Raw genomic sequence first — 144179 nt, 5'->3', positions numbered from 1 at the left:
AGGGGCAGGGTTAAGGACAAGTTCTGTAGCAATAAGCTCAAAATTCTCATGTCCTAGGTAAATAGGTTTAGAATCCTACCGGCGAAGGGAATCAGGTACATAATCCCTATGTTCGAGGGAAACAAGTGTATCAACCTTATCCCCAAGGACAACAGGTCCAAAACCCTCTTGTTCAGGGACAACAAGTTCATCACCCATATGTTCAAGGACAACAGGTCCCATATCCATATGTCCAAGGTCAATAGGCTCAACAGCCTTTTAACCCATACATTGCTTATCAACAACCTATGGCTAGACAATTCTAAGGTATTCAAGGTTAAAATCCTCCCTATGGTCAATTTCTGCAATGGGGATAGACTTAGATGCCATATGGCCAAAATCCCCCATTGTGGGGCGAAAATCCTTATTAGCAGGGATGGGCTCCTCCCTATGGGCCCGCTTATCGACCTCCCATGCATTTTAACACCCAATTGCCTTTCTTGGCTACACTCGAGTTTCCAGATGTATCTTTCCTTACGAATGATCTGATCCTTCATTCACTGTACTAGCCTCCGGTGCCATCCAAGATACCAAGCGAATGCCCAAAGTTCGATGGGAAAGCTAAAGAAGATCCTCAAGCCCATGTGATGACATATCACCTCTAGTGCTCATCGAACTCGTACGTGGACGATTCCATTCGTCTTTGTCTTTTCCAACGAACCCTCACAGGTGCTGCAGCGAGTGGCACATTGAACTACCTCGAAGTACTTACCATGAATTTAACTCTTTATCCATGGCTTTCATCATGCATTTTGAGTTACCAGTTCGTTATGAAACTGGCACCTATTTGCTCACATCGCTTAAGCAAGATATTGCGACACACATCTCTAATCACATCCATGAATGGAGACATAGATGTTTCCTGATCAAATTTGAGATTTCCAATTAGTTTCTCACTGAATGGTTCACCAAATCATTAGTGGCCCCAATTTCTCATGATGTAGCTATGGGTGGATGCGTCACTGAAGAGGAGGCCATCGCTCGTGCCTAATACTTAGATCTAGTTTACTCTTAGTCTGGCACTTTGTACGAGTTATTACCCAATGATCTACGACCATTATCCAAACCCGCAACATCAAAGTCACTAGCTATACCTCCAGTTGATGGAGTTATTGGTTTAGTATCCCAGACCCCTGCTAAAACATCTTCGAAACAGAAGTCGGTCTCAAATGCTGTTCCTAATAGTTCATCCAAGAATTCACCTGGCCTTGGTAAAACCTCAGAGGTCCATGCTGTCCAGTCTAGCGCAGCGACAAATTGTCGAAAGGAAAGAAGAAAGGAAAAGGCAAAGCTAAAGCCGATGCCCCAAAACAAGGTCCTCCCAAACCGTCTACTGGCAAATCTTCGCAATGGAAACCTAAGTATCCCTGCCTCATTTGCGAGGAAGATCACTACACTAAGGATTGTCCCCGATGATCCGAAGTTAGTCGCTTGCTCAAATGGACCCCCGCTATCCTCAAAGAGCCATTTTTGTCTTAGTAGACCCATATGGTAGACCAACCCCAATCTTCTTCCTTTGGATCTGAAGTGTTCATGATGAGTACGCCTAGTAATGTTGCTACTATATCGAAATAATATCAAACTCCTGCTTCGGCAGCTGGGAAAGAGAAAGAAGCCACACCTTCTTCTTCTACCCCGAGTTCTGGCCCTCTTCATAATGAGTGCCCTAACCCTGATTCTACTATGTGGCCACCCTCTCGAGGTGTGCAACAAAAATCCTTGTATAATCCTAATGCCTGAGCTGCTCAACACTACAATATTGTTGAGGATTTGGCTCAGGCGCCGTCAGCCATGTCGGCTCTCTAGGTACTCCAAAGCTACCTATTGCAGCAGAAATCTTTGCTGTTAGTTATTGAGGGCATTGATCCCACTGATTCCAATTTGATATGTTTTGATCTAGAGAACCATGTTCCACAAATCCCTCATCAGATTGCCTTTCTTATTTAGGTAATCATCAATGAGAAGACCATCCACCAAACTGTCATCGATGAAGGTGCTTCCACCTGCATCATGTCGACCGCATGTTGGAAGGCTATTGGTTCTCCTGCACTGAACCAATCTCCGAACACTTTGGAAGCTTTGGATGGGGGCGCGATTCGTGACCCCTCGGTGTCTTACCTAACCTTGCCATCAACCTGGAAGGTAAGACAGTGCAAGTCAAAGTAGAAATTGTTGACGCCAATCTCAATTATAATTTTCTACTCGGCTAAAGTTAGACCCATGCCATGCATGCCATGGCCTCCTATTTATTTCGTGTGATTCATTTTCCCCATCAAGGGAATATTTTCACCATCGACCAACTGTCTTTCTTTTCCTCTTCCTCCTCAGATGGCAATGTTCCGTACGTCAAGCACACTGGTGCTCCCTATGAGAGTGTGGGGGCAGGTATCTTCAAAGATTCTACCTTAATGGGAATTTTTCCACTCCCACCTCCTCATGTTGCCTCTGTCAACATGATCTCGGTCAAATATGATCCTTGGGTCATACCTGCACCAGATCTTGTTGATACCTGGGGCGAGGTTATGCCGCTTAGTCCCACCAAAGTCAATTACGTGGAAATTGTTTCGGCTTCGAACTCTGCATCCTTTGATTCTTTTATGTCGAATACCTCTTTCGATACGTACTCTCAATCCCCGTGGCTTGGCACTTTGGAATCGCCTAATCCCTTAGCTAAGACCTTCCTTGCCGATGAAGGTATCATGGAATTCATGTCTCTCGAGGAAAAACCTTGGATCGATACTCATCATCACTCCTCGTTCCTTCCACGCTTGGTGGTCATGTCTACCATTTTCGAAGAGTCCTCTTCTCCACTTCGAACATCGATTGTTACTCATGAAGTATGGTCAAAAGGAAATTTGGGTAATATTACCAAAATGATGTCGATTGACATTTCTATCAAACTTGGTATCATTGAACATGTTCATATTGGGGTATCTTGTTCTCTGGATGAGATCAAGACATATACTCATCTATTTCAGGAATGTCAGGCCAGGAGTAACTCCAGTTTGGCAGAAAACTCAGAAAAACTGATTCGATTTATTACATTAGGTAGCTATTGTTATATACAAGAATGTGACTGCTCAGTTCATCTTCTGATGACTGTTCAGATTCCAGGTTCACCCAACCGCAGAGGATTAGGTGTTAACATTTCCCCCCTTAATATGAAGGGATGTTGGTGAGTCCAAGCATCATTCTGAATCTTTCAAGCTTTTCTCTTCCAAGCGCTTTGGTGAAGATGTCTACAATTTGCTCATTTGTGGAACAATGATGGAGATGGATTGTTTTGGCCTCAACATGATGTCGGATCAGATGATATTTAGTATTGATGTGCTTTGTACGATCATGGAACTTTGGATTCTTGGCCAACTTTATTGCAAAGGTGTTGTCAATCATGAGTGGAGTTGATTGTACTTGTTTTACCTGCAAATCTTCAAGAATTTTCCTGAGCCACACAATTTCTTTCGTTGCTTCAGCTGCTGCCTCGTATTCTGCTTCTGTTGTGGAATCTGCTGGAACAGATTGTTTGTGTGATCTCCAAGAGACAGCTCCTGATCCAAGACTCATAGCATATCCTGAAGTAGATACCCCAGTTTCTTTGTCTCCATCGAAGTCTGAATCAGAGTATCTAATAAAGCTGAAGTCGTCCACCTGTGTATACTTGATTCCAAGGTCTTGAGTTCCCTTCAAGTACCTTAGAACTCTTTTTGTAGCAGACCAATGTCCCTCACAAGGCTTTTGCATAAACCTGGAGAGGATTCCAACATCAAATGAAATGTCTGGTCTGGTAGTAGTGAGGTAGATGAGACTTCCTACAAGCTGTCTATACTTTGTTACATCCTCAAATTCCTTTCCTTCAATAGATGTGAGCTTTAAGTTTTGTTCCATTGGAGTAGAAAGAGGATTTCACTCTGTCATGCCAAATCTGTTTAACAAATCTCCAATGTATTTCTTTTGAGAAAGAAATATGGATTTTGGATGTTGGGTTACTTCAATGCCAAGATAGTAATGAACATAGCCCAAATCAGTCATTTCAAAACTTTTCCCCAATTCCTTCTTTATGGATGCAATGTAGCTTTCATTGTTCCCTGTCATTAAAAGATCATCTACATATACCACAAGATATACAACTATTTTGCCAACTTTCTTGACAAATAAAGTTGCATCATCAAGATCAAAATGATTGAAGTTGAGTTTCAGAAGATGCTTAGTTAGTTTTTCATACCAGGCTCGCGATGCTTGTTTGAGGCCATACAAGGACTTCACAAGTTTGCATACTTTTTGTTCATGTCCTTTCACAGCAAATCCTTTAGGCTGGGACATAAAAACATTCTCTTTTAGATCTCCATTCAAGAATGCAGTTTTTACATCCATTTGATGGACTTTCCAACCGTTCTGAGCTGCTAGTGCAAAGAGTGTCCGGATGGTGGCCCATTTTGCTATGGGGGCAAAAGTTTCCTCATAATCGACCCCTTCCTTCTGTGTAAAACCTTTTGCCACAAGCCTAGCTTTTTGCTTGTCAAGTGAGCCATCAGCTTTGTATTTGTTCTTGTAGACCCACTTGCAGCCAATTGGTTTGGTTCCAAATGGAGGATCAACCAGCTTCCAAGTGCCATTCTTTATGAGGGCATCATACTCCTTTTTCATCGCTTCTTTCCATTCATCATGAGAAGCAACTTCTTTGAAGGAAGTTGGTTCAAAATCTGTAGACAAGTTCAATTCACAATCATAAGTAACATCCATATCAACATGTGAATTAGAGTCATCTACATCACCTCCATCTTGTCGGTTTGAATTTTTGGTTCCTGTTTTTCCAATTTCATCAGGATGAACACTTTCAAGTGTCTTTGTCAGCCACTTTGGGGGACCGTTCTGAGATGGTCCAGGCTGCTCTGTTGATTGAGTTGGGACTGAATCAAGATTGAGTCTCCCAATTCTATCAATTACATCACTTAAAGCATCATTCGTTGTTGGAGTTTCATGCAGAGGAGATTGTTATTCAGAAGAAGATTCCACATGTTGTTCTAGTATAGGAATCCCCCCTTCAAGATGTGGAATCTGATTATCAAATTCTTGAAATGATTTCGTTTTTGCAAATCTATCCAAGCGATCAAGTTGCCGCTCAACAACATTGTCAGATTTGGATGATTCAAGAAAAATGACATCTCTAGATACAACAAACTTTTTATTTACTTCATCATAGAGGCGGTATGCTTTAGAGGTGTTTGAATACCCCAGGAAGATACACTTACGACTTCTAGCACCAAGTTTGTTTCTATGTACCTTTGGTATCAAAGCATAACAGGTGGAACCAAAGGTCCTGAGATGTTTTACTGAAGGAACATGTCCATACCACAATTCATAAGGAGTCTTGTTTCTTATAGCATTAGATGGACATATATTCTTTATATATGCAACACATAGAACATCATCAGCCCAAAACATTATCTTTACATTTTTGAAGAAAAGCATGGATCGTACCATATTCAAGATTGTTCTATTCATTCTTTCAGCTACACCATTCTGTTGGGGATTATAAGGCACATTTGTTTGATGTTTGATCCCATGTTGGTGAAGATAGTTTTCAAATTCATTTGATGTATATTCTTTTCCATTATCAGTGCGAATAGACCCAATATGAGATTGTGCATCATTTTCAATCCATTTATGAAAATTCTTGAATGTTTGAAAAGCATCAGATTTGTTCTTCAATAAATAAACCCAACACATTCTGGTGTAATCATCAATAAATGTCATGATATATTTATTTCCATTTGCAGAAGGAACAGGCATTGGACCACATAAATCTGAATGAATGAGTTCAAGCTTCCTATGTGCTCTTGAATGTGAATCATGAAAAGACTGTTTGCTATGCTTTCCTAGAATGCAAGCATCACATTGCTTATGTTTCCTAGGAATTGTAGGCAAACCAACAACACCATTTTTCTTCAATAAGCGGAGACCGTCATAGTTTAAATGTCCAAATCTAGCATGCCATAATAAACTTGATGGAAGTGTACCTTCTTCATGATGAGAAATATATGAGAAATGTTGTGCATGAGCAGAGGTTCCTTGCAGTTTGAGAAGTCTTTCTTCTTCTATTCCCCTCATGACAAGTGAGTGGTCAGATGCTTTTCTTACCTCAAGCCTGCCATCAAACATATGAATGGAGTGACCTTGCTGGCGGATGTGGACCAAGGACAACAAGTTTCTCTTGAGCTGTGGGAGATATAGAACATGATCCAGAAGAAAATCTGGAAGACCAGGCAGTTTAACCCTGATTGTGCCAAGCCCTGATGGCTTGATTTTTGACTGATCTGCAAAGTATACTGCTCCATCAACATTGTCAGTGAAATCTTCAAAAAAATCTTTTCTGAGTCATATGACAGGTTGCTCCTGAATCAAGCAACCAATCATTTTTCGAAGAAGCAAGTGAAGCATTAAAAAAATCTTCATTTACTCCAATGTTACATTGTGCCTCAATATAGTGAGCGGATTCAGGTGCTTTACCTTTGTCTGTATCATCAGTTTTACCTTTCTGCTAAATTTTGTCCCATGGTAGCTTGCATGTAGAAGCATCATGTGATCCATTTCGTTTGCAGCGAATGCAATGCAGATCTGCCTTTTCTCCTTGAGAATGTCTGCCCCCCTTGCCTCTGAAGTATCTTCCTCTTCCTCTTCGTCCACCTCTTCCTCTTGTAGAATCTTGAGCAGGATGCTTTTCTTTATGAGCAAGGCACACAATATCTTCAGAAGATTCAGGAGCTGTCTTCTTTCCAAAGGCTTTCTCTCTTTCAACAAACTTTTTCACAAGAGAGTCCAAGGTTATATCTTTAAGATTTCCATTTGCTTGTAAAGACTCAAGATAATTGGAGTAGGTAGGATAGAGTGCCTTGAGAAAAGCAATAAGAGGGATATCCAGCTCAACCTTAGTGGATTTAATATCATGCATTATAGACATTACTTCAGATGCAAGAGCAAGAGGATCATTATTTTTCAGTTCAAGAGTGAAGAGTTTAATCATGCGCTGAACAACTTCAAGTGCAGAATGTGAGTCATAAAGTTCTTTCAGCTTTTGTAAAGATTCAAAGGCAGTTGAATATGATGAAATATGGCGACTTACTTCTTCATTTATTGATGCTGCGATTAATGCATAGGCTTTGCTGTTCTTGTTTTCCCAAATGACGAGCTCTTTGTCTGATGTAGGCTGCACTGGGTCATTGTCTCCTTCTCCGACACACACTCCCTTCCACAACTCATTGAAGATGAGGGTGTGTTTTATCATCCGGGACCATTCAGGATAGTTCTCCTTGCCAGTGAGAACTATTCCTACCATAGAGATGATTGAATGCATTCTGTAAAAAATACTTCTGCTGATAAAAAAAACTTTCTGCTGATATACAGTGAAGTTGTACTCAAAAGGGCAACAGATTTCAAATTCTTTATGCACTAAGTTTTCTTCAAATGTCTCCAAAATTTTATAAAATATCCTCCATATTCCATATCTACAAACTATTCAAACAACGTCCAAAACTTATTGAAACAACGTCCAAAACGCATTCAAAACTTATTCAAACAGCTTATTGAAACAACGTCCAAAACGCATTCAAAACTTATTCAAACAGCTTATTGAAACAGCGTCCAAAACGCATTCAAAACTTATTCAAACAGCTTATTGAAACAACGTCCAAAACGCATTCAAAACTTATTCAAACAGCTGGTCAATATATATATGCTGGTCAATCATCAACAAGGCATATACAAGCGGTTTAATACCAAACTTTATGGAAACGTATACCACTCGGGCGGTGCCAATAGTTCTCTGACAGGAGCTTTCAGGCCTTCGAATCGCTGTAACCTCCGATGGACTGAATCGCTATGTGCCTCTGCCTTGCGGTGAATCGAACTCGGGGCATTTTGAGTGGAGTTTCAACTTGCTGCTACCAATGGTCTCCGAGGACAAACCGCTTGTCTTCTCTCTCTCCGATTCTGCAAAGCCTCCGAAAAGAACCCGGATGTGGATGAAGACCCACGTTGAAGAAGCGCCTTCCCACTGGGTAACACTGAGAGCCACAATACAATTAGTGCGAGCAAACCACAATATATGAAAGACTGTCGTTTCCACGGTTTATGCATTATACAGTCCACGGTTTATGCATTATACAGTCCACGGTTTTATGCATTATACAGTCCACGGTTTTAATACACTACGAGGTTTTTATCATGGCAGATGATCAAGCGACCCTCCACTACATAGGGAGATGCAAACAACGTCTAGTCCTGGGACGCAAAGTCCTCCAGTCTTCCACCATTCATGACAGTCATGGCCCTTCAAATGCACAACACACCACGGTAATTCAACGCACAGTTATATTTGACCAACTGGCTTGAATCAAGGCACGACAATCCCCCATAGAACAACGTTCAACGCACAGGTATATCGGCCTCAGCGTTAGGTAGACAACGTTCAGTGTTCGATCAATTAGGACAGAGAAGAATGATAGAGATTTGACAGAGAATAATGGTAGTAGAGAGGAGTTACAACACAGAAAATGTCAAAAATGGGGTGGCCTCTCATACCGTGACAAACGAGAAGTAATTCCGAATGAAATACAAAGCCTGCGTGCCACCTTAACCAGAGAGGGCGAGGAAGAAATTATGGCATGGTCTGACTGCTCAGAGAGCGACAGAGGCAGAGGCAGAGTAGCGCTCTGGACAGAGGCAGTGGCAGCAATGATCAGGACAGAGGCAGTGGCAGAAATGATCAGGAGTTACAACTATTTTTAGAACTGGCTCTGATACCATGTCAGGCCAGGAGTAACTCCAGTTTGGCAGAAAACTCAGAAAAACTGATTCGATTTATTACATTAGGTAGCTATTGTTATATACAAGAATGTGACTGCTCAGTTCATCTTTTGATGACTGTTCACATTCCAGGTTCACCCAACCGTAGAGGATTAGGTGTCAACAAGGAATTCCGTGATGTGTTTGCATGGTCCTACAAAGAAATGCTCGACAATGATCCTAGAATTGTAGTGCATGAAATACCAATGTATCCATACACAAAGCCCGTTCTCCAACAGCTTCGCCCGGTGCATCCTAGGAAGGCCACCGCTATTAAGGGTGAAGTTGAAAAGCTTCTCAAAGCTGGGTTCATCTATCCCATCCCCCTTATAGACTAGGTGTCCAATATTGTATCGGTGACTAAAAAACAAGGCACGATCCGCATTTGTGTTGATTATCGAGATCTCATTTGTGCCTGTCCTAAAGACAACTATCCTACTCCCTCCATTAATCAAATCATTGATGAATGTGCCAGGAGCGAGATATTTTCCTTTATGGATGGCTTTTTTGGTTATAACCAGATCAACATCGCACTGATCGATCAAGAAAAGACAACCTTTATTTGTCCGTGGGGTACGTTCATGTACAAGAAGCTCCCTTTCGGCCTCAAAAATGCTGGAGCCATGTTTCAACGGGCAATGTCCTATGCATTTCATGATATTCGTAACATTGTCTAGCCTTACTTGGATGACCTTCCTACTCATTCTCGTAAGCGCCAAGATCACCCAAACCATCTTCGGCAGATTTTTCTGCGCTGCAGACACTATAACATTCGGTTAAACCTCCACAAATGTGTTTTCTACGTAGAATCAGGATGACTCCTCAGCGTCATCATTTCCAAGGACAATATTGGCCTGGATTTGCTAAAAGTCGAGGCTATTATAAATTTACCCCTTCCATGCTCACTGCACCAACTCTAGAGCCTACAAGGAAAGGCCAACTTTCTACATCGTTTTATACCCAACCATGCTGGGCTAGCCATAGGATTTATCTGGTTGCTAAAACAAGGAACACCCTTTGTATGGGATGAGGTGGCCCAAAAATATTTTGACGATCTCAAGGTTATGCTCATAAATGCTCCTCTGTTGCACCCACCAGACTATTATTGAGATTACGTCCTTTACCTGGCCGTGGCCCCTAGCACCATTTCTATGGTCTTGGTCCAAGACGACGATGAAGGCAACGAACATGTAATCTACTACCTTAGTCAGAATCTCCTTGACACTGAAACACGTTATGCACATGTCGAGAAGTTGGCTTTGGCTGCCGTTCAGGCTATTCAACGCTTTCAGAATTATATCCTTTTGCACATGACTACAGTGATTTCTGAATGCAACCCCATGACCTATATCCTGACTCGTCAGTTGCTGGGGGGCAAGTATTCTAGATGGATTATGATCCTGCAAGAATTTGATTTGGTTTTCACTACAGCCAAATCTAAAAAGTCACTTAGTTTTGCCGAATTGATTGGTTGCCTTCCCTCCAAGTCTCTCCCTACTGGTGTAGATGAACAACTTCTAGATGAGACCCTCTTTCTGATTAGCACCCTTGATCCATGGTATGGTGATATCATCGTGTATCTCCAGACATCCACATTTCGGTCTGCTTTGACCAAGGATGATCATCTAAGGATTCGACATCACTCCCAACCCTACCATATTATTGGCGATACTTTATACCGTGTCGGTGTCGATTAAGTTCTGCATTGATGCCTTACGATCGAGGAAGTTGAAAGAGTTCTCAATGATTGCCACTCCGGGGCATGTGGTGGTCATATGTCTGGCTACGCTACAACTCAAAATATCCTTCACACTAGTTATTTCTCGCAGTCTATCTTCAAGGACTGCATTCTTGCTGTTTGCAAGTGCCATGAATGCCAAATTCACCAATGCAAGATGCACACCCCACCCACTCACCTACACCTGTCATTACCATTGGTCCTTTTGCCAAATGGGTCATCTATTATATGACATGTAACCCTCGTTCAACTGGGGGCATGGCTATATTATTATCACTATGGATCATTTCACCAAATGGGCCGAAGCAATGCCTACATACTCTGCAGATGGTAAGACAATGACTCAATTCCTTTTCAACCATGTTATTTCCAGGTTCAGCGTACCCCAAGCCATTGTCACAGACCATGGCTCCCATTTCAGAGATTACATGATGGCTGAGCTGACATCTGCATTGGGCTTGCACCACGATGGCTTGACCCCATATTACCCTCAGGCCAACGGCCAAGTTGAAGCTGTGAACAAAGTCTTGGTCACAATGCTTCAGCGTACTATTGGGATGCACAAGTCAAATTGGCATCTCATGCTCTTTTCAGCTTTGTGGGCCTACCAAACCTCAACCAAAGACACAACTGGTTTCACACCATTCCAGCTGGTCTATGGTCTGGAAGAAACATTGCTAATCGAATGCGAGATTCCTTCACTCAAGTTAGTTGTTGAACTCCTCCCCAAAATGTCACCTCAAGAGGAACGCCTCTTATATTTAGAACGACTGGACGAGACTCGCCATCTTGCCTCCTTGGTCATCGAAGCACAAAAGAAACAGGTCAAATCGCATTTCGATCAATCGGTCTCTCCTTGCGTGTTCTCTGAGGGTGATTTGGTCTTACTATATGACCAAGCTAACGATAAGATGGGGGCAGGCAAGTTTGAACCTATGTGGCATGGGCCCTACATCATGAAACACATTTTGCAGAATGGAGCTTATGAGCTTATTGTTTATGAAGGAAACCATCTCGATAAGAAGTACTATGCTTAGGTCATCTTGCATGGTTACTTGTGTACATTAGTGTGTCATTCATTTTTGTGCAGTGTGGTTTTGTGTGATAGTTTTCAAATAACTTTCCTGTTTACTATGCTTTTCTTGATTTGTAGATGTCTACGACTCCCCACATTGGTTTCGCTGATGGTGCTTGCTGTAGTACCCAGAACCTATCATCTGCGGCATGGGCTATTTATGCCCCAAAGATGAGTTGATTGACCTTCAAGGTATATATCTAGGTCGCACAACCAATAACATTGTTGAATACAGTGTGGTCATCGAACTGTTGTTAGAAACCATCACTATGGGAATTAGAGAACTGGTTGTCAACCTGGATACACAGCTTGTCATCCTTCAACTCAACGGCCAATATTCCGTCAGAAACCCTCAAATATTGAGAATGTATCTCCATATCTGTATATTGGAAAGGCATTTTGATTACATTACATATCATCATATTCCTAGACGCATGAATACATTGACATATGCATTAGCTAATCATGTGTTGGATAGACATTTACGAAACATTTAAAAGATAAAACAAACCATTTGTACCATAGTAGATAGGAAAATACAACATATATACATACATATATATATATATATGTGTATGTGTATATATATATATATATATATATGTATATATATATACAGATAATGTTTGATACATCATAACCCCCAAAAAATATGTGTGTCTGAAATAAAATTGGTAGCTCGCAGGCCTCAAAAATTATGTAAGTGTTGGACCTAGGAACTAATCAGCATGGTGATCATGGTAGCATGATATGGCTCATGCCACGTGAGTCAGCAATCAGCGGATCCACTCCGAGACTCCCATCGCGTGTCTCTGGTACTGACGAGGAATGTCTCCTACCCAATTATACTCGGGATACCACGAGTCAACCCCTCAAGGTTCCTCGCGATCTCCTCATCGTTGTCGCTCCCCTCCTGATAAGGAGCGATAACATTGATAGGGTAGGGAACGTGCCTGGCTATTGGGGACATCCCAATAGGGCACTTTGGTCCAACGTCTGCATTAACAAGAGAAATTTTATAAGCACATATATACCAAAAACAATTAAAAAATATCAAAATTAAAAAATTTGATTTTTTACCTTCGTCATCGAAGTCCTCTCCATCTGGTAAGGGCATATCTGGATCTCCACGAAAATCAGTGCCACTATATGGCCAGTCCTCCATGACGATCTTTTGTCATTGTAGCCATGAAAAGAATGTAGGTCGGTATGACATGTGCTGACCCCCAGTGATCCTGGGTATCAAACGGCTCCAGCGGGCCATCCGCAGATTGTGTGGCATAGGAGGATCTACCTTAGTCAGCTGATACTGGAACAGTGGTACCCGTTCCAAGAAGAAGGTCACAAGTACAAATCCGAAGCAAAATTGCTTTAGATTTCCAGCCTTTGCTTTGGACAGTTGGCACTTGATGTTCATCTTCATGGCCTCTACCCAGTTGAAGATCGTAGGAGCTGTGCAGTCAATAACATAAAGGAACTTTGACTTGTTAGTCTCATGTTCTGCCTAGGACCCTGAAACTCTATTAATTGTCAACAGAAGCACCCTTAGTGCCAGATCCTGAACACTAGAAATCTCTATCTTCCCACTCTTGTATTTCAAGGCCTTATGGTAGTGTTCGCAAGCAAGGAAGATATTCTTGCCCCAATCGGTCATGACCCATACAAGTTCACTGGATTCCCTCTGCAGGACAATCCAGTGATGAAGTATATATCTGAAGTTTCCAACTCCAGTTCCTGGCTGCCAATGACAAAAATCTCCCGATTAATGTCCCAAAGACTAATCAAGTACTTAAGAAACTCGGGCTAGGCCTGCATCCTTGGCATAAGAAAGAATTTGAGGAGCCCGAAAGCCCTCAAAGCTTGTAGGAAATCTGGGTCATTCATGGCCTGGGTGTCAACATCTTCATGTTCCCATTCTTTCCAGTCCACCATTTGCAATGATTATTTCTTGCAAAAGCCATTAATTTGAGTCAAAAATCATCCTTGGCCCATAAAATTTAAGTTTAAACAGTCAATTTTTGAGAAAATAGGGTTTTACCCTATTCATGGCGCCGACACACCTGTTTTAAAAATAGTTGTGCTGATCGATGTGGATGGCTTTGTTAATCACCCTCGGTTAGCATGATTTTGTGCTCGGAAATCACGTCGACCAAGGGCGATTTTTTTTTTCAAAAACCCCTCAAAAAACTAAAAAAGTGGTTAAAAGCAGAAATAAAGGAAATGAAAATTGAGCTCAAGGCTTTGGCTATTACTTTGAACTGGCGGCTCGTCAATTGACCTCCAAGAGCTCCCGCAATCTGCTCCAGAACAATTAGGGAAAAAGTGAGTAAAAAGTCTTCATAGTAAAGGTAAAATGGTAAATGGTAAAAATATATTTACTTTTCCCCTTTTTATTCATTTTTCATGAAAATATTAGGTTTTTGTAAATATTTTGACTTATTTTGCCTCAAGAACTCGATAATACACTTTACCTTACTTGTTCAACGATAGGTGATGGATGTTCAACGATGAACACGAGTCACATTTCAACGCTTTTCTCAACTTGTTAAACTCATATGAAAAGAATGTTAAGTGTTTTTCCCTTTTGACTCATAAAAGAAAATAAAATGGGGGGTCCGCTTTTAGCTCTTTTACGACACTTTAAATGCGACAATATGGCCAAGCCCTTGTCAGTTTGAACTCGTTAATAGATGCAAAACATCATGCAACCAGTATAAGTTTACCCCCTTTTCGGGCTGGGAGGCACTATTTACGAAAAAGGTACTCCTTGACAGAAATGGTCAAGCGATTCTCTCAAGTATTGTTTTCTGCCTTTTCAGGCTCGAGAGACACAAGCGTATGAAAAGGGACCATGTGGAGTTTTCTTTTACCTGTATTTTTCAAACTCTCTAAACATGAAAAAGATACCGAGTTACACCTTTGTCAGACTCGTTAAACTATTAAACGACATTGGATTCATCTCCATGACGAACATGAGCTCCTCCTTCCTGGGGCTCATTAAACTTGCTAGGTCAGATTCGTCTGAAGGATGAACTTATAGTGCAAGCATATGCTATCCCCTTCAAGCTTGTGATTAGAAAATAATTGGGGTACCTGCTAGAAATGGTGGGAAAAAATTTGGAAATCTATCAGTTGTGTCGACAACTCACTCTTGAACATGACACTCTTTGCTTCGTGTTCGATTGGGACATCCTCCTTTGTGTCGTTGACCTTCCTAGGTTTGGGCCCTTTATTTTTGCCTTCCATTTGATCTCTACCACATCGTCATGACCACTGATCCCATGGATCCAAAGGCTGCCAAACTTCCAGTTGTGTCGCCGATATGTTCAAGAGTTGTCCTTCTGCAGTTACACTTACTTTTGATTCTCTATATCATCCACAATCATTTTGTATCCTTTCGTCTCATGTCGATGATGTGGGATTCATTATGTCCCTCCTCCGACACGGTCGCTTTCCGTTGACTTCAACTCATTATCTGAGAAGTTGACTGAGAGACTCCTTTTCGGTACCTTAGAGCTTGCATGCCCTAATGGCAAGTTCTCAACACTCGATGATAAGTTCACATCATTGTCTTTCGATCGAGTGATTTCACGGGTGTTCGAATTCAGTTCCTCTATTCACATTCCGTGAATTGTGCTGATAGTACCTTTAGGACCATTGTCATTATTGGTGGTTTCTCTCATGCTTGTTAACAGTTTACATCATCGACTAGTAATCAAGTGACTTTCTAGCATGTTCAATGTCAACAAATCTATTCACATGTTAGAATCTGTACTTTGATCGGGTCGTGTTGGAGCGCAAGACCCTGGACTCAGATCACAAAAGTCCAGGTTGCAAAATGGTGTGACATGGTTATGATGATATGCATGTCTCTTTCAGATGGATGGTTGCGACCAGACCATGAGTTATCATATGTGATCCTTCTCATTATCAAATGGCTATGACCATACCTTGGTTTCATTATGATCCTCTTTGATGGATGGCTGTGCCCATACCTGGATCTATTTACATGATCATTCTCTGGATGGCTGCGTCCATGCCATGATTCATGTATCATTTGATAGAGATCTCAGTTTGTGTATATGTATCTGTACTTGCTTGTAGGTTTTTCGATGGTAGACCGGTTCCTCGCACTGATTCATAAAGCATTTCATCCCTCACTCTAGCTTGGCCTTCACGCTTTAGGGGGCATCTGTTACACAAAATTTTGTCACTGTCCTTATACTCCCCTTTCCTTGATATTGGAGGAACTCTACAGTGAACCCCACATGCTTTGCCTTCATGAAGAAACTCCCATTGTGTCCCTCTTCATGAGAAGATCAATTCCCTTTTGCACCATTTCCCCTGAAACTTCTGTTTTGCCCAGTTTACAAGACCGACACTAATGACCTTTGTCTCCCCTGCGCTGATGTGTAGAGATTAGCACTATCCCTTGGGCCGACTGGAGCGATTGAGATGTGTTCCAATCACGCTGGTCCTGTTATGGAAATTTTTTTAAATTAGGAGTCAAAGCTTCCAACTCTATAAGCTTTGTAACGGAAGTCTAGTAAATGGTTTGGCTGGATGGGGTCGAGGATGTCAGTTTGGGCTCCTTTCCCCTATAATGATGGAACTACCTCAAGGGATAAGCCCTTATCCCATGAGAAGAGGATCGATCTCCCATTCATTCATCGTATATAAACCTCCCTTTTTCCCAAGCACATGCTAGGGGTTGATATTGGTGTGCTAATGCTATTTTGGTTTGGAGTAGATAGCAAGCTATTACTAGTTGTAGCTATCTAGTTGTGTGAGGGAGAAGTGTGATTTGGTTTGGAGTGAAGCCTAAAGGGAAGAGCCTTAAAACTATTGTTGATTGAGGCCATCATGGAATGCTAGCAGAAGTGTGTGGGAACCTGGTCTTGTCAGAGGAGGACTGCAACGTCAAGACAAATGGTTGTAATCTCTCTTTGATATTAATATATGCAACTATCAATTGATTTCCTACATGATTTGTCATCTTAAATATTCATGGCTTAATGTTTCTTGACTTGTTAAGTAGGTTGAATTACAATTTGTCTATTATCATGTTTGTTGTTTACTGTTGTTTACTTGTTTCAGGTGCTTGAAGAAGGAAGCGAGAGATAGCTGGAGCGAGCAAGTAAGGACATCATCAAATAGGATAAGCAGACTAAGAGGTAGGCCCTCTTAATTGGTTCTAACCTAAGGAAATATTCCATATAATGTATCTGTTGTGGCTGTTAGTACCTAAATCTACCTCAGGTTGAAGAAAGGCAAGTCTAGGGTAACATCAAACCATGCTTAACCTGGTAGCTAGCCCTACCAGCTTGGGAGAGGGCTCTCTCCTTGTCAATCTCAAATAGAATATGGCAACTAAGGCTTGAGATGACTGAAATTTAATGTTGATTTTAGGCTAGGTATATTTTCTCAGAGGATTTTGATTGATTTTAATGGTTGGTTGCTAGATCAGATGAGGAAGGGAGCTTTGGGTCCAGGAAATCAACTCAGATTTGCAGAGGTTTCTATGGGACGAGGTAGGCAAGTGTTTTATCACTTTGAATTTGATGTTATGGTGAGTCTAAAGACCGGTGAGGAGTTGGAGAGGGCATGCAAGGTTCATGAGTCCTCTTCAAACAACAGAAAACATTTAAAACTAAATGTAACCTCAAGGCAGAGCACTGAACATCAATGGATTCCACCTATTAATCTTGATTCATTTAGTTATGTAGAAAAAGATAGATGATGGCACATATACACATAAGAGAAACTAAATAACAGAGGAGAAAACAATGCCAATACACATTACCAAAAGAATCCCACAAAATGCTGCAATGGTTTCAGGTGTCAAGGTGAAAGAGACACCAACAAGGTTCACCTGGCCATTGTGAAGATGAAGAAAAAACAACCTAGCAAGCTCATGATGATATTTCACCCTCTTTACCATTTCACAAAACTGATAACAAGACTGGTGTTTAAAGCAAGTTACAGCAAGAGGGCAAGCAAGTAATTCTATGAGAGTGGTGGGCTCCTCCTGAATGATTTTCCCTCCTTTATGTGGTTTTCTTGGTACATGAGCTTCTCGAGAAGAATCATTGAAAGTTTCCTCTTCCCTCTCATAGTCTGAATCTGTCTCCATGCTTATGAATTTTGAAGTGAAAGCTGATGAGTATGAAGAGATTTTAAAATATGAGGGTGAATAATGTATATATGAAGTGACTACTGGTTTCTTTTGGGGAATGAGGGAATGTATATATGAAGGGAGTTAGGGTTTGGGAATAGAGTATAGGGTTAGGGTTTGGTAAATGGGAATGGGGTTTGGGAAGTAAGTGCTAATGATTTTGGGAAAGGGAAAGGGAAAGGGATTTAGGGAAATTTAGTTTAAGGGAATGGGGTATAGGAAAATAATCTAAGGGAATAGAAACAACAGAACACAATACCCTTTGCAAATCTTATAAGACAATTTGGAGGCAGCTAGGGTTTAGTGTTTTAGACATACAAGTCACCACAACTGATGAAAAACTCCTTGCTAGATAAGATGAGAAGCTTCACTTACTTGTTGAGAGGTGAATTGAGGAGTTTGAAGCAAAGGAAGGTGATGGAAATCGTTCTGATGCTCGACGGACAGGTGCGTAGTGCTGCCTCTCAGGTGCACAACGCACTTTGTATGCACAATGCCCGAACAAATTGCAATGTAAAACCTGTGCCAGGTGCACAGCGCCAGGTAGGTGATCAGTGCCAAAGCCCAGGTGTGCAACACCGGTAAAATTTCGGGCTTTTTGCTCAGTTTTTGCCTCTTTCCTCCAAAAACGCGTTTTTTTGCCTTTAGCTCATTCACTTGCAACAATAAAGACTTCAAACACATAGATGACTTTTATATCCCCTTGCTTTTGATTTTTCATTTACCAAACCCACTTTTCTAAAGTCTTAGTCACTTTTCTTTAAAAACTCTGTTTTTCATTTGAAGTTTGACTCTTCTTGATCAATTGATGGACAAATGCATAGGTGCTTTTGTGTTTTACAGTGGTTGGAGTTAGCAAGGTGACCAAGAGCAGTTGCTGAACTTATTACATATAGAAACACTTTAAATTACATAAAATCTGTACAAAAAAAAAAAAAAAAAAACTCTGTTTTCACCTCAAAACAGAGTTTTGAGGTAAAAAGAATTTATTGAGCATATCATCAGTGAATTTATGATTCTATGAACTTATAAAACCCCCTCATGTGCCCGTTGACCTTTTATTTAGTTTTGGATGACCATGATGACAAACCCTAGACCTAGTGAGACTAAAACCCTAAAATTGGCTTTGATAAATGAAATGAAATTGGATGACAATAAATGAACTAAAAAAAAAGTGACAACAGGCTAGCAGATGAATGTCATGAGGGAAATTGACATGAAATGACTACCATTAGTTGATCCATGACCTAATGGAATGCAACTGATTGGACGGGACACCTAACATGCATGCAAAAAAGAGCAATTTGATCAGTAATGGAGGGATGAAGATACCGACACTAACAATGGCTAGACCCATTATCAGGCTAGAGGAATTCGTTTATGTCCACACTTATAATTTTACTTCACCACATCCCCTAAGGGGGAGGGGTCTGTAAGATCCTCGCGTTAAAATTTCATGTAATAAAATTAATAAAGGCAAAATAAGGCCAAGGCCATGGGGCACATATTCCAATCTGAATGCTGGGAAAAGTATCCTAGTGGGTATCACTTGTTGTTTATTATGGCTAAGGGGAAATTGACAAAGGCTTTGAAAAGGAAAAAAGGCATTATTGGCATTTTATTTATGAAAATAAAGGAAAATAGGAGAAAATGAAGGTGAAAGGTCATAGGTTTGCATATGGGGGGGGGGAGGGGATTGAAGGAAAAATAGAGGAAAATGAAGAAATTAGAGCCATAATTAATAAAAATACACTAGATCATTAGTTTGGGGCCTTTTTGCAATTCTGTTTTGGAATTAGTCTCAAAGACGAGAAGAGCATCAAGAGGAGAAGGAAAGAAAGCAAGAAAAGGAAGGATAAGGAAAGAAAAGAAAGGACAAGGAAAGAAAAGGAAGGATAAGGAAATTAAAGGAAATCAAGGATCAAGCAAGGAAAGGTTGGATCAAGTAGCTTCAATGGGAATACTTGCAGGTAACATGTTGCATGTATGATTTCTTAGCTGGTTTTGGCATGCTTGGTATATGCATGTGTGTATTCGATTTATTTGTTGCCATTGAAATGGGTGTTGTTGGGTTTCAACAATGGTTTTATCCTTGCTTTGTGTTGATCAGGAAAAGTGACCCTTTCAACATTCTGTGGGAGACCACCCAGTTAGGAACTTAAAGCAATTACTTTTCCGCTGAAATGGTGGTTATGACTGGTTAGACTAGGTTCAATTACCTTTTCTCTTTCTTTGTTGGCTTAAGGTATGTCTTTTAATTACCAATAGATAAGAGACATCAAATTGATACTCCTTGTTGATCAAGCAAGATAATGACTCTAAACTTTGCATCTTTGATAAGAGGACTTCTAAGATGCAAAAACAAGAATTAAAATGCAAACCTTAACCTATGATGCACTTCTCCTAGACCTATCGTGATTGAAGGAAAGAATAGTCTTTCTCTCAATTGAGATCAAGCTAAAAGGATGGGAAAAGAAGCATGTCAGAATTGGAATTCAAATGAAGGAAATAGGCCAAGGAAATAGTTCACGAGATCTAATCCTTATTAAAACAAATACAAACAAATAAATGCCTAATAAATAGTTACTAGACATTTAATTGTAAATACCTCCAACTCCTAATATGCAACTTCTTCCTCTGCAAATTACCTTATGCGGATATGCGGAAAAGACATGTGCATAAATATGTATAAGAATGAGAAATTCATGTCATAGTATTGAAGTAATTCAAATAAAATTCCATGTAGAAAAGAAAAACATCTATAAATCTAAAATGTTAGATAGCTAGCCAACCTAAAGAAATAAATGTTTGTTCTTATACAATTTCCACTTATTCAAGATGCATTTCTGATTAATTCTGTAAGGTAGCTTGATCATAATTTTAATTGAGCTTACGATTAACATTTAAGAATAGTTATAAAGCCAACTAATATACTCATACAATAGAAATGTAATTGAAAACTGAAGAATTCATTTACAATAATCGATGCAAACAATAGTGCTATGCATACAATTACATAAATAAATCTTATTATGAATATGAATCAAGTTAAATAAACTTCAGAAGATTATAGTGGTGCAAACCTCCCACTGCCAACAAACTCGATTCCCTGTCTGTAAAGAAAGGTTCGGTTCCCACTACAGTAGTGCATGTTAGCTACCTATACCTATAGGTTTCATATTTCATGATTGGCTATAGAAGTTCCAAATATGCTCTGCTTTGATCATGCAAAGATCACATATTTCCAAAGGAGTACAAGGTGTGTTTATAGCTTGGTATGGACTCAAATTTTGATGGATGGTCCAACAGTTTAATCTGGACCATGTCATGTTTTAAATTGCAGTTGTAGATTAGAGAAAGAAGTCTGTCCAAACTATTTAAACTTGGCAGACAAGTAGCTTAGGTAGAGAAATTAAGGTTCCCAACTGCTTAATCTGGGACCTTGGAAGAAATAAGGGTAGAAATAGACAGAAAAAACAAAAGAAAAAGCCAAAGAAAAGAAGAGGCAGGTAAGGGTCTGCAAGTCCAAGTGCACCCTCCAAGAAGAAATAAAAAATGCTAGGCAAGTAGCTGGGTAAGTAGTTGGGGTTGCAGAAAGGTTATTTTTACCATTGCAGATGTGTTAGCTTTGTTTACCAAGGCAAAGTCAATGAAATGAGAAGGTGTTCTTCTTCATCAAGATTGCAGCAAGCAAAGGAGCCTGTCTAACCTCCCTTTTCCCCTTTTCATGTCATTTACTAACATTCCCTCATCCGTTGAGATTCATGGAAGAATTATGGTCTTATGGTGGTTAATCTTTTTAGAAGCCACATTTCTTGTCTAAAACTCTTTTCATTTTGATCTACTCCCTAAACTAAGTGAGTTTCAAATAAACTTAGTGATTTTCCCCCCTTTATTCACTCCCCTCATCCATATTAACCCTAACTCTACTATGTAAATCCCTTATATTACCTTTCCCCTAATATTATTAACACCATGGTGTATAAACCCCAAATTTTGTATAAATATCCCCTCCCCTTGGCATTATAGCCAATAAGTCCTATGTTAGGGATCAAATGACACCTGGTCATCTTGATAAACCTAAGCCTAACCCACCTCCCCCTTTCCAAATCCATTTTTCACTCATTACACCCCATTCGCACATAAACCTTACAAAGGACATTGTTCCACCCTTACCCGCTGCCAATTGCCAAATAATGCATCAAAACCCACCTTTCTCATTTATCCAAAGTCCAAGCATCGGGAGTGATTTTACAAATAATTCGCAAAAAACCCACATTCTAATGTTTCTTCGCCGATGCACATATCCCGATATACATCAAAATGACCCCGCCCCGCCATACCCGTCGATCACTTCGTTGATCCGACAGCCGTCCGATCAGAGCTTGAACATCCAACGGCTCTTATCACATCGGAGCGGCTCCGACGTCCGCTCTTTACCCGCCATATCTGCCGATCACATCACTCCCCCGACAGCCGTTGGATCGGGCCCCCCAGATCCGACGGTCATCGTTGATATCGGAGCGGGTCTCACATCCGACGGATATCTTCCGACGTCCGTAAAAGGGTTACGTCACTCGGCAGCCACGCGTCCCCACCACAGCTCATCAGAGGTACGCCTGACAGATTCCCCCCCGTACCATGAGCGGTGCGATATGAAACCGCTAGCTGTTTCCGGTTTCGGTTATCCCGCCTATACTACGTCACCTCCACATCATCCCACGTCACTGCCACCATGCCGTCACGTCAACCGTTGCGCCCGACCGTCTGCCGATCTGTCCTGCCACTTCACCATCCCCGTGGACCAATCAGAGCCCGCCACCTCACCTATGACGTCAGCCGGCCCTGACCCCACCTATGACGTCATGCTGACGTCAGCAGAAAAACGCGCCAAAAGTCCAAAAAACCAATATAATAGCCAAATGTCGCGTTTTTCTCACTTTTCTACAAAAACGCCCGTTGCTCCTGCATGCGATTTTTACGACCAAAAGTCTACCAACCTGCAGAACCTGACCAGGAGACCGGCGGCGCGCCATTTCCACTGTCATCCGCGACCATTGCTTACTCTTTACCAGGTATTCTCCACTGCAAATCCTTCACGTACCTGCTTTGTCTGTAAATTCCCTCAAAAGAACTTATAACGGAAAAAACTCTTTAATTCACCGGCAGAAATCCCTACACTTGGCCCTTTTACAGTTGTGAACTCGAAGAATACTAGCCGAGCCTTGTTTGCCCATACTTTCACTAGAAATCAAGATCTGTTCGCGCAAACGCGACAGACTCATTTAAACTGAGTTTAACCACTGAGAGAGACAGAGTGAGGCCAAGCATTGGTCTTATTTACACTCTAAACAGTATTTCAATTGCTGTTTATTAGAACCACTCTCTGTTCCTTATAAATTCACCTCCCTGGTAAAGAGACATTCCTCTATACTGTCCTGCTCAATTGAAACCACTTTGCACTCAATTCAGAATCCTCTTTTGCAATGGAGACACCTGTAGTACTAAATGTTCAGCCTCTGAATGCCCCTCAAAGGAACTTGCAATGGCAAGCCTTGGCAGATATGGATTACCAGATTACAGAAGAAATGTTTATGAGCAGTAAATTCCACATTCATCTGTTGAATGAGTTGAAAGCCAAGCATGAAAATGGGACAGATATATTGGGCATATGGGACTCTTTCCTCCCTATTTTTAAGCTCCCTCAGGTCAACCAGTTCCCTGAACTAATCCACCTGTGTGCTGAATATTATGATGCTTCTCAGAGGGCTGTTGTTGACCCATCTGGTTCAGTACTTTTCTATGTTACCCCTCAAGCCATCAGAGACATGCTTTGTTTCAACACTCAGAAGAAGTTGGTCCCTTTGTCACTAGTGAACCTGATAAAACAAGGGGCTAAACTGACAGATGCTCAAATTATCAAACTCAATCAATTATACATTAACTCTGACATTGTGATGTACCCTCCAATTGGTCATGTATATCTCAATGGGCTGGGCAGAGACCTTGCAGATATGATTAGTCCCATCTTGGGATATAATTCAATTGAGCATATTGATGCAACTGTGCTGGTAATGATGCTGATGTTTGCTCCTGGCAAGTCACCAATCTGCTATGACTATGCCACCTACATATCAGACAAGATTCATGAGCAATTGATGAATTTGGCGAGAGAAAGGGTATTCAGATATACCTCCTACATTTACCATTTGATTTTGTACCATCAACATGAGAAATTTCATTTTTCTATCAAAAGGGTGGATGCCCAGGGCAATCCCAGATCAGTGGTCTATTGGTCCTCTGTCTTCCACACTACACCTGAGTCTCCATACACCTACTGTGAATTTATTGATCAGTTCATCCATCCAACTATGATAATGCTAATGAGCTCGCCTCCTCCAAGACTCACTGATGACATGCAGAGAATTCTTCAACTGTCCAAATCATACAGCATTGGGGATTGGTACTTCTACCAACACCACACCGTCATCAGGATATATGGGTGTGACTTACCTCCATTTAGATTACCCAGATATGTGCCTATGAGGCTATTTGCCTTAGAATACTTCAGGCAGTTTGGCTATGTGGATATGTTTCACTTTTCAGGCAAAGGGAAAAAAGCACAGTTGAAGGTGAAAAGCCAACTTGGCCATTTCATCTATAACGAGAGGGAGCAAGGATGGAAGGAAGCAGATAGACTGCTTCAGTCCCTTGGCCTTCAGACCAGTTTCCTGTGGAAGCCCTATGACCCTAATAACTTCATCACTATGAGGAGGCTCAAATACAAGATGTCTGCCTATGATCATTGTAGTATCCCTCACATTGAAAAACATGCTAACCAAAGCAAATGGAGGAGAGGGACCTTAGAAGAACCTGTCACACAAGAAGAGATAAATCAGAGGGCAGTAAGGAATCTAAAGAAGATGGCTGACCTTGAACTTTGTTCACAGGTGAGCGCACTTCCAAGCACACAAGCCGGAGCAGCTGCATCTTCCTCAACTGTCAAACAACAAGCTACAAAGACCACTGAAAGTGCATCTGGAAAAGGCAAAGAAAAGGAAATGGAGACAGAGCAACCACATCAAGAGAAGGAGTAGTCACCTCCAGTGACTCAAGAGCAGGCAGAGCAACAACAGCAATAAGAATTGCAGCAAGAAGAAGGGCAACATGACAGACAACAGCCCTTACAGCAAGAAAGAGTAGTTGATACTCCAACTTCCACTGAGCAACAAGCTCAGAACATAGTGCCTCCTAGGCCAGAAGTCACCATTGACGCCTCAGTCCTCCAAACTCCACAGAAGGAGGACTTAAGCAGAAAAAGGGATAGAGAAACTCCTCTGACTTCATCTATCAACTAGGGAGAGAAAAGACAAAGATTGAATGACTTTTCGGAGGATGACATAGCAATAAGGCAAGAATTGGGCATGGCCCCACCCAGCAGAGAAGCCTCAGCCAGTTCCTTCCAGCAGGAACAGGACAGAACTATGGGAGGAGAGGTCAGCTCCTCCAGCCAGCAAAAAGAAGGAGAAAAAAGAATCAAGCAGCAATTTATAGACATAAAAAGGAGGAGTGACCCTATCAAGATACAACTGTACAACCATTTATTGAAAATGGCTCCCACCAACCAACAAAGATTGATGTCTGCATTTGATGTGCAAGAAGGCAAATTGACTATGAGCCATTTTTTTCCCACAGCACTGCATCCCCAATTTGCCTCAGATTACCTCAAGACCAACCTGGAGATCCTGGCCAAGGACATACACCCAATGGATAAAATTGAACTGCACAAACAGACTGGTGAGATGGTGTATGCCTCCTTGGCAGACAAAACATTAGAAAATCACAAACTAGAGAGCAGCCTTAATGCTACAGCCTCTCAGCTGGAATTAGAGAGGGCATCATCCCAGGCGAAGGACAACAGAATAAGGTCCTTGGAAGACATAATCGTTGAAATTGGGCATGATCCCAAAGATATTAAAGGAATACAGGAAATATTGAAGTTGAGGGATGCTGACATGGCTGCCTTGAGAAAGAAAATCAAACTCCCAGCTACCATTCACCCTCAGACAGATGAGGTAGCCCAACAAAGGCATGAGCAGGATACCACAGCCTTGTTGATTTCCATCTATAAGCAGCTTATGCAAGCACAAGAGAAATTGGGAGAATCTGAGGCTACACAAGTGGCCTTGCAAGCAGCATTGAAACAAAGAGAAGAGGGTCAGACCTCTCAGCCTCCTCCTCAGATCATCAATCTTGAGGAAACTGCTCCTATCACTGCTCCTCCTCCTCAACAGACTGAACAGACAGCAACATCTACTTCAGCAGCGCCAACAACTACAGAGCAGGCCCAAAGCCTGGATATGCAAAAGATGAAGAATGAAATCCAAATCCTGGAAGCTCAAATGACAGAGTTAAATGAGACCAGGGAAAAGTTGGCCAAGGTAAATGATAGACATGATAAATCAAAGAGAGAAGTGGCAGAAAAGGGCAGGGAAATCAAAGCCCTTAAAGACAAGATCAAAGAGCTGGAAAATGAGCTCAAACTAGACAAAATTGTAGCTGAAATTAGAGCAATGCTATGGTCTAATATTGGCCAATGAATTACCAATCAATGGCAATATATTGAGACAATCCATGAGCAATTAGAGCTCATCCCAAAGGCACAGAAGGAGGTTCACAGATCAAGAGCTTTATTGAGCAATATGCCTGAAGTGGCCACCAGAATGATCAACGTACTTAACCATAAAACAAGTTCTCAGTTAGCTACCATGGGAATTACAAACAGAACTGAGACTATCCAAATGATCAGGAGGGTTCTTACTCAGAGAAATCTGGTGCAGACATTGGAAAGAAGAACCCAGGATATGCAAACTGAGGTGAACAGGTTCATGGAGAGATTTCAGGTATTACAGAACAGAGGACTCCCTAGCTTACTGAACAGCGGAGGGAAATTATTCACCCATGAACAGTATGCCAAAAGAGTGAATGCTTTTGCTTCAACTCAGGTCAATGAAAAGCCCAACACTTCAGAAGATACAGGGCCTATTACAGGACAGATTTTCTACAATAAGATAGAAAGTCTATTTTTTATAATGAATGAAATCACGCACTTGTTTGATATGGCCCCAAATTTCTTTAAATATACAGAGGCAGAGGAGACTATGGATGCAATTCTCAGGCATCAACTCCCTACGCAAGACTGGTGGGCAAATACAATACAGAAAATTTTATAAACAGCGAAAGCATTCGCCAAATTTTGTTTTTAAAATGTAAATTGTTATGTAAAGCACAGTTCGACAAAATCAGCACGCAGCAAAGGTTAGAGCTGAGCCAACTCAGCAAAGCTGTTCGGTCACCACAGCAGCAAGCACAGTTACAGGTGGCAGGGCCGAGAAAATACAGCGCAGCAAATATAAAGACACATTTATCAGCATTAAAGCAAAGCGTTGCAACCGACTCAGTGACCTCCAAAGGTCAAAATATCCTCTGACAGACTTAAAGAGCATTTATGTTGCATTCAAAGCTGTAATAACTTCTTTTCTACTTTCTGAACGAAGTAATGAAGATATTTCTCTCTTAGATGACTCAATGCCTAAGATATTTTGTATAAGCATTCCTATAAAGTCCCCTTCGCATGAGATTGCAAGGGTTGTTGTTGATTTCTCCTGAAGAAGTTCTTATGCTGTAATCCTTTCAGAAGTTTAATAAAGAAAGTGATGGAATTTCTCGGATTTCTGAAGTGTTGAATGCGTTCTGGTGTCTGTTGAAAACTGCTGGATTCCTGTGTATTACACAATACAATAAGTCTCTGTAACTCTCCTTGTTATGTGTTTTTGATTTGTTAAAATCCATATGTGTTTCTAATTTCTGAATATTTAGCAACAAGGAAGAAGAATAACTTCAGGACTTATTCGAGAAATACCCTGAGTTCAATCTGTGTTGTTAATGAATGTTTTCTTCAGCTGTAATCTTGATAAGTGTAATTCTTAATTGCTGCACTTTCAGAATACATCTTTCACAGTGGCCTTTGTCTCAGGAATTCAAGTTTGCTCTTGTGCAACGTGTTTCACTTTCACCTCACCAGCTTAACAGAGAATTCTTAATTGCTTTCTGTTGGCTGACCTGCTTCACCATTCAAGTTAACTTTGTTTGTCTGAAATACACAATAGGCCCTGCAGTTAGAACACCATCAATCCTGCTTTTCAAAGCACTTCACAACTCCAGACTCCATTGCCCAATGATATATTACTCTCTAAACAGTACATCTTAAGCCCTGAAAGAAATCCTTCAACCAAAACATAAACCAAAACCTGAGCATAATACCTAGCCTAAAACACCATCATAACAGAGACAAATCATAAAGAGAGAGCCCTCTCTGATTACAGTTTGGCTAGAAACTGTGATCCAAAGATTGGTTAGTGGTTACCCCGGCCGTATTCCCTTGGGAGTCATAGGGAACAACCTGGGTGTTAACATAATTGGCGACTCCGCTGGGGAGCTGCTTGAGATTTTCAATTTCTATATATCTTCCATAGCTACTATCGAGCCTGAAATCAGTCAAGAGGCCTTTAATCTGTTTCTGTATTACATTAACAATTTTAGGGAAGAGCTTTTTAGGGAATCTTCATCCTAGTTTTGAAATATATATAGCCATTCCAAAATCTTCATCTTGTCCTTTCAAATATAAAAATTTCCTACAAAATCCTAAAAAACAGTTAGAAACTGGCTCCTAAGAAAAATCCACGGCATACTAGGGCAAATCCTGACCCTAATCCACCCATCATTGTTGATAATCCAAATACCATCCCTAGAAACATTAGGAGGCAGCAAAGGCAGGAGCAACCTGCTGATTTGACTTCAGAGTCAGATCATCCCAGCCTCATCCCTACTCCATGCAAGGTCCTTTTCCGGTCTACCCCTAGTTCCCCTAGCTCACCGTCCACATCTCAAACTCCTCCTCTCATATCCTCATCCACTGTTCATATCCCCTTGACCAACGTTCTAGGTTCACCCTTACTTGTCACCCCTGTGATACCCACTATTCCTATTATCCCAGCTGCCCCTGTCAATCCTCTAAATCCTGTAAATATGGCTAACAGGTATGCACCTCTGCAGATATCAGCTAATGCTGCAGCTTTACCCCAAGACTACCAAACCAAAATCTCATATTTTGATTCCAATGGCCCTCTGACAGCTGTCCAGCATGCTAAGAGGATGCAAGACCATTTTGAGACCTATGAAATAGATGATGATAGTGTCAGAATGAGGATGTTTGTTCAAAGCCTAACTGGGGATGTAAGAACTTGGTTTAGATCCCTGAATGCAAACTCCATTACAACTCCTGATGAACTGTATCAAGCCTTTACTAGTAGATGGGAAAAGAAGAAAGATCCTCTGCACATACTTGGGGAATATGACACTATCAAAAGAGGTCCCCAAGAGACTGTTTTGGAGTATTGTGCAAGATTTAACAATGTATATAACGCAATTCCACAAAATCTAAGACCTCCTCCTGACCTAGCTTTGTACAAATTCCCTGATGGTTTTGACCCTGACATGGCCTATCAGTTGAAAGAAAGAGATCCTCAATCCCTTGCAGAGGCCCAAAGGGTTGCTGTCACAGTGGAAGCCAACCTGATTGCCAAAAGAAACAGGGCAAGGTTGGAAAAGAGGACTGCCTTCAAAGAAGAACCCACTGCCTTTGATCAGAAGCTGGATGCAATACTCAATGGCATGAAAAGATTGGGTGATAGAGTGGAATCGGTTGAGAGAAAATCATCATGGGAAGCACCACAAAACAACCCTCCTAGGAATCCAAATTTTAGGAGAACTCAAAACCCGAATGTTGGCAAGGCCAGTGCTGACCAAGACATAAGACCCCCTTTTCAAGAAAATTATGCAGAAACTTCCACATCAGCAGAACCCAATGAAGATCCTGAGATTAACTTGATGGGTCTAGATGGTGAGAGTCAAGTGTTCTTAACACAAGAAGATCATGAGGATGATGAAATCAAATTGTTCCAAACTAAATCAGGTGAATCCTTTGACTTTAAGCAAGGCTATGACACTGCTGTTTATGAGGTCCATAAACAATACAAGCTGAGGAGCAGAACTGTGAATGTTAACCAGCCTGAAAAGAAAAAGGATAATCAGCAGCCTGAAAAAGTTATAGTCACAGCACCTAATGACAAAACAAAGTTACCTACAGAAGAAGTAATTGTTGAGGAGATCACTGAACCACCCTCCTCAAAACAGCAGCCTATGGTCACTCCCCCTTCTCATCCTTATCCAACCATTTCTCCTCAAGAGATGAGTAAAAAGGGTAAGTCCCAAAGTCAAGATAAAAGTCAAGAAGAAGATTTAATGAACAAGGAAAGGACAGTTATCTATAACCCCAAGACCCAATCTGAAAAATCCTTTGACCTAGAGACTGAAATGGGTAAATTAAAGATAGCTGTTCCTCTCTTAGAACTAGCCAAGCATGACATCTATAAGCTACAGATCAAGAAATCCCTTCAACTCACTAACAACAAAGATGATGTCAATGTGTTGGATGACACTCCAGAATTATTGTTTGGCCCAGAAGTGGATGGAAAAACAATAGTCACAGGGGTACTACCTTTTTATGTCAGCCTACATATTCATGACAAAATACTACACAATGCAATGTTTGATTCAGGTGCTTCTCACAACCTCATGCCAAAAGCAGTCATGGAAAGATTGAATTTGGACATAACAAGACCATACAAAGACCTGTTTTCTTTTGACTCCAGCCAAGTCAAGTGTCTAGGTCTCATAAAAGACTTATGTGTGTCCCTGGTTCAATACCCAAACAAGACAATCCTAATGGATGTGGTAGTTGCTGATATCCCACCTAAGTATGGGATGCTGTTATCAAGATCATGGGGAGCTAAACTCCAAGGTTCCCTGCAATTAGACATGTCATATGCCACCATCTCTGTCTTTGGGCAACCAAAAAGACTGTACAGAGAAACACTAATGAAATACATGGTCAGCAGTGAAGAAAAGCCTCAAAACTTTCCCATATATGCTATCCATTCAGACATAGATTCATACATTCTCTTCAATGACACCACTACTCCCTCAAGAAGTGAGGTTGAGACCAAGATATTCATACAAGACGAAGACTCAAATGAAAGTATTACCATCCATAAAACAACAGTCAATCAAACACTAGATGTTGATGCTGCCCTAGTTGTCAAAAATATCCAATCAAACGATGAGACTGTTCTAGAAGACAAGCTAGAGAAAAAACCACAACTGCTACTCACATTGCCAGCCCATGAGCAGATCATAAAGTCTCCTTCCCAACAGGATATTCTATGGTTCCTTGAATTTGATGGCTCAGTCAACAAGCTAGGGGCAGGAGCTGGAGTTTGGATACACAATAAAGAAAATAGTCATGCAGAGGGCAGAGCTTATAGATTGAATTTCAGATGTACTAACAACATGGTAGAATATGAAGCTCTTTTACTAGGCCTCAAGTTAGTAAAGTTCTTGCAAGCTGCCAGGGTTTCAATCATGGGTGATTCAGATTTAGTTATTCAACAAGTGAAAGGAAACTTTTTCACCAATGACAAAAGACTAAGGACTTATAGGTCTGCTGTTGCTGAGGTACTAAACTTTTTCTCTGAATTCCAAATCACTAAGATTCCTAGAACGCACAATCTGCATGCTCACAATTTAGCCACCTTTGCAAGTACCTGCAAGCTTCCTTTTGAGCCCCATCACTGTTTTACAGCTGAGGTGAAACACAGACCCTCCATTCCAAACAATGTTAATGATTGGCAAGTATTTGAGGATGACAAGCAAATAAACCATTTTCTAACTCTGCAGCAAGAATTTGCAGGATTAAATATTGACATGGAGACAGCAAGTCAATCACAAATACTTGAGACAGCAAGTCAATCACAAATACTTGAGACAGCAAGTCAATCACAAATACAGTTTCAAAAGATTACTCACCCAATATCACCCAGAACAGCAAAACAAATGCTAAATCCAACTATTTTCAACAAGGATAGCATTCAGCAAATTCAATCAATCAATTATGAGGAAGTGGCCAATGCTGAAACTGAAATCATAGAGCTGAAAGACAATTTTCTACCAACAGGCCTAACTCCCCTAGAGGACATCTTTGATTCAAATGATATTCCCAGAAAACCAAAAATGCAGCCCTTAAATGCAGCCATTGAAGAATACAACATAGGTACAATTGACAAACCCAAAATAATTAAATTGTCTGCATCTTTGCCTCCTGATCAAAAGCCTAAATACATTGACCTCTTTAAAGAGTTCCAAGATGTTTTTGCATGGAGTTATGAGGACCTAAAGTCCTATGACACCTCTGTTATCCAGCATACTATCCCTCTCAAGCCTGATCAAAAGCCCTTTAAACAAAAATTAAGGAGAATCAATCCGATGATCCTCCCAGCAATGGAACAAGAAGTACAGAAAATGTTTAAGGCAGACATCATAGCACCAATCAGATTCTCTGAATGGATCTCCAACTTAGTCCCTACAAGGAAGAAGACTGGTGATATTAGGCTGTGTGTGGACCTAAGGAATCTGAACCAAGTATCCCTCAAAGACAACTATCCCTTACCCAAGATGGATCACATTCTCCAAAGAGTGGTAGGGGCCTCAAGGATTTCATTACTGGATGGGTTCTTAGGCTTCAATCAAATCCTGGTGCACCCTGATGATCAAGACAAAACAACATTCACTACCCCATGGGGAACTTTCAAATATGTAAAGATGCCTTTTGGATTGAAAAATGCAGGGGCAACTTTTCAAAGAGCAATGGACATTGCTTTTTCCAAAGAGATTCATGACTTTTTAGTCATTTACCTAGATGACCTTACACCTTTCTCAAAATCAGACCAAGAACATATAAAACATTTAAGACAGATCTTCCTAAAATGCAGAAAATATGGAATTTCCTTAAATCCCAAGAAGTCTCTATTTGGTTTGGAAGAAGGTAAACTGTTAGGACACATCATCTCAAAGGATGGCATAAGAATTGACCCAGATAGGATACAGGCTATCCTACAAATGCCCCACCCAAGGAATGTCAAAGAGTTACAAGGATTCTTGGGAAAAATCAATTTCTTAAGAAGGTTTATCCCAAACTTGGCAGAACTAATCAGATTATTAAATAACATGCTGAAAAAGGATTCAAAAGTGAAGTGGACTGTTGAAGCCAATCAAGCATTTGAAAATATAAAATTGGCCCTTACCCAAACCCCAGTCTTGACCAATCCTCAGTTTGACAGAGAATTTATTATTTTCTCTTTCGCCTCTCAGCATACTATTGCTGCTGTTTTATTACAAAAAGATGACCAAGGTAATGAGAAGCCTATTGCTTTCTTTAGCAGAGCTCTTAGGGATGCACCTTTAAAGTATCAAATCATGGAAAAACAAGCTTATGCTTTGGTCAAAGCCATTAAAGATTTTAGGATTTATATCCTTTATTCCCATGTCATAGCATATGTGCCAAGTCCTATTGTAAAAGACATACTCACTCAAGAAAACCTAGAGGGCAGAAGAGGAAAATGGATTGCTAACATACTAGAATTTGACATTGAAATAAAGCCTACAAAGCTAATAAAAGGGCAAGGTCTGGCCAAATTAATGACAGAAGCCAATTTCCAAGCCCTAGATATCAATCAGTTGGACAGTGAAACAGAGCTGGTGACTCCAAAGATCAATGTAGCCTTTGAACAATCTCCTTGGTACTCTGATATCTGTTATGTCTTACAAAACCTGTGTGCTCCCCCAGGACTGTCCAAAACTAAGTGTAGGTTCTTAAAAATGAAAACATCAAGATTTTGTGTAATGGATGGCAATTTGCTTTGGAAAAACCATGAAGGTATATTGCTGCACTGTTTAATTGAAAATGAAACTAACAATATCATACAAGAGTTTCATGCAGGAGACTGTGGTGGACATTTGTACTAGAAGTCCACTGTGGACAAAATACTGAGGGCTGGTTATTACTGGCCCACCATGTTCTCTGATGTCAAGAAATTCACAACCTCATGTCACAAATGCCAAGTGTTTGAAGGCAAAAGACAGTTGCTGCCACTCCCCTTAAGACCTATTGCAACAGAGAGACCTTTTCAACAATGGGGCTTGGATTTCATTGGGGAAATTCATCCCTCATCTTCAGGACAGCACAGATGGATTCTAACAGCAACAGACTATTTCACCAAGTGAATTGAAGCTGCCCCATGTAGACAAGCAAATGATTCAATAATTATTCAGTTCTTGGAGAACAACATATTGGCCAGATTTGGCTGTCCTGACAAAATAATAACAGACAATGCTGCTGCTTTCAGATCCAAGAAAATGGTGAACTTTTTCCATAAATTTCATATTACTTTGGGCCATTCTACTGCATACTATCCCCAAGGAAATGGCCTTGCTGAATCATCAAACAAAAGCCTGGTGAACATCATAAAGAAGGTGTTGGAAGAAAATAAAAAGAATTGGCATAAGAAACTAGTCAATGCCTTATGGGCAGATAGACTAACAACCAAAAGATCAATTGGGACCAGCCCTTATGAGTTGGTTTATGGACTAGAAACCAAATTTCCCTCATCACTAGGAGTGCCTGTTATGAAACTTCTTCAAGAAAGCCAAGCTGAACCAAATGATATGAAAAGAAGGATAAATCAAATCATATGTCTGCAGCAGACCAGAGATCAAGATTTCAGCAGAGTTCAGGTATTACAAGAAAAACTAAAGAAGGCCTTTGACAGAAGAACCAAAGCAGAAGATTTTAATGTTGGTGATAAAGTCCTCAAGTGGGATGCAAGGAGAGAAGAGAAGGGAAAACATGGAAAATTTGATTCCTTATGGAGAGGACCATTTGCTGTCCAAGCAGTGCAAGGAAACAATACCTATTTCCTAAAAAGTCTTAGTGAAACTGACTTGGATGAAGGCCCTGTGAATGGCAGGATGCTGAAGCACTATTTTGACTATTTCCCATAAGTGCAGCCTGAGGTTCCCTTGTATATATGCAGATGTATATATTATTTTCTGTTTAGATTGTAAAAATGCAGTTTTCCAAGTTTATTGACTGTCAGCAAAAGATAAATAGAATCAGAGCTCTACCAAGAAGAGAAGCACGCAATTTTGACATCTCAAAGCAGCAAACTTCAAGATTGGCAAGAGCAGTCAAGGAGCAAGGCAATCTGACCTGCTGTTCTTGGTCTTTCAAATGAAACACCATCCCCATGTGGAGCCACTGTTAGCTACCTATACCAATAGGTTTCATATTTCATGATTGGCTATAGAAGTTCCAAATATGCTCTGCTTTGATCATGCAAAGATCACATATTTCCAAAGGAGTACAAGGTGTGTTTATAGCTTGGTATGGACTCAAATTTTGATGGATGGTCCAACAGTCTAATCTGGACCATGTCATGTTTTAAATTGCAGTTGTAGATTAGAGAAAGAAGTCTGTCCAAACTGTTTAAACTTGGCAGACAAGTAGCTTAGGTAGAGAAATTAAGGTTCCCAACTGCTTAATCTGGGACCTTGGAAGAAATAAGGGTAGAAATAGACAGAAAAAACAAAAGAAAAAGCCAAAGAAAAGAAGAGGCAGGTAAGGGTCTGCAAGTCCAAGTGCACCCTCCAAGAAGAAATAAAAAATGCTAGGCAAGTAGCTGGGTAAGTAGTTGGGGTTGCAGAAAGGTTATTTTTACCATTGCAGATGTGTTAGCTTTGTTTACCAAGGCAAAGTCAATGAAATGAGAAGGTGTTCTTCTTCATCAAGATTGCAGCAAGCAAAGGAGCCTGTCTAACCTCCCTTTTCCCCTTTTCATGTCATTTACTAACATTCCCTCATCTGTTGAGATTCATGGAAGAATTATGGTTTTATGGTGGTTCTTAATCTTTTTAGAAGCCACATTTCTTGTCTAAAACTCTTTTCATTTTGATCTACTCCCTAAACTAAGTGAGTTTCAAATAAACTTAGTGATTTTCCCCCCTTTATTCACTCCCCTCATCCATATTAACCCTAACTCTACTATGTAAATCCCTTATATTACCTTTCCCCTAATATTATTAACACCATGGTGTATAAACCCCAAATTTTGTATAAATATCCCCTCCCCTTGGCATTATAGCCAATAAGTCCTATGTTAGGGATCAAATGACACCTGGTCATCTTGATAAACCTAAGCCTAACCCACCTCCCCCTTTCAAAATCCATTTTTCACTCATTACACCCCATTCGCACATAAACCTTACAAAGGACATTGTTCCACCCTTACCCGCTGCCAATTGCCAAATAATGCATCAAAACCCACCTTTCTCATCTATCCAAAGTCCAAGCATCGGGAGTGATTTTACAAATAATTCGCAAAAAACCCACATTCTAATGTTTCTCCGCCGATGCACATATCCCGATATACATCAAAATGACCCCGCCCCGCCATACCCGTCGATCACTTCGTTGATCCGACAGCCGTCCGATCAGAGCTTGAACATCCAACGGCTCTTATCACATCGGAGCGGCTCCGATGTCCGCTCTTTACCCGCCATATCTGCCGATCACATCACTCCCCCGACAGCCATTGGATCGGGCCCCCCAGATCCGACGGTCATCGTTGATATCGGAGCGGGTCTCACATCCGACGGATATCTTCCGACGTCTGTAAAAGGGTTACGTCACTCGGCAGCCACACGTCCCCACCACAGCTCATCGGAGGTACGCCTGACAGATTCCCCCCCGTACCATGAGCGGTGCGATATGAAACCGCTGGCTGTTTCCGGTTTCGGTTATCTCGCCTATACTACGTCACCTCCACATCATCCCACGTCACTGCCACCATGCCGTCACGTCAACCGTTGCGCACGACCGTCTGCCGATCTGTCCTGCCACTTCACCATCCCCGTGGACCAATCAGAGCCCGCCACCTCACCTATGACGTCAGCCGGCCCTGACCCCACCTATGATGTCATGCTGACGTCAGCAGAAAAACGCGCCAAAAGTCCAAAAAACCAATATAATAGCCAAATGTCGCGTTTTTCTCACTTTTCTACAAAAACGCCCGTTGCTCCTGCATGCGATTTTTACGACCAAAAGTCTACCAACCTGCAGAACCTGACCAGGAGACCGGCGGCGCGCCATTTCCACTGTCATCCGCGACCATTGCTTACTCTTTACCAGGTATTCTCCACTGCAAATCCTTCACGTACCTGCTTTGTCTGTAAATTCCCTCAAAAGAACTTATAACGGGAAAAAACTCTTGAATTCACCGGCAGAAATCCCTACACTTGGCCCTTTTACAGTTGTGAACTTGAAGAATACTAGCCGAGCCTTGTTTGCCCATACTTTCACTAGAAATCAAGCTCTGTTCGCGCAAACGCGACAGACTCATTTAAACTGAGTTTAACCACTGAGAGAGACAAAGTGAGGCCAAGCATTGGTCTTATTTACACTCTAAACAGTATTTCAATTGCTGATTGTTAGAACCACTCTCTGTTCCTTATAAATTCACCTCCCTGGTAAAGAGACATTCCTCTATACTGTCCTGCTCAATTGAAACCACTTTGCACTCAATTCAGAATCCTCTTTTGCAATGGAGACACCTGTAGTACTAAATGTTCAGCCTCTGAATGCCCCTCAAAGGAACTTGCAATGGCAAGCCTTGGCAGATATGGATTACCGGATTACAGAAGAAATGTTTATGAGCAGTAAATTCCACATTCATATGTTGAATGAGTTGAAAGCCAAGCATGAAAATGGGACAGATATATTGGGCATATGGGACTATTTCCTCCCTATTTTTAAGCTCCCTCAGGTCAACCAGTTCCCTGAACTAATCCACCTGTGTGCTGAATATTATGATGCTTCTCAGAGGGCTGTTGTTGACCCATCTGGTTCAGTACTTTTCTATGTTACCCCTCAAGCCATCAGAGACATGCTTTGTTTCAACACTCAGAAGAAGTTGGTCCCTTTGTCACTAGTGAACCTGATAAAACAAGGGGCTAAACTGACAGATGCTCAAATTATCAAACTCAATCAATTATACATTAACTCTGACATTGTGATGTACCCTCCAATTGGTCATGTATATCTCAATGGGCTGGGCAGAGACCTTGCAGATATGATTAGTCCCATCTTGGGATATAATTCAATTGAGCATATTGATGCAACGGTGCTGGTAATGATGCTGATGTTTGCTCCTGGCAAGTCACCAATCTGCTATGACTATGCCACCTACATATCAGACAAGATTCATGAGCAATTGATGAATTTGGCAAGAGAAAGGGTATTTAGATATACCTCCTACATTTACCATTTGATTTTGTACCATCAACATGAGAAATTTCATTTTTCTATCAAAAGGGTGGATGCCCAGGGCAATCCCAGATCAGTGGTCTATTGGTCCTCTGTCTTCCACACTACACCTGAGTCTCCATACACTTACTGTGAATTTATTGATCAGTTCATCCATCCAGCTATGACAATGCTAATGAGCTTGCCTCCTCCAAGACTCACTGATGACATGCAGAGAATTCTTCAACTGTCCAAATCATACAGCATTGGGGATTGGTACTTCTACCAACACCACACCGTCATCAAGATATATGGGTGTGACTTACCTCCATTTAGATTACCCAGATATGTGCCTATGAGGCTATTTGCCTTAGAATACTTTAGGCAGTTTGGCTATGTGGATATGTTTCACTTTTCAGGCAAAGGGAAAAAAGCACAGTTGAAGGTGAAAAGCCAACTTGGCCATTTCATCTATAACGAGAGGGAGCAAGGATGGAAGGAAGCAGATAGACTGCTTCAGTCCCTTGGCCTTCAGACCAGTTTCCTGTGGAAGCCCTATGACCCTAATAACTTCATCACTATGAGGAGGCTCAAATACAAGATGTCTGCCTATGATCATTGTAGTATCCCTCACATTGAAAAACATGCTAACCAAAGCAAATGGAGGAGAGGGACCTTAGAAGAACCTGTCACACAAGAAGAGCTAAATCAGAGGGCAATAAGGAATCTAAAGAAGATGGCTGACCTTGAACTTTGTTCACAGGTGAGCGCACTTCCAAGCACACAAGCCGGAGCAGCTGCATCTTCCTCAACTGTCAAACAGCAAGCTACAAAGGCCACTGAAAGTGCATCTGGCAAAGGCAAAGAAAAGGAAATGGAGACAGAGCAACCACATCAAGAGAAGGAGCAGTCACCTCCAGTGACTCAAGAGCAGGCAGAGCAACAACAGCAACAAGAATTGCAGCAAGAAGAAGGGCAACATGACAGACAGCAGCCCTTACAGCAAGAAAGAGTAGTTGATACTCCAACTTCCACTGAGCAACAGGCTCAGAACATAGTGCCTCCTAGGCCAGAAGTCACCATTGACGCCTCAGTCCTCCAAACTCCACAGAAGGAGGACTTAAGCAGAAAAAGGGATAGAGAAACTCCTCTGACTTCATCTATCAACCAGGGAGAGAAAAGACAAAGATTGAATAACTTTTCGGAGGATGACATAGCAATAAGGCAAGCATTGGGCATGGCCCCACCCAGCAGAGAAGCCTCAGCCAGTTCCTTCCAGCAGGAACAGGACAGAACTATGGGAGGAGAGGTCAGCTCCTCCAGCCAGCAAAAAGAAGGAGAAAAAAGCATCAAGCAGCAATTTATAGACATAAAAAGGAGGAGTGACCCTATCAAGATACAACTGTACAACCATTTATTGAAAATGGCTCCCACCAACCAACAAAGATTGATGTCTGCATTTGATGTGCAAGAAGGCAAATTGACTATGAGCCATTTTTTGCCCACAGCACTGCATCCCCAATCTGCCTCAGATTACCTCAGGACCAACCTGGAGGTCCTGGCCAAGGACATACACCCAATGGATAAAATTGAACTGCACAAACAGACTGGTGAGATGGTGTATGCCTCCTTGGCAGACAAAACATTAGAAAATCACAAACTAGAGAGCAGCCTTAATGCTACAGCCTCTCAGCTGGAATTAGAGAGGGCATCATCCCAGGCGAAGGACAACAGAATAAGGTCCTTGGAAGACATAATCGTTGAAATTGGGCATGATCCCAAAGATATTAAAGGAATACAGGAAATCTTGAAGTTGAGGGATGCTGACATGGCTGCCTTGAGAAAGAAAATCAAACTCCCAGCTACCATTCACCCTCAGACAGATGAGGTAGCCCAACAAAGGCATGAGCAGGATACCACAGCCTTGTTGATTTCCATTTATAAGCAGCTTATGCAAGCACAAGAGAAATTGGGAGAATCTGAGGCTACACAAGCGGCCCTGCAAGCAGCATTGAAACAAAGAGAAGAGGGTCAGACCTCTCAGCCTCCTCCTCAGATCATCAATCTTGAGGAAACTGCTCCTATCACTGCTCCTCCTCCTCAACAGACTGAACAGACAGCAACATCTACTTCAGCAGCGCCAACAACTACAGAGCAGGCCCAAAGCCTGGATATGCAAAAGCTGAAGAATGAAATCCAAATCCTGGAAGCTCAAATGACAGAGTTAAATGAGACCAGGGAAAAGTTGGCCAAGGTAAATGACAGGCATGATAAATCAAAGAGAGAAGTGGCAGAAAAGGGCAGGGAAATCAAAGCCCTTAAAGACAAGATCAAAGAGCTGGAAAATGAGCTCAAACTAGACAAAATTGTAGCTGAAATTAGAGCAATGCTATGGTCCAATATTGGCCAATCAATTACCAATCAATGGCAATATATTGAGACAATCCATGAGCAATTAGAGCTCATCCCAAAGGCACAGAAGGAGGTTCACAGATCAAGAGCTTTATTGAGCAATATGCCTGAAGTGGCCACCAGAATGATCAACGCACTTAACCATAAAACAAGTTCTCAGTTAGCTACCATGGGAATTACAAACAGAACTGAGACTATCCAAATGATCAGGAGGGTTCTTACTCTGAGAAATCTGGTGCAGACATTGGAAAGAAGAACCCAGGATATGCAAACTGAGGTGAACAGGTTCATGGAGAGATTTCAGGTATTACAGAACAGAGGACTCCCTAGCTTACTGAACAGCGGAGGGAAATTATTCACCCATGAACAGTATGCCAAAAGAGTGAATGCTTTTGCTTCAACTCAGGTCAATGAAAAGCCCAGCACTTCAGAAGATACAGGGCCTATTACAGGACAGATTTTCTACAATAAGATAGAAAGTCTATTTTTTATAATGAATGAAATCACGCACTTGTTTGATATGGCCCCAAATTTCTTTAAATATACAGAGGCAGAGGAGACTATGGATGCAATTCTCAGGCATCAACTCCCTACGCAAGACTGGTGGACAAATACAATACAGAAAATTTTATAAACAGCGAAGCATTCGCCAAATTTTGTTTTTAAAATGTAAATTGTTATGTAAAGCACAGTTCGACAAAATCAGCACGCAGCAAAGGTTAGAGCTGAGCCAACTCAGCAAAGCTGTTCGGTCACCACAGCAGCAAGCACAGTTACAGGTGGCAGGGCCGAGAAAATACAGCACAGCAAATATAAAGACACATTTATCAGCATTAAAGCAAAGCGCTGCAACCGACTCAGTGACCTCCAAAGGTCAAAATATCCTCTGACAGACTTAAAGAGCATTTATGTTGCATTCAAAGCTGTAATAACTTCTTTTCTACTTTCTGAACGAAGTAATGAAGATATTTCTCTCTCAGATGACTCAATGCCTGAGATATTTTGTATAAGCATTCCTATAAAGTCCCCTTCGCATGAGATTGCAAGGGTTGTTGTTGATTTCTCCTGAAGAAGTTCTTATGCTGTAATCCTTTCAGAAGTTTAATAAAGAAAGTGATGGAATTTCTCGGATTTCTGAAGTGTTGAATGCGTTCTGGTGTCTGTTGAAAACTGCTGGATTCCTGTGTATTACACAATACAATAAGTCTCTATAACTCTCTTTGTTATGTGTTTTTGATTTGTTAAAATCCATATGTGTTTCTAATTTCTGAATATTTAGCAACAAGGAAGAAGAATAACTTCAGGACTTATTCGAGAAATACCCTGAGTTCAATCTGTGTTGTTAATGAATGTTTTCTTCAGCTGTAATCTTGATAAGTGTAATTCTTAATTGCTGCACTTTCAAAATACATCTTTCACAGTGGCCTTTGTCTCAGGAATTCAAGTTTGCTCCTGTGCAACGTGTTTCACTTTCACCTCACCAGCTTAACAGAGAATTCTTAATTGCTTTCTGTTGGCTGACCTGCTTCACCATTCAAGTTAACTTTGTTTGTCTGAAATACACAATAGGCCCTGCAGTTAGAACACCATCAATCCTGCTTTTCAAAGCACTTCACAACTCCAGACTCCATTGCCCAATGATATATTACTCTCTAAACAGTACATCTTAAGCCCTGAAAGAAATCCTTCAACCAAAACATAAACCAAAACCTGAGCATAATACCTAGCCTAAAACACCATCATAACAGAGACAAATCATAAAGAGAGAGCCCTCTCTGATTACAGTTTGGCTAGAAACTGTGATCCAAAGATTGGTTAGTGGTTACCCCGGCCGTATTCCCTTGGGAGTCATAGGCAACAACCTGGGTGTTAACAGTGCACATGAGCGCTAAACTCCTTATACAAAAAGGCTATAAGCTCCTATATTATTCTTCTTCTTCACCTAGATTTGAATACTCCCTTAAATGCAACCCAACAATGGGTATTTATACATTAATTAGAAATAAAAACAATTTCCTTGAATCTCTCAACAACAAAGTTATTAAAAATACAGTGAAACAAAAGGATTTCTTTGATTGGGATCAGGCAAAATGCCGATGGGAGAGTTAAGAAACTTTTCTCAATTTAGCTTGCACAGTGATAAGAATAACCTTGCTTGTCTCCAGTTTGTTTCAAAGAATTCGTAGTCGTAGAAAAATTGAAACAAAAAATTTCTTTTATTATAATATCCCTTTGCATGCCTGGAGAATTTTCATTGGCAATAGACCAGATTTGTTTTAACATTGGCCTTAATTGGAAAACCTTTGTCAAAAAAGAATAACAAAATTTGAGTTAGCCATAAAAATGGTGGAAACAATAATACGAAAACTACTACTACTTACACCCAAAACCAATAAAAAATCAACGACTTTTCAATTAATATAATAGCGGCCACTTGGAGATGACAAGTGGAAAGCATAGAGTTTATCAGAACAATTGCATATTAGAAGTTTTAAACACATTCGCACAATAATATTATGGTAAATAACCAATGTAATGGACACGATGTTTGAATTAAGCCATGGTTTATATGTGTATAAAATCCATAGCTTATCGGAGATTAGAGGAAAGGGTCTTATCGAAGATTTTAGATGTGTGTTATTCCAAAAGTTCTACAAGTGGACACGATTTTACAATTAAACCAATTCTATAACCATATCGGTTCTGAAGGTGATGGCATAGGCAGATAGGTGGCGGGCGCAAAGGTATATCGTAGATCTTCCAATATCAAGAATTTCTAATGTGGTTACATATGGGAGCTCTGATATGGAGCGAACGCGATATATTTATAGACCAGAATTAATACCATATCAGGTCCAACATATCGAAGCCTGGAAGATATCGGAAGTCAGAGGGGAAGGCACATTGGGATATCAATGATGGATGTTTATTGGAGTATCGACGAAATGATATATCGGAGGTCAGAGCGGCATGGATATTAGAGTATTGGCGGAGTGATATATCAGAGGTTTTAACAATGTGACACACAAAAATATCCGATATGTAAAAGCTACAGGGCCCCAATATGTATTACAAAGGATTAAACTACAACCACTCATTATAAGCCTTCGGCTATGTTATATGACCATTTTATAATATGAAAGGCTTTACAAAAAGGACCCTTTTTAATAATAAGTGAATTATAACCACTCAAAAGCCAAAGCCACTTGGTTTTGTTAAATAATGAAAATGATATAATAAAAAACTTGGTCTTTGGGACTATTTAAGGGACAAAAATAAAAATATTATTTACAAATATAAATAGATACTTTACAAATAAAAGTAAAATTAAAGAAATAAAACCTATAAAAAAAAGGTAAAATAGATTATATACATATCATTAGGCCAAGGCAGTGAATAATATCCAATAGACCATTGGGCACCATTTACAAACCAAATGTCCAAATGAGATCAAATGAGTTATGATAGGAAGATAAGAACATATCGAACTCATTGAAGCAATCCAAAATCTCAAAATCAAATAGTAATATGACCAACCATTCAATTAAAGGGTCCCCATAGTGAAAACTAAGTGAATAATGGGGGGGGGTTGTGTTTTTACCACAACAATGGCGACACACTGGGAAGAAACAATTATCTTTGAAAAATGATGAAACTCTAAGGAAAAAGGAATAAAGTTAAATCAATCAAAGTGCTAGGATTTAGATTTTCAATGAAATCTCTTATAATGGATATCAAAATGTTATCATTTTGTGTATCTCTAATATTGATTATAAGAGTCATGTTACAACAACTATTTAATTGATGACAACTTAAACTAAAGAACAAAAGCATATAATTGTGTTTAGTAAGAAAATTTGAACTCTCATTGTCATAGGTAGAGCCACTGCTGCCAGCAGGCGTCCATAGCCTCAATAGGGTTACCTCTTAGCCCAAAGTAAATGTTAATATCCCATCTATGTTTAAACATTTTAGAGGAAACCTATTTTATTAAAAATCTGAAAACCATTGTCCTGGCTTGGGGACTAGATAACTACAATGTCATTCAAAGTGTTGATAGTAATGAACAAGTCGACTTGTGATGAGACCTCTTGTCTTACAACGAATTGCTATAAGCCATTATCCTAGCTTGGTGACCAGATATGACAATGTCATAACCATCAAGACCCATGATCATGGTAGGTTGGCTCTTTACAAAGACCCCTTATCTTTAAGGTATTTCACAATTTTCATTTACACTCTGATAATTTGTGTTAACAAATGGGGAGACAAATATTCTCCTTAAGAGATTGGGATGACATGGAAGAGTTTAAAAATACTAAACTTTTATATGTTGCTTTGTGTTGCTTTAGCAAGAGTTGTTTATAAGATAAGTTGTTGCAAAATAGAATTCTCTTATATTATAAAGTGAGATTATCAAAATGACAAGGAAACACAATAAGAGTTTCAAATCTAAATCTGAAAGATAACAATTTGATGATTATTTTGATATTCTTCCTTTTACCAATGAATTTTATTAACTAAGAGTAAAATTTCCCATGTATTAGACCAAAGATGGATGTGAAAAAATCCCTTCAACTAAAAGATTTGGTAATATCACCAAAAGAACACAAGGGGATTTTCAAAGGGAAACAAAATGAAATGTCGTGAAATCAGATCTGAAAATAGGAGCAAAGAGAAATGCAATCAAATGAAAAATAAAAGCAAACTACTGCAAGCAAAATCATGAAATAGAAACTACTCAAACAAGATAAAAGTAATATCTTGACATAAGGCATTAAGATCTTGTTATGTATTTGTCAAGTAAAATGTTGTCTTGTTAAAATGAGTTTTCTTATTCATGAGTTTATTAAAAACTAACCAATGAAGAGTTGTGATTAACAATTGCATTTGAGAGCTTAACAAAGATTTATTTCCTTACTCAAATCTTGCTTTAAAACATATCACAAAAATGATAAGAAAAATTTCAAGTTAAGAAAATCTCCCTGAGTAAGGTTTGAAAGATGCTCCATTTATCATTTATGTTTATCACAACTGTCTTATTCACAAAAGCTGGATCAAACCAAAATCTGCAAAAAGAACAACAAAATATAAGAAAGAAAAACTAAGAATAAATCGAAAAAAAACACACAAACAGATGATAATAAAATTGCAAATGCATACCTGGAAGAATTTAATAATCAATTTACCTCATTGGATCTTGTCTTCTTCCATGTATTTCTTAAGAATGTTTAAAATCATATTTTTATTTAATCAACAAAAAGTTAACAAAAAGAAATCTAATCTATTCCTAATCCTAATCTAAAAAGCAGATTATGACTAGGTAAAATCAAACTTCCAATGTAACCATTCAAGTGCTTTGTTTACTGCATGTACACACCAGTCAAATATCAGTAACAAAAGCACAATTGAAACAACAAAAGTAAATTTGAATTGATTATATACATCTAAAACTAAAGTATGTACAAAGAACAACTTATTTACAAATAACTTATTTGAAAACCATCTCTCTTGGAAAGTTGTCTCCAAACAAATATCTATCAGATCATAAAAGTATGGATGTATATTTGTCAGAGATTCAAAACTAACCAAAAGAGAAGGTAGCAAGGCAGATTGTGAGGGAACACTCTCAAGAGTTAAATTTTGTCAACAATGAGATAATTGAAATGAAATGAACATCAAATTAATTTAAAAAAGAAAAGCATTTTGATATTCATGATTAAAATTTCGAATAACATATTCATTGCATTTAGTTAATGCATCTCGAGGGTGTTCAATGCCAATAAATCAGAAAAGAAAACATAGCGAAATAATCGAAAGAAAACAGTCATAACAAAATTGTTATGGACATTAAAATTACAACATAATGTTACAAGGAAACTCTGGAACCTATCATTAAATTCAGTGATTGAATTGCCACTAAAGGGAATTCCAACAAAATTATATAGATGCAAGTTTCCAAAAGAAAATCACAATGAAAAGCATTAGAAACCTACAAAACTAACTCATCAAATTTTTTAGGATACAATTTGTGTTCAACAATAGGAGACAAAATCAAATCATGTGAATTTCCATGTGAGAAATCAATTTTTAAACTTTTAGTGCACTATGTATATGATACAAATCTTTGTCATCATCTTGACTGTATTCATCATAAATTACCTCCTTCTCTTGGAAATCAAATGACTGATCTGTACTAACAGAATCAGAAAATATGAGAGAAGAATATTTTGAAACGTCGTTGATGACTAAAGAATTATCATCTGAATGAGCAATAATTTTAGAATTTTTAGAACTAGTGATAAACTTGTTTTCAACTAACAAATTAAAATGGTCATTATTTAATGAAATATGATCTGAAAAGATATCACAATAAAGAAAATAATGACTACCAGAATATAATGTTGGTTGAAAAGAGTCATCTTGACAATTCACCGTATTATCATAATTCTGGTTTAATGAAATTCTTTCAGTTGTAGAAATGTGTTCTAAATTTTCAGTATTCACCCTAAGAGAAGAGAGATTAACATATTCATTATTTAAATCTTGTTGTTGATTAGATTCTATTGGGCCTACTTGCTGATCACAAGAATCATTAGAAATTGCTTCAATTACATTTTCAGATTCTATATTTATATTTGAAATATTCATTTCAGAAATCGAAAAATGTGTGTTGCAACTTTCCAACAATAAAGGTTGTGATCTAATTTCAATCTTAGGCTCAAGCTCAATAAAATCATTTGCTAATTCAAGACTAATAAATGAATTAGATGTGTCTTGTTCTTCATTATTTAATTATATATCTTCAAAATTAGAAGAAACAAGAGAAGAGAAATGTTCAATCAAATCTTCAGTCGAAGGTAAATCACATAAATGAAATCTATAACAAAGTGACCAAAATCTATTAGAAAAATCTTCTAAATATTCATTTTTGTACATGAAAATATTATCTAATTCTAAACACAAATTATCATAACTATAATTTTGATGTGCTTTAAGAAATACCTACATAAAATGGTTCCAGGAATGAATTGACTTCGTTGGAAGTACTTTGAACCATTTGCGGATTCGTCCTCAACATTTCAAAGTAAAAATCTTGTAGATCTCATTGTCAACAATAATATTAAAATATTCACATTTGTCTACAAAATCACAAAGATGATCTAAGGCAGAAAATTTACTCTCACCGTCGAACTTCAAATTAGACAATGACTCAATCTGCTTCTTGGTCATGCCCCTGGTAGGTTTAGATGAGCTAAAAGCATGACCCAATGTAGGAATGCATATAGGAGCCATGATTAGTTGAAAAATGATAAAAAAAAAATTCAAACAGAACAACTAGCTCAAGGCCCTCCTTCTAGCGCCAAAAATGTTGATCGGGAAAAATGACCCTTTCAACATTCTAAGGGAGACCACCCAGTCAGGAACTTAAAGCAATTCCTTTTCTGTTGAAATGGTGGTTCCGACTGGTTAGACTAGGTCTAGTTACCTTTTCTCTTTCTCTATTGGCTTAAGGTATGTCTTTTAATTACCAACATATAAGAGACATCAGATCGATTCTCCTTGTTGATCAGGCAAGAGAATGATCCTTAAGCTGACTTTGTGGCTCAGCCAAACCACTCTAAACTTTTCCTCTTTGGGAAGAGGACTTCTAAGATGCAAAAACAAGAATTAAAATGCAAAACTTAACCTATGATGCACTTATCCTAGACCTATCTCGATTGAAGGAAAGAATAGTCTTTCTCTCAATCGAGAGCAAGCTAAAAGGACGGGAAAAGAAGCATGTAGGAATTGGAATTGGAATGAAGGAAATAGTTCACAAGATCTAATCCTTATTAAAACAAATACAAATATCTAAATTCCTAATAAATAGTTACCAGACACTTAATTGTAAATAGATCCAACTCCTAATAAAAATATGTATAAGAACGAGAAATTCATGTCATAGTACTGAAGTAGTTCAAATAAAATGCCATGTAGAAAAGCAAAACATCTATAACTCTAAATTATTAGATAGCTAGCCAGCCTAAAGAAATAAATGTTTGTTCTTATACAATTTTTGCCTATTAAAGATGGATTTCTGATTAATTATGCAAGATAGCTTGATAAGAATTTTAAATGGGCTAACAATTAACATTTAACAATAGTGCTAAATCCAACTAATATACTCATATAGCATAAATGTAATTGAAAACTGAAGAATTCATTTACAATAATCGACGCAAAGAGTAGTGTTATGCATACAGTTAAATAAATAAATCTTATTATGAATATGAATCAAGTTACATAAACTTCAGAATATTAAAGTAGTGCAAATCCCCTGTTACCAACAAACTCGATCCCCTGTATGTAAAGAAAGGTTCGGTTCCCACTACAGTAGTGCACTTGAGTGCTGAAATCCCTATACAAACAGGTTATAAGCTCCTATATTATTCTGCTTCTTCTCCATGATTCGAATCCTCCCTTAAACTCAACCTAGCAATGGGTATTTATACATGATTTAGAAATAAAAATAATTTCGCCAAATATATCAACAATAGAGTTATTAAAAATACAATGAAGCAGAAGGATTGCTTTGATTGGGATCTGGAAAAATGCCAATGGGACAGTTAAGAATTTTTTCTCAATTTAGCCTACATAGCGATAAGAATAATCTCGCTTGTCTCCAGTCCGTTTCGAAGAATTCGTGGTCATTCAAAAATTGAAACAAAAAATTTATTTTATTATAATATCCCCTTGCCTGCCTCAAGAATTTTCATTGGCAATAGACCAGATTTGTTTTAATATTGGCCTTAATCGGAAACCCTCTATCAAAACAGAATAAAAAACCTAGAGTTAGCCATAAAAATGGTGGAAACAATAATATGAAAAAAAAACTATTTATGCCCAAAACCAATTTAAAATCAATGACTTTTCAATTAATATAACAACACCCCCTGGAGATGACAAGTGGTAAGCATAGCAGTCTATAAGAACAATTGCATATCAGAAGTTTTAAACACATTTGTACAATAATCTTACGGTAAACATCCGATGTAATGGACATGATGTTTGAATTAAGACATGGTTTATATGTGTATTGTGTTAGGGTCCTATAATATAGGAATAAAAGATTGTTTTCCTCTTATTATTCATCCAAGAGGTTTGCCACACTCTGCTATGAATTTGTTGCGAAATTAACTATTTTTGTCATCATTTTAAAAATATGTTTCCAATCAAATGGATATGAATTTTGGAAAAATGAAAGACACTTTCTCCAAGAATGGGGCAAAGAATAGAAACCTCCTTCAGTTTATTAACTGGTGGCATGTATTGGAAGAGTTTAATGAATCTTTACAACCTATTTTCAGGTTTTGGCATTTCCTGTTTTAGTTATGATGATTGGGTGTTGATTGTGAGAATTTGGAAATACGTTCTTGGAAATTGAGAGAGGCTTATCTCAAGGACACTCTCATATATAAAAACCTCTCTCAGTTGTGTAACATATGTCTGGATTCAGGATATATGAGGTTGTCTTTGAACCTTATTTTTCCAGAAATTCGGTGCCCTCTTTTGCGCAATTGTTGCAAAAACATATTAGTCAACTCTATTTTGGAAAAATTCGAAATTTGGAGTTTCTAGAAGTAATTTTAGTTGTTGGATAAGTGTTGATAAGGTAAAAAGATGTAGTTTGAGTTGTTAAACAAATATGCATTGTTTGGGTCGATGTTTCTAAAGTGCATTAGTCCTAATATAGAAGTTCCTTGTTTTTTCCAACATAGCAAGTAAATATGCATTGCATCTGGACCATTCATCTTTTATGAAGTGAATTCGACCACCTAGAGTGGTAATTAGAATTCCTATTTTTATTTAATGATGTAATTACATGAAAAGGGTTGGTTGGTCAGATTAGAAAGGAAAGAACACTGTGCATTTTGTAATTTTTTTTTTTTTTGGTGGATCATAAGTACCTGGTTAAATCTCTTCAGAGGTTCATGTGATTCAACTCTCTTATGTGAGTGTTTTCTATTTTGTGTGTGTTATATTTCTTCCTATGATGTTTAAATGAAAAAAATGTTTCTGAATTCATCTATTTAATGATGCTATGTTGCAGTCATTTAGACATTCTATATGTTTTTTTCTGTCATAATCATTTTAAGATTCATCCATTGTTTGATGCCTTGAGATGGTTATCTAATTTCTTTTTTCTTCTCACATTTGCAACTATTACTTGGCATAAGGAAGTGTTTCTATCTTTCCTCTGAACATATTTTCTCAATTCACCGAGCATCCACCATGTCATTAATCTCAATTTTCTGCTAACTCCATGCCCAATGGATTTCTCTATGCCCTGCCACCACACCTACAAAATTTGTTATTTTTCAAAGATCTAGCCATTGATATTCATTGAAACCATTCTTTAGTGACTGAATTGAAAGAGAGAGTCCTCTTTGGGGTTGAAAGGGCTAGTTTCCAATTCTGCAAGTGGTTTTTGTTTACCTCTGGGTTTCCTTCCTACAACCAAAGGAAATTATGGAGTGCTAACATTTTGGTGCCATTGTCGGGGAGAGAAAAATTTATCTTCCCTGGGAAAGAATGACAACGATCTAGATCCGATTACTGTTGGTGAACAATAGTTAGACATCAAAGAGATGTATATTTTCTCACGGGCGATTCCATTGTCAGAGAATCTAGATTGTAGAACGCTCAGGATGATTCCATTGTCCGAAGCATTCAAATCTTAAACTGTTGATCTGGTTGCTTGTCAAACAAGATGACAAGGTATGTGGCAAACCCTATTTCTATTGAAGGTTTCAAAGAATACTAGGATAATTTTGATGATGCTTTCTCAAAATTTTTACCTATTTATTTAAAGTCATGCAAATGTAGCTCTGAAGCCAAGACCAACTTTTTAGAAGAGTTTGCTGAAAAACTTGAGAAATATCTTCAAGCATTAGAAGTTCAAATTCAATCCCACTACTTTCATTGTCAAAATCAGCCTTTTGAACTAAAATTTATGTCGAAACAAGAAGTGGTAGTGCTGCCTTTTGATATTGAGATCGAGGAATGTTTTGAGAATGGGTTTGATAACTCACAGATGAAACTTTATGATGGCAATGAAAGCATATATGAATTGTCCAAGAATGATGATCAATTTGCAAAATACTTTGAAGATCAACCAATAAGTCATGTCTTTCATGATCCCATAGCTGTCTATATGGAGGAATTATTCACTACAGAGTTCCTATCTGATCCAAAACGGATTTTGGAGAGACTCCTACGTCTAAGTTTTCCTCACTGATGAAAATGAAAGTCCAAGGAAGTTCCTGGAAATAGTCCCATTGTAGAGATATTTTCATTCTGAATCTACTACAACTTGAATGGGAAAAAATGGACTTAGGATGAAAAAGTTATCGCAGAAAGAAGATACCCTATGTTATTTAGAAAAAGGGGAAAAATCCTCTAAAATGGGCAACAAACCCTTATAAAAGGAAATTGCATCAGACTAGGGCAAAAGAGCGGACTTAAGCAGAAAGGGGAGAAACCCCTAATCACCAATCCCTGACATATCGGATCAGAGGCAGACACATTTGCGATATCGGGACCCTGGATTTGGCGATTGCGATCATGCGATATGCTGATCACCGATGATTGGATAGGCGAATCAGCATCAGTGATGCACAGAACCCCGGGCCGAGTGACATCGCGATTGCCAAAATTGGCAGATCGGCGATGACATGGGACTTAAGGCAGGACCCTAGGCCGAGCGACATTGTGATCGCCGAAATCAGCGATTGGTGGTCGACGACCCTCGATGCCGATAAAAAGGCCGAATCCGATGAGATTTGAAAGTCCGATTGTATAAATTTGAAATCTGGAAATTCAGATTTTCCATGTGTTAATGTTTTTCGATGTAAAGCCTAAAATACAAAGGAAAACACCCGAAGGCAATAAAATGGACCTAAAGGGGAATTATAAGCTTGATTGCATAGATTTTGAGTTCTGTAAAGGTGGATTTTGGGCGGGCCTCAAGCGGTAAATGGTTTTGGGCTTGGTCCGTTTGATCCCATAGACTGGTTGACATGTGGCTGGAAGAGGAGATAGGAAAACCACCTTTTCAGGTGGGTAACCTCCGTAATCCTAAGCCGTCTGAAATTGCATGATGACCGTCAGATCGGAGAACACCCAGATCGATAGTGGAGATTACGATAGCAGCCAAAGGAAAACTCGATACGATTTTAGGGGGGATGTGATAAGTTTTCAAGTCTGATAAAAAGGATTTTGTCGGGATTTTATTTGTATTTGGCATTTTTAAAAATAAACCCAAATACAAAGGAACCCGTGCTTATGCGACTTACGATAGCAATTTAAAGGCAGACCCGATGGAATATAGAGGGGATTTAATGATATTTCAGGTTTGATAAATGACAAATTATCAAACTTTCCCATGTTTTACAGTGTTTCTCTGTGTAAATAGGGAATGACTGTTTCTGGGGATTTCAAGCGCTGATGGTTCCTTTCGTTATAGAATAGGTGGCCACCATCCCTAAAGGCATTTAGCAATGATTTCTAACACTCAGAGGGGGATTTGAGCGGATAGAGGCCAGGATCTAGAGAGCCCAGAAGAGGAAACGAACGGATAATGCCAATTGGCTTAAAATCCATGGGATGATAGAGACAGAGAGAGCAGTGCTGAGACAGGTTTGCAAAAAGCTAAGCCAAAGCAGGAAGTTAAGGGAAAAGAGAGCAGTGCAGAAAGGGAAGGAAAAAATAACACAGAGCTAATGCGCAGAGAAGCCAAGTGGAGTCACTTGGAAGTCAAGTGAAAAGCCCGAGAGCTGTCATTTGTAGAGAGCGAGAGCCAGAGTCGAGAGCGAGAGCGAGATCCGACAGCCAGAAAGCCGATAGCTTCAAGAGCCGGGGATAAAATGGTGTCTAAACCCATGGTTTCTATGTAAAACCAAAGTAGTTGAGCTAGGGAGCTTGTAAAAGGACTTTCCCATAATCCCAGAGAGCCTAGTCGAGTTGACTAGAGCTCAAGGAGACGTAGCCCAAGAATTTTGGGTGAACTCCAAATTAATATTGCTGTCCATGTGTCTGTTTTATTGCTGCATTGTTTACTGTTATATGTATGTGTTATATCAGCATAAACAATAGATTTTAAAGTACACAAACAGTTTAAAATAAACACTAGCATACACCTTATCTTCAAGCACATATTATCAATTCCGCATTGGTTACTCAATAAGACTTGGGAATATTTAAGCTTTGGAAGTGGGAGAGGTTCTTGTAAGTTAGACAAGAAGCCTAAGTGCCCCATTTCCAGATCATTATCATGTTTCAGTTGTGAAGACCAAGCCTACAATCAGTTTCCATTGCCCTTACATGTTTATTTTTTATTCTGCTGAAGCACAATAAAGAAGCCACTATTGAGCAACTACTGGACTGGTTGCATTAGCATTTTAGTATCACCTAATTATGCTTTTCAATGGTCAGCTTAGAGTAGGTTTCTTTGTATATAAATAAGCTCATAAGAATGAGATCACTTCATTTTTCAGTTGCAGTAGTGTCTTTAAATGTGGATTTTATTTTCGATCTATATATTGGCTACATTGCAACAATTTGGCTTCAGTTGGAGAAGGTCGTAGGTCAGAGTAGATTGTAGTTAGACTCCATTGCATAATGGATCAAGCTACTAGTCTATGTTCTTGGAACCTCACAGGGAAGCTACCATCCCCATTGGAGCCAATGTTAGGGTCGTATAATATAGGAATAAAAGTGTGTTTTCCTCTTACTATTCATGCAGGAGGTTTGCCACACTATGCTATGAATTTTCTGCGAAATTGATTGTTTTTGTCATCATTTTTAAAATCTTTTTTCGACCAAATGGATATGAACTTCAGAAAAATGAAAGAGGTTGTTTCCATGAATGAGCCAAAGAACAAAATTTCCTTTTGTTTATTAAAATGTTCCATATACTAGAAGATTCAAATGCATATTTACAACATATCTTTTAGGTTTTGGAATTTCCTATTTTAGTTATGATGTGTGGGTGCCGATTGTGAGAATTTGGAAAGTATTTTTTGGAAACTGAGAGAAGGTTCTCTCAAGGACACTCTCATATACAAAAACCTCTCTCATTTTTGCAACATATTTTCGGATTTAGGATATATGAGCTCGTCTCTGAACCTTTATTTTCCATAAATTCGGTGCCCTCTGTTGCGCAACTGTTGCAAAAACATATCAGTCAACTCTATTTCGGAAAATTTCAAAATTTGGAGCTTCTAGAAGTCATTTTAGTTGTTGGATTAGTGTTGATAAGTTAAAATCATGTAGTTTGAGTTGTTAAACAAATATGCATTTTTTGAGTTGATGTTTCTAAATTGCATTAGTCTTGATATAGAAGTTTCTTGTTTTTTCCTACATAGTAAGTAAATATGCATTGCATCTGAACCATTCATCTTTTATGAAGTAAATTTGACCACCTAGAGTGGTAATTGGAATTCCTATTTGTATTTAATTATGTAAATACATGAAAAGCGCTGGTTGGTCAGATTGGAGAGGAAAGAACACTGTGCATTTTGTAATTTTTTCTGAGATTTAATGAAATTGGTGGATCAAAAGTACCCGGTTAAATCTCTTCAGAGATCCATGTGATTCAACTCTCTTATGTGAGTTTTTTATATTTTTTGTGTGTTATATTTATTCTTATGATGTTTAAATTAAAAAAATGTTTCAAAATTTATCTATTTAATGGTGCTTTGTTGCAGTCATTTAGACATTCCATATGTTTTTTTCTTCCATAATCATTTTAAGATTCATCCATTGTTTGATGCCTTGAGATGGTTATCTACTTTCTTTATTCTTCTCACATTTGCAACTATTAATTGGCGCAAGGAAGTGTTTGTATATTTCGTCTAAACATATTTTCCCAATTCAACGAGCATCCACCATGTCATTGATCTCATTTTCTACTAACAGCTCCATGCTTAATGGATTTCTCTCTACCTTGCCACCACACCTATAAAATATGTTATTTGTCTAAGATCTAGCCATTTCTCTTCATTGAAACCATTCTTTAGTGACTGAATTGAAAGAGAGAGCCCTCTCTAGGGTTGGAAGCGCTAGTTTCCAATTCTGCAAGTGCTTTATGGTTACCTCTGGGTTTCCTTCCTACAGCCAAAGGAAATTACGGAGTGCTAATATATCGGATCCATAGCTTATTGGAGATCGGAGGAAAGGGTCTTATCAAAGATTTTATATGTGTGTTATTTTAAAAGTTCCGATATACGAGCAGGCCTGATTTTATAATTAAAATAATTTGATAACCATATCGGGTCCGAAGATGATGACATAGGCAAATAGGTGGCAGGCATAAAGGTATGTCAGAGATCTTCTGATATCAAAAATTTCTAACATGGTTACATACAGGAGCTCTGATATGGAGTAGAAATGATATCTTTATAGACCAGAATTAATACCATATCGGGTCTGACTTATCAGAGCTTAGCAGATATCAAAAATCAAAGGGGAAGATGCATTAGGATATATTTCTAAAAAATACAATTTCCACATAATATTCATCATGAACCCATAATTCCACCTTGGAGGACATTGGGCAATTTCATCTTCACACAACCAAAATAGCAAATCCTGAAGTGACACTTGTCACAACCTCATTGGGAAAAAACTGAAGAAGATTCCCATCATGCTGACTGTACTTCCAAGTCATCATTCTATCCTGTTCTGAAATTTTTTTAGTTGTTTAGAAAAATGAACAACATGCCTTTTCTCCCTCATCCGGAATTGATTTTTAGTGAAACAAATTATGGTGAAATCATCTTGACGTGACGAACGCAGTCGTTCAGGTTTTGAGCCAATTTGAGAACTTTTATTTTTGAGCTAATTTTGGGCCCTAATCCAGATTCTGATCATTGATGAACTAAGATAAAACAAGAACTCAAGAAAGTTAATAAGAACCTAAGAATATCACAAATGGTTATCAACATAAAGAAAATATTTCCATCTTTCTGATTTTCTAACATGGTTTTAGAGCTAAGGTGAAGAAGAAGGAAAAAGGCAACTTGAATATCTATTAAAATGAGAATAAGCAGTTTTAGGAAGCTTGGACATAGAGTCATCAAGGAAAAGGTTCATATAATAAGTCAAGCCTATCATCTTCAAGGACAATTTCTAACTCAATGAAGGGAGAAAATAAATTATAAGGAACATCAAATTACAGGGTGTTGACTTATTGGGGCCTGAACTAGGTTCATAAGTGATTTAGATAAACAAATCCCAAAACTATCGACCCTTTCGGCAATAGTTTACGGAGCGCGGACTGAGGTCTCGCCCAAGGTAGTATGGGAGGGTGCTGGAACCAGGTTTCTTCACCCTAGGGATGTCTTGATGAGATCTGGTAAGTTCACAAACTGATCCTACACGTTGTGCTACCTCTGTGCAGCGGTCTATTCAGTGCAACTACCTTCGTGTGGCTTGGATGATGAGTGCGAACGTTATTTACCATTTACTGTGCTTATTATCATTATAGATCTTGAATTAAATTAAGTGGGCCCAATACTTTCAGTTACCATTCAACATAAACAAACATGCGCGTAATCATAAACTATAAATAGATGCATAAACAGAAACATAGAAACAGATACGCGATATTCCAAAACTAAATTATCTTTATCAATGCTTTTTCCAGTTACAATCCACTTCCTACCCTGCGCACAAAGCTGTAGGGGTTCACGCACACAGCTGCAGATTCTACCAGGCCTCTGCGCACATAGCTGCACAACCTCTTTCTCCTACTTCAACCCTAGACTCGAACTCACAGGCGAATATCGCATTCAAAAACCCATATAACTTCAGATCAAGACTAACCAAAAAAATTACCTTCTACCCTTAGGGCCTCGTTCTATTTATACATTCCCATGGTCTACGGACCATGGGTAGGTCGACTCACTTTACATTACCTTACATTGTTTGAGGGCGGACAACCCTTTGACTTGACTCATTACAATTCGCGCTCTGCGCACTTCGCGGGGCCTTTACAATACCATTACCCAAAATTGTGGGCTTTAAGCTCCAAAACCGTTACATGGGAGATCCGCTGCCCAAAAGTCCCCAAACACAAACATCGTGACTCGCCCCAAGTCACCCGGCTGGTGCGTTGTTCTTCACGTGAAGTTCATCCAACAACTTCTGCGCTTCTTTTACGTCCGCAACACATTCTCCTGATGTCCGCTGTACCCGTTGTGCGCCTATCTCCGATGCTTCATCGTCAGGTGAAATTCTTTGCCTGAGTCCATATACACCCTACATCTGTGCCAACTTTCCCTTGATCTTAGCTGTGACCATGAATGCTTCCTCGAGCCAAGGTTGGATGCATTCTTTAAGCACTACTTATTTTTGGCACGCGATGTCCACCTACACTTTGAGAGACTGAGCCTCCCTCATCTTGGCCAGTCGTTGAGTAAGGGCGACTGTCTGCGTGGTCCCCCGGATATTTTCATAGGCTTGCTGCAGCTCCCGCGCTTCTGTCTCCAACCACTATAGCGTTGGGAATTCCTGTAGTGAAGTAAGGGTGACGAGTTACTGATTTAACAATCCTGTGCACTCCTGTATAACGCGCTTTATTGTTTCCAACCCTATTTGAATGTTGTGGTTCCACTGCTCTTTGACTTCCGGCAGTTCCTCCTGTGCTTGACAGAATCCACTGGCCAATTTGTGGATCCGGATACCCACTGGTAAGTCTGCTGCAATCTCCAGCTCGGGGACGCGGCGACATGCTTCCTCGATGATTTGTTCCAACTGCTGAGCCTATGCTACTGCTTCATCGTGTTGAAGGCTCAGCTGCTCGATGTTGATGCATTGTTCACTGAGCACTTGGACTACGCATCCTTCCCTAGCGCAGAGCTCTGTCGTTGCTCCATCTTGCAGCTAGTATAATATTTCTCATGGCAAGGCAGCCAAGTTTAAACCAAGTCCCTTGAGCTGGCTTACCGTAGCTCTGTCCTTTGTATTGGTCGTTGTCAGTGCTCCTTCTGGCAGCACAATAGTATTTTCCATTTTGGCTTGCAGCAATTGCTCGGTTGCTGATGTACCCGTATCCCCGGCTACTGTTGCTTGCTGTGGGGTCTGCACCTGAAGTTCCTGGAGTTGCACCTTGAGCTCCCCCAACACATTCTGCTATGCGTCATTGCCTCCTGGAGCACCTCCTTGGTTACTTCACAAACTGTGTCGCCAATGTCGTATAGGTCACCCTCGGTTAGTGTAATAAGTTCCCCATCCAACTTGGAAGCCTTGGCCTTCTTCCGTGGCGTTGTTCGTTCTGTTCTACGTGGTCATTTGAATTGTGTCGAGGTGGTGCTTGGGTCTGCGCCTTCTGTTGTCGCACCTGTCCCCTGTTCTGTGGTTATATCTGGGCATCTTTCTTCCTGCATCATAGTGGCCCCTATTGCTGCTGCCTTTTCCTCGACGACCTTCGTTGCCTCTCGGGATGCCCGTACTTTCGCAGCTCGTTGTTCGTTTCGTTTTTGTTGTGCTAGCCACTTGGTGACAACCTTTTGTTTTTGAATCTCCGTTTCATCACGCACTACCCCATCTGGTGTGTGCCATTCTGGTGGCCATGTGTCGAGCACTATGAAAAAAACATCATCTATTGCAATGAAAGGAAGCGTGGTCCACTTCTGCTCTGGATCCCGTCGTGCCCTAATATACACATTGTGCATATCTACTTTAAAGTCTACAAAACTCTTCAGTCTGTTGTATACCGAGGGGGATAGGCATGAACACTTGTTGATCCATAATGTTATGCTCGCTTCCATTAGTACCCAGAAGATCTTGGTTTCTCGGATGCGCGTGGCATCCTTCATTGCCCATAACGATGCGTATTTTGCTGCCTCTGGCCAGTCCTGATCAATGGGAGGAAACTGACTATCCTCAAGCAATTCTCTTGTAACCAATAGGATAGATAAGAGCAACCATGCATAGTGGAAGGTCTTACCCTGTTCCTGGGCCTCCCTGTAGTTCGTTAAGAATTCCTCGCAGAGGAACTGTGACCAGTTGAATCATACCCCTTCTGCACATTGCTCAGCCAATGCGATGACCATTGCTGGTACCTCATTACCACAAAATTTTCTCATCACCTTCACTGCCAACAACTGGGTAGCGACATAGACCCCTTTGTCCTGAATGCTAGTAATAATGTAGCCCGTCTTCTCTTTCTCTAACTTATATTTCTTTTTCATGGCCTTTGCAACCGTCAAGTCTCCACTTGCACCAGCTATTTCCGCGGGGTCCCTTCCTGCACAGGGAAGCTAAGAAATCCTATGAATGAGCTCCGCCGTGATGGGAATGGGCTCTTCCAGCCACAAGTACCCATTGTGCACCAGGAAAAGTAATTTCCTGATGACAAATATCATGATTGGGGCCCGATGAAAGTGTGGAATTGATAGGAGGTGGAGTAGCCCAACCTCCTCTACCTCGCGTAGCCATTTTCATGGTTGCAGTGTTGTAGCTGCCCCCTCTGTGCTTTGTTTCATCAGCTAGCTAGTTTCCAAATGAGGAAAATGAGGAACGAGGTGTTGAGTGTGCTCTTAACGACATCCAAATCTTAAGGTACTTTTAGCCTCCCTTTCCGCGGAGGGACATACTTGGGCAGCTTTGCTGTGGTGCATACTAGCGGGGTGTCTTCTTCCATCTCTTCCTCTAGTATCAGTTCTTCAACAAAGGTCGAAGGATCCTCTTCCTCATCATTTCTCTCAATATTGACTGTTTTTCCCTTCTCTTCCATCGACAATTTGCCAAACTGCGGATTTTGTGGAGACATGCGGACTGGTCTGGCTACCTATGGATCCTTTTTGGCCCTCGGCATCTGGGGTGATTTTGGAATTTCTGGCGCATCCTTGACTAGTGACATAGGGCTTGGTGTGGCATCCTTGGCAGTTGACATTGCTCTTCTGAGAAGGTCCTACATCTCTTTTGGTAATGCTTCAAATACTGAACTCGCTGTCAAAGCCTCTAAAGCCATAAAGTCCATGTGCAATAACTGAATTCTAAAGTTTCCAAGGGTTGTTCGATGGATGACCATCTAGTATTTATAGGCCTGCCAGAATTCAAATTCAACCGTTCCCGCCTTTCTTGGCTCATTAATGTGATATTGGCGGTAGATCTTTTAAAATCTAGTTCTGACCCCGTGTCTTAATTGTCCACGATCCACTCCTCTTTGCCTTAAATTGGACATCTTGTCTTAAACAATGTCACCAACGGTCACTTTCAATCCCATCCATGTGGCAACGCAGTCTCTTACGTGCGAACGCGATCTATGCATCATACTGATCTTATGTGCAACGTCCGGGTTGCGCAGCTCCCATACAAATTTTTTTTATTGTTCTGCGCTCTCTTTCAACTGCGTGGAGTGCTGAGACTGTGCTTCCTATAGATAGTTAGGTGGTTGCACTACTGGTGCGAGGCTTCAAGTCACTACCCGACCTGGTCCACGGGCCTTTCTTAGTTACCCTTGAGCCAATGAACACCTCGCATTCTACCCTATGCAGAGTGCTTCCTTGGTTGCTTCGCCTGATAAGGTGCAGTTGCAGCCATGGTAGTATAGTCACCAGCTACTGGCAACAATCTGCTAGCACGATGGTGGGGTTGCCCATACATGGCCCCATCCTACTGTTGGCGCATAATTCTTGTGAGATTTTGGTTTCCAGTTCTCTGATATCATCATCCATTAATGCACTTTTCTGCTTCAATAGGACCCGATCTTCTTCGAGTTCGCACAACTCAATGTTCCCTCGTTGAATAGCTTCTTGAATCTGCATATGTTTGTCCTCGCTCCGCTGCATAATTTCTTCGCTCTGGTCCTCACGAGTTGTCACAATTATGGGTGTGATTGTGTGAGGATTCTTTCCCAACACTACAGCCTTGACTCCACTCGTCATCTTCAGAACCATTTCTACACCCCAGTTCCCGCACATGGCCCTATATGCCCATCGGACCATTGGCACACGCAGGTCCCAATCAGTTCATTTTGTCTGGTAAATTCTGTTCATGATTCCCTGTAGCTTTGTGAAGGAGTCGACGTGAAATTTTTGTGGCATGCATCACATTCCCTGATGTTAGATCCCTAGTCTGGGAGGTGCTTGCAAAGCACACATCAGCACGCATTGACACAAGTGGGCACAAAAACTGCTGCATTCTGGCTGCCTGACTCGCGTTCATCGCTGGGGACTTCTATAAGTGCATCTATCTTCTACCTTCGCGCCAGTTCCCCATAGTCTTCTGATGTATATCCCCCCATAGTTCCGGTATCGCTCTTTCATATTGGTCTAATTGTTCCTCCACGTTTGTTACCCCATCATCTATTGGTAGTTCCCTTGCTTCAGTCGTCACGCGTCGCAGTGATCTAATCATCATGTTGCAATTCAGCGTTGTTACTTCGTGCAACCAGTTCTGCTAGCGTTCTATTTCTTCATCTGAATCCGACGTACAAGAGCTGTCGCGCTCCCATGAGATTTGTTACACAATAATTTGTCATTGCTTTCATCGTAGTCCTACTATGTCATGTGTCCAAGTGAAACATGCTCATACTAAACAAATGCTCTCTTATGTTGCCAATTGACCCACTTTTCTTAAGTTTTCTGCCTCATTGCGAGAATGGACTTAATATACGCGACAGACAGCGGTCGTAAATAGTCCAGCCGTGCTTCCAACGCAGAAGTACATCTATTTCCCGTGACAATCGGATATCATGCTCCGGCGTGAGGCTATTTTCTATCTTTAGCGATGGTTTGACTGGTTACATTGCCTACTCGTGATGTCAGTGCTAAAGCTTAGTTATAAACTCGCAATGATCTAGATTGGGTGAATTCGTTCCAACAGTTGGCCTTCTGGATGTCTCCAGACCTGGTTGTTGGCATAGTTTGTGTTGCCCTTCCTCCTCTGGTATGGCAGTTCTGTCACTTGTGCTACCTTCCTTGGGGATGAGCTCTCTCTTCCACATTTTATGGAGACTACTCCTATTTAAACACTCACCTTTGATATGATCAACTAGTTGGTAATTCCTTGGATTGAGCAGTGCTACTAGTGCTTTTGAGTTTGATAGATAGCTGGTGTGGGTGTGACAAGTGTGAGATTGTTGATAGCTTGTGGAAGGTTGTGAAGTGCCCTTAACTTTGTGTTAAAACTTATGAGTGAGATAAAGACATTGTATGTTGGGAGATCCATCTTCAAAGAGTGAATGCTTGAGAAACACACTGGTTGGACCCTCTGGGAAGGCTTGCGACGTCAAGACTTAGTTGTAAGCTTGCTCTTATTTCATTATTAATACAATCAATGATGTTTTCCCATGTCTTTTATGTATTTTACTTGATAGCTCCTGACTTCTTGACTTTTTGAGTAAATAGATCATTGTTGTTTTCTGGTTACGTGCTTTGTTGTATTTCCTTTGCATTGTTTCAGGTTGATCACTCATTGAGGAGGAGGAAGTGGAAGCTGGAGTAGCGCAACAGAACTTCATCGACCACTAGCTTGAGGTAGGCCTCCAACCATGATTGTTTAAGGAAATCTATTGTTGATATGTCTTTGCTGTGACTAGACCCACTCTAGGGATAGAGGGGTTGCCTCTGTCCATAGAGGGAACACTTTCCTGCATTCACAAGTTGGCGACTCCATTGGGGAGTCTGTCCTATGTTCTTCTCTTGTTTTGATTTTGATTTGGTCTCTCTTGAATTTTTGTGATTAACTATTAGTCTTTTGGGTCACCTAAGTCAATCTGGGGAATCCCTCTATTGTTTGTAGGATTGACTGGTTTTTGTTTGGGAGTTTTTTGTTCATTTGTCATTGTTTTTAACACCGTCATGGAAAATAGTTTAATAGTCGTGCCGACGTCGTGCTCACTCTTTTGTGAAGTCCTGTGCGTTGCTAAATACCGTCGCACAGTCGTGACGACTCTGAAATCGGTACATCGTTGAAAAGACGTGTACTTCCGCGACGACGTCGCTTTGTTGCTACAGCTAGTTGTTGATCGGTGCTAGTTGCTTGTGTAGTCCCCGCGATGATTCCTGTAGAATTTCTTTTTCAATTATGCCTCCTGAATTCACCAGTACTGTTGATCCCTTTCTTTTTTTTCTCTTGCTCAGTAGCGTGTTTTCGACTGCTTATGGTTAAGGTACTATTTCTTTGGCTTTGTTGAATGAATCTTGCATTTTTGCTTGTGTGACCTAGTTTGTTGTTTCAAGTTCTTGAATCAATTGGCTTGGTTGCTAGTTTGCCCAAGGTTCGTTTGCACTTTCTTGTTGGTTTGATTGAGCCTTCCCCATTGCTTGTTTCTGGTTGATTTTTAGTGACAATTATTGAACCAATCTTTGGTATTGATTCGATTTCTTTTCACTACCGAACATAGATCACAATTGTTTGGATCGACCGGTTTTTTCATGCTTGCTTGTTTGTTTCTTTTAAATTTTAATATCAAAATCAAAAGACTACATTCATTTAATATACGAAAGTGAAAGTAAATTTGCATTTCAAGTTTGCATATTGGAAAGCAAATGATAAAATCTCTCATTAGTAGTATCCATGCACTGTAGGGATTGATGTCTGTATGCATTGAGTGACTGCATTTGTTTATCTTGGTTTTCTTGGTTTGGGAATGATCTCTCTACCCTTCTGTAGGTAGGTGTTCATTGAATTAAAAGGATATTTCCCTCATTCTAGCTGCATCCTAGGTTTTGTTGTATACATACGGTAAGGCCTAAAAATTGAAACATAATTCAAGATCAACTGTAAAATGAATTGAATGAAATTAACAATGCATTGGAACATAATGCACACTATTTAGAGGTCTAGGCTAGAGACGTGCTCCGGTGTTGTTAAACCTAGTCACTATTGTTCTCACTCAAGGTTGGGTGATTCCTCCTTCTATGACTCAATAGTGGTCTAGTACAAAATTGTGCTCCCAGTACCATCGAGTATATGTTGGGAGACCCCACTAGGTTATCATCCTATATCCCTAGGAAGCCGTGTCTACCGCCTTGCAAACCATAACGCACCGAACAGAGCATTCGGGAAGATTGACTGCCGTACGGAAAGTCCTTGGTTTTCATATGAATGCCAAGGTGTATATGCAGTTTTACGAGTTGTTTGGTAAACCTTTTGCCTAGTTCTACAGAGTATTCACTTTTTTTCCTTTTCGGACTCCCTAAAAGAAAAGGTCCATCTGAGCACTTGTCCTTTCAGGCTCATTAAACCTCGAAAGAGATAGAGTCACCATTTCGTCCTTTTCTCGACTCTTGAAACATGAAAAGGTCAAGTTTTGTTCCTGCGTCATAAAATTTACTGCCCACGAAATATTTCTGGTAACAGTTTGAGTTCTTGATTACAGTGCAAGTGTTTTTAGGCTTGTTCCCGATGGCAACCTCCCCCGAGTCTACTGGCCAAGGTCTTCCCCCAGATGGAAATCCTGGTCCGTTTCCGACCTTTGGAAATGCCATTGCTCCGTACATGGCAATGTTGTCTTTGCCTGGGTTAACCATCAGTTTGCCCATTTGGTTATTTTCAACCTCGGTGATCCCAAGTGTCATGACTCCTGTTCCACCGTCTACTTCGTCCGAACCATGACATGTTGATTCCAAGGTTGAGCCTGTGCCTTCTTCCCCTGTTTCTCCGCCTTCCTCTCCTCCTTCACCTGGTGAAAGTTCCATATCCAGTGACTAGGAGACTAAGAAGAAGAAGAAGAAGAATTCCGATAAATGAGAGGCCACCTGTGCAGCTATTGCTCCGAGTACATCTCAGGTCGGACCACCTTCGACTCCTTCGTGGAAGGTTAAGTTTCCTTGTAACTTGTGCAAGGGTGACCATATTCTTCGTGATTGTGCCTGGTATTCCTAGGATCTTAGAAGCATGGTCTCATGATCTGACTCGTCCCTCATCATCCTCTGAAGCTCATGGCGATGCTACCCTATCAACTGGGAACGACAAGAAGAAAGGGAAGATTCGATTCCCCTATAGGCTATGTGAAGGCAACCATCCCCTTCACCTTTGTCCACTCATGGATAAAGCTTCTACCATTTTTGAAAGTCTTATAGCTTCTTCACCCCAACTTCCCTTTGGTTATCGGAGGCTCTCTTCAGACCTTCTCCTCGTTGACCAAGAGATTGACTTAGATTCTTCTCTTGTCCATCCTCCTCTTTCCGAACCTGGCTGTGCTAAGCGTGTTCCAGACCAACCATTGGTCGGAGAGAGTGTCGACTTGGGTTCACCACTTGTTGATCACTATGTTTTAGAAGAGCGTCATGCTCATGTTCTTCTCATCTCGTCAGATTCTCCTGAGTCCGAAAACGACCCTCCTATCCCCACTAGTTAAGAGGGTCCTTCTTCGGTTCCTGTAGAGCAAGGGGGAAATCATACGATTCCCCCACCAAGTAGTTCGGTCGTTTCCTTCGACTTGAGTCATTTGACTGCATTCCACCTTCCATCCTATGTGCCTTTCCAGATTACAATACATGCCTATGATAAGGTAGTACCTGGCACTGTCTTGGATGAGGGTGCGTCGGTTAGTCTCATGCCTTTCACTACTTGGCAAGCTTTGGGCTCCCCACAGCTTGTGCTAGTCATGCAGAATCTGTTGGAATTTGACGGAGGAACCAATCAACCTTTAGGGATCCTCCCGAAGCTTCCTGTTACTTTCGGGGGAAAAATCGTCTATATAGACGTCATGGTTGTCCAAGGTGCTTTAGATTTTAGTCTTGTCCTTGGTTGTGACTATGTTTATGCCATGGGGGCCCTCGTCTCTTCACTTTTCTGTGTGGTTTGTTTTCCACATGACAGAAGAGTGGTGACCACAGATCAATTATCGTTCTTTAGTCCCCCGGTGCCTCCTGCGCAACTGTCATCCCCTCTCGGTTCTTTCTCGCAAGCAGTACCTTCTTTGCCACAGGTCAATTATGTGGCTACCTGTTCCATCTCCACCTCTGTTGATGATCATGCAAATCGTCTCGTACATCATGTACTGGGGGCATTGGAACCCGATCTGTCATTAGTGCCTCATGACATGCATTCCTCCCAGAGTGCGTTCCTTCCATCCCACGAAGACCTCTTGGGAGCCATGTTCTCATATGGCCAATGAACCACGGAGTGACGAGGATAGTTTGTTCCTGTCTCAACCTCATTAAAAAATGAAACCGAGTGTCCTGAGGATAGTTCTGATCTTGTGTCGACCTTGTTAAAAAATGAAAGAAGGTGTATGAGGATAGTTTGTTCCTATGTCAACCTCATTAAAAAATGAACCGACGAGTAACGAGGATAGTTTGTTCCTGTCTCAACCTCATTACAGAATGAAACAAGGGTTATGAGGATAGTCCTTTCACTGTGTCAACCTCATTAAAAAATGAAACAACTCCCTTTCCAAATCGAGTCTTTGATTAAGATCTCATAAAATCCAAGTCGAGTCTTTCCAAGATCTCGAAAGTGAACCTTCATTCCATCCACCTCGTTGAATGCAATGAAGCTTGGGGGGCATGTACCTCAATTTGCATCATTATGCCTGGGTGCATGCAAACTCATAACAAGCATAGTTTTTCGTTTAAAGCTTGTGTAAACACGAAACCAAATCCAAGCAGAGTTGTTCATGGTTCAATCTTGTGTAAAAATGAACCCATACCTGATTTACATCTCGTGATTGCCATTTATCCACTAAATTCTGCTAGATGAGCCTTGGTTGTTTCATTCCATTGCCACCATCTCTTTGGCTGATCATATGCTTTCACTTGGTTGTTTTTCCTTTCCTGAGGAACCGCATCAATGAGTGGTTTTATTAGCCAACTGATTGACCATTACATGTTTTGAGCAGTTCCACCATTGCCGGAACCAGTTGCTACCCTTTATACCACTCGTTCCTTCAGGATGAGTCTCCTTTAAGCTCTTTTCTGACTCGTAAAAGATGAAAAGATTGCCGAGTATTTTTCCCTTTTTGACTCGTTAAAGAGAATAAAAATGGAGATCTGCTTTAAGCTCTTTTCCGACTGTATAAACTTGAAAAGATTGCCGATCTTTTGTTTTTTCGAGTTCGCTATTAGTTACGAAACGACATGGTTTCGATCGTTCTACTTTTTCAAATCAAGGTCACTAATCACGAAAAGTACTCCTTGATCGTAATGGTCAAGCGGTTCTTTCGAGTATTGTTTTATACTTTTTCGGGCTCGAGAGACACAAATCTATGAAAAAGGACCCCCCTGGAGTTTTCTTTTCCGTGTCTTTGTCAAACTCTCTAAACATGAAAAAGAATCTGAGTTTACCTATGTCAAACTCGTTAAACCCTGACGACATCGGACTCATCACCATGACGAGACTCGAGCTTCTCTGCCCTAGGGCTCGTTAAACTATTACTAGGTTGGATTCGACCGAAGGTCAAACTTATAGTGCAAGAATATGCTATCCCCTTCAAGATTGTTTTAAAAAATAATTAGGGTACTCGCCAGAAATGGTGGGGGAAAATTTGGAAATTGTCATTGGTTACCTGCGGCAGCTAGTCACTCTTGAACATCAACAATTTTGCTTCTTGTCAGGTTGGGATATCCATACATCGTTATTTGGCCTTCCGGGGTTTTAGGTCACCATTTAGCCTCATTCCATTTGATCCATGCTGTCTCCATCAAGCCTTTGATCCCTTCGTACCTGAACCCTGCCACCCTCCGGAATTGTGTCGCTAACATGTTCAAGAGTATAATATTTTTGCAGTTCACATCCTTACCTCCTCCTCTGATACTTTGTTTCACCATCTACCACTTGTTCCTTATCTCGCATCGTTGATAGGGGAAACATTATGGCCCTCATGCGATGGATCATCTCCTGTCGACATCAGTTCATTATCCAGGAGATTGATTTAGAGATCCCCTTTGGTACCTTGGAACTTGCATGCCTCAATGGCAAGTTCTTCGCAACTAACGGTCGACTTTCATCATTGGTCATCGATTAGGTGATTCCACGAGTGTTCGACTTCAGCTCATTCTTCACAGTTCGTGGATTGTACTAGATAGTACCTTGAGAACCATTGGCATTATTGGTGGTTTCTCTCGCGGTTGTCAATGGTTTTCCTCATTGACCGGTAACCAAGCGACTTTCTATCATTCTTGACTTCAACACATCTATTCGCATGCTAGAATTTGTACTATGATCGGTTGGGTTTCAAGACCCTGAACTAAGATTACACATGTTCAGGCTGCGTGGATTGGTTCATGATTACATGACTCGTTGATGGATAGCTGCAACCATACCTGAGTCTTCATGGATGGCTGCGACCATACCTTTATCATTATGGTCTTATTAGCTGGATGGCTGCGTCCATACACAGACCTAGTTCGTATGTATTTTGGATGGCTGCACCCATGCCTAGACTACATGTATTTCACTATACGAGATATTAGCTGTACTTGCACCTGTAGGTTCTTCCAGATGGTGTTCCAGCGTAAACAATTTCGTAAAGCATTTCACCACCCCTCCCACTCTCTTGGGCTTCATACTTTAGGGTGCATCTGTTACATAGTAATTTGTCACTGCTTTCACCCCAGTCCTTCTACTATGTCATGTGTCCAAGTGAAACATGCTCATACTGAACAAATGCTCTCTTATGTTGCCAATTGACCCACTTTTCCTAAGTTTTCTGCCTCATTGCGAGAATGGACTTAATATATGCGACGGAAAATGGTCATAAATAGTCCAACCGCGCTTCCAACGCAGAAGTACATCTATTTCCCATGACGGTCGGATATCATGCTCCGGCGCGAGGCAATTTTCTATCTTTAGCGATGGTTTGACTGGCTACATTGCCTACTCGTGATGTCAGTGCTAAAGCTTAGTTATAAACTTGCGATGATCCAGATTGGGTGAATTCATTCCAACAGTCAGCCTTCTGGATGTCTCCAGACCTAGTTGTTGGCATAGTTTGTGTCACCCTTCCTCCTCTGGTATGGCAGTTCCGTCATTTGTGCTACCTTCCTTAGGGATGAGCTCTCTCTTCCACATTTTATGGAGACTCCTTCTCCTATTTAAACACTCACCTTTGATATGATCAACTAGTTGGTAATTCCTTGGATTGAGCAGTGCTACTAGTGCTTTTGAGTTTGATAGATAGCCGCTGTGGGTGTGACAAGTGTGAGATTGTTGATAGCTTGTGGAAGGTTGTGAAGTGCCCTTAACTTTGTGTTAAAACTTATGAGTGAGAGAAAGACATTGTATGTTGGGAGATCCATCTTCAAAGAGTGAATGCTTGAGAAACACACTGGTTGGACCCTCTGGGAAGGCTTGTGACGTCAAGACTCGGTTGTAAGCTTGCTCTTATTTCATTATTAATACAATCAATGATGTTTTCCTAGTACTTTTATGTAATTTACTTGATAGCTCATGACTTCTTGACTTTGTGAGTAGATAGATCATTGTTGTTTTTCTGTTACTTGCTTTGTTGTATTTCCTTTGCATTGTTTCAGGTTGATCACTCATTGAGGAGGAAGCGGAAGCTGGAGCAGTACAACGGAACTTCATCGACCACCGGTTTGAGGTAGGCCTCCAACCATGACTGTTTAAGGAAATCTATTGTTGATCTGTCTTTGTTGTGACTAGACCCACACTAGGGCTAGAGGGGTTGCCTCTGTCCACAGAGGGAACACTTTCCTGCATTCACAAGATTCTATGATCTTCAATCGAGTTCACCTGATCCTGGTCTTGTGCCATTATCTGGTAAACACAATCTAGCTCATCTTCGTTCTCATACTCGCGCATAGGTTCAATGTAGCACGCTTCTTCGACTGGATCTAGTGGAACTACTACACGTAGGGACTTTTTCTCGAAAATCATCTTCCACTTCTTCAAGTTGATGACTCCATTCATATCCATGGCCCAGTCTATTCCTAGCAATGTGGGGTAAGGGTTATTGTCATCCACAATCTCTATTACCTCAAAGTCTGTTTGCGTGCTTGCACCTTCGATGTCCACTGTTACCCCTTGCAACCTTCCCATGGGCAAGATATTTTGTTGGTTCACCATCCATAATTGAATAGGATACCAGTGTAACACGAGCTTGTCCATGCGTTCCCATGTCTGCTTTGGTAACACATTCATGTCTAAACCCAGGTCTAGGATTACCTAATCCATCTCATATTCGCCAATCTGTGCCATCAATCTCATTTCCCTCCCAGTGCACAATGCATGCTTTCCCAATTTTCGGACTACACGTGGTTCACCCGACCTTGCACACTTAGTGATCAGCTCTTGTAGTCCCTTAACTACTTTATTGTCGCACAACAGTTTCATGCATCTCTCTAAAAAGGTAGTAAGCATAGAAGGATCCATTCCCGGATTTGGTTGATCCTTACTACCTGAAGTAGAGGCCTCCATGAAGCTCTTCTTAGCTTCCATAAATGTCTCCCTTACACGTTCCAAGTCAAACTCAGGTTCCTTTATAGGAGCCTTGCGCACCCATGTATCTTCCTCGGGCTGCTTCCCCTTGTCTTCCCCTGTGGTCACGCCGCTTCTGAGCATCATGTTCACGTTGGGGTCTTCTTCGCACGGTTCAGACCTCATCATTTGGATATTCTGAGTTAGAGTAGACTGTAGTACCCCTTTCTTGCGCATCTATGCAATCAGCGTAGGAAAATCTACCATTTCATGATCAAACTGCTCACAGTACGAGCAAGATATTCTTGTTGCGTTGGTACAATCACGGGCGTAGTGTCTCGGTCCTCCACAATTGTAACAGATTAGCTTTCCTCAGCCTCTTCCTGGCCTGTTATGAAACCAGCTCACAAGAAGATAGAAAAGATAGATGAACGCCTTAAAATTCAGCTTCTTTGAGGGGGCAACCTCCTTTATATTACACAAATGAATAATTCTTGGATGATTCAAATGACAAAACCTCCTTTCTATATATAGGAGTATAAGGAGTCACAATATAACCAAGCCGACCTAACAATAATAATATAAAGGCACAAAAATAACAATAGTGGGATTCTATGGGGCACAGTAATAACAATATGGGGACAATAGGGGCACAACAATATTAATAAGGGATACAACTACAATATTAATGGGGGCATCACTAGTATTATAGGGACCTAACATGCCCCTTTCCTTCAAAAAAGTGTTGTCCTCAACGCTTGAGTAGTTCTGGATGCTTTTGTATGAAATTCTCATCCTCCCATGTGGAATCTTTAGCGGATAAGTTCTTCCACTTGATGAGATACTCTGAAATGGATCGATTTCGTAGTTATCAAGTTCTTGTTTCTATGACTGCTTCTGGTTCCAATATAATTTTTCCTTCCTCGTCAAATTCTGGCAATATTGTTTGAACTAGGAGCTTGTCGCCTATAACCTTCTTTAAACATGAAACATGGAAAACTGGGTGCACTCGAGAAGCTGCAGGAGGCTCCAATTTGTATGCCATAGTACTAATCTTTTGCAACACCTTGTATGAACCATAATACTTTGGTGGCAATTTGTTATCCTTCTTAGCTTTCTTGAGGGACATTTGTTTATATGGTTGTAGTCGTAGGAATACCCAATTACCTACATAGAAACTTCTTTCACTGCGATGTTGATCTACCTATTGTTTCATTCTATTCTGTGCCAACACGAGGTTATCCTTTAAGAGTTGGAGAACTTGTTGTTGATGCTCGATGTGATGTTCCACTGCTTGAACCTTAGAATTTTCTCTTAAATATAATGTGATGGATGGTGGCTGATATCCATAAAGTGCAATAAATGGGGTCATTTTTGTTGTAGTATGGAAGGAAGTGTTATACCACCATTCAACCAAAGGCAACCATTTGACCCATTGTGTCTGTTTATAAGATACAAAGCAATGAAGATATCCTTCCAAACATTTGTTTACTATCTCCGTTTTCCCATCAGATTGAGGATGATAAGATGAGCTATGAGCTAAATGAGTACCAAGGCAAGAAAATCATTATGTCTAAAAATTTCCTGTAAAAATGGGATCTCTGTCACTTAAAATAATCTTTGGGTTTCCATGTAGCTTTTGAATTGTTTCCATAAATGTCGTAGAAACTGTACTGGCTTTAAATGGATGTGATAATGCACAAAAGTGTGCAAACTTGGTAAGTATGTCAACTACCACCATGATGACACTCTTCCCCCCAGACTTGGGTAAACCTGTGATAAAATCCATTGAAACCTCCTCCCAATGTTGGCTTGGAATGGATAAAGGTTGTAATAGACTTGGTGTCTTAATTGTTTCAGCTTTATTTTGTTGGCCTACCAAACATTCTGCCACAAACTTTTGAATATCTGATTTAAGGCTATCCCAAAAAAATTCCTTCTTAACCCTGTGGTAAGTTTTTAAAAATCCTGAGTGCCCTCCTAAGGGAGAAGCATGCAATTCCAAAAGAATCTTTTGTTTGAGTTGGGAATTCTTACAGAGGTATAAGCGATCTTTGTACCATAATGAATCATTTTTCCAGCTAAATGTATCAGATGTACTAGAATCTTGTTGTAACTTTTGAATAAGTTCCCAAACTTCTTCGTCATTCTTCCATTCTTCCCTTGCCTTGTTTATCCAATCTGGTTGGATAATAGAAATGGCGCACAACAATGCTTCCACATCCTCATCCTTTCTTGAGAGTGCATCTGCCACAACATTTTGCTTCCCTTTTTTGTATATGATTTCAAAGTCATAACCCAACATCTTTGTAACCCATTTTTGTTGTTCTTCAGAGGATAATATTTGTTCTAAAAAGTATTTAAGGTTATCATGATCCGTTTTTACCTTGAAGTGTCTTCCCATTAGGTAGGGTCGCCATTTCTTAAGTGCATGTAGTATTGCCAACGTTTCCTTCTCATAAATAGCTTTGTGTAAATACTTTCCCTTGATTGGATGACTTCCGAAAGCAACGAGTCTTTCATCTTGCATTAAAACAACCCCAATTCCATTTCTAGAAGCATCACATTCCACAATAAAGGTTTTTGTGAAGTTTGGTGTAGGTAAGACCAGTGCTTGGCTCATTGCCTCTTTAAGATATTCGAAGGCCTTTGTTGCTTCTGGAGTCCATGAAAATGCATCTTTCTTCAACAATGTTGTTAGAGGTGCTACTATTTTCCCATAACTCTTAACAAACTTGTGATAATACCCTGTCAACCCGAGAAATCCTCGCAAATGCTTTATGAATGTGGGGAATTCCCATTCCTTAATGGCTTTAATTTTTCTAGGGTCTACCTTAACTCCTTCATGAGATGCAATATAACCCAGATATTCCACCTCTTGTACTCCAAATAAACATTTGGATCTTTTTGCATATAATTGTTTCTCCTCCAATAGTTGTAGCACCCTGTCAACATGTTCAACATGATCCTTCCAAGACTTGCTGTAGATTAGTATATCATCAAAAAATACTAACACAAATTTTCTAAGGAAGGGTTTGAAAATGGAATTCATCAAACCTTGAAATGTAGAAGGTGCATTCGTAAGGCCAAAAGGCACGACCAAAAACTCATAGTGAGCCTCATGAGTTCTAAATGTTGTTTTCAGAATGTCTTGAGTCTTCATTCTGATTTGATGATATCCTGAACAAAGATCTAACTTGGTGAAGTAAATTGATCCATGCAATTCATCCAATAATTCATCAATGACAGGAATGGGAAACTTATCTTTAATAGTGAGATTGTTGAGCTTCCTATAATCCGGACACATGCGCCATGATCTGTCCTTCTTGTGCACCAATACTACTGGAGCAAAGAAAGAACTTTGGTTAGGTTGAATTATACTAGCCTCAAGAATTTCTGTAGCCATACATTCAATTTCACTCTTTTGGGCATAGGGATATCTGTACGGCCTGATGTTTGGAGGAACACATCCTGGAATCGAATGAATAGCATGATCATGATCATGAATAGGTGGGAGACCTTTGGGAGTCTCAAATACCTTGGAATGATTGTCCAAGACTTTTTGGAGATCTGGAGAAATAGATGATTTCTATGTGGAAACATCTAGCGAACATAATTGTGCAATTACACCTCATTGTTCCCTTTTTAGAAGCTTTGTCATACCGTTAGAGCTTATTATCTTTCCGAGTTTCCCTGCAATATCCCGTAATTCAACTTCCTTTCCTTCTGCATAAAATTTCATGAAAATTTCTTGAAAGTTAAAAGCTATTGTACCCAAGGATTGTAGCTATTGGACTCCTAGTACAACATTAGCACCTCCCATTGGAATGGAAAGCATTGGGCTTTTCAATACATATTCTCCCATGGATAGGTTGATATTATGGCACTTTCTAGAGAAATTTATCATTCCTCCATTTGCAACCATCATTTGACACTCTGGTGCTAGATATAGGAAGCAATTCAATTCTTTTGCTATCTTACAATGAATAAAATTGTGGGCACTTCCTGAATCAATCAACACTATTACCTTTTTCTTCTTGATTTTTCCTTCTATCTTGATGGTTTGAGGAGTGGTAATTCCAGCCAATGCATTACAATATATGGTCGGATTCATTTCTTCTTTATATAGGCTTTGTTCCTGGAGTATATCCTCTTCTTTTGACCTTTCTTGATCCTTTTCTTCTTCCTCTTCACAATCTATGTAGAATGATTTCTTCTCAGCACACTTATGACCTTTAGTGTATTTTCTATCACAACTGTAACAAAGCCCTTTTGCTCTTTTTTCTTCCAATTGTTGTGGTGTCAACCTTATAGGTTGTGGAAGTCTATGGGCAACAACACTTCCATCTCTATAGTTTTGAGTGGTATGCTTCCTGGTTGCCATAATTTTTCTTTCCAGTTTTCTTGCTAACCGGAATGCCTTCTCTAATGAATCAGGTTCTCAAAGGCGAACGTCATGTTGGATATTATCCTTTAAAGTCCCTATGAAAACATCAATCCTATGCTCCTCTGGAATATTTTTTACCCTTATGTTTAATTTTTGGAACTCCTCAATGTGCTCCATTATTGAACCCTTTTGTTTGAGACTTATCAATTGGCTAAAAAAAGTGTTTCTTTTTATATCCTCATAATGTGCTGTCAATTCTTCCGTAAAAATTGCCCAAGTGATAATTTGTTTACGAGAGAAAAGCCATTGATACCATACAAACTTATTTGGTTCCAAATATAAAGTTGCAATACGTACCTTTTGTGTGTTTTGCACATTATTGAGATAAAAAAATTGCTCCATCTGTAATATCCATGTTGCGGGATCCTTGCCATCAAACTTCCTCATATAGATTTTTGGAATATGGTGGGTCTTCAATCCAAAATTAGAGTCTATGGAATCATGATTAACATTTCTTTTGTTCTCATCATGAGTTTCCTTTACTACCCTTTCACCATTAGTGACCATTTCTTGTAGCAACTTATTCAACTTTATATTCAATTCTTCCATCTTATCATCCATGCCATCCATTTTAGCATCCATGCCATTCATCTTCGCGTCCATGCAATCCATCTTAGCTTCTACACCTTTCTTTAAACCATCTATCTTAGATTTTGTTACTTTTTGTGCAAGTGACACTTGTTGCACTTGGTCTCGTAATTTTGATATATCATGTTGCATTTCTTCCTCTTCTTCATGAGTCATGCTAGAGCTTTCAAGTTGCTTACTAGGTGTTTGGATTTTCTTTCCTCGGGGCATCAATTACCGATAATAATTCTTTACTATGCCCTTTGAATTCCTTCAAACTAATTTTTCAAACCAAGCTTATGCAAAAATTTTAAAAAAAACTACACACCTTTTTTTTCACTTTGTATGAGCTTGATATTGAATCTGATGTATCTCTATAATTTTAGATCATCCAGTTTTGAAATTGTGAGTTGTAGTAGCCCTCTGCGTCCTCTTTCCAATGCCACTAGTATGATCTAACTTGGATTCTCCAATGAAGAGTTATGCACAATCTCCCAAGATGACCTGATTATAGACCTTTCCAGAAGAGCGAACTTGTATGAAGTGCCACATGTCACTGTTTCGACCTTTGGCTCTAAAAAAAATATACAAGAAACTAATGTACGTCCTCTTTCTGTACCTTCTTACAAAATTTCAATCCAATGCTCAGAGAGAAAGTTATGACGATTTTCCCCAGGTCACCTGTTTGGAATGTAATTCAGGAGTCTACACAAATACCAACTTCCTCAGATCATATCTCCGCAAATATAGTGCTAAAAGCTCTAAAATTCGGAGCCGAGGTTCAGTGTGATTTATTCTCAAATGGGTTTTGTTTTTCACTTTTGAAACTTCACAAAAAAAAAGTTATAGCGAAAATTCCACGATGACCTATTTGGAGCTGCGAAACCCTAGAATCCAAAGCTCTGAAACCAAATGTTATGAAACTAGCTCACAAAAAGATAGAAAAGATAGATGAACGCCTTAGAATTCAGCCTCTTCGAGGGTGAAACCTCCTTTACATTACACAAATGAATAATTCTTGGATGATTCAAATGACAAAAGCTCCTTTCTATATATATGAGTCTAAGGAGTCACAATATAACCAAGCCGACCTAACAATAATAATATAAAGGCAAAAACATAACAATAGAGGGATTCTATGTGGCACAATAATAACAATATGGGGACAATAGGGGCACAAAAATATTAATAAGGGATACAACTACAATATTAATGGGGGCATCACTAGTATTATAGGGACCTAACATGGCCCCATTCCTCCTCGTCCTCGTCCTCGCCCTTGAAATCCAGCGCGCGCCATCCCTGCAGCTGGGTCAAGTCCTCACGTTTCTGTCTGCATCCTATATGCTAGGGTCTGATCCATCATTAACTCATAGCTGCGACAAGTACGCTCATCGTGGCCCACCAATCTACAAAAATTGCAAAACAGCTGTTGGGGAGTTTGTGTATACTTCTGCAACAAATGGCAGTTGTCTATTGTGTGCTTCCCTCCCACCTGACAGATCGTGCACCAGAGCATGGGTGCCACAATTGGGCCCACTTGTGCCTCTGGTCTTGATGGCATTGGTCCCCCTCCTTCCAAATAGTTTACGAATATTGGATAGTGATCCTTATCATGGCCCTGGCCTTTGCATTTTATGCACCACACTTCTTAGCGCGTTTCTAGCCGAGGTGCCCTATCATGCTTCAAACTCTGCATTTCCAAGCATAGGTTCTGTAGCTACACGTGGATATGTTGGACTCCCAACCTCAGATCCTATATCGATGTTTCATGCAACCTCATCGCCATTTCCAACGCTTCTTCCTGGGTTGAGAGCTTTTGCTGTGACAACGCCGTCCTCAGATGTGGTGTCAAAGATGCCACAAACCACGTGCGGTGCTGTGCATCCGTCAGTGTCATATTAGCCTTGCGGATCGTACTTTTCAGTCTTTGATCCAGATCCCATGGTGTCTCGCCTGGAAGCATCACGATCTCTTTAAATCCGATGATTGACTATGTTTCTGATTTCGGCCGGCTAAATCTCTGTTCAATACATTTTGGATCTTTGCTATTCCTACATTTGGATGATTATTCGAGTGCTTAATATATACCATGTTAGTGTGCGATCCTGCAACGCACTTACCACTGTGGCCTTCTTAATGTTTTCATTCGTGACTCCTTGGGCTTCCCACACTTCTCTTACCACGAACCAGAACTGGTCCGGATCCTCGTTCCCTACTCCTTTGAATACAGGTAGCTTGATCACACTTGCCATGCTGATATACGGGTTTGGTGGAGGTGGGGTCATTGAAGATGGAGGTGAAGTAGGTGAAGTGGGTGATGGCATAAGTGGAGGTGATAACTGTTGAATGCACTGCCTTATCAAACTGATCACACTTCTTGGGGAAGCCCGAGCGCGCTCTTCCTTGCTCGCTCGCGGTGGTGAAATTAAAACACTGTTTCCTAACCCTTCAATCCCTTTGTTGATCTTCCCGCTTCTCACATAACATCATCTTAATCCAGGTATTCAGGGATTTGATGTACCTACCTCACGGTCCCTTGAGAAAGCATCGTTCTGCTTCGCTATAGCTCACAGTTTTGTCTATCGCAAACTCAGTGATAAACCCTCCTATTATCTGAGCCAATGGTCCATGGCCCGTGCTATCTTATCATTTGATGCCTCTAGTCTGTGCACTAACTCTGGAGTCCACATTATTGGTTGATTGAGCTTGTACCTCCCCTGGCTGTCGGCTAACCTCATGATCTAATCATAAAGCTTCAAAGAGAAGGTCGCGAAGAAGATCTTGCGGATTTACGTATATACGTAGCGATCTAGCCACCTCTTCTCAGATATCTGCAGAGTTCTATTTTCCTGTGTCACGAACTCGTGAAGCTTCTGATCCAACCAATATTCAATTTCCTTATTCATAGGGTTCTAGTGTTCTGACATCAAACATCCCTTAGGCAGATCCTCATCCCAGCAATGGAACCATTTGTTGGCTTATTGGGGCCTGACCCAGGTTCAGAAGTGATTTAGCCAAACAAATCTTGAAACTAGCGGCCCTTTCGGCAATAGTCCGCGGAGGGCGAACTGAGGTCTTACCCGAGGTAGTATGGGAGGGTGTTGGAACTAGGTTTTCACACCCTAGGGATGTCTTGATGAGATCTGGTAAGTTCGCGAACTGATCCTATGCACTGCGCTACCTCCACGTAGTGATCTGTTCAGTGCAACTACCTTCATGCAGCTTGGATGACGAGCACAGATGTTCTTTACCCTTTATTGTGCTTATTATCATTATAGATCTTGAATTAAATTAAGTGGGCCCAATACTTTTAGTTACCATTCAACATAAACAGACATGCGCGCAATCATAAACTGTAAATAGATGCATAAACAGAAACATAGAAATAGATATGTGACATTCCAAAACCAACTTATCTTTATTAATGCTTTTTTATAGTTACAATCCACTTCCTACCCTGTGCACACAGCTACAGGGGTCCAAACACATATTTGCGGACTCTACCAAGCCTCTGCACACATAGCTGCAGAGCCTCTTTCTCCTACTTCGACCCTAGACTTGGATTCACATAGTCAAAGAAAATATCGCATTCAAAAACCCATATCACTTCAGATCAAGACTAACCAAAAAACTTACTTTCTACCCTTAGGGCCTTGTTCTATTTATACATTCCCATGGTCCACGAACCATGGGTAGGCCGACTCACTTTACATTAGCTTACATTGTTTGAGGGCAGACAACCCTTTGACTTGACTCATTACAATTTGTGCTCTGCGCACTTCGCGGAGCCTTTACAATACAATTACCCAAAATTGTGGGCTTTAAGCCCCAAAACCGTTATGCGGGGGATCCGCTGCCCAACACAGGGCATTGAAAAAGAGGATAGATCACATCCTCGAGATAAATAAAGTCTTGGATTTAGTCAAAGGAAATGTAAGGAAGCCTCTAAATGAGTCAAGTGATGCAGAAAAGGCGAAGTTTAGAGAAACAAAGATATTGGCCATGACACTAATGGTGAATGGAATAAACGATAACCTCATCCCATATATATCCAATATAGATTTTTCTCAAGAGATGTATGAGGAATTATCCAAATTATTCACAATTAATAGTATTGTTCAAATAGAAAGTCTTAAGAATGAATTGAGATCTATGAAGATAAGAAAGGAAGACATTGTGGCATCCTTCTTTGTGAGAATAGCTAGAATCATAGATGAAATCCAGGAAATTGATAAGATAGTACCTAAAAAGGAGCTTGTAATCATTGCACTTATGGGATTACCAACATCTTAGAGTCCCTTTTCATCATGCCTCAACATTTGGAAGGAAACTCCTACATTCGAACAATTATGGAATGCAGGTAGTCAAGAAGAAGTCATAATTTCATTAGTGATAAAAAAGAGAATGAATATGAGAAAGTTTCAAATGCCTATTCCATTCATCACAAGAACAAAGGAACCTTCAAGAAGTCTAAAGGGCCTAGAAGGAAGATAGACCTATCCAAAATTCAATGCTACAATTGTTACAAGATGGGTCACTATAGAAGCGATTGTCTTAAGAACCCGAGGAATAGAAAGAGAAATAGAGTTTAAGAAAATGTTGTTGAAGAAGGATCTCCAAAGAAGAACAAAAATGAATAATCAGAAATAAAGGAATTATACTACTAAGTCTCTCTACTCTAAGTTTTTGAATTGTTTTGTATTTTGATTTTTAGTACTTATAGGTTTAACATGATTTGGAAAAACATTGTTGAATTGTTTTGTTAAAGTTATAGGTATCCCTCAAGATTGGATTAAGAGGGAACCCTCACCACTTTTCCAAATATAAGTATCTTACTCGTATTATATTTTATATTTGGTTTTCCTTTTCCTATCTAAATGTGTTTGTATTAGATGTGAATAACATTTATTTCCATATTTTCCTTGGTTAGGAAAAGGTTGCTGATATGCTCAAGGGATATGGAGAATATATCACAAGACAAAGCATTGGAATAATTTTATATCCTATAAGGTTTGTCCAGAAAAAAAACTCAAAGGTATGTTTTAAATCATAAGTTTTTTTATCTTTGTGATAAAGGTATATTCATTCATTTTAAATGAATCCACTTTGCATTACTAACAAGTGCTGTGTCTAGGACCTTTGAATCTTAAAAATTCTTGTTTGGGTGATTAATCATTATATTAAATCTACCCTCATTAAAATAATTATGTGTGTGGAACCCTAATAGGTTTTATATAAAAACCTAACCTAAGGGTATGCTAATGTGAAAAACCCTAGTCTACTTAGGGGTACTGATGAAATCTAGAAAATACTATTCTTTTGATGTTTGGGGTTTTGATGGTTTTGTCATGTTTGGAGTTTTAGTATTATTTTGGAAACCCTAGTCCTTTAGGATTGGATGGTAATGTGTTCCTAGACCTTGAGGTTTTGGTAAATTAGGGTTTATGAGTAAAACCCTTATGTATCAAGAGTAAGCTCCCGGGAATGAAACCATAGGTGTATGTTTGTCTGTCTGATCAAAAACCTAGCCTAATAAAGATAATTATATATATGAATCTAAATGTATTGATATTTGTCTTAGGTTTGTCCTATATATGTTATTATTATTGTGCATGATTATCCTAGATATGTATATGTGTTGGGATGGGGTCCCCTGGGTCAGTTTTGTTAAAATATTGTAAGTCTCCGCATTTTCAGGAGCGGAGCATGCAGGTCAATAGGAGTCAAGGGGTTTTAGGAAGGTTAAAACCCCTTACATTTTGGTATTGTTTTGAGATCCGCCCATGGTTTGCGGACCATGGTATTGTAATAGAAAAGAATATATAAAAGGGTGTCTTAGCGAGTCTAAAAAAACATAAGTAAACGTAATGGGATTTTCATATGCTTTGAGTCTGTACGATCTTTCTATGTTTGGAAAAGGGAAAGGCTCCTACAATTGAGTGTGTGGAGACCTTGGTAAGTTTGTAGTTGAGTGTGCGGGCCCCTGCAACTATGTGCGTAGGGTCTAGAAAGTTTGTATAAAGAAGGTCTGAAGTAATAAATGATATTTGAAGAAATTCTGTGTCTATATTTATATACTTGTGTATTTTCTTTATTTAAGTGCACTTGAATAATAATGATATGTATTTTCGAATTTTCTACTTCATGAAGATTTGGATCCATTACTATATATGATTCTATGCATGATTAAACATTTACGTAAAGTTTATAGCTCTCTTTAACTGAAAATCACTTAAGTTCATAAATTTCATGAATAAGGGTTCGCGAAGGTCTGATCAGACCTGAAATTAAAGAAAATGCCTTAACCTGACATGACATAGCTTTCTAGATGCAGAAGCTTGTTTCTAGCATCCCCCAATACTGCCTTGGGTGCGATCGCAGCCTGTGCTACGCGGGTTGTTGTCATAAGGGCTGGTACCGTAGTGTTTTGTTGGTTAGCGCAACTAACTCTGAACCTGGGTCTAAGCCCCCTCAAGCCAACAGAAGAGTTCCAGATGTACCATTAGAAGAGTAAGCCATATCACCCGCAGGCGAATGGCACTATCAAAGCTTTCAACAAGATGTTGGAGAATGCTGTCACAAAGGTCTGCAATGTTAATAGGAATCATTGGGATGTACACATACCAACGATTCTATGGGCATATAGGACTACCTATAATAAATTAACTGGGAAAACACCCTTTCGACTAGTTTATGGACAAGAGGTAGTAATGCTAATGGAATACATAGTGCCTAGCCTAAGGATCGCAATAGTAACTGAGATGGTAGATCGCGGCATCATGGAGGAACGCCTAGTGCAACTGATGGCATTAGAGGAAGATCGCTTTTTGGATGGATTTCATTAGTAGGTATAGAAATCTAGAGAAAAGGCATGGCATGATCATCACATTAAGCAGTGCACCTTAAAAAATGGCGATTTGTTCCTAATGTATGACAACAAGTTTACCAAATTTCCAGGGAAGTTTTAGATGCACTAGCTCAAGCTGTATGTAATTAAGGAAATTTCAGGTGGTGGCACAACTTAGCTTGTGAAGATGAATGGGGAAGTATTTCCTGGTAGGATGAATGGGAGCAGGTTGAAGGTTTATAGGGATGATCCTGCCCCTGCGCAGTGACTACATGGCCACAGGAAAGTCTTAGTGCCTCTATTAGTTGAAAGAAAGCACATGACTATAAACTACTCTTCCAAGGAAAATTTTTATCAAAGAAGGAAGGCTGCGCGATGTTTTGGGAGATCACATAGGTGGAAACTACGACAAGGTAGCTATGCCACAAGGAGGATTGCTGCATGTCCTGCCCAAAAAGTGACTGTTGGAGTAACTACAATTGATTTGACAACAATTTTTCCATTAAAATGAGCGGGGGAAATGCATTTAAGGCGCAAATCTAGAAAAATCTTCCGCCAAAATCACATTTATGAGAAACATTTGTGGGGGAACGAACAATTTGAATTTGAATCGAGTTATAAATATCACACCCCACTCCACACTTGGACACTTTGCTTCTTGAGAAATTGCTATGTGTTGTTGAACTTAAAGAGCCGAGTGTATTGCTGCATGTTTGGTTACTCTGAGTTGGGCATAAGTTGAGTAAGAGTTCTTGAGGAGAAGATTAGCAAACATCATGACTGCAACACCACTAGTCCCTGCTACAAAACCTAGGTTGCTAAGGACAAAGCCTACTACCTCTGTAGTAGGAGTGAAAAACTAGAAAAAGCCACATTAAACCCTGGTTCAAAATTCACCGTGGAAGATCCCAACTGAGCAAAGGAACAAGGGTAGAATGGATAAAAACAAGCAGCCTATGGAACCTCAGGACTTGGATAAAGAAGAAATGAATGTGGGGTTGAGGATATCAGTGTAGAAGGCACAGAGCCAATTTCTCGGTTGCCGCGATATATACCATCATGGAAGCTGACCAACAACGTAAATAAGGACCCCGACTATGTAAAATTCAAGGTATTCATGCCATTGATGCTGGAGGAAGTACCTATTGAGGGTGACTTGTTGGCCCGGGTACCATATCTGAAGATGGAATATTGGGATTTGGTCGACCACGAGAAATTTCCACAAATAGAACCCAAAAAGTACTTAAAGACAATCTACTATGAGGAGGCAAGCGTTACAAGACTTGAACCATTGAATTGGGCTGACGGTATTGAGCACGTAGGGTTTCTCAATATGCTGTATGTCCCACATTTTAGCCGAAGCATTATTAACACTAATTTTGTGCACCATTTATTGGCACTGGTCCATGATGGGTGTCTCTGGCTGGGAGGTCCCATCTCAATTGATGACATGTTGATATGAAGAATCATAGCGCTGCCATATTAGGGCGCGAATCCCGCAAATGATTTTGTGGGGAGGTCATAGGAGAAAAATCTTGCAGATCAAATGAAAATTGACTTCGGGTTAGTCAAGAAGTCACGAGGATATGACATCAGTTACATCTCAGTTGAAGCTGTGTGTTTTGCTGCATAGATCTTGGCAAGAAAAATCATGAAAAAGTGTCGTACTGATGAAGTGCCGGCACCAGTGGTATCCTTGGTTGCATAGTGCAACAAGGGGGTCCAATTCAATTGGGCGAAGTACCTATGGCAATAATTTTTGGATGATTACTGTGAAGCGTAGGAGGAAGGAAAAGCATTCCACTATGCATGGCTACTATTGTTGATCGTGCTGATGTTGAGTGATAAAAAGGTGTCTTTTAACCCCTATTTACCCTACATTAATTATCAATCCAAGTACGATTTTTTATCTCAAGAGTGTACTCAGTCTGAGGCGGTCACTTGTTCAAGAGTAATGTTTGCAGTATAGTGCTTTGAAAAAGTAAATGAATGCTGGAAGCAAAATCTAATTGTAATGGAAATAAACTTAAATGCTTTGTAACTAAAATCATTCACTCAAGAAACTACAACAATCATCAGTCAAGGATGTAGTAATGATAACTCTTTCCCCTGTAAACTGATGTAAATGAAAATCAATCACGGACAAGATCTCCAATCTGAGAACTTAGACAACAGTAGTCAATGTTCGCTACAGTTGTAGATCTTTCTATTCACACCAAAGCAAATGCTGGAAATGACAATTCAATTTGCAGAAAAGGAACAACAACTAATCTATTGAAAAGATCAAACAACAAAGCTTAATCTACAGGAATGAATTGAGCAGCAAAGCTTAAATGAATTGAACAACAATCTTTAACTAATAAAGGAATTGAACAACAATCTGAACTAATAAGGGAATTGAACAACAATCTAAGAAAGGAACAGCAAACCGAATTAAGTGTAAACACACAACGAATATAGAGTAATTGAATCAGTAATCTTATTCTAGCATGCAGGACATTAACCACAGATATAAAGGAACGACAACTGCAATTATAACTGAACAGTAGTTAAATGAACAACAATCACAACTGTAAGTGAACCGTAGTTAAATGAATAGCAATCACAACTGTAAATGAACAACACTATCAATCTGTAAATGAACATCAAAATCCAAATTAGGTAGTGTAATATTATTTTAGAATGAAAAACATAACATTTCAAGTTGTGAATAATAATCTCGCTATCCAAATACGATTTCGATATAACAAAGAAATTCAATGAAATGTTCAGAAACAGAAGATTACTGAGTAAAGTGAATTAAAGAAATGCAAAAGAAATCAAACCATACACATCTGTAATCGTAAAATAATGATACAAGAAGCAAGTGGATCCACTAGGGTCGGGCCCTTAGCCACTAGGGAAGCACTGTTGCGGTTACTCTAGGATCAGATAATGGAACAACAACTGAGTTATATATTAATCATAAATGGCAGAGTTACAGCTATCAATATTTAAAGAGAGTCGATGATCAAAGTTAAGATTACAATAGTAAGTTCTACAGAGTGACAATAATATTTGCCCTTGGGCTAGCAGCGCTGTCCCTTTCTGTAATGGCCAGGCGAAAGTATCAAAAATACAGATAAGTCTTGAAGCAACAATCCCTCAGGATCAAAGGATCCTAAGGGATTTTCCATATCTTTGATCTCCAACTTATCGTTTTGTCTTCTTGCGCTGATATTGCGTTTTCTCTTCCTTTTCCCGGACCATGCGCTCTGATCTTGATCTCCTCATCTGGATGCGACTTCCTATAAAAGGGAGAGTAGTTGCTTCTACTTTATCTTTTCCTCCGGAATAGTGATTTTCCATTTTCTTCACTTTCTGTGTAGAAAAAGACAATAATTAGTCATTTTGCATCAATCACAAATCTCCTTAATTTTGTCATAATTCTTTAACATATTACCATCTTAGAATGTAAAGGAGTTATGATTCAAAGGAAAAGATAAAGAAATAAATGGTAAATACATGCCTTTTCCAATGCTCAACACACCCCCCTGCTTACCCTTTTTCATGCCCTCATGAAAACATTGTAATTGACATGCAAGGCAGTTAGGGAGTAGGCTAGAGAGGGATTTTCATGCAGTGGTCTGAAACCATGGTGTCTAGCTAAAACTTCAAAAATATGCTCTGTCTGGCCTTCAGGCAATTCATATAGGGCCTTATACCCTAGTGCAGGATACCAGATGATTGGACTTCGAAACCTACAACCTAACCAATATGGGCCTTCTCTCAGGATGAGGTTACTATAGGTAACCAGGCGATCAACAACTAACTTAAAATTTTCATAATTGAATGGCTCTCTATCCTGAACATTCCGATTGGCAGTCTTGTAGAGTTTAACTGCTGCTATGGAAAGGTCTTTGATGGATAGGAAGTATTCTACCCCTTGTTGGACAACTGTTGTGTGAATGGGTCCCAGTGTCTGGATCACACCCTTCTTTCTCATTAAGCTTCTATGCTTATTCCACAATTGTAATGGGTTTCTTGGTTCACCCCTTACCCACAGATCTAACCCGTTCTCCTGTCTCTAAAAGGTATTATGGGCTTTAAGCCACTTTATCTGGTTAACAACAAAAGAGATGAATGCCTGAAGCTAAATATCACCCACAAAAGGACTAGGGTTCTCTTCTGTTTCACTGTCCAACACAAGATTATGCAAATAAAACTCACATAGCAATTGCTGGACTTTCACCCCATAATGTTTACAACAGTTTATAAAATCATCAATAGTTTTTAACTCTATAGGTACCCTTGCCTTGACAGCCTTAATTTTTAATTGTAAGTACCTTTCCATAAAAAACAAAGCATAATTTTTGGCAGGTGCCCTACAGGCTAGAACATCAATATATAGAGAACATAGGGTATCCATTTGACTCATAACTATGTCTAGTCTATTGGTTACCTTTTTAACTTTTTCCTCTGCTCTCTGACATCTATCGAAGGCCTCGCTCTTCGATGCATTGATGTTCTTTACTTGCTGCTATAATTTCTAATATTTCTCCTGAGGAACAGTTTCCTCTGTGAGATTTTCTATCGTTTGCTGGGCCTGTGCTAGATCCTTTTGAAGTCTCACTATCCTCAGATCATTTTCCATCAAAACATTTTTGGGTTGGAGATCTACCTAGATCTCCTTATTGCAACATCTGGTTCCTATAGTTTGTGTTTCCTTCTCATGAACTGTCTAGTCGGTCGTGATGCTAGAGGACAATGCCTCTGTCTGGACATCCTTATTATAGACTGGTGTGTTTTCTATTTGGGCCTCTGCATTTGTAATAGCCGCATGCTGTTCCTTGTGGTCCTGAATGATAATGGGTTTAGTTTGAGTTCTTTTGGTCTTCATTTTATGGGGTTTCGTCTGGGTGGCTGCATCCTTTGTTTCAGGGGTTCTTTTTGAGATTCTCCCCATTTTTAAGATCCTTATTTTTTGTCTGAGCCGTTTTACTGCATTTAGTAGTCTCTGATGTTCCTTTCAAAGCCTTTTAATTTTATTAATTTTCTTCGAAGGAACAACTATTTCTTTTCTCGGGCTTGGGCTTTGTTCTTCAGGGATTGTACCCTCGCCCTGGCTTATCTCCATGTTTTCTGCTTGGAACACTTCTTCAGTGTTCTCGTCCTCCTGATTAGGTTTCTCAGGGGAGGAAACCCTGGTTTGATCTGCTATTTCTCGGGTGGCTTCTGCTTCTACTTCTTCTTCGTCATTCATTTCTTCGGATGCACTCTCACTGTGAGTAGAGTGTTCCTGTGATTTCCCTTCTTCTTCTTCCTCATCATTCAGCTCCTCAAATGCACTCTTACTGTGAGCAGAGTGTTCTTGTGATGGTCCTGCCTCAATATCGAGGTTAAGTGGGCTATGGGGCTGGATGTATTCACCCATATTGGCCAAAATTTGGGCCAATTCGTCTTCTTGCAGAGGGTTTTGTAATGGGCTTTTGCTAGGTTGCTCTGCTTCCTCCCCTTCTTCCTCGCCGGAGTGCTCAGTTTCCTCTTCTGGTTCCTCTTCTTCATTTTCTTCTAATTCTTCTTCTTCATTTTCCCCTCCTTCAAGTTGTGGGGGTTGCTCATCCTCTGAGTCATATATCTCTAATGGCTGGCTACTGTTTTCTTGGGGATTTCCCAACATTCCTCTGCTTCTCCCCAATCTGGCGGATTGTCTGCGTTTCTGCGGTCTAAGTGATGTGCTAGCAATTCTTTTTTGTTTTGGGGTTGGTAAGGCCAATCCCCCATCTATTGAGAATATCAATTCTTCCCAACTACTCTGCTGTTGAGTGAGACTATAACTGACTATTAGCCAAATTAAGCTGTGATGACTTACTACCATTTCTACATGACGAGATTTTCTCATACTTCGAGTAGCATCATGCAATAAAGAATTTAAGTATGTGGGCAAATTCACAACACATTTTTGTTTTAATACAGCTAACAGTTTGAGATGGCATGGTCTTACCACATCTTTTCTGCCATCACATGTGATGTAGCTTTGCACAATCCTGGCTAATTCTACCCAAGGTTCTCCCAGGGTTGCAGGCAGGACTCCTTTTCCTTTGATAGTAAGGCTCTGTCCTTCATCCTGGAAGATGGTTATAGCGTCTTGAAGTCTCACTTTTTTCTGGGTCCATACTGGTCCAATAGTTGGCAGTCCCAACACTTTGACAATTATCACATTTGTTACTATTATTTGCCTCCCCCTCAACATGGAATGATATTCCTCCAAATTCTGCAGAAATTCAATGGCCACCGTCTCATTACACTATCGTAGTCGGTTAAGGTAGGCAATCCATCCTGCTCTTACTAAAATTTTGTGTGCAGCGTCGGAGATCATTAACACATATGGTTCACTATGTATTGATCTGCCTCCCATTTTGTTCAAGCTTAGCACGCTGTTACCTTTTTTATAGAGAAAAAACACAGAGATGATGATGGAACAACAAGTTGTTCAAGCTTTAGCACACTGTTAAATTTTTACAGAGCAAAAACACAGAAATGGTGATGGAACAACAAGCTGTGCATATTGGGAAATATCAATACCGTTAAACTTGCTATTCCCGAGTTTTGATGGAGTCATAGTACCTTTGAATAATGAGTTGACACGTATGCCAGTGTATTATGGAGGTCACCCACGCCCCCCTGAAATGTGATAGGCCATCCTCGGCTGGCAAATAAAGGAGCAACATGCTGGACTGCAGTCATATAGTAACATAAAGGAACAACGTATATATCCATGACATGATTACAAAAAGCAGCAGATTACTGAAATCGAGGCTTATGATGGAAATCACGAATAAATATGGAAATGTTGTGAAATGATGCGAAAAATAGAGGATAGGATAGCTGACGTAAGTAAAAGTTCTTATGCGGTCATTATCCACTTTAACCATTATGATTGATTTATAAATTATTTTTCATGTATAAAAGGTTCGAAAGGGTTATATAACATAATCTCATTTGAAATCAATATAAAGATATAAGAAGAAGGGTTTATAATGACTATTGGTGTATGAAAAGTATGACTTCAATACCATTAGCAGAGCTCTGTTGCCCACAGGTGTCCATAACCTTGACAGAGTTGCTTATTTCACCCTTGGAACCATAATCCTTCATGTATGCCTAGGAATGTGCTATGCGATGTCATAATGGAGGCCATTGTGCTGGCTTGGTAACCAGATGAATCACAATGCTATTCACTAGGAAGGAGTGAAAGGTGGGTAGGCCAGCTCATGATGAGACCTCCTGTTCCAAGAACTTTTTTATTTTTATTTTTCTGATATGCCTCTTGGATCATATCCCTGGTGTGGTGGCCATAGTGGGAATGCTAGTTCACTGCTTCCTTATGATCATGGTAGGCTAGCTCTTGATGAGACCCCCTATCCTTCATCTAAAAAATCATGTTAGTAATCATATAGATATATATTTTTCTCTTTTTTCTTTTCTTTTATATAGCACTTTCCTATTTATATACAGAGGGTGGCTCAACACTCCTTAAGAGTAGGGATGGTGGAAGAAGTTTGAACATCTCAATAGAGGAAAATATGCCCTTATTCTTATTCAATAATAATGATCAAAGAGAATTATGAAGATTAAGAAAGAACCAACATGATAAAAATAATCAATCAAATTGGTTTTAGTGAAAATAAAGACAACAAAGTGATATAAATAGTTGTGTCCTTTCCTCTTTTCTCTTATCGATTCAAAGCAATTTCTCTAAAGATAATGATTTTTCTTTGGTTTGCTGATTTCAGTATCCTCTAGTTTTTGTGTTCTTGCATAAATGTATACCTGTGCCTTAAATGAACCATCATTCACAAAAAATTCTCTAAATGATGAAACACACACACACACACACAAAACAAAAAAATGCACTCAAAAAGTGTTGTTCCTTAGATGGAACAACTGTTGTTCCTTAAGAGGGACAACAAAAGAACATCTGCATGCAAAAACTGTGGTTCCTTTAAGAGGAATAGCAAGAAAAAGAAAAAAATACACTCGAAACTGCTATTCCTTAAGAGGAACAGCAGCTGTTCCTTAAGAGGAACAACAACTGTTCCTTAAATGGAACAACAAATAAAGGAAGCGCGAAATAAAATACCGATTCTTTGGCGGAACAACCTAAGATCATCCGAAATCGAAACTGCTGTTCCTTCTGAAAGAACGACAGAAAGAAAAAATGCAAAGGAGGGCTATTACTTTAAAAGGAATGGCAAAACAATCTGGCAGAAGTGCTGTTCCTTCAGAAAGGAACAACAAAAACGAAAGTGATGTTCCTCAAAAATGCAGAAATGCTGTTCCTTCGGAAAGGAACAACAAAATGCAAAAGTGTTGTTCCTTGGGAAAGGAACAGAAAAAATGTGGAAATGTTGTTCCTTTGGAAAGGAACAACAAAATGCGAAAGTGTTGTTCCTTGGGAAAAGAACAACAAAAATGCGGAAATGCTGTTCCTTCAAAAAAGAACAACAAAAATGCGGGGATGCTATTCCTTCGGAAAGAAACAGAAAAATGCGAAAGTGTTGTTCCTTCAGGAAGGAACAACAAAAAAAATGAAAGTGTTGTTCCTTCGGAAAGGAACAACAAAAAACGAAAGTGATGTTCCTTTGGAAAGGAATAGCAAAAATAAGGAAATGCTGTTCCTTTGGAAAGGAACAACAAAACGAGAAGGTGTTGTTCCTTCGGAAAGGAATAGCAAAAAGGCGGAAATGCTGTTCCTTCGGAAAGGAGAAGCAAAATTCAAAAGTGTTGTTCCTTCGGAAAGAAACAACAAAAAGGCAGAAATGCTATTCCTTCAGAAAGGAACAACAAAATGCAAAGCATTGTTCCTTCGGAAAGGAACAGCGAAAAGGTCGGAATGTTGTTCCTTCGGAAATGAACATCAAAATGCAAAAGTGCTGTTCCTTCGGAAAGGAACAGCAAAACGACAGAAATGCTGTTCCTTCTGAAAGGAACAACGAAATGCAAAAGTGCTATTCCTTTAGAAAGGAACAGCAAAACGATGGATATTCTATTCCTTCGGAAAGGAATAACAAAATGCAAAAAATGCAGAAATGCAAAAATTTGTACAGAAAGTAGTTTATACAAGCAGAAAAGAAAAACTTATGTACAAAATTTAAGAACAATGAAATTACTTAGTGAACCAATGCCAAGGAAGGATTATTTTCCTCAGCAAGAATTTGCATATCAGAATCTTCCCGAAGCTGTTGGTAAAAGGATTCCCGAGTAAGCGGTTTATGGTACAGTCGCACTCGGTGGCCATTTGCTTTAAAGGTATGTCCAGATCCGTCAATAGTAGTCAAAGTAATGGTGCCATTGTCATGCACTTTCTAGATTTCATACGGTCCAAGCCATCGAGTCTGAAGTTTTCCTGGAAAATCTTGAAACCTGGAATCATATAGGAGTGCCCAATCTCCTTCGTGGAAGATTTTCTTTTTGATCAGGGCATCGTGCCATTTTTCTCTCTGCTGTTGAATTAATGCAGTGCGTTGAAGAGCTGAGAGCCTAATTTCATCTAGCTTGTTAATTTGTTGTAATCTGTTAGTCTGAGCCTCATTCAAATCCAGACCGATCTCCTATGCTATTCTTAATGTTTGTATTTCGAACTCTATTGGAAATATGGGTTCCTTTCCAAATACTAGCTGATATGGTGAATAACCGGTGGTGTTTCTCCATGTTGTTCGGTATGCCCACAAGGCCTCCAACAATCTTGAAGCCCAATCACGCCTATGTGATGCAATGGTTTTTGTTAATATTGCCTCTATCACTTTATTCGTGCTCTCTACTTGGCCATTTGCCTGTGGGTGATACGGAGTGGTAATTTTGTGCTGAATGTGATAATTTTTTAATGTTGCAGTGATTTTATTACCTACAAACTGTGGTCCTCTGCCTGTTATTATGTCCCTTGGGAGGCCATATCATACAAATATTTGGAACAAGAAATGAATCACAGAGTCCTCTATAGCTCTTGGAAGTGCCTCTGCTTCGATCCATTTGGTAACATACTCTGTTGCTACTAAAATATATGTTTTCTGATTTGATGATGGGTTGATCGGACCAAAAAAATCGAGCGCCCAATGCTCAAATGTTTCAATTACTAGCTATGGGTTTAAAGGCATTTCGTTGGACTGTCCAGGGCATCCTGCTCTTTGGCAACTGTCACAGGCTTGAACAAATTTCTTAGCGTCTTTAAAGATTGTGGGACAGTAATAACTTGTTTGCAAAACCTTGTGACCAGTCCTGTGATCTGCGAAATTTCCACCACATGGTCCATCATGACAAGCTTTCAGAGTGTCAAATATTTTGTCTTCGCGGATGCATCTTCTGATGTGCATATCTGCCCCTGTATGAAATAGATAGCCTCCAATCCAAGAAAATTGGGTACTACGTTGCACAATCTGTTTTTGTTCATTGGGGGTTAGATACTTTGGTAATTTGCCTACTGCTAAATAATTTGCAACATCAGCATACCAAGGTGTCTTGACAGTGACAGAAAATAAATGTTCATCTGGGAATTGATCTTTGACTGCTGCTGCATCCACTGGCTTCGGCATTCGTAGAGAAAATCAGCTATAGGATTTTCTTTCCCAGGTCGATCTTTATTGTGATGTCAAATTCCTGCAATAAGATCAAACATCTTGTTACTCTACCATTTGTAATAGGTTTATTTGCTAAATATTTTATGGTAGAGTGATCTGTATATAAGACAACAGGATATCCAGTGATATAATGCCTAAACTTATTTACAGCATGTATTACAGCTAAAAACTCTTTTTTAGTTACGGTATAGTTTAGCTCAGCAGGATACAAATTCTTGCTAATATAATATATTGCATATGGTTTTTTGTCTTCTTCCTTCCCAAGAACTGCTCCAATACCCGTGTCTAAAGCATCTGATGAAATTTGAAATGGCAGGTCCCAATTTGGGCCTCTGAGCACTGGGGCTGTTGAAACAAGCTTTTTCAGATTCTCAAAAGCTCAGTCACATTTATCTATCCAAACAAAATCAACATTCCCTGTCAGTGCGTATAGAGGTGCAACTATTTGAGAAAAATGTTCTATGAATCTCCTATAGTAACTAGAAAATCCTAGAAAACTGCGTACCTCTGTCTGTGTAGTAGGAGTAGGTATTAACAAAATCATTTGAATTTTGGCCGGATCTACCTGTATTCCAGCTTTTGAGATATAATGACCTAGGGTGAGCCCTTCGGTCATCATCATATAGCACATTTCATGGCTCAAGCAGAGCCTGGTGGCGATACATCGTTGCAACACCTTTTCCAATGTGTCTAGTGCTGGCTCAAAATCATCTCCGTATGGTGTGAAATCATCCATATATGCTTCAAGCCCTTCATTTATTAAATCTGAAAAGATGCTGAGGATGGCCCTCTGAAATGTGGCAGGGGCATTGCATAGGCCAAAGGGTAGGACTCTGTAAGCAAATGTTCCCCAAGGACAGGTAAAAGTAGTTTTATCTTGGTCTTCAGGGGCAATCTGAATCTGATTGTATCCACTGAAGCCATCCAAGAAATAAAAGAATTTCTTTCCTGCTAATGTGTCTAATACCTGATCAATGAATGGAAGGGGAAAGTGGTATTTCTGGGTTGCTTTGTTTAATTCTCTGTAATCTACACAAATCCTCCACTTTCCATTCTTCTTTGGCACCACTACTAGTGGAGAGACCCACTTGCTATCGGAGATTGGATAAATAAAGTTTACATCCAAAAGTTTTTTGTTATTAAGCTTTCACAATATCTTTTAGGTGAGGGTTGAGTCTTCGTTGGGGTTGGCAAACAGGTCTAACATCCTTTTCTATATAAATGTGGTGCATACACAGCTGGGGATCAATTCCCTTCATGTCTGGATAATCCCATGCAAAAGCTTCCTTATATTTTCTCAGTAGTTGGACCAGCTTTTCTTCTTGTTCAGGAGTTAGGTTATTGTTAATGTTCAAGGTTTTTCCTGGCTCAATCTCTATAGTTTTGTTGTTTGAAATAGAGGTAGTGGGTATTGTTTGATCATGAGTGTCTTTGAGGGGATCTTCTTCTAGTTCATTGTCAAATGCTGCCTCTATCATGTGACATTGTACATGGGATCTGGATTCAAATTGGTTAATGAAGTTGTTAATAACATCATCCTCTGTTTGATCTTTAAAATTGAGGGCATCTTCTATGGTTAATGGGGACCTAATGTTTTCTGTGAGGTATGATACAGGTTGTTTGTTAGTTTTTATTATTGTTACACTTGGCTGGGCTGGAGGGTATAGAGCTAGATTCTTGATATTAATCCCTCTAGTTATAGTCATACTGCCTTATCGGCAGCCAATGTAAGCATCAATAGTCGCAAGCCAAGGTCTACCTAAGATTAAAGGGTGTCCATCGAGTCGGTTTTTGGGGTTGATTATCAGAAAGTCGGCAGGGTATTCCCAGGAATCTACGGATACCATTACATCATGTAGTGTACCTTCTGGCCTAACTACTGATCGGTTAGCCAATTCTAATAATGTAGAGGTTGGTTCCACTGATGTAATACCCAGTTTTTGACAAGTGGTGGTTGTTAAAATATTAATTGCAGCCCCTAAATCAACTAGGGCATTTGAAAAGGTTTGTCCATTGATTTGCACCGTCACTATAGGATTCCTTGGGTCTTCATATTTGACAAGTGCTTCTCTTCCTGATAACAGATCAGATAGGGTGCCAACTACTTGGACGGTTGGGTTAGTTGTTATTCTCCTCTTTGGCTTCCTTATACATAACTCTTTGATGGTTTTTGCATATATTGGGATATCTTGGATAGCTTGGAGGAGTGGGATTTTTATGCACAGATTTCTTAGTTCTCCCAGAATATCAAAGTCAGGATATTCTATAGGGTGTGGTATGATTAATCGTTCTGGGAATGGGGGAGAAGACGTGGTTGCCTGGTCATGAGTTTGTTGTCTGACCACATCCTCTTCTTGTAGTGGTTGTTCTTTGGGTAACTGATTTTCAACTTGAACATTTTTATCTCCCTCGGTTTCTATAATGCACCTAGATCTTAATTGAAGGTTGTTGCACTCCCTTAGATCAGTTTCTAGTTCTGGTGTTTCGATTATTTGAACAGATTGAACCGGTATATTATTTGGGTCCGGGTTGGGTTGGGCTATGTGTTGCGGTCTTAAGTTGGACTGGGGGTTTTGTTGTAGTGTATATGGTGCTGGCAGTGTGGGTTGAGGGAGTGGGATCGTTCCAGCTGGCTGATTCATCGGTCTTTTCTAGTTTGACTGCCAAGCTTGACTCTGCGAAGTGGGAGGGGACCATTGTGTTGGATATGCATTGTTTTTCCAATATGGTGGAGAGTAGGGAAAATTTGGCCAATTAGATTGGCTTGTTTGATTTGGCCATGGTGATAAAGGAAATGGTTGTTGTGACCAGTTTGAAAAGGGTGGCTGGTTTTGGCACATTGTATTATATTGCTGAGCATGATATTGTGGAGGCTGGAAAGAAGAAGATGGATCAGAGGACATACTTGGTTGTCATGGCTGCCATTGACAGCGTTGATTGAGTAGGTACAATGGTTCTGATTCTTCCTCTGCTTCCTTATATATTGCTTTCAAACCGAGGAGTGAGGGGAAGTTCTCTGTGGAGTGATCTTTTGTACAGATAGCGTAGACTTGAACTACATCGAGTGGGTACTCTTTGTGGTTGTGTTTCTTTCTGCATTCAGGGCAGAAGATTTCCAGATTTTGCTCTGCTTCTACTTATTTCTGTTTTGCTTGCATAATATCGAGCTGCGTTGTCAGAGTCCCAAATATATCAGTTTTGAAATTCTCTAGTAAATTCCTGATTTCTACGCGGGTTACTCCTCCACCGGAGATCTTGCTGTCCCTTGTGAGCATGTCACGTTCCACTGGTTTTAGCCTTGTACTGCCTCGTGAACTCCTGATGCACAAATCAATAATGTTAGAAAAATTTTCTTGATAGATGTCACCTTTTCCCATAATATTTAGTGTTTCAACCCATTGTTCCTTCATCCCTTTAATTAATGTTGTTTTTAATACATTGTTAGGTAAGGGTAATGATGCATAAGGAGATCTCTGAAGATTATACTGAAAAACGTTCAACATACTCTTCTAGAGTCTCATTAGGTCTGGCGACCATCTGAAATATTTCATCCTTTAATTCTCTAGACCTACAATAATCCTGATATTTCTTTAGGAAAGCATCTTTCATCTGATCCCAGTTGTTTATGACACCTCCACCTAATCCCATAAACCATCGTAAAGATATCCCTTTTAATGTAGAGGGAAATAATTTTAGCTTTTGGGGATCGGTGGTATAGTCATACCCCCGGCATAGTAAATCGAATTCAAATAAAATTGCGTCTGGATCTTCCGATGTTAAGCCATGGAATGTAGGAATATGTTAGAGAGGAATGGCCTTGATAGGTGCATTTGTTAGAAAATTATATATTACAGAGCAATGGAACACATAGAATATTGCATAAATATAAACACAGAAAATGTATAAAACCAGAGAGACACAGATATACATAGTTCACCCAGTTTGGGCTACGTCCACCCTGAACAGCCAGTCCTTCCTTTCTATTATCCAACAAAAAGAAGAGACACAACCTACAACAGATCCACTGTAATATCCTCTGTTTTCTCTCATAGTCTCACCTCTCCGTTTCTCGCTCGGAGAATACACATCTATTAAACATCCTCAATACAATGCCCTCATACAAAGAGAGGGGTTGCCTTCTAGAGCAAAAAAACCTTAAACTAAACATAAGTTCTACCGTCAGATCATCCGCCTAATGAACGACCCAGATTAACTAGAAATTACTATAATTTTACAAGGCAATTTTACATCTGTTTTTAGCTTTGGGGGAGCTGCCCCTAAAACCCTTGCCAGGGGACCGCTGGCCCCCAGAACCCCTAGCCGAGGCGGATTGGCCCCCCCAAACCCCCGCGTGGATGGTTGTACAAACTTCCTGGGGTATACATCCTGCTGAAACAAAGACCTCTAAATAATCATGCTCCATAGCCATCAACATTAACTACAGTATCTACAATGGGATATTGCAGTGTGGAGGTTCGAGGTGTTTGCTGGTTCTGGGCCATTTGGTCAAATATGTGCCAATATCCTTCTAGGATTTCTATGAGGGTATTCCTAGGCTGGTTAGAAGGAGCAGTAATGGCCTTCACATAACTTCCTTTATTTGGGATGATGAGAGTTCCTTGCTGAACTAATGTCTAGGGGGATTTTAGCTCTTCAGGTTCTTTAGCTTTGTTCTGGATAATTTTGACAACACTTACCTTATCTGGGCTACTTAATGGTTGAACTATTCCAAGAGGAGATCTTGGTTCTTCGGTTTCCCCTATTTCTCCTCCTCCTTCGTAGAGATTACTAAGGTTCCCTTCTTGCAATGATTTTGGGCTAGAATTCTCAATTTCTTGAAAATCTTTCTCCTCTGTTTGACTGTGCACCTCAACAAAGGCTACAGATGGTGATTCTGTGGCCCGAAGGGAACTGGTAGGTTTTCTAGAAGTAGCTTTTCTAGGGCCTACTGATGGCTGAGATTTTGTTTTTTTAAGGATTTCGTCTATAAAGGTCGATCGGTCAAGGGTCACCGGTCCCTTAGCTTTATCAGGTTTGGGTAGAGGTTTTGGATTCTTTTCAAGCTTTTTCTGTTTAGTCATGCACACAAATCAAATACTTATTTCTTCCCAAAATAACCAACAAATCTGTCGGAAAGTGGGTGGGGGAGCAAGGCTGTTACATGCTCCGTACGCAGGTTCTTACCTTCCGTTTTTAAAACCCAACTCTCTCCTAGTAGGTACTTACACTACTCTCTTTTAAGAATAAAAATGGCTACACTCTCCTCGGCAATAGCGCCAAAATGTTGAGTGATAAAAGGTGTCTTTTAACCCCTATTTACCCTACATTAATTATCAATCCAGGAACGATTTTTTATCTCAAGAGTGTACTCAGTCTGAGGTGGTCACTTGTTCAAGAGTAATGTTTGCAGTATAGTGCTTTGCAAAAGTAAATGAATGCTGGAAGCAAAATCTAATTGTAATGGAAAGAAACTTAAATGTTTTGTAACTAAAACCATTCACTCAAGAAACTACAACAATCATCAGTCAAGGATGCAGTAATGATAACTCTTTCCCTTGTAAACTAATGTAAATGAAAATCAATCATGGACAAGATCTCCAATCTGAGAACTTAGACAGCAGTAGTTAATGTTTGCTACAGTTGTAGATCTTTCTATTGACACCAAAACAAATGCTGGAAATGACAATTCAATTTGCAGAAAAGGAACAACAACTAATCTATTGAAAATATCGAACAACAAAGCTTAATCTACAGGAATGAATTGAGTAGCAAAGCTTAAATGAATTGAACAACAATCTTCAACTAATAAAGGAATTGAACAACAATCTGAACTAATAAAGGAATTGAACAACAATCTAAGAAAGGAACAACAAACCAAATTAAGTGTAACCACACAGCAAATATAGAGTAATTGAATCAGTAATCTTATTCTAGCATACAAGACATTAACCACATATATAAAGGAACGTCAGCTGCAATTATAATTGAACAACAGTTAAATGAACAACAATCGCAATTGTAAGTGAACCATAGTTAAATGAATAGCAATCACAATTATAAATGAACAACATTATCAATTTGAAATGAACAGCAGAATCCGAATTAGGCAGTGCAATATTATTTCAAAATGAACAGCATAACATTTCAAGTTGTGAATAATAATCTTGCTATCCAAATATGATTTCGATATAACAGAGAAATTCAATGAAATGTTTAGAAACAAAAGATTACCGAGTAAAGCAAATTAAAGAAATGCAAAAGAAATCAAACCACAAATGACTGTAATCATAAAATAATGATACAAGAAGCAAGTGGATCCATTAGGGTCGAGCCCTTAGCCACCAGGGAAGCACTGTTGTGGTTACTCCAGGATTAGATAATGGAATAGCAACTGAGTTATATATTAATCATAAATGGCAGAGTTACAGCTATCGCTCCTTAAATAGAGTTGATGATCAAAGTTAAGATTAGAATAGTAAGTTCTACAGAGTGACAATAATATTCGCCCTTGGGCTACCAGTGCTGTCCCTTTTTATAATGGCCATGCAGAAGTATCAAAAATAAAGATAAGTCTTGAAGTAGAGATCCCTCAGGATCAAAGGATCCTGAGGGATTCACCATATCTTTGATATCCAACTTATCGTTTTGTCTTTTTGCGCTGATACCACATTTTCTCTTCCATTTCCTGGACCATGCGCTCCGATCTTGATCTCCTCATCTGGATACGGCTTCCTATCAAAGGGAAAACAATTGCTTCTACTTTGTCTTTTCCTTCGGAATAGTGAGTTTCCATTTTCTTCACTTTCTATGTAGAAAAAGACAATAATTAGTCATTTTGCATCAATAACAAATCTCCTTAATTCTATCATAATTATTTAACATATTAGCATCTTAGAATGTAAAGGAGTTATTATTCAAAGGAAAAGATAAAGAAATAAATGGTAAATACATACCTTTTCCAATGCTCAACAATTGATAGCTTGGAGGACGACAGAGGATTCCTAGTTCCCCATGATGGATCCAGAGTTGTACGAGGTTGCCAAATTTGCCTCACTATGGGAAACAAAGGACCCTGCCCCTGTCATTGAAAATAAGATGTTATGGGTAATGTTTGAAATGGAATTGTGAATGGTTATCAACCAAAAGCCACAGTTTTCACCAAGTATGTTCACAGAATATCAATGCATTGCTAATTTTAAGGTCGATTTCCACCAAGTATACATCCGCACGAGGCGTGATTTAATGAAGAAATGGACGACTTTTCCATTTTTTGCCACCGAAAATGATATCATGCAGTTATTACTTCAGTGGTTGACTGGCTGGCTCCTTCCGACATATATTGTAGAAGGTATAATAGGGACTAGTAAAGAAGGGACAACAGGGACTAGTAAAGAGGTGCAAAAGGAAAAGAAGACAGTGACCATCGTCCTAGAAAAGAATACTGTGCAGGATCGAGAGCATGAGCAAGGCGAAGAGAAACACACAAAAGAACTTGTTCAGGGTATTGAAGACCCCTATGTAGACCTAAAGAATGTTGATTATCCATTTATTATCAAATGACGACAAAAGACAAGTGCGCGGAGTCCATGGTCATCACTAAGGGGGACCTTGATGAATTGGTGATATTGTCAGATCCGCGAAAAAAATATATCTTGGGCCACATCGAAGAACAATACCAGTCCTTTTTTACAAAGGTCCAAGAGGGCCTCAAAGAGTTGTAGGGTCAGGCGAGCCAGGTTCAAGTGAGCGTGGTTCAAGGAAGTCAGTCTCAAGTGAGCTAGAAACCAATGACATCGGGCAATGTAAAGTTGGTACTCACTTTGGAGCTCCGCACTGTACCCCTTCCTGATGGATCCTTACACTTGAATGATGCCACAACAAGGGAAAGCGCCTAACCACCTAAGAACATGAGTATTAACCTTGGGGTTCTCCCCCTATCCACATTGCATGAGCTCCACCAAGGTGTAGCAGATGAGCTTAAGGTGTGAGATCAATGAGCTCTCATTGTGATCAAGGATGCATAGATCACTAGTCAAGAGATGTTCGATGAAAATCACAAATCTCTCTAGGATCGTGATGAAGTAGATGCAAGAAGGGTGCAGTTGGAGCATGCAATTTCTAGAGTGTGTAGTGAGCTTCCTGAGCTCCAAATTCAGTCAGAGGCTGATTCTGAAGCAAAAGTCCAGCAGTTGGCAGATGCATTTCGAGAATCAAAAGTGTAGGTGGATAAAGTTCATTTTGATTTACAGCTACAAATGATTGAGCTTCAATTGAAGCTGTAGCCTACCATGCCACCGAAGATCTGAGATCAACACAAGGCTTCCATCAGAACATATAGGAAAAATCTCGATGCTACAGTCAAGGATTGTAGCCAGTTGTTCGAAGAGACTCTAGAACTATGGGCCTTGCTGCAAGAGTATCTACAAGTGAAAAATATTGAAGTAGCCATCCGAGATAAGAATTTTTAATATGACGAGATAAAGGCAATGACGTGCACCTTAGCTCTTGTGCAATGGTTTGCCGATTTGAAAGAGGGAAAATAATTGTAAGGATAGATCGAGGTGCTGTGGAAGAAGATTAAGATTATCATTGCATGGATGCAACCATGGGAAGAAGAAGTAGGGAAGCTCTCATAGATTGTGGAAGGCATGCTCAAGTGTATGCAACAAACATAATGAACAATTGGCTTAGCAACAGAAGGGCCAACTACAGAAAATTTGGTCGAAGAAGTTTGACAGGAAGCAATACAATGCACGAAGGTGCTTCACCCAGTGAAGTCTTCATTCAACAACTTGAAAGAAAAGATCCAGAGTGTACCAATGGAGTGACTCGAGGACGAGTCACATATTTGTGTTGGGGGCCTATTGGGACGGGGTCCCCTAGGTGAGTTTTGTTACAAAATTGTAAGTCTTCACATTTTGAGGAGTGGAGCGCACAATGCATAGGTCAATAGGAGTCAAGGGGTTTTAGGAAAGTCAAAACCCCTTACATTTTGGTATTTTTTTTGAGATCTGCCCATGGTTTGCAGAAGATGGTATTGTAATATAAAAGAGTATATAAAAGGGTGTCTTAGCGAGTCTAAAGAAAACATAACTAAATAGAATGGGATTTTGATATGCTATGAGTATGTATGATATTTCTGTGTTTGGTAAAGGGGAAGGCTCTTGTAGTTGAGTGCGCGAATACCTTGGTAAGTCCGCAGTTGAGTGCGCGGGCCCCTGTAGCTGTGTGCATAGGGTCTGGAAAGTTTTTATAAAGAAGATTTGAAGTAATAAATGATTTTTGAAGCAATTTTGTGTCTATTTTTATATACTTGTGTATTTTATTTATTTACGCACACTTGAATAATAGTGATTTTTATTTTCAAATTTACTGCTCTGTGAAGATCTAGATCCATTACTATATGATTCTATGCATTATTAGACATTTAAGTGAAGTTTATAGCTCTCTTTAACTGAAAATCACTTAAGTTTAGAAATTTCATGAATAAGGGTTTGCGAAGGTCAGATCATACTTGAAATTGAAAACATCTTAACCCCACATTACATAGCCTTCTGGATGCAGAAGCCTAGTTCTAGCATCCCCCAATACTACCTCGGGTGAGATTGCAGCTTGTGCTACGCGGGTTGTTTCCACAAGGGCCGATAGTGTAGGGTTTTGTTGGTTAGTGCAAATAACTTTGAACCTGTGTCTAAGCCCCCTCAAGCCAACAATATGTGCTAACCATATTGTTGATGATTATAGTGTGGAAAGTCTAGGGTTTGCAACTAAGCCCTAGTAGAAGTTTGATATTCTAGGATATGATGTGATGATATTGTTTCCATTATGATGATAAAATCTAGGGATTACAATAAACACTAGTAGAAGTTGGTCATCTAGCTAAAAAATTGGATTGTGTTGTAGTATCTCGAATATGAAATCTCGGGTTTGCTTTAGATCCTAGTAGAAGTCTAACATATGAATTCTAAAGTTGTTAGATGCATTGTAAGTGTACTTGTTTGAATTGATTCTATGGTTTGAAATATATTATAGTAGAGTATGTCATATCTCTGGAAGAAATATTGAGACCCTAGATATAATGATAATGATATCTTGATTGAGTTACTGATGTGATCTAGGGGTCATAACCTAACCCGAGCCAATATTTGAAGTTTAAAAGTATGTGTCTCTTATTGACTATGAACCTAACTAATTTTAGGTATTTTGTGTCTAAATTCTAATGCTTCCATGATTATGATATAGTTAAGTTCATGCTTCTATATATGTATATGGTTGTACTTGCTATCTAAGTTGTGTAGGTACATAATCTTCAATATGCTAAAGATAATCGTAAGGAAAGTTGATTTGGTTGATGAGCATGAGGAAGGAAGTTGTATGAATAATGATGATCAAGATGAATATGATATGAAGGATGGAAGCCATGAAATATTCTCTGATGTAGTAGAAATAAGTTGACCTTTGTAAGTTAAGAGGGAGCCTGGATAAAGGAAAGAGTATAACTCCCAAAGTTGAGAGGAAGGGCATATTATAGTCATGATGGATACCTAGAAGAAATTGGAGAATGCATATTGAGGTGTTTCCAAAAAAAGGAAAGCATGATTTGGTTGTTGCATGTGAAGTAGGAAAGTAAGATGAATGATTGAGGAAACCTTTGTCAATATTTGTTTGTGAAGCCTCTAAGTCCTACTGTGATGAATTATGAAGTAGCATCAAGATGTCTAAAGACCCCAAAGGTTTGTGTTTACTCATGAGTATTTTAAAGGTTGTTACTGATTAGGGTTGTGACTGTTTAGGTAAATCTCTTGAAGTTTTTGAAAAGTATACCGAGGGTCAAAAGAGATTTGATGTACTAAGGAATCATGTGTACAAAATGTCTAGGAGGATATATAGCTGGCATATCTGTTGATGTCTAGTTCCTGAAGTTGTAGGGAGGATGGAGTTGGTCATAAAGTTTTGACCTTGAATTACACACCTAGTTCCCTGAGTTGATGGTTAGCAAGTAAGCTTAATGGTATTTAAAGAGTCTGAAATATTTAGTCCATCTTAGTCCCACCATGATAGATTTCCCTGGACAAGAATCTAGTCTGTGGCATTGTGAGTGCCTAAAATATTCATGGTTCATGTGTTTGATATCTTCCATGTACTTGTATATGTATGTATAAATACCTCCCTAATTAAGAGGGAGTGTTGAAGAATGTAACTATGTTTGGTCTTCATAATTGTATTTGAGTCATAAAGAAATGTATTTATCAAAAGAAAGAAAAATAAATTATTATATTATGACTTATTAAAGCATGGATTTCATGCTTGGGTCATGTTGATGGTGCTAGACCCACCAGAACTCCCCGGTAAGAAGTCCCAATTAGACCTCAAACCGTTTGGTGTAGGAGTACCAATAGTGGGTCGTACAGTAATGCCTTGACCACGATTTCAAACAGAGGCAAGTAAGATAACTCTGTTGGTAGCAAGGGTGTGACAGTTGTAGTGAGCCAAGGAAGGTGCATGAGAGGTTCTAACACACAGGGGTTGAGATGAGTGCGTCCCTTGGAAACCTATGATAGCACAAAGTTAAGAAGGGAACACACAAGCAAAGATGCATCACAACATGGAAGGTAAGTTAGCTAGCAGTCCAAAGTGATGGTTAAACTAGCAACACATTTCAAAAATATTCATACCGCATGTGTAAGAAAACATATACATATATCATTTAGAGTAAACCAGATAGCATAAAATACAATACAACATATGCATGAAACGTGCTAGATCTTGTTATATTAAGAAGTGTAAGTTCCAGTCATACAATACATCCATGTCCAACCACTAGTTCCGATAGCTGAACGTTACAGCCACAACCGCCTGCTCCTCCAAAGAAATGTACTAGCTATGTGTTGGCTTTGTGGGGCCTGACCCAGGTTCAGCGTTAGTTAGCCAAACAAATCCATACACTATTGGCCCTTTCAATATCAGCCAGCATAGCACGGACCGAAGTCTCACCCCGAAGCAGTATGAGGGGATGCTGGAGCCAAGTTTCTGCAACCTAAGATGGTCGTGATGTCAGTTTATACCCTCTATTCCTACTTTCGTGTAGGTCACTAAGCTTTAGGTCTCTTTCAGTCTGGCCCTTTATCCTGCCCCTCAGTACCTAAGAGAATGTCTACGATCAACCTTCACGTAGCCTTAACCCGCGGTCCAGGTACTTCCATGCTTCTATGAGAACGTATTGTATAGGTTCCCAAGTTATATTAAGTGTTTACTTATCTTACTAAACAATCACAATTAGTGCCGCGTAAATTGATATTCTTACTTGCGTTCGATTAATCAATATAATAACATATATTCATGCATCGCATAAACATTGTAAATTAAACCCAAAATGCAATATAACCAAAAGCATTAACAGGAGATAAATACACAGAATTTGCAGAATACTTCTCTTTATTGATATCTTCAAGTTAATATAGACTCTATCCACTCTGCACACACAGCTGCAGGTGTCTGTGCAAACAACTGTAGGGGTCCGCGCACACAGCTACAGAATTCTACCCTAAGCCTCTTCGCACTCAGCTGTAGAGCCTCTACCTACTCTAAGACCCAAAACTGTTATGAAACCAACTCACAAAAATATAGAAAAGATAGATCAACAGCTTAGAAATAAGCCTCTTCAAGGGGGCAACCTCCTTTACACTACACAAATGAACAATTCTTAGATGACACAAATGACAATACCTCCTTTCTATATATAGGAGTCTAAGGGGTCATAATATAATCAAAGTTGACATAACAATAATAATGTAAGGGCACAATAATAACACTAGTGGGCTTCTATGGGGCACAATAATAACAATATGGGGACTACATGGGCACAACATTATAATAAGGGGGTTGCACTAATAACAATAAGGGGTTACAATAGTAGTATAGGGACCTAACATGCCCCTCTCCTTCAAAAAGTGTTGTCCTCAATGCTTGAGTAGTTATGGATGCTTCTGTATAAAATTCTTTTTCTCCCATGTGGAATATTTAGCGGGTAAGTTCCTCCACTTGATGAGATACTCTAAAATTGATCGATTTCATAGCTGTCAGGTTCTTGTTTTTGTGACTGCTCTAGGTTCCAATATGAATTTTCCTTCCTCATCAAGTTCTGGCAATATTATTTGAACTAGGATCTTCTCATTATGTAAGGTCTCCATTTCTTAAGTGCATGTAGTCTTGCCAACATTTCCTTATCACAAATAGCTTTGTGTAAATACTTTCCCTTGATTGGATGAATTTCGAAAGAAATGGTCTTTCTTCTTGTGTTAAAACATCACCAATTCCATTTCCTGATGCATCATATTCTACAATAAAGGTTTTTGTTCTAGCATATTTAAGACGGGTGCTTGGCACATTGCCTCTTTAAGATGTTCAAAGGCCTTCATTGCTTCTGGAGTCCATGAAAATTCATATTTCTTCAATAATGTTATTTTCAGAATGTCTTCAGTATTCGTTCTTATTTGATGATATCCTGAACAAAGATCCAACTTGGTGAAGTAAATTAATCCATGTAATTCATCCAATACTTCATCAATGACAGGAATGGGAAATTTATCTTTAATAGTGAGTTTTTTGAGCTCTCTATAAGCCAGACACATGCACCATGATCCATCCTTCTTGTGCATCAATACTAATGGAGAAGAGAAATAAATTTGACTAGGCTGAACTATCCCAGCCTCTAGCATTTTTGCAAACATACGTTCAATTTCACTCTTTTGGGCATAGGGATATCTGTAAGGCCTGATGTTTGGAGTAACACTTCCTGGAATCAAATAAATAGAATGATCATGATCACAAATAGGTGGGAGGCCTTTGGGAATCTCTAATACCTTGGAATGATTGTCCAAGACTTTTTGGAGATCTGGAGAAATAGATGATTTCGATGTGGGAACCGCTAGCGAACATAATTGTGAAATTGCACCTCGTTTTTCTTTCTTTAGAAGATTTTTAGTCTGTTAGAGCTGATTATATTTCCTAGTTTCCCTGTGATACCCATTAATTCAACTTCATTTCCTTCCGAAGAAAATTTCATGAGAAGTTCTTGAAAATTAAAAGCTATTGTACCCAAGGATTATAGCCATTGGACACCTAGTACAACATCAACACCACGCATTGGAATGGAAAGCATTGGGCTATTCAATACATATTCTCCCATGGATAGCTTGATATTATGGCACTTTCCAGAGCAATTTATGGTTCCTCCACTTGAAACGATCACTTGACACTCTGGTGCTGGATATAGGAAGCAATTCAATTCCTTGGCTATCTTACAATTAATAAAATTATGGGTACTGCCTGAATCAATAAGCACTATTACCTTTTTCTTCTTGATATATCCTTCTATGTTGATAGTTTGAGGACTAGTAATTCTAGCCAATGCATTACAATATATGGTCGGATTCATTTCTTCTTTCTCAATGTGATCTTTCACTTATTGAACCATTTTCTTCTTGATATGTCCTTCTATCTTGAGAGTTTGAGGAGTGGTAATTCTTTCCAATGCTTTACAAGAAATGGTCGGATTCATTTCTTCTTTCTCCGTGGTTGGTTCCTAGTGTATATCCTCTTCTTTTGATGTTTCTTGATCCTTTTATTCCTCCTCTTCACAATCTATGTAAAATAATTTCTTCTCAGCACACTTATGACCTTTAATGTATTTGTTATCACAATTGTAACAAAGCCCTTTTGTTATTTTTTCTTCCAATTGTTGTGGTGTAAATCTTGTAGGTTGTGGAAGGCTAGGAGAAACAACACTTCCATCTTTATAGTTGTGAGGGGTAGACTTCCTTGTTTCCATAATTTTTCTTTCCACTTTTCTTGCCAACCTGAATGCCTTCAATGAATTAGGTTCCCAAAGATGAACCTCATGTTGAATGTTATCCTTCAAAGTCCCTATGGAGACATCAATCCTCTGCTTCTTTGGAATATCATTTTCCCTTATATTCAATTTTTGAAAGTCCTCAATGTGCTCTGCCATTGAAATTTTTTGTTTGAGATTTATCAATTGGCTAAAGAAGGTGTTGCCCTTTGTATCCTCATAATGTGCTATCATTTCCTCCGTGAAAAGTGACCATGTAACAAGTGGTTTACGAGAACAAAACCCTTTATACCACAAAAATTGATTTGGTTCTAAATATGAAGATGCAATACATACCTTTTGTAACAATTTCACCTCATGTAGATCAAAATATTGCTCCATCTGTAGTATCGAATTTACCGGATCCTTGCTATCAAACTTCCTCATATCGCCTTTTCTTGATTTTAGGAGCTCTATATTGAAATGAATGTAACTCTATAATTTCAAATCTTCAAGTTTTGAAATTTCATCTTGCAGTAGCCCTTTGAGTTTCCTTTCTAACCCCACAAGTCTGATCAAGGTTTTATTACGCAAGGAAGAGTTTTGTCAAATCTCCCATGATGACCTGATTATAGACTGGTTCAGTAGAGCACACTTGTACGAAGTACCACAGGTCATTATTTCAACCTTAGGACCTGAGACATGTACACATAAAACTACAATTTTTCCTTTTTCTGTAACCTCTTACGAAATTTCAATCAAATTTTCAGAGATAAATTTATGATGATTTTCCCAAGGTCACCTATTTAGGATATAGTTCGGGAGCCTGTCAAAACCGTAAATGTCTTGGATGGTATCTCCAAAAATATAGTGAAAAAAGATCTAAAATTTGGGCCCGAGGTTCAGTGAGATTTCATCTCAAATGGGTTTTTTTTTTAGCTTCTGAAACATCACAGAAACAAAGTTATAGCAAAAATGCCAATATGACTTGTTTGGAGTAGCGAAACCATAGAATCCAAAGTTCTGATACCAAATGTTATGAAACTAACTCAAAAGAAGATAGAAAAGATAGATAAACGCCTTAGAAATAAGCCTCTTCAAGGGGGAAACCTCCCTTACATTACACAAATGAACAATTCTTAGATGAAACAAATGATAAGACCTCCTTTCTATATATAGGAGTCTAAGGGGTCATAATATAATCAGAGTCAATATAACAATAATAATGTAAGGGCACAATAATAACAATAGTGGGCTTCTATAAGAACAATAATAACAATATGGGGACTACATGGGCACAACATTATAATAAGGGGTTTTCAATAATAAAAATAAGGGGTTACACTAGTAGTATAGGGACCTAATAAAAATACTTAGACTTCTCTACCAAGACTCTCGATTCATTCTTCGCTATCTTCTTCAGACTACTTAGAGCTTACTTACTTAGCTCCTTTTATACAATCCCGTGGTCCGCGGACCATGGGTGGATCTTTATAATCGACTTTACACTTTAAAAAAAAAGGCGGACAACCCTTTATGAATTTTGACACCTTCGTGCTCCGCAACCACAAAATGCGGAGACTTTACAACTTTATTACAAAATTAACCAAAAACATGGGCTTTTAACCCCGAAACTATCCTTGGAGGAACCCGTTCCCAACGGGCCCCCAACACAAACATGGTGACTCGCCCTCGAGTCACTCTGTGGGCATGAAGATCTTGGTGCGAAGACCTCCCAGCTCAACCTGTATGACTGCAACCTCAGCAGTGCACTGTGCGGTTGCATGCTTCACTTCTTCAACCAACTACTCAGTCGCTGGTCCTGAACTATCAGTCTGAAGCTTCTGTTGAGTAGCTTGCAGAGTATCAAGCTTGCCTTCAATAGAGGCTGTAATAGCATAAGCCTCATCCAACTAGGGCTTTAAGCGTGCCTTCAACACTGCCTCCTTATGCTGCACTGCATCTACATGTTCTTTCAATTATTTGGCTTCTTGTAGCTTCACTTGTCTCTATGTGAGGGTGACGATGCACGCTGTACCTTTTACTTCATCATAGCGTTGCTGTAGATCTCGCACTTCTATCTCCAGTTGCTGCACATTAGGGTCCTCCTATAGGCTCGTCAGGACCTCGAACAACTGTTCAAAAAGTTGTGTGCAGTCTGCTACTGCACTGTTTACCGCTGCTATTGCTTCTATGACAGTGGTTGCACGTGGATCCCTTACTTCTGGCGGATTTGAAGGCTATGCCTTCAACTGTAATTCTGTAATTTGTAGGTTCAACTCCAGCTGAACCCTATCCAACTCTGTGCAAGCATCATGCACCCTTATAGCAAGCTTGCAGATGCCCACCTTGACTAGTTATTGCTTAGGAATGGCCAATTCCGGGACCATTCGGCATGCCTCCTCCATGACCTGAACTAGGCGCCTGTTTCGGTCAGTCACCTCTGTCACAACAGCGATGGCAGAGTCTCACTGTAGGGCCATCTGTTCATTATTAATCGTCTTCTCACTGATCGCCTGTAAAGCGTGGTGTTCGCATGCCCTCAGCTCCGCGATCGCTCCATCCTGTAGTAGGTGGAGTGCCTCACAAGGGAGAATTACTAGGTTCAACCCCACTCCCCTAAGGGCGCTGACAGTGGGTTTGTTAGCTTCATTCTCTGTGGTCAGTGTTCCATCCGACAACATTATTGCGCTAGAGACCTTTGCACGTAGAATCTCGAAAGCTTTTGAAGTGCCAATAATGAGGCTGGTGGACACTGTGCTAGCCTGTGATGCGCAGGTCTACAGCTCCTACAAACCTGTCTAGATGGCCCCCACGAGTAGCTGCTGCTACTGCTCGAACTTTTGTGGTACCTCTATGGTGACATCCCGCACCGTGTCTCTAATTTCATGCAAATCTCCCTCTGTGAGGGTGATTGGGTCTAGCGAAGCCTTAGTGGCCTTGGATTTCTTCCTCGACCCTCCTTTCTCTTATTACCTTGGATGCTTGATGTGGGTGGATATTTCCTGTGGGTCTGCGCCGTGCTTCTCTATTTTCTCATCCATTTCTTCCTTTGTGTCCGGCGAAGGTGACCTCACGCCTTTGTCAGAGCCTTGCTCTGTTCCACGTGTCTTCTAGGCGGCATCCCGCTCCGCCTAGGCCTTATCAGTGGCCTCCTTCTTCCTCTTCTTGGCCACTTGTGCCATCTTGAGCTTGGCCTCCTTCTTTTTGCGCTGCGTGGTAGACTTGCTTGCCCCCACTGCTAAGTTTGAGGTAGTGCGCCACTCTGCCAGCCAAAGATCAAGTACTGCATCAATTGCGTCATTCGTTGCCAAGTAAGGCAAGTCATACCATGTCTGCGCAGGGTCCTTTCGTGCCCTGATCGACACATGGTGAAAGTCTATGTTGAACTCTGTGTACCCCTATAGGTTGGTAAACATAGTAGGCGATAATTGCGGTTTGTGATTGATAGCCATGCAAATGTTCATCTCCATTAAGATCCAGAAGATCTTGCTATATTTGATGTGCAGAGCATCCTTGGTCAGCCAAAGTGAAGCGTACTTTGTTGCTTCTGGCAGGTCTGGTGCGACTGAGGGGAATTGACTATCTTTCGGTAGTTCCCAGGCTACCAGCACAATAGATAGAAAGAGTCATACATAGTGGAAAGTCTTGCTGAGCTCCTGTGTGTCACGCTAGTTCGCAAGGAACTCACCGTAGAGATAGTGAGCCCAATTGAACTGGAATCCTTTGGCGCATTAGGCTACAAGAGCAATGACTAGTGCCGACACTTCATCTACGCGACACTTCCTCATAACCTTTCCTGCCAAAATCTGGGTGGTCACCTTGACAGCAGGGTCATTGATACAAGAGATAGCATACCCTCGTGGCTTCTTCACGAGATTGAATTTCTCCTTCATGGCCTCCGCGAGGGCCAATTCACCACCTTTTTCACCAAATATCATGGCTGTATTTTCCCCTATTTAGGGAAATTGCATGATCCTATGGATCAATCTGTCGGTGATGGGTATTGGCTCCTCTAACCACAGACACCCATCATGCACCAAGCATAGTAGCTGCTTGATGACCAATACTGTAATGGTGGTGCGATTGTAGTGCGACACACATAGTAGGTTGAGTAGACCTACCTTATCTACTCCCTTGAGCCACTTCCACAATTCCAATGTAGTCATCTCGGTGGTTGTATCAATAATGACGCGCATTAGCTGCTCTGTCGCTAAGTGCGGGAACTTCTCATGGTTAGCTAAGTCCCAATCTTCCAGTTTTAACAGAGGAACCCACCCCGAGCGCGGTCCTTCAAAGACAATCTCGTCTGACAACAGAGGGGTTTGTAAGGGGACATTTTTCTCGTCAATGTCCTTTAGCACATTGGTCTTGCCCTTGTACGGAGGGACATACTCGGGCAACATAGTGATAGGGTTAGTACCATGGACTTCAACTTCCTCCACTTCTACCCCTAAGTCCTCATCATCCATCGGGATGTCTTCAATTTCTTCCTCCTTTAGCTCTAGGTTAATGGATTTGCCCTTTTCCTATGTGGTGGGCTTGTCCTTTGGTTGGTTTCTTCTCGGTGACGTGCACACCAGTATCATAGCATGCTTGCCCTTTTTATCCTTCGCACTCTCCTTGGTTGGGGTTGACTTCGGTCTAGGTGTCTGTCGTGATTTGGGAACTTTAGCTAATACCTTGGCAACCTCTGGAGAAGCTTTCTCTACCTCCCTAACAACTTCAGGCACAACCCCCTTGGCTGTCACTGCTTAAGTGTCCATATCTTTTGCGGTTGTTGACATGACGCTATTCAACAATTCTTGTGTCTCATGTGGTAATTGCTCAAACGCTGAATTTGCTATTAAAGCTTCAAAGAATTCACGGTTCATGTGTGCCTAAGAGCTCAACAACTCATTTCTCAAAATGCCAAGTGTTTTTCACTAGGCAGCCACTTGTAATTTATAGGGCATTTTGAATTCAAATCCGACTGTTCCCCCCACATTTGGTTCATTAGTGCCAGATTGGTGGTAGATTTCCAAGGATCTTACCCATAAAGTTTGTCTTAAATGCCAGCTGCCCACTCCATTTGGCTGCATTTCTATCATCAAGTCATGAACAGTAAATTTAACAGTCACTTTCCAGTTGACCTGCGTGATTTCTCCTTGGGTAGCACAACTCCCTTTGCACTATCGTGAACCCTATGACATTTCCTCGCTCTGCACAATCCTCCAATCGCGCATTTCCCCAACCCAGGTAGTGTAGTTTATAGTCCCATGCCTCCTTTCAGCTGCCTGGAATGATAAGACTATGCTACCCTCATATAGTCACCTGGCTAGATCACTGGTGTATGGCTTCAATCAACTGCCATTCACCTTTCCTGGGAAGGGATCCCCATTTAATTTAACCAACTGAACTGCTCCACTGTCGGTAATCTCCTTAATGACATAGGGCCCAACCAGTGCATTCTGAACTTCCCTGGAAATTTTTCAAACTTTTTGTCATATAACAAAAGTAGATCATTTACCTTAAAAGTGTGCAGCTTAATATGCCAATCATGCCATGCTTTTTATGGTTGCTTTTCGACCTATTGGTGAAATCAAGCTAGAAATCTCTCTTCCTCAAGCTCAGCCAGCTGCGCGAGCCTCTCTTCCAGGTCTCTGCCATCCATCATACCTGTGAGTGCCACTATGCGCATCACTGCTTCAATGCCATATACCAGCGTAAAGAGTGTCTGTCCAGTCAACTTTTTACATGTCATCAGATAGGCCCATAGAATTGCGGGTATGCGTAGGTCTGAATTACTTCGCTGATCATTGCAAACCTTGGTTAGCGTGTTCTCCAGGACCTTATTGAATGCTTCCACCATCCTGTTATTCTGTTGTTGGGCATAGAATCCCCCTAAGGCATGTTTTGGGGCTTAAAGCCCAAGTTTTGACCAAATCTTTTTGTAAAAGCTTTGCGAATTGTGGGCGCAAGGCGCGAAAGTATGATAGAGTCACAGGGTTATCCGCCCTAGTTTTGTAATGTAATGTTGGCTGGATAAACCTACACATGGTCCACGGACCATGGGATTTTATAAATAGAGTGAGACTCTAAGTGTAAAAAGATAACTAAGAACGGAGACGAGAGGATGAGAAGTCTAAGTGATTGAGTAAAAGTGTAAAGTGTGTCTGTGGGTCGTAGAGTAGGAGAAGGCTCTACAACTATGTGTGCAGAGGCCTAATAGTCCACAGCTGAGTGCGTGGACCCTTGCAGTAGTGCGTAGGGTAGGTCAAGTCTGTAATCGTTGGAAGAATCAATAAAGAGAAGTTTTGCTATTATTCTGTGTATCTTTCTCTGGTTTAATGCATGATTGAATATAATTTTCGACTACACTGTTTATTTACTGTGCGAACTGGTATGAATATTTTATATTGTTAAGTATAACTTAAGACATTCAAGTAGGTTAAGCTAATTAACTAAGATCGGAATATAAGAAATATCTTGGGTAAAAGTGCAGAGCGCAGCTCACAGCCCTTGGGTAGGGTTGCGTAAAGGCGGTATATCAGGTCGTGAGGAACGGGAAAGTGCGCGAAGAAACCTACGCGCAGTGACAAACAAAGGACCAGTCAAACTCATTAGACATCTCTAGGGTGTGGAAACCTGGTTCTAGCACCCTCCCATACTACTTCGGATGAGACCTCAGTCTGCGCTCTACGGACTATTGCCGAAAGGGCCAGTACTACCGGGATTTGTTTGGCTAATTAACTCCAAACATGGGTTAGGCCCCAACAAGCCAACAAATGGTTCCGTTGTCGGGACCAGGATCTGCATAGAGATGTCTGTTGTCATATCATTAGAATTTGACAAAGAAAGGAATTGAAGAGTGGTTGGACAGAAAGATTCACGAGTTCACGGTGCAGGAAAACAGGAATCCACGATTATCAAAGGAAGAGTGGTTAGATTTCTACTTGTATATGGAGATCCACAAAATTTTCTTTGCATCCTTCCCTACTGAGTTGTACGAGTGGATCGCGAAGCTAGCAGATAGCCAAGGAAGGTGTAAACTCGACAAACCTATTGTGTGGACTCTAGAATTGGTGCACAGACTGGAAGCATCAAAAGATCAGATCGCGCGCACTGTTGATCACTGGCTCGATTGAATCATAGGAGGATTCATCACCGAATTCATGGTAGATACTTCAGTCAGCTATAGCGAGGCAAAACGATGTTTCCTCAAGGGACCGCGAGGTAAGTACGTTAAATCTTTGAACACTTGGATTAAAATGCTACTGTGTGAAAGGTGGGTTATGCGACTAAATTTATGTTTGGGGCTACCTGAAGTGGGAGAATGTATAGAAACGAAGGTAGCACAAAACTAGAGACTAGCCCCTTGATTTCATGTTCGCGAGGAGGCGAAGAAGAGCTCACAAAGGTCTCACCAAGAAGTGAAATCAATCTGATAAGGCAGAGAATTCCACGCATACCACCCCCACCCACACCACCACTAGTTTCATTGTCTTCACCCCCGACTTCACCCATCCCACCTCCGCCCGTACCGCAAAGCAGTATGGCCAGTGCAATAAAGCTACCAGTGTTCAAGGGATTAGGGAATGAAGATACGGACCAATTTTGGTTCGTGGTAAAAGCTGTATGGGAAGCACAGGGTGTCACGGATGACAATATAAAGAAGGAAACATTGGTCAACGCCCTATAGGATCACGCGCTGATCTAGTACATTAAGCATTTCAATGACAATCCAAATGTGGGGGTATCAAATATCTAAGCTATGCTAAACAAGGAATTTAGCAGGCCAAAATCAGAGGCACAGTCGATCATTGGATTCAAGGAAATCACAATGATACCAGGTGAAACCCTGTGGGAGTTAGATCAAAGACTGAAGTGCACAATTCGCGAAGCGAACTTGACCTTAACAGATGGGAAACACCACAAATGGCATGTAGCCTCATTAACACCACATCTATGGAATGCACTGTCACAACAAAGGCTAACCACTCAGGCTGAGGCTTTGGAGGTCGCGATGAGATTGCACGAGACTCCGATACAAGATCCTAACCTAGGAGTCCAGCAGATTCATGCGCAGTTGAAAAACTTATGCCTTGAGATGCAGAGTTTGAAACAAGACATGATGGCTTGTCCAGAAGTGTGTGACGAGGTATGGTGCGTAAAGTGCAAGGGCCAGGGGCACGACAAGGACCACTTCCCAGTGTTCACGAACTACCTTGCAGGAGGAGGAATAATTCCATTGAGACCATAGGCACAAGTAGGACCAAGCGCGGCGCCTGCATTATGGTGCATGATTTATCAGATAGGAGGAAAGCATGCTATGGATAACTACCATATATTACAGAAGTATACGCAGAATTCACAACAGCTGTTCTATAATTTCTGTAGGTCGGTAGGACACGATGAGTGCACCTGTAGAAGTTATGAGCTAATTATGGATCAAACTCCTACCTATAGAGTTTAGGCTGAAACCCAGCCCCTTGATCAAAATGCAGGAATGGCACGCACTGGATTTCAGGGGCACAGAAGAGGCTGAGGTGGAATGGGACCAGGAAGAGGTCGCAGATAGCTGATATGTTATAATTGCGGAGGGTCGGGGCATTATTCCTGTGATTGTACAAATCCAATGAGACCATCATGCTTATATTGTACGTAGTTTGATAATGAGACGAAAGACTGTCCCACATTGATATCAATGTTGCACAATAAAGGAGCACTCCAGCCTCCTCCGACTCAGAACCTACAAATGATGAGGTCTGAGTCACACAAGGAAGACCCTAACGTAAATATCGTGCTCTGGAGTGGTATTACGACAGGGGATGAAAAAGGTAAGCTACCTAAAGAAAGTACCTGGGTTCGCAAGGCTCCAATGAAGGAACTAGAATTTGTAGAATTTTTCTACAAATCAGCTAGCTTTGATACCATGTAGAAATTTTTTCTACAAATCAGCTAGCTCTGATACCATGTAGAAATTTCCCACCTATAGATCAACCTGGTAATGCAATGTACTAAAGCAAAACACTTGATCTACTTCTACAACCAATTTAGAGGAAGCTTAATCGAACATGAGAAACATCAATAAGAACACATATAACTGATATGGAGAAATCAAACACACATAACACAAAATATATCACTGGGGAAAGCACCAGCATAAAACCCCAACATTGTATTATCAATCAAGTGAAAATCCTCTTCTACATACAAAAAGAATCAGCTTAATAGCTATCTTGCTCTCTCTGTAATCATAAGATCTTGATGATATTCAATCAGAAGATGAAAATCATGGACTACCTAGGCCTCAATATATAGGCCACAAGTCCTCCAATCTCCTATAATAGATCCTTCTCCATGCAAGGAATACTTACTATAAATATCCATGCATCTGATAGTACACTGTCCCACATTTGATCTCAACTAGGTCTCTAACAGAACTGACATGCAACAATTATCCATGAGTGAATCCTCAGTTATCGAAAATAATAGTTGTCACATGCATGCAAGCATTAACAAACTATATTTTATTATTTTAACAACTTGTTAAACTGGACTTGACTAGTTAGAACTAAGTCAACTGATTCTCTCATTATAGAACTCATACTTATTCTCTCAATCAGTGGAGGAAATTAAGGATAAATTCCTTAATCAGTGGGACAACTCATGTGCATGCTCACAAAGACTTCAAATTTGAATTTCCTTAACTAATTAACTCAACTGAATTAATTAATTAATATTTCCAACTGCTATTAAGACCAAAATTAATTTTACTTCCTATAGATAGACTATGGAAGGAAGGGACCCAGAAATGCTATTTTTAGAACTTTCTATTTTTAGCAGTTTCACCTCTTGCCCAATGTGGCCAATGACCTCACTGGAAAAATTGCTATTTTTAGACATGTTATTTTTAGCACATTCTAAATTTAACATTTCTTGTTGCACACTTTTCAACATTCCCTCTCAACAAGAAAGGCTTTCTATCGAACCCGATCTTGTAACTCTGGAATGTTCTGCATGCAACACATCTACCCAGTCCACTTGCTCCAATAACACTTTGAACAAAAACTCTCCCAACTGACCACTCTGTTGGGCTAGGAACATAATCTGATGCTGAAGCTCTACTTGCTGCTGATAAGTTCTCCCTCTCTGACATCTGCACTACTGCAACATCTCCATGCATCTCGCACCATTGCACACCTCTCTATGCCACCTAGCACTGTGCAAAAAACTTGTGCCTCTTGCATTGCTTCAACCTACTAGCTATGCGCTGTCTTGGGATTCCCTGCATGGTCGCTCTCTCTTTCACTCCATCTGCATCTTTCTCTACCCAATCAGTCAGTTCCTGCTACTCCACATCGGGGCTCCTGTAGCAAGGTCTCATCCAAGAGGTTGGGTACCTCAAGGATCCTACCCCTCTTCCTTCGGACAATCACTCTATATTGCCCCATCTCCTACCTGGAGGTATGGCTGCATGTGATCCCTTAGCCCACCTGGCTCGAAGTTTCCCCCTACTGGAGGTCTCTACATGAGTAGATGTCTCTACTCAATCTCCACTCATCTTCCCCTGTTGTGGCTGCTCCACAACCTCCTAAAGCTGCTGCACCAATCGTGGCTCCTCCACAATCGTCTGAGACTTCTTTTGGCTCTACATGTTGAGAGGTAATATACTCTCCCTCTCAACCACCAAGTCTCTAACCTTTGCCTTGCTCCTCAAGGCTTTGCATGCATCTTGTACCTCAAGTGCATACAGGTTCTTGGCTAGCACACCAATCAATTTCCACTTTCCGGTCGTCACAAAATTTTCTAGAAAAAGAGCTGATTATAAATCAAATATATCTAACTCCGATTCAGCCAATTTTTTATTTTTTATTTTTTTTATTTTTGGGTATTTTTCTGCAAGGAATCCAAATCTGCTATTTATTTCTGAAAATTTTGTACAGAAATTTTTAGATCTTCTCTACAAAATCTCAGCCCAAAACTCAAAACTTTGAAATCTCCTCTCAATATACTGTTCTCTCCTTGATCACATGTGCTCCGATACCATGTAGAATTTTGTAGAATTTTTCTACAAATCAGCTACCTTTGATACCATGTAGAACTTTTTTCTACAAATCAACTAGCTCTGATATCATGTAGAAATTTCTCACCTGTAGATCAACTTGGTAATGCAATGTACTAAAGCAAAACACTTGATCTACTTCTACAACCAATTTAGCGAAAGCTTAATCGAACATGAGCAACATCAATAAGAACACATATAACTTATATGGAGAAATCAAACACACATAACACAGAATATATCACTGGGGAAAGCACTAGCATAAAAACCCAACACTGTATTATCAATCAAGTGGAAAGCCTCTTCAACATACAAAAAGAATCAACTCAATAGTTATCCTGCTCTCTCTGTAATCAGAAGATCCTGATGATCTTCAATCAGAAGATGAAAATCATGGACTACCTAGGCCTCAATATATAGGCCACAAGTCCTCCAATCTCCTATAATAGATCCTTCTCCGTGCAAGGAATACTTACTAGAAATATCCAAGCATCTGATAGTACGCTGTCCCACATTTGATCTCAACTGGGTCTCTGATAGAACTGACATGCAATAATTATCCATGAGTGAATCCTCAGTTATCTAAAATAATAGTTATCACATGCATGCAAGCATTAACAAGCTTATTTTAACAACTTGTTAAAATAATCTAACTGGACTTGACTAATTAGAACTAAGTCAACTGATTCTCTCATTATAGAACTCATACTTATTCCCTCAATCATTGGAGGAAATTAAGGATAAATTCCTCAATCAGTGGGACAACTCATGTGCATGCTCACAAAGACTTCAAATTTGAATTTCCTTGACTAATTAACTCAACTGAATTAATTAATTAATATTTCCAACTGCTGTTAAGACCAAAATTAATTTTACTTCCTATAGATAGACTAGGGACTACTATAAATAAGAAGGGACCCATAAATGCTATTTTTAGAACTTTCTATTTTTAGCAGTTTCACCTCTCACCCAATGTGGCCAATGACCTCACTGGCCAAATCGCTATTTTTAGACATGTTATTTTTAGCACATTCTAAAGTTAGCATTTCTTGTTGCACACTTTTCAATAGAATTTGATTTGGAGCGTGTTAAGGAGACCTTCATGGAAGTTAAGAGGAGCTTCATGGATGCCTCCACTTCAGGAAGTAAAGATAGACTAGAGCTAGAAATGGACCCATCAATGCTCATTACATTCTGAAAGACCTGCACGAAGTTGCTCCATGACAGTAAGGCTGTAAAGGGGCTGCAAGAACTCATAACTAGATGCGCTAGGATTGCGCCAGGAGAATCGCACATAGTCCAGAAGCTCTGGAAGCACACGGTGCGAATAGGAAGGGAGATGAGATTGACTACACAGATCGGGGAATATGAGATAGATCAAGTGATTCTGGATATAGGATCAGATGTGAACATCCTACCAAATAGACATGGGAGAGCATGGACAGGCCTACGCTGCAATGGTTTCCTATCCAACTACGAATGGCAAACTAACAAAAGATCCTACCTATGGGGAGATTACAGGGAATCACAGTAGATGTCGAAGGAGCAAGCGCGCTAGAAGATTTCAAAGTGATAGAGATTGTTGATGACAACAATCCGTACCCTGCGCTACTGGGAATAGATTGGGCCATGGACATGAATGGCGTGATAAATCTAAAGAAGCGCAAGATGGTTTTTGAGAAAAATTCACTACGCGTAGTGGTACCTTTAGACCCTGTGGAAGGATCATGCTACACAGAGACCGTGCGCGACTACGATAACAACGACGATCTAGACTGCATCTACAAGATAACTGCGCATAAGAAAGAATGGGTAAATCCAACCACGGATGGATGAATCTCATGGGAGCGCGAAAGCTCTTGTACATCAGATTCTGATAAAGAGATAGAACGATGGCAGAACCGGTTACACGAGGTAACCATGCTCAACTGTAACATGATGACGGGATCGCTACGCTATGTAATAATAGAGAGAAGAGATCTGCCTATGTATGATAGGTTGAGTGAGGTGGATGATTTCCTGAACGAATTTGAATGAGAAGTATTGGAACAATAGCGTTTCGACGTTCTGAAATGGGTACTGTGTGCTACGCCCACAATATGATGGGGTACACACTAGAAGAGTTTTGAGGACTGGTGTGACTACCGAAGGATGATGCAGATATGGTTTGGGAAGCCTCAAATGTGGTTAAAATACAAGTATGATGGGTGAAATGGCCCGCGCGCCCACCTTTCCAGGTGGATACAAGCATATGGTGCGAAGCCTGGAAGAATGCACACAGTCCTCATAGTAGGAGACACGATCAGTAAGCGGGTGCGGGAAAGACGAGGGCGTGAACGACCCCTTTGGTTGAAACCACGGAGTACGAAAAGACTAGGTGTGCAGAAGGATATCCACGCAGAAGCCTTTAAAAAAATATGTGAAATGCTGAACAAGGTCCACAATGCGAAGCAGATTGACTGTGACTTGGGCGTACCAATGGTTCTATGGGCTTATAGGACCACGTGCAAGACCCTAACCGCATAGGCACCTTTGAAGTTGAAGTATGAAGCGAATGCTATAATCCCCATGGAGCATGAAATGCCTAGTCCACGCATAGTAGCACCGGTAGATACGATGGTTCGTGGAGCCTGGAAAGAAGGGATCACACAACCGCAAGAAGCAGAACGCTTGGGACTTGAGGAAGAAATCCAACAGGGAAATTTTAGGCTCCAAGAACTTGAAAAAGAAAGGGTGCGATTAAGGAAGAAAAGCACTCTGGTAGAAGTGGAAGTCAAAAAGCTGGAGGATGAGATAAGGGACGATTTTCTTGATAAGAAGACCAAGGTGATAAAACAGGGTGTGCATGATCATGCTAAAAAGTTTGAGGACTATCGCCATGAATTGATCAGTCTGATGCCTTGACTTGGACTGCATATTACTAAGAGAATTAACCAGGGTAATGCATTGTAGATGATAAGGTGCGTGACACCACCAGTAACGGTAAAAGGGGGGTATTTCTAAGGAAGAATGTGGAGGAAACTGCATACAGGTGGCGCGACAACCTGACTAGCCGAGGGAAGAATAGTCTTAGCACTCCAGGCAGTTGAAAGGAAGCGTGGGACTATAAACTTTTCTACCTGGGAACTGTGCAATGTTGGAGCTGCGCGCAGAAGTGAAGAGTCACAATGTCCGCGACCGCGCACGGGGGTAGCGCTACCACGTGGGTTGACCAGGAAGTGACCATTGAAGTCACTATTCATGATGGGATGCTCAACTTGAGGCCAAATGGAGTAGGCGGCAGGCATTTAAGACACGATTAATGGGAAAGATTTGGAAAAATATGTCGCCAAGGGAGCATTAATGAACCATATTTGGGGGTAACGGTGGAATTCAAATTCAAAAAGCACTATAAAATACAAAGGGCTTCCCAGCAAACAACACTTGGTCATTTGCAAATTGAGCCATTGAGCAGAGCCTTGATTGTTGTGAGCCAAGTGTCGATTGAGCCCCTGAGTTCGAGAGTGTTAGATTCCTAGACAAACACGATGGCAACAACTGCAGACATTATGGACATCACTGAAATGACCACTGAAGAGGCTGCGTAGGCCCTAACTGTGGGGGATGCTCTGGAAGGCACCGGGATTGTGGCAGAAATCCCAAAATCACCGCGCATGCCAAGACCCAAGAAGGAAAAACAAGCAATGGTTCATGTACGTTGTGGAGCGATAAAAAGGTGTCTTTTAAACTCCTAATTACCTTCACATTAATTATCAACCCAGGGACGACTTTTTATTTCAAGAGTGTACTCAGTCTGAGGCGGCTATTTACTCAAGAGTAATGTTTTGTAGTATAGTGCTTAAAATGAAAAAGTAAATGAAAGCTGGAAACAAAATCTAATTGGAACAGCAAGAAACTGAAATGTTCTAAACTAAATCATTCATTCAAACAACCATCAATCGAGGATACAGTAGCAATAACTCATTCCTCTAGAAATTGATGCAATTAAAATCAAACTGGAACAAGACAATCAATCTGGGAACGAGGAAGCAATAACCAATGTTCTCTACAGTTGACAGTCCTGCTTTAAAGCAATCAAAAGGAAATCGAACTTGAATTAAAGCTGCCACTAAACTAGGAGAACTCTTTAAAAGCAAGCATTGCATCAGTCGAAGGTTCGGAAGCGATAACCCATCCCTCTAGAAACTGATGGAAAGGAAATTAGAGCATGGACCATCGGTCTGGGAGCTAGGCAGCGACTTGCTGAGGCTCACTACAGCCTTAGACCTTCTCTCACACCAAAACAATAAATGCAAGTAACTGGAATGGCAGAAAGTAAAATGGAACAGCAAATAGGAAATGGAACAGCAAGTCTAAAATGGAATAGCAGTAAATGGAACAGCAATCAAATATGAATGTACAACAATCCAAATCAAGCACGCAACACACTTATCATTAAAAGGGACATTAATCTGAGCTTCGATACAATATGCATGAACACAGTTATAAAGTAACAACAATTGTAATGGAACAACAATCCCGAATAAACGGCAGTCACAAATTAATAATACATCATACAGTTGTACCGATTTAGGAACATACAACGCGGTTAATTTATATTCGAATATCAATCTGTAAGGAACAACAATGTTATATCAATTATCAAACAGAATAGAAATGTGATACAAGGTTAAAATGATAACATAACATTCCTGTTGAAAATAACAATAGTATCCAATCAAATATATATAACAGCGCTGATATGTAAAACAGTAAAGTGCATCAGATTACTGAATAGAGTAAAAGAAAGAAATCAAACCACACATGAAGCATAAAGATATAATACAGCAGCAGCGTACTCCACCGGAGGTTGGGCCCTTAGCCACCAGCGGATGCTGCTGGGTTACTTCAGGATCAAAGATGAAATGGCAACTAGATTTATATTAAAATATCAAAGCAGAGTTACAGTGGATTACAACAAGAAATCTCTCAATCTCTCATCCATTATCCATTCTCTCTGCCATCCTCAATTCTGAATCTTTAATTCATCCTCAATTCCATCATTCAAATCCCTCTGAAATCACCCCCTCTCTGATCTCTGTTGTGATTTAAATAAAGAGAGATCAGAGAGCAGTTACAATCAAGATAAGTACAACATGATTTCTATTACAAAATTAGATTGATTCTAACCAGTTGATCAACAAGAAAATATATTTCCTTTCATCTCTCAACAAAAGCAAGACGAATTTGGCTTTGCAGTTGAGATTTGGAGGACGGCCGCAATAGCAAATCTGAGAAAATCGTGCTCAAAGAACCCTGCGTTTCTCTCAGTACAAGCCGAATTTGGGCAAACCGTTCTTTAAAAAAGTTAATTGGGCCCATTCTGGACAAAACCCATGTTCCGGATTTTCCAGATTCTGCTCCATTTGCTCAGAATCTCAACCGCAAAACTGTCACTCCTTATTCCAGCGCATTTCTGAGTTGGCGCTTTTAAAAATCAAATCTTCAATCTGAAAATTATCTTGGAGGCTAAAAATGGTAAATAATGTTATAACCAACTTATTAAAACTATCATTGATAAAATAATTCATAATCATGAATTTATTAGAAGTAAAGGATAATAGATAATATTCATTCATAAGAGCATAAATCATTTATAAAATGGATTTAAATGATAAATTATAACAAATGATATGATGAAGAATAGTGGAAATGGGTGGGATAAGTGTTCAAAAGTGATAATAATAATGGCATATTAACGACCCAACATACCCCCACACTCAATATGTTGCATGTCCTCATGCAACGAAAACTGAATATATTGCATGTCCTCATGCAACCCAAAGACAAAAACCATGTGTTAACCAAGCAATAAAAATTTGAGAACAAATGAATGCTTCCTTAATTAATGAATATTCAATTTTAGCAATCTCGATGAAGGCATAACAATTTTTACATTGACATTCAACTATATGTATGAAGTTGCAGCAAAATATGACATAGATAACAGCAAACTTCATTAACCATTTTCCCAAAAACTACAAACCAGATTTTGTTGAAATGTTTCAAGTAGATTTGTAATATATGAAGGCTTCTATGATCCAAAAATCAGATCGTTTTGATGCATGGATCATGAGATATAAACAAAATGGCTGTAGGTGAGAGTGCATGATTTTCGAAATTTTATGAACCAATATTTCTTGAAATTGTGTGGGTTTGTATTAATGATACGTATGTGTTTTCCAAAAATCACAAGAATTGAGTTCATAGTTTTAAAAATATGTGGAAATCAATTTCTGCACTGTGTAAAAATGAAATTGTATGCCTTAAATAAGGAAGAAAGTAGAAAACATCCATCATGCATAGCAATTCCTCCCCCTCTCTGAAAAATTAGCATGCCCTCATGCGATGCTAGAAAACAAATAGAGGGGGTTGCTACCAGCTGTTGAATTCTATGCTTGGTGTAAAACAACATGGAATAAGGGAGGTGTTGAGAGTGAATAAGAATAGCAGTGGATGATAAAGAATATGAATGACGTGGTCATAAGAAAGAAATGAATGAAAGGAACACTCCCCCACACTCGAAAATGATATGCTGCTGAAAAAGGGGAAGTGGTAAAGATGTGGAGCGAAGGATGATAAAGAATGCTCAAAATGGATTTTTATGAAATTCTCCTAAATTTGTAATAAATCAGAAAATTATGCGATTTTACCTCAAGTTATACCTCCGAAAATGTGGAATGACATATATGGACTGGCATGTGTTGAAGCTGATGTAGGCAGAGTTGGTGCTGAAAGTGATACAAAAGGTGGAATCCTGGTAAGCACATCATGTCTGAACAATTGTTCACGTTCGCGAGTTGCTCGAGCCTCTTCTGTTAGTTGCAATAGTGTGGTCATGCTGCGAATAGAATTCTCCATACTTGTTGTTTTCCTGTAAACAAAGCACTATTTTGCATACAATGTTCTTGAATCCATAGTGTTAGTTTTGAATAGAAATAGATAAGATGCATGCAAAACTTTCAGTCAGAAAAACTGTTGTCAAATCAACAAGTTATGGCAGAGTGTAGTAATCATATCGCATGCAATTCCATAATGCATACATTCCCCCCTCCAATTGAAAAAGGAATGCCATGACCATAAAGCGTATGAGAGGGGTTATGCTGACGGCAAGACACAGGAATGAACAATATATCAGTAAATGAAGCAGAGTACACATATCAATGATAGGACAACGAGAGTTATGATTATAATGAGAGCAGAGTGTGTAAAGATAGTTATGAATGAGAGATAGGACGCTTTAGATTGATGATAGTTTATGCAAAACGAAAAAGGACAACAATATGCCAAAAAGATGCTTGACTGACAACATTCTAGCTGAAAATGATGCGATTGATCTAAAAACAATTTCTCATGCATAAAGGTTCAAAACAGGGAAAAAATTAAGGGAATAACTTCTCTGATAAAAAGGAAAATAAGAAAAGGGTATTATAATAATAATCGACGATAAGATATAACTTCAATACCATAAGCAGAGCCGCTGCTGCCAGCAGGCGTCCATAGCCTCGGCAGGGTTGCTTTTTAACCCATATGAGCCAGAATCCTCAATTTATAACTAGAGAGTTTCAGTGTTGTTCTACAGAAGAGATCAATGTGCTGGCATGGTAACCAGATAACCACACTGCCATTCACTAGGATGTAGCAAAAGTGATCAGGCCGGCTCGTGATGAGACCTCCTGTTCCAAGGATAATCTGGCTATCCAGTGGATCATAACCCTGGTGTGGTGGCCATAATGGGAATGTCACTTTGTTACAACATTATGAACATGGTAGGCTGGCTCGTAATGAGACCCCCTATCCTCCATCTGCAAACAAAATTTTGTTATTATTACACATTTTTATGATAAAAAGAGGGAGGCTCAGTACTCCTTAAGAGCAGGGATGGCGGAAGAAGTTGAAGATGTCAATAGAAAAAAATATACCCATAATCTCATTTATTACAGACAGAGAAGATTATAACCAGGGATGATGGAACCAGCATGGTATTAAGATGATCAATCAATATCATGTTCAACAGAAAACAATGCAGTAAAGTAGTATATAAATAATTGTGTCCCTTTTGAAAAAAATCTATCATCAAGGAGTTGTCCTGTTAAAGATCATAACGTGAATGATATTAACTCGCTTCAATAGAATCGATAACTCTTGTCCTCATAAAAATAGTGTACTTCATGCTATAAAATGAAATCAGTAAAATGTGGTTGAGATGAATTAGGAATAATCCCACAAGAGGAAGGAAGGGTTGCTCTCGAAAATAATCCCAAAGTGTTGCTCTTTTGAATGAACAGCAAAAACAGTCAAAAAGTGGTGTTCCTTGTAGGGAACAACAAAGGAAATGCACACAAAAAAACAAAAATACACACAAGAAAGTGTGAAAATGCAAATGCCGTTCCTTTGGAAAAAGGAACAGCAAAAACTAAAAGTGTCGTTCCTTTAGAAAAGGAATAGCAAAAACGCAAGTGCCGTTCCTTTGGAAAAGGAACAGCAAAAATCAAAAGTGTCGTTCCTTTGGAAAAGGAACATCAAAAATGAAAAGTGTCGAAGTGCTGTCCCTTTCGAAAAGGAACAGCAAAACGTGAAAGTGCAGAAGTGTTGTTCCATTTCGAAAAGGAACAACAAAACGTGAAAGTGCAGAAGTGCTGTTCCATTTCGAAAAGGAACAGCAAAACGTGAAAGTGTAGAAGTGTTGTTCCATTTCGAAAAGGAACAACAAAACGTGAAAGTGCAGAAGTGCTGTTCCATTTCGAAAAGGAACAGCAAAACGTGAAAGTGCAGAAGTGCTGTTCCATTTCGAAAAGGAACAGCAAAACGTGAAAGTGCAGAAGTGCTGTTCCATTTCGAAAAGGAACAACAAAACGTGAAAGTGTAGAAGTGTTGTTCCATTTCGAAAAGGAACAACAAAACGTGAAAGTGCAGAAGTGCTGTTCCATTTCGAAAAGGAACAACAAAACGTGAAAGTGCAGAAGTGCTGTTCCATTTCGAAAAGGAACAACAAAACGTGAAAGTGCAGAAGTGCTGTTCCATTTCGAAAAGGAACAACAAAACGTGAAAGTGCAGAAGTGTTGTTCCATTTCGAAAAGGAACAACAAAATGTGAAAGTGCAGAAGTGTTGTTCCATTCAGAAAGGAACAACAAAATGGACAATCATAAAATGCAAACATGCAAAAAAACAAATTAGCTGTTCACGGCATTGATGCTGAGGATGAATTACACTTTGAGTGAAGCAACACCTGAAATACAAAATATAAGAAAGATTAGAAAAGAAACAACAAAAAACAGTATGTAAATAAATAGATTAAGTTACAACAGCTATGATGTGATGTCAAAAAAATGATTTATTCGAAAAATGTTTTGGCAGCAGTGACAAGACATGAATATTCAAATGGAAATCAATTCTTCATTTCTTCTATTATGAATCCATTGGGTAATGAGTTGGATGAAATTCCTTTGTTTCATTTAAAATTTCTTTTAAAAATCACTCGTCCATAAATTGACCTTCTTTATTTTCCCAAGACCTGCAAAAAACGAGTATCTACCTGCAATAAAACATTAAATCATGAAGAAAGAGAGGTGTACGGGCTCCCCTAATCCAAGAATTATGTAAAAAACTAACAAGTAGTTACTCTGTAGAACAAATCCACAGAGAAAATAACAAAGTAAAATTTATTTGTTACCTGCGGGAGAGCAGTGGCCAATCATACTAACCTGCAGTGTTTTAATCACAACTTCTTTGTTTTTCGTCGAAATTGAGTGATTCCAAAGCCAAATGAGAGCTAATTCAAAGGTTTATCTCCATTAGAAACAGGTTTTAAATATTCAATGATATGATATGTCAATTTTAGTTAGAACAACCTGCATAATAGAGTCATTGTCGATTACCCGGCTTAGACCAACAGTTGATATTTCAAGCATAATTTTTTCGTTTGGTGTTGGATTCAAATGATTCAAATTGGAAATGAAATTATATTCATTTATTTATCTCCAATAGAAACAGGTTTTGAAGACAAGAAGAATTGATAGGTAAAATATTGTAAGGAACAACCGGAAAGACATAGTTTTAAGGGTGCTGATTTACGATAGACAGCCAGTATTTTGATCATAACTTCCCCATACGATATCAAAAATGAGTGATTCCAATTGCAGTGTAAACTAGATTCATAGGGGAATATAAAAAAGGTGTCTTTTAAACTCCTAATTACCTTCACATTAATTATCAACCCAGGGACGACTTTTTATTTCAAGAGTGTACTCAGTCTGAGGCGGCTATTTACTCAAGAGTAATGTTTTGTAGTATAGTGCTTAAAATGAAAAAGTAAATGAAAGCTGGAAACAAAATCTAATTGGAACAACAAGAAACTGAAATGTTCTAAACTAAATCATTCATTCAAACAACCATCAATCGAGGATACAGTAGCAATAACTCATTCCTCTAGAAATTGATGCAATTAAAATCAAACTGGAATAAGACAATCAAACTAGGAACGAGGAAGCAATAACCAATGTTCTCTAAAGTTGACAGTCCTGCTTTAAAGCAATCAAAAGGAAATCGAACTTGAAGTAAAGCTGCCATTGAAAGTAAACTAGGAGAACTCTTTAAAAGCAAGCATTGCATCAGTCGAAGGTTCGGAAGCGATAACCCATCCCTCTAGAAACTGATGGAAAGGAAATTAGAGCATGGACCATCGGTCTGGGAGCTAGGTAGCGACTTGCTGAGGCTCACTACAGCCTTAGACCTTCTCTCACACCAAAACAATAAATGCAACTGGAATAGCAGAAAGTAAAATGGAACAACAAATAGGAAATGGAACAGCAAGTCTAAAATGGAATAGCAGTAAATGGAACATCAATCAAATATGAATGTACAACAATCCAAATCAAGCACGGAACACACTTATCATTAAAAGGGACAGTAATCTAAGCTTCGATACAATATGCATGAATCACAGTTATAAAGTAACAGCAATTGTAACGGAACAACAATCCCGAATAAACGACAGTCACAAATTAATAATACATCATACAGTTGTACCGATTTAGGAACATACAGCGCGGTTAATTTATAATCGAATATCAATCTGTAAGGAACAACAATGTTATATCAATTATCAAACAGAATAGAAATGTGATACAAGGTTAAAATGATAACATAACATTCCTGTTGAAAATAACAATAGTATCCAATCAAATATATATAACAGCGCTGATATGTAAAACAGTAAAGTGCATCAGATTACTGAATAGAGTAAAAGAAAGAAATCAAACCACACATGAAGCATAAAGATATAATACAGCAGCAGCGTACTCCACTAGAGGCTGGGCCCTTAGCCACCAGCGGATGCTGCTGGGTTACTTCAGGATCAAAGATGAAATGGCAACTAGATTTATATTAAAATATCAAAGCAGAGTTACAGTGGATTACAACAAGAAATCTCTCAATCTCTCATCCATTATCCATTCTCTCTGCCATCCTCAATTCTGAATCTTTAATTCATCCTCAATTCCATCATTCGAATCCCTCTGAAATCACCCCCTCTCTGATCTCTGTTGTGATTTAAATAAAGAGAGATCAGAGAGCAGTTACAATCAAGATAAGTACAACATGATTTCTATTACAAAATTAGATTGATTCTAACCAGTTGATCAACAAGAAAATATATTTCCTTTCATCTCTCAACAAAAGCAAGACGAATTTGGCTTTGCAGCTGAGATTTGGAGGACGTCCGCAATAGCAAATCTGAGAAAAGCGTGCTCAAAGAACCCTGCGTTTCTCTCAGTACAAGCCGAATTTGGGCAAACCGTTCTTTAATAAAGTTAATTGGGCCCGTTTTGGACAAAACCCATGTTCCGGATTTTCCAGATTCTGCTCCATTTGCTCAAAATCTCAACCGCAAAACTGTCACTCCTTATTCCAGCGCATTTCTGAGTTGGCGCTTTTAAAAATCAAATCTTCAATCTGAAAATTATCTTGGAGGCTAAAAATGGTAAATAATGTTATAACCAACTTATTAAAACTATCATTGATAAAATAATTCATAATCATGAATTTATTAGAAATAAAGGAGAATAGATAATATTCATTCATAAGAGCATAAATCATTTATAAAATGGATTTAAATGATAAATTATAACAAATGATATGATGAAGAATAGTGGAAATGGGTGGGATAAGTGTTCAAAAGTGATAATAATAATGGCATATTAACGACCCAACATACGTGTGTCCCCGCGAAACTCGCTATGCACCAAGCTGACAATGAAGGACAAGGGGAAGCCGTCACCATCATGACCAATGAAGAAAAAGAAGACCTGGAGGACTTGATTATCATAGAAGATGAGGACGAAGGCATGGAGGTGGAAGCTGAGACTGCGCACCCCCTCAACAAAGCTGCACGCCTATGTTCCCCTGCAAAAAGGAAAGGCTAGAGTGCCAAAGGACTTTGACGAGACCAAGAGCTCACTCCAGACCCCACTCCTCCTAGACAACATTATTTTTGAGGGCACACACTTGGGGTGGGTTCCAAGCTTAAAATTTAAAGATTGGGACCTCGCTAACCACGAGAAGTTCCCTCACCTTGCAACCTCAAACCTAATGAAGCCTAAGCAAAACACCACACCAGGGGTGATAGAATTAGAGCCGTAGAAGTGGTTGCGCGGTGTGGAAAAGGCCAGGCTACTTAACCTGATCTAGGTGCCGCATTTCCACCACACCCCAATAAACATTTTCATCATCAGGAAGCTGCTCTTCCTAGTGCATGATGGGTGTTTGTGGCTGGAGGAGCCCATCCCCATCACGACAGACTTGATTCACTGAATTTCCTGGCTTCCATGTAAAGGAGAAGACCCCACAGTCATATCAGAAGAAAAGAGAAGTGACATGGCCATCACGGAGGCCATGAAAAAAAGTACAAGCTGGAAAATAAGAATATGGGCTATGCCATCTCCAATATCAAGGACAAAGAAGTACGCGTGGTGACCCAAATCTTGGAAGGAAAGGTTATGCACAAATGCTGCACAAACAAGGTACCCACACTGGTGGTCGCACTAGTTGAGCAGTGCACGGAGGGGGTCCTGTTACACAAAATATTTTCACTATGACTATTTGTAGTCAGTATGCGTCTATCACCATTCATGTTGTCCTCCTTAACAAGTCTCAAACCTCAGCTCTTCATGTCAAGCTTTGAAAATGAGAGAAAGTCCTTAAAAATCAATAAAGCTCTGGTTCCGCACTTTCTCTCACTGTTGCCTGCGGTCCCACACCCCTTGTTCATGTTACCTGCGGACCTGCCCGCTCTGTCTCTAAAGGAGTGGGTGCGGACCCCTGTGAAAGTCAAAAAGGCACAAGTTTATTCTTAAAAACTCACTTGTGGTTAATTTTGGATGATTCTAGAAGGAATCTTGACGTGGATGGTTCGCTCCTAGATGGTTCATGCATCCCAAAACTGAAGGAGGTAATCCCTTGATGAGAGGAGCTTATCCCTTTGAAGGAGGGCTTTATCCCTTTGAAGGTGGACCTAGTAACTTCCCTCCATTGCACTATAAATTAAGGCATTGGGCTGGTTGCTAGGGAGGTTGAAAGCTGAACATTTTTTAGGGTAAATGCTGTTGGAATTGAGACTTCCTAGTTAAGCTTGAGAGGAGAGATCACATACCTTTTGGATTCATTGGGAAGAGAGTGAAACTTGTCAAATTAGAGGAGATTCTTGCTGGACCCTGGGAGGAGCTTGTACAGCATCAAGGCACCAAGGTTGTAAAGTTATTCTTTGATTAAAGTTAATACAATCAGATTCATTTTTCTCAACAAATTTTCTTATGTGATTTGTTTCATGAATTCCTTGATCATCATGATAAATATGCTTTATTATATTGGCTTTGCAGGTGCTATTTAATGTGTGTGCTTGTTTGTGTTTGCAGATTCTTTACAAGGGAGCTCATTTGGATCAACGGAGCGTGGCTTCCACAAACTTGCACTGGACCCAAGGTAGGCCTAAAACACTTGTTTGCCTTTATCTATAAATTGCATATTTAGAGAAAGATAGAATTTGTTTGGTTTGCTTGTCGCTAGATATCATTAGATACTAGGGAGGTCGGTCTTGTCCGCAAGAACGACTTATCCGGCCGACAAAATGGCGACTCCACTGGGGACTTGAATTTTTGATTTTTCCTTTGCTTTTACTTTGACTTGAGAAACTATGTTTTTGTTTCTGTTTTTGGCTTGATGTGTGTGGGATTGGGTAGGTTTAGTAGATCTTGAATTATTTTTTGTTTTTCATACTTTTGGGAGAGGACCGCACCCTCTGCTTGTAACACAGTGTGGACCTATCTGCGCTTTTGCTTTACACACAGAGCGGTCCCGCACCTGGGTGAACTGGGCGCCTGCAGACCCTGTCAAGATTTTGAAAAACTTGAAATTTTCTCATTCAGTCAACTTAGGATTTGTTAATGTGTTTTTAGCCTCTGCCCAGATCTGCATGTGACTTGTCAGGAACTTTTCTTAGGTTAATTCCATTGGCATTAGGGTTTTAGGTGAAATTCCTAGAAGTTTTGATTGCTGGGCTTGATTTTCATTTTGGTCTTGTAGTAGCTCAGAGCTTAGAAGCCTTAGAAGCCTCAGATCACCTTGGTTTTTGCTGGCCTTCTTCTGAGTCTGACCATTTGCAAAATCTGCCTTTGTTGAGGAATCAATCTTGTTTTTCTCTTAGCGAAACTTCGAAAGGACTTGTGTTAAAAGTTTTGGATTTCATTTTTAGAAAATAAAACAAAAATTGGTTGTTTTTTGACTGATTTGTGATTCTGGACAAATTAGTCCTTAGTTTGCTTATAGCTAAGTAAAACATCCTCGAAAAGAAATCTTGTAAGCTTTTACTTCAAATAGTTTTTAGAATTTATAGATCTCAAGATTAGATTTTTCCATAGTTTTGAGTGTTTAAAAAAAAAAAAATCTCTTTTGAAAAAGTTTTTTTTTTGTAGTATTTGAGTGTTTGAAAGAAAAGGGAAATTTTCGTGAGCATAACTAGTTGTCTCGTTTTTGAGTGTATTGGAAAAGACAAAAAGCTCTTCTTTTGATTTGTTTGTTAAGCAAAGATTTGTTTTTACAAGCATTTGCATTCTCAACTCTTTCCTAGCTAGAAATTCATTGAAGAGAAAAGATTGCTTATCATCTTAAGTGCATTTTTTAGTGATTTGGAGTCGAGTCTTCACACCATAAGTTTCATCTCCGCACCTTTTGACTTAAGAAAAAACCAATAAAATAACGCTTAAAGTAAAATTCATCTAGTAATTTTTACATTTTTAGGGCTCTTTCCACCAATTTAGCTTAGGCTAGTGTCTTGGAATAGGTTTTAGTTAACTCTCCAAGACAGTAAAACAAACAAGTAGTCAATCTTGCGGTAGGAAAGACATTCCAATTGTTACATATATGCTTTGGGAAACTCCTCTTAAAGGAGTCAAGCACGAGGTCATATCCGAACCAGTGGGGTAATCAATCCTTCCTCATTGGGAATGATAGGAGATATACACGTATTAAAAACGGTAAACCTCGGATTAACCATTGTCGAGGAGCCTGGGGTCACTTGTTGGTAAACCTTGGATTATGTCAAGGAGCCTTCAAGGGGATTGAGCTTTGCTACTTTGCCCTTGTGTGTGTATCGGATCACAGACTGTTCCCCCAGGTATATTTGTTTCTGTTGGTAACAGTAGTGACCATAATCTATAGGATTCTTTCCTAAGGTGACGGTGGAGGGAAGATCCCACTGTACCTGGAGCAGACATCGACTAGACTCACTTGAATTTTCTGGGGGGTTCTCTTCACTCGAGACGGTTTAGTGGAGAAACTTGTGCCAGTCTATTCATTAAGCAGGTTGTTGGGGTAACTATTCCAACCGCCATTTCTGTATTGAATTCTATGATGTTGGATTTCATCACCAACTAGTGTTTTCAGTACGGAAAGTTACTATTTGTGTGTGGTTTGACTCCTAGATTTGATAGCGCGTGTTAATTTGTTTGTTTTACTTTTAGAGACCATAGGTGTGAATTGTGAATTTTAATTGTTAGGTGTGAATTGTGAATTGTTAATTTTAGTTTTAAATTGTTAATAAAATTCACTGAAGTTGAATATAATGGCAACTGTTTCAGAATTTACCAACCAAGGAACCCCTCTTAACGAGAATCCTAGTACTTTTCCTTACTTTGGAAATGTTGGTCCTCCTTATATGGCTACTTTGTCATTACTTGGATTTACAATAGGTTTACTGATATGGTTATTTTCAACTTCATTGGCCCCAAATACTCTAATTTTTCCACCTCAACCGAATGCTTCACCTCAACAGAGTTCACCATCTCAACATCACCAACCTTCTATTGACCCTTTACCTTCTTCGCCTAATTTTTCTTCCTCCATTTCTTCCTCTTCACTTGGTAAAAGCCTTGACGCTAGTAACCAGGTAGCTAAGAAGAAGAAGAAAGGGAAGAAGAAGAAGAAGAAGCAAGATAAGAAAGAAGTCAACCAACCAACCAACCATTGTTGTAAGTGTTAGTTGTGTTGAGGAAACCTCCAACATGCATCGTAAACCCAAATACCCTTGCAGGCTTTGTAAGGGTGACCACTTCCTTATCAATTTTCCTGGTATTCCAAAGGTCTTGGAAGTATGGTCAGAAAAATCTCATAAACTTTCCATTGATCCATCAACCAGTGATAGTCAGGTTCCTGGGAAAAAGGGTAAAGTTAGGTTTCCTTGTAAGTTATGCAAAGGGAGTCATTAAACTCACATTTTCCCTCACATGGATGAAGCCTCAAAATTGTTGGGAAACCTTACTGTTCCACAGCAAGAATTTCCAACTGGTTACCATAAACTTTCTCCCAACATACCGTCAATTGACAGAGTAATTGATCTAATTTCAAGTACAGTCGATCCCACTCTTCCATTGGAGAGTGAAACTCATATCACTCAGGTTGATGATCCATTAGTTGATCAAGTGGTCGATTCAATTTCACATTTGGTCGATCCCACTCTCCCTTTATAGAGTGAACTTCATACCGCTCAGGTTCTTTTTGTTACATCAGATTCTTCTACGCCGGGGGGCATTTCACATGTTTCTATAGAACCCCCTCCAAGTACTGAGGTCTTTTCCTTTGATTGGAATAGACTGACAGAACCTTGTCTTCCTTCCTCCATCCCTTTCCAAATCGTTGTCAAGGCTGGTGGTAGGGACATACATCGCACACAGGTAGATGAAGGTGCTTCTGTTAGTATTTTATCCTCAACTGCTTGGAAAGCTTTGGGTTCCCCTCAGCTTGCGCCTCTTACGCAGAATCTGAAAGCTTTTAACAGAACCATTAGTGAACCTTTAGGGATCCTTCCTAAGTTTTCTATTACCTTGGAAGGTAAAAATGTCTGTATTGATCTTATGGTAGTTCGAGGTCCCTTGGATTTCAATTTACTCCTTGGGAGAGATTATGTTTATGCAATGAAAGCTGTCGTATCGACACTCTTTCGCGTGATGTCTTTCCCTCACAATGGAAATATTGTGACTGTAGACCAGCTTTCGTTCCCTAGTCTTGTTTCAACTACCAATAATATGGCACCCCTAAATGTTCCTGATTCTAAAGTGGTATCTACCCCGCCACGGGTTAATTATGTGGCAACTGGTCCCATGATTTCAGTTACTGATGTAAGTGAGCCTCTCACTGTTTGCTCATCTTCCTTTGATTTAGATCCGGTAATTGACATGGAAAACTCTATGGGATTACTTGAACACGATGTTCTTATCCCTTTTGAGTCCCTTGACATGTGTTCCTTCCGGAGAACTATTCTTCCTTCTGATGAAGACCTCTTGGAAGCCATGGTCAAGGTGTGTCCATTGACATGTCTTTCTTCCAGTTGGAAGCCATAATCAGTTGGCGAGGATTGTTTTTTCTCGTATCAACCTCGTTAAAAAATGAAACAGGCTGTCATGAGGACAGTTCTTTTCCTGTGTCAACCTCGTTAAAAAATGAATCAGTTGATTAGAGGATAGTTCCTGTTACTAAGTCAACCTCGTTAAAAAATGAATCAGGTATGAGAACAGTTCTTTTCCTGTGTCAACCTCATTAAAAAATGAATCAGTTGGTTCGAGGAGAGTTCCTTTTACTGTGTCGACCTCGTTAAAAAATGAATCAGTGAGTATGAGGATAGTTCTTTTCCTATGTCAACCTCGTTAAAAAATGAATCAGTTGGTTAGAGGATAGTTCCTGTTACTAAGTCAACCTTGTTAAAAAATGAATCAGTGAGTATGAGGATAGTTCTTTTCAGGTGTCAACCTCGTTAAAAAATGAATCAGTTGGTCAGAGGATAGTTCCTGCTACTGAGTCAACCTCGTTAAAAAATGAATTAGGTATGAGGACAGTTCTTTTCCTGTGTCAACCTCATTAAAAAATGAATCAGTTGGTTCGAGGAAAGTACCTTTTACTGTGTCAACCTCGTTAAAAAATGAATCAGTGAGTATGAGGATAGTTCTTTTCCTGTTAAAAAATGAATCAATTGGTTCGAGGAGAGTTCCTTTTACTGTGTCGACCTCGTTAAAAAATGAATCAGTGAGTATGAGGATAGTTCTTTTCCTATGTCAACCTCGTTAAAAAATGAATCAGTTGGTTAGAGGATAGTTCCTGTTACTAAGTCAACCTCGTTAAAAAATGAATCAGTGAGTATGAGGATAGTTCTTTTCAGGTGTCAACCTCGTTAAAAAATGAATCAATTGGTTAGAGGATAGTTCCTGTTAATGAGTCAACCTCGTTAAAAAATGAATCAGGTATGAGGATAGTTCTTTTCTTATGTCAACCTCGTTAAAAAATGAATCAGTTGGTCTGAGGATAGTTCCTGTTACTGAGTCAACCTCACTAAAAAATGAATCAGGTATGAGGACAGTTCTTTTCCTGTGTCAACCACGTTAAAAAATGAATCAGTTGGTCAGAGGATAGTTCCTGTTACTGAGTCAACCTCGTTAAAAAATGAATCAGGTATGAGGACAGTTCTTTTCTTGTGTCAACCTCATTAAAAAAAATGAATCAGTAGGTTATGTAGGTAGATTGTAGAGAGTAGACTTGAGCATAGTTCCTTGTCTTGTGTCAAGCTCATTAAAAAATGAATCAAGAATTTTAGAGCATAGTTCCTTGTCTTGTGTCAAGCTCGTTAACAAATGAATCAAGGATTTTAGAGCATAGTTCCTTGTCTTGTGTCAATCTCGTTAAAAAATGAATCAAGGTTTTTAGAGCATAGTTCCTTGTCGTGTGTCAAGCTCAATAAAAAATGAATCAAGGTTTTTAGAGCATAGTTCCTTGTTAGGTAGATTGTAGAGAGTAGATTTGAGCATAGTTCCTTGTCTTGTGTCAAGCTCATTAAAAAATGAATCAAAGATTTTAGAGCATAGTTCCTTGTCTTGCGTCAAGCTCATTAAAAAAATGAATCAAGGATTTTATGAACATAGTTCTTTGTCTTATGTCAAGCTCGTTAAAAAATGAAACAAGAAGTCATGAGCGTAGTTCCTTATCTTGTGTCAAGCTCGTTTAAAAAATGAAACAAGGGTTTTGAGGATAGTTCTTTTCCTGTGCCGACCTCACTAAAAAATGAAACAACTCCCTTGAGTCTTTCTAAGATCTTGAAAGTAAACCTTTATTTCATCCACCTGGTTGAATGCAATGAAGCTTGGGGGGCATGTACCTCGATTTGCGTCATTATGCTGGGGGCATGCGAACTTATAATAAGCATAGTTTTTCGTTTCAAGCTTGCGTAAACATGAAACTGAATTCGAGCATAGTTCTTTTCCTGTGTCAAGCTCGTTAAAAAATGAAACAAATCCTCCTCTAATTGAGTCGAGAGTTTGACTAGATCTCATAAATGTTAAGTTGTATATTTAGGTTAGTTATTTTAGTTTTTTGCATAATTTTCATACAGTTTTAGGTCTGGTCTTTCATATGATCTCGTAAATGAACCTTCAGTCCATCCAGCTATTAATTACCAGCTGTGTACTTAGTTGAATGAAATGAAGCTGAAGGGGGCATGTGCTCTAGCAGTTACGCTTAGGGGGCATCAAGCACAATTTTCTCTCTGTTTCAAGCTTGTATAAAAACGAAACTACTTTGAAGCATAGTTTTTCTCTGTTTCAAGCTTTTGTAAAAATGAAACCTATCTCGAGTCAGTTTCAGTTATTTTCAAGACTCGTTAAACTCATGAAAATCTCGAGATTATTTTGCTATCTTTCATTCTCGTAAAACAAATGAAAATGCCGAGTTCTTTCCGTCTTTTCCTGCTCGTAAATTAAATTGAAAGTCGGCCATATGAGTAGATTTTTATCATTTTTTCGAACTCATTAAAACTTATGAAAAAGTGAAACCTTAGAGTCACCTTTAAACTCTTTTCTGACTCCTAAAACATGAAAAGATTGTTGAGTTTTTCTTTTTAAGCTCATTAAAATGGAACTAAAAAGGCGACGACACACAACCTATCTATTTCAGATTGCACTACTATCTTCCTCTTCTCCAAGCACTTTGAATGGGGATCCAGTGCTTCCAACAATGGTAAATGGCAGGGTGGTAGGGTGGCACAAGTGAGGATTTCGGATTAGGATTTGGAACACATGGTTCATACTGCACAGTGAAATTTTCCTTAATGGTGAGTCATGGGGAGGTCTCGTCGATGGTACACTTACCCTTTTTGGTATGATCATCATTAAGTAACAATAACTACCAAATCATCATGCCTTAATTGTAGGATTTTTCGAATAATCACAAATCATGTGACAATCATGTCGCAATATGATTCATCCTCCCCCCGGCTTAAATATGAGAATTATCCTTGGCCGTCAAAAGTCATGTTAAGTTGCCATAATCACAAAATAAAATGAATTCAATATTACCTTTTAATGACATACCTGGGTGACGTGGAGCGAAGTAATGGGCAGTGCAACGAGCAAACCAAGCTCCGGTAGCGAGATGCGCGAACTTAATTCTGATGATGAGGATCATGGTGATTTTATGCTACTTATTAAAATAAAATATCTTGTTTATTCCTGAAAATTCATCTGCTGTTACAGGTGTAACAACCAAGATGACTAATATATATTATTTTAATTTCTACAAAAAGATAAAGAAGAAAATGTCATCTAATAACACTTATTGTAAGATATGCTTTGAAATAATAAATTTTGTTACAGAGTGTGTAACAATTGCTACCATGTGGTTTTCAACTACTACAAAAAGTTTCTGTCCACGCCTGGAAAGGTTTCACAGCCAGATTGTTATTATTATCATTATTTTAGTTTTTGTTACAAGTGTAACAATCGCTAACCGAAGATGATTTTAAGCTATTACACTTATTGGAAAAATTAAATTTGCAGCACAGGGGGCTTTCCCCTATTCTTGTAATCTGTAGATCCGAATTTGTGACAATGTTGACAAATGAATCCCTTGAAGTAGGTTTGTGATATAACAGAAGGCGGCCCATTTACAAGCAATGGTGTCCTTGCACTGTCAATGTTCACTAAATTTACAGTCCCATTGTCAAAGACTGCATCTACCTCATAGGGACCTAGCCATCTGGTGCAAAGCTTACCCTTGAAGTCTTTAAATATTGAGTCATATAAGAGAGCCCAATATCCTTTCTGGAACTTCTTCTTCTTTATGAATTTGTCATGCCACTTAGCTCTCTGTTGCTGGATAATCTCTTTTTGCTGGATAGTAGCTAACCGTTTCTCCTCCAATTCATTGAGTTGGTTCAATCTTTGCCTTTGTGCTATAGCCAAATCCAAATTGACCTGCAATGTTGTACTTAGTGTTTTGATTTCAAATTCAATGGGGAATAAAGGGTTCTTGCCATACACAAGTTCATATGGAGAGAATCCAGTGGTGTTCCTACATGTAGTCTAGTATGCCCATAACACTTCAGGAAATTTGTCAGCCCAATTTCTTCGGTGACTGGCCATGGTCTTCGGTGAATGGCCATAGCCTGATATGTGGCTCTGGTTAGTGTCTTCGCCTCAACTCATTTTGTGACATAGTCATTGCAGACCAAGATGTAGGATTTCTATCTAGATGAAGGATTAATTGGTCCCACAAAATCTAGAGCACACTTCTCAAATGGTTCTAAGATGATTTGGGCCTGTAACGACATCTCATCTGATTGCAGTGGTTGGCCCATCCTCTGACAACTATCACATCCCTTCACAAACTTCTTGGCATCTTGAAATATTGTTGGCCACTAATACCTTGTTGAAAGGACTTTGTATCCTATCTGTTTGTCTATTGTTATAGACATATTTGGGCAGTGAAACCCCAATCACATATGTCCATAAACCAAGGACTTATAAGTCCCTAAAAGTGTTGTTTCACACCCTAAAGGAACAAGGTCAGCTGATTACATCATCTCCCAGAAGTTCTCCATGGAAAACTGCTCAGAACTAGTCAAAACTGGACCATACAGACTGCTCAGTGCTAAGGGTGCGATGCATCTCACCTGCCACATGCAAAAAGTGCGATGCATACTGAAAAGCCCTTTTGTAGGGTGCGATGGGTGAGAGTAGACAAATGGCAGAGACAATTTTCAAGGTGGATGATCACAGAATCTTCCAGAAACTTCTCCTGTGACACTTGCCTCTCTGAATTCGCCCAAGGATGAGTAAGAGATCATGAATCTCCAAGTGGAACCAAGAACTATCAGAGAGAAGACACTAATCAAAATCCCAGAAGCTGACTAACCCACCTACAAACATCTATATATGGATCCCTCATCCCAAAGATCCAGAAGGCTGGAATTTTGTATTTGTAAGGAAGTGCTATTGGTTTCTTGGTGGAATATCATAGTGTTGGGTGATCTAAGCTTTTCATGAGGTGAAGAAGGGCTTTCATGCTAGGAGGATGACGTTGGGTCAGATCAATGGGTTGTAATCCTCTCTTCTACTCTTTCTATCAATAAAGCTATTTGAGTTTTCCTCCACATTCTCGTATGTTTGAGTCGATATATGCATTTGTGTGGTCAATATATATCTGGTCCTATATTGTTTATGATTGTAGATCTCTATGATTTGATGGTATTATGCTGCTTTGACTTTACAGGTGCTCTTTGAAGCGGGACAAGTAAGGAAGGAGCCGCAAAGATCTGTCAGAGGGGAGAGGAAACAAGCAAGGAGCCAAGTGAAAGATTGAGGTTGGTACTCTATACTTCTCTCTCATCTACTTCTCATAAAGGAAAACGCAAGTGACTTTAGTTTTTTTGTTTCTAAGATAGCTACCTGTCTTAGTAGGACTAGAAGCTCTAAATGGACACTAGATTTCCTGAGCTAATGATAAAGCCGCCAAAGGGAGTAGTACACAAATCGACATTTAATCCTTGTGTGATCTGATAATCGCCCTATGAGTGACCTCAGTTTGAAGATTTATTAAACAAAAGGTATTACAGACTCGTGTTGGTGTGTGCGTTTTGTGTTATTGAAACAACGGATCGATCAGATTGCCAATACATAGAAAATAAGTGGAAATACAGCAGAGAAATACAGTAACCAACACAAAGACAGAAGAATTTTTAATAAGGAGTTCACCCTATTCTCTAGGGCTACATCTCCGGTCCAGCTCTCAGTGGTGGCCTTGTTTTATTGTGTCTTTAAGCAGAGAATTACAAATACAGGGACTCAATGTGAGTTCTCCTGAAGCAGGTTTGCTTGGCAGGGTCGTTCCTGGATTCCCCAAGCCACTCAGAGTACACAGACTCTTGTTCTTCCTACCAGCGCTGTGACCCTTGGTCTACAGGGGAAAGAGCCAACTGTGATGCTCAATCCAGACAGATTCCTCTATGGGAAGGCTTGAATCTTCAAGCTCTTTGGTGCTCGATGCTGCCTATGGTCAGCTCGACCCTCTGTCTCCTCAGCTTGGCTTTACTGCTCTCTGTGTTCACTGTCTCTCTTAGTTGCTTGGACTCCTCTCAATTCGGGTTTCCAATTAACTCTTTTTTTTCCCTCTCTGTCTTGTTCCATGCTCATGGCTTTAGTCATTCGATCCCTATGCCTTTTCGGTTCCTCTCCCGTCTGCATTGATTCACCTTCTGCAGCTGAGCTTGGAATTCCTTGTTTGGCGTCAGCACGAACGCTCAAGAAGTGGCCACGTGTCTCCATCTAACTGGTGCCAATATGCTTCGTCGGTTTGTTTCTTCCATTACGTCATGTATGCGTTCTTTCTCCACCATGGCAGTCAAACGGACTCCAAATCTCTTTAGAACACGGCTTAATCCCCTATCGATTCTGCTTCCTCCATCGGGCACAATCTTAGTCGTTCGATCTGGGCTCCTCCAGATCCAACGTCATACGCACGTCGAGCACGGTTGACTTGCTCGACCGATAGTGCGCGATCAATGGCGGTTTTTCTCTCACCTCCGCTACCACGCATCGATCATTGAGTGGGATCGCTCCGCTTTCTTCCAAAACCTCTTACTGTTCAAGGGCGCCCCAATCAATACCACCGGATTTCTAGAGTGCAGGTCCCACCTTTGTCCTTTAGCATTTTTTTCTTTCTCCGCCCACGGTTCTCCGGCTCCCAACGCGACCAAGGGCTTAAGGCTCTTCCACTTTGGCCCTGTTTGCCAAGCGCTAATCGTGCATCAAAATCGCCTCCTTTTCCCGATCCGGGGCTCCCAGGGGCTACTTTGACCTCCTGCGCAGTCTTCATGGGCCTCGGTCAACGTGCTTTGACCGAGCTCCTCTTCGTTCTACGTTGGCAGCCATTGCCACTGTTTCAAGGCATTTTTGATCGCTGTTTTGGAATTTTCAAGGATTTGTTCAACTCGATATAGTC

The sequence above is a fragment of the Pinus tabuliformis genome, chromosome 1_2, assembly GCF_031772625.1.
Source record: "Pinus tabuliformis cultivar Carrire ecotype Pingquan chromosome 1_2, CPIR1, whole genome shotgun sequence".
NCBI classification, from domain to species: domain Eukaryota; kingdom Viridiplantae; phylum Streptophyta; class Pinopsida; order Pinales; family Pinaceae; genus Pinus; species Pinus tabuliformis.
The sequence above is the reverse complement of the archived record's forward strand: the minus strand, read 5'-3'. Positions refer to the sequence as shown.